The sequence below is a fragment of the Mchenga conophoros genome, linkage group LG8, assembly GCF_057382185.1.
Source record: "Mchenga conophoros isolate Kocher_MC1m ecotype Shallow Benthic linkage group LG8, M_conophoros_male_GT1.1, whole genome shotgun sequence".
Lineage (NCBI taxonomy): Eukaryota > Metazoa > Chordata > Actinopteri > Cichliformes > Cichlidae > Mchenga > Mchenga conophoros.
The window spans coordinates 7,525,788-7,665,385 of record NC_140533.1 but is presented as its reverse complement, the minus strand read 5'-3'; the positions used below and the strand labels follow the sequence as shown (position 1 = coordinate 7,665,385).

Sequence of the window (139,598 nt, the reverse complement as noted above, 5' to 3'; positions counted from 1 at the left end):
AATTGGAGCATCTGACTAGGATGCATTGGGCATGTCCCTGGGGCAGATCCAGGATACAATGAAGAGATTATGCCTCCTGGCTGGCTGTCTTCTCAGAATAGCTGGAAGAGGTGGCCAAAGTGTGGGAGGGAATCTCTGATGTCAATGCTGCTTCTGCAACCTGGACCTGAATGCTCAGAGGATGGATGGATAGACGGATGGGATGTGGTGTCTTTGAAGTTTAATGAACAGGAGCTGGAATAATGTTATTAGAGTGAAGTTGTGTTACATTTATTTTCCTAAGGAGGATTAAAAAAAGAATAATTTTGAAAAGAGAACTTAAAACAATGCTGGTGTGGTTTACCTCCTAACTGGTTTGACGACTCTTCATCCTTATGACATATTTTTGTTTAAAATCCAATTAATTAATGTAGAATTCAGTCATTCACAATAATTAGAAATTTAAGAGAAATTAAAGTTACAAATGGGAGCGAAATGCTGCCAAAAGTATTCGCTCCTCTGCCATCCCACTTACGAACTTGAGTGACATCCCATTCTTAATCCATAGGGTTTAATATGATGTCGGCCCACCCTTTCCTGATATAACAGCTTCAACTCTTCTGAAAAGTCTTTCCACAAGGTTTGGGATTGTGTTAATGGGAATTTTTTATCCTTCTTCCAGCAGTAAATTTGTGAGGTTAGACACTGATGTTGGACAAGAAGGCCTGGCTCACAGTTTCTGTTCTAATTCATCCACAGGGTTTCTGTCAGGTTGAAGTCAGGAGTCTGTGCAGGCCAGTCAAGTTCTTCCAGACCAAACTCACTCATCCATGTTTTAATGGAGCTTGCTTTGTGCACTGCTGTCAAGTTGGAACAGGAAGGAGCCATCCCCAAACTGTTCCTACAAAGTTGGGAACATGAAATTGTCCAAAATGTCTTGGTATGCTGAAGCTTTAAGGGTTCCTTTCACTGGAACTAAGGGGCCCAGTCCAACTCTTGAAAAACAACCCCACACCATAATCCCCTCTCCACCAAACTTTACACATGGCACAATGCAGTCAGACAAGTACTGTTCTTTTGGCAACAACCAAACATAGACTGATCCATCAGACTGCCAGATAGAGAAGCTATCTTTATTGCTGCACCTGATGCTTTGCATTGCACTCAATGATGTAAGAGCTGCATGCAGCTGCCCAGGAATGAAATCCCATGTCATGAAAATCTCTACACACTGTTCTTGTTCTAATCTGAAGGCCAGATGAAGTTTTGAGGTCTGTAGGGATTGACTCTGCAGAAAGTTTGCGACCTCTGCGCACTATGCGGCTCAGCATAACCCCGCTTTGTGATTTTCCGTGGGCTACCACTTTGTGGCTGTGTTGCTGTCATTCCCAGTTGCTTATAGTTTGTTATAATGCTACTAACAGCTGACTATAGAATATTTAGTAGCAAGGAAATTTCACAAGGGTACTGGTTGCACAGGTGACATCCTATCTTATCACCATGCTGGAATTCACTGAGCTGCTGAGAGGAACCCATTCTTTCTGCATGCCAAGGTACTTCCATCCATCCATCCATTCGCTTCCGCTTATCCTTTTCAGGGTCGCGGGGGGCGCTGGAGCCTATCCCAGCTGTCATAGGGCGAGAGGCAGGGTACACCCTGGACAGGTCGCCAGTCTGTCGCAGGCCAAGGTACTTGATTTTATAAATCTGTTGCCATGGAAGTGATTGAAACAATGAGTTAAATTATTTGGAGGGGAGCTTGAATACTTTTGGCGATGTATTTGTATCATGGTTCTCAAAGTCAGGATCACTTGATGATGTGGACAGATTCAAATATTTCTCCATAGCTTGGCAGGAATGGTTTGCCGCACCTTGACTTAAGTGAATGATTTTATGATATATAAGAAAATAAGAATCTACAGGATGAAGGTAATGACGGTGAATTTCTGATGGTAGCCTCTTCCATAGCTTTAGACTTCAGCTTTCAGTTCCTACTCTTGTCACAGCATTAAAAGCGGGTGTACTTTCTTTGTCACATGACTGTACATCAACTTATATGATAAAAAAATAACTGAGTCTGAAAGACTGAAAATCATTCTGCTGTTACCACTACATTGTTCTACCTAATCAAGAACACAATAAAAAAATTTTTTTTTTTAAACCCATATGATCACTTATCAGAAGCAGCAATAAAAAGAAAATCCAATGAATCTCTATGTCTGGGCTGTCCTACACTGTACAGACGTTTGTCCTTATTGGGCAAATGTGTCACAGTTCCAAAGAAATCCCAACAGAGTCATAACGCTGGGGCATATCAAGAATTTCTCTTTAACATTAAGACAGGAACTTTATGAGCGTACACTCATATTGGACATCCCAAGGAAATGCCCTTTATGGTGCTGTTTGTGCAGAGGAGATATAGTACAAACATGTTTTTGCCACAACTCTACTCAGCGTAGAGTTATGGTCAACCACGTGATGCTGTATGTGAAAGTTATTGTTGGTGCGGTGACATATGATCTGTGGAAGCGTCCATGGTGGCCAAAAGGAACATGTATCTGAACTATGTATGTATGTTTGTTTATGTGCCAGTGATTTATACAATGTACACTCTGAGAGGCACGGCAAGAATGTGGGACCGGGAAAAACTGTGAGAACGAGTGATAAAGCTCATAGATCACAATAGGTGAGGCGGAGCTTTCATTTGCTGATGCGTTTCTTTTTCTGTTTCTTTCATCACAGCTCCAGGACCACCTCCCCCTCAAGTCCTCACACATTTACTGCCTGCTACTTCCCTTTTTTTTAACAGTACATAATAATCTTTCCCTTTGTTTACTAAAATGACCATTAAAGTGATGCATTAGTAGTTGTGCAAGAACCCATCATGTTACCTTTAACATGATGACATAACTTACTTCAAGAAATATGACAATATTCTAAGAGGTTAATTTAAAGGTACAAACAGTTGTTTTTGAGATTGTATAATAGAAATGAAGAATATTGTGCTCACAAATATACTCTAATTAGTGTGTATTTACATCTTCCAATAAATTGATGTATTCTGATACATTTATAATTAATCCATTGAAAATACATAGATGCATGCCCCAATTTGTGAAAGTCACCATGTTACCCCACCACCTTGAATACATTGGCTGCCCAGTTGGCTTTTAAGTAGGTGGTGAGATACCTTTAGCCTTATCTCCTAGTCATGGCTCTAACTAGGGATGGCACCGGTTCTGACATAAACGGTAGTAACCAGACCGAAAAGCAGCGCACATTTCGGTGCTTTATTTCGGTGCTTTTTTTTCCTGAGCTGTGATACACTTTAGATTCTAGCCAATCATTTTACGTTTCCGAGGATAGTAGGCGGGGCCAGGTACGTACGTTCAGTTAGAGCAGAGCTACAGATTAAAAATGTCCAAGGCGAAGTGGTCAGAAGTCTGGCTGTACTTCACAGCAAAATATGCAAACTCAGCAGCCTGCAACAAGTGCTTTAAGGTGATACTGTGATACTGTCAAAGGAGGTAACACCTCAAATCCGATGAAACACCTGGCGACGCATAGCGTTTTTTTTAAAAGCCGAGAAATGCGCCGTATTTGATAGCTTGCTGCGAGACCTCACACTGTGCACGTTGGGTGGGTTGCCAGTTATCGGACCGGAGCAACATCCCCCAAAAACCCGAAGAATAGAGTCCTGGCCCCTAGCCCTGCCAGTGTAGCAGAAATGATGAGGATGATGATGGCAGCAGAAGCCGTTCTTCTCTGCGTGAGTCGCTTAATGTTGTCCGTGTGTAATTTACGTTGAGTAGGCTAACCACGTTATTACATTAATGCATGTAAGGTGAACTAGCAAACATCATCATAGCTACATGCGTCTGTCTTCTTGTTTGATGGCAGATACTCCCTTCACCCTGGACAAAAAGGCTAAAATGACCAAAGAAAAAGAGGGAAACAGCTGAACATGAGAGGTTTAGGACAAAGTTTGTGTTTTTTTCCCATTGTTTAAGCACTGCTTCCAGCCAAGAGTGATACCATATATGCCCCATAGCTGCAGAAAAGGCTAACATTGTTATCTTTTTACAAAAAAAAACACAAAACAGCTGAACATGAGAGGTTTTTGGACAAAGTTTGTGTTCTCCATTCTTTAAGCACCGGTTTGAGCACCGTTTAAGCACCGGCACCGTTTCAAAAGTACCGATTTGGCACCGGTATCGGATAAAACCTAAACGATACCCATCCCTAGCTCTAACACACAGAAACAGCAGCGCTTATCAACAGAAAAGTTCAGGATACCGTCAACAACTCACAGTCGTGAGCTTCACTGACTCATCGGCTTGTATCTGAGTCCTTTTAAGAAGTTATACAGCCTGACTTTGTGACAGGGTTGCCGCAATACTAAAATGTCCAAATCCATACCAATAACCAGGAAAATACACAATATTTGATACCATTTCTCATACCACAGAGAAGATTTTAACCTCATCTTGCAACAAGAGAAGGGTTCAATACTTGCAGTCTGCTAGCTACTATGCTAATGATAACAGGTGGCTAATGCTAGTGATTGGTAATTGCTACTAGCAAAACAGCTAGGATAGCTGTTGTTGAAACAGGAGCTTTAGATGACCTCTTTGACTTCCTCCTAAAGTTTTCAGTGTTATGAACGTTAACCATACTTTAGTTGTTAGTAAGGAGATGAGGTGTGCCTTTCTGTCTGCAGTGAAATTATGTGAAATTCGATCCAGCTGGAGGAGGCAAAGACAGCAATGTTTGTTTTGATGTTGTTGCAAATGAATATTGTAATTAAATATTAAATTTAGTACTGATTAAAATCTAAGGATTGTTTTTTTATTTTATTTTTTTGGAAACCCTAGTTGTGAAAGAAGTCGACTATGTAACAGTTGGTCCCCTGTTTCTACTAAGTTCCTTTATGAGTACGTTGAGGCCAAAATCAAAGATAAAAGTGTGGATTGTATGGTTTGTAAACATGATTGTATATGCAGCATTTACTGGTTCTGTAAAGTGAAATCAGTGCTCTTGGTCGTCCTATTTAGAGTAAAATGTATAGTAAAGCAGGGTATGCATGTTTGCATATTTAAATGATACCTCTGTGTGTTCTCTGGTTATGTACTGGTATGTGTGTTTCACGTGCTAAAGAGCCTCGTGCATGTGGTTTTGCTAGAGTCAAACTAAGTGATTCATCCACAGGCAGCATTTGGTCAGTTTGTTGTTGTTGGCCTATTGTCATCTGTTTTTCTGTTTGTCTGTCTATCTGTGTGGCTGAAGGAACGGTACACTGTGTTTTGCTGAGCTGGTGTTATGGGTGGAAGTCAAACACAGCAGTAATTACTGAAACACACACACCTCCACTCACTCACAATACAGTAACAGTGATAAGCTCACTTGATGATTATGTCTCAGTTTTTGCTGTGGTGAAACACAAAGATTTGGGAACAATAGCTTAATGTATTCAAACTCATAAACCCATATTTAGCCTAAAAGCTATTTTTCCATGTGTGATGAAGTTAACCCTGAGGGTAAAAGCCTGCCCCTGGGTTTATGTAAGCCCACTCCTGTTTGAAGAGGACGAGGGTGAGATCTGAGGCACAGATGTTTCATCTGTCATCAGATAAACAAAGTGTGGGTGTTTGAGTTGCAGCTTTCATGCAGCCTGCAGAGACACACAGCTGAATAGATGGTGATTTATGACCAGTGCTAAAACAGCATTATGAGGTTGTATATAATACTTTCAATGCATAAAATATTTAGGAGATTGAGTCATATTTTACAAGCAATACAAATAAGAAATGTGACAACTTTGTTCTTCATTCACTGATGTTTTGGGGTCAGTGCAAACAAACTATGAATACAAATCATCAAATGTGTTGCCCAACCTTAACAATATAAAAATACCAGTTTCTGCTAGAGCCTGACTGATACATGGTATTTTATAACTGAAAAATCTGATACCCCCATATATTGCCTGATATTTCATATTATATTATAACAATATAATCAGTGCTGTTCACTTGTTGGTAATTTTAACAATGTGGCTAATTAGTTTATGTTTAATACTTCTAAACGGAGACACAAATCTCCTTTGGGGCTTGTGTGAGGAAGGACATCTGGCATAAAACCTGCCAAATGGAGTAACCCGGTGTGGCGATCCCAGTTTTTAAGCTTTTCAAGGATATAAGGCTTCTTAGCTGCACATGTCTGACTGCTTTTACCAGCTAACTGCTAACTGTGTTTGTATCAGAGTAATACTGATGAGAGCGGAGAGTGTGAAACCAATCAGCACAAAACTTCACTTTAAATAAAAACAGGGTTTAAAAATATTCATATTAAAAATACATTATTTTACCTGGAATAGGCTCCACTACACTCAACAACACGCCAAGAAAATTAAGAAAATGAATAAATTCTAGGATAGCACATTAAATTCTGTGGATAATGAACAGCATATCATTCTAACTTGTTTCCAGATTGCACTAATTGAAAGCAAATTTACAGGTGATCACTAAGGTTAATGGGATCTTCAAGCCAAATCAGTGACAACATGCTTCTCCTCCTGCAAGTGTCTCTCTCGCTCAGCCCTGGCTCATAAGATTTTTTGTGAAAAGCTGCTGGTAAGGAACTGTTAATGTATGTCAGGCTTTAGAAAAAGTGGGACTTGACGTTATTTGAGAGAAAGACAATGAAACTGCCATTAATCTCTAAGTGGAACATGCTGTTAAATAAGTACAAAACTGGATTCGAAGCACTTCGTTCCATACTCCTCACACGTCACTAATTGCGAATAAGACGTGTTCCAGGGTGCATCACTTGAAATGTAATTCACTTCCAAGGAAGCCTTGACGAGTTCTGCAGAAAGAAGAAAAATCATTTAAGGGAAATAGATTGGTATGTGGGTGAGAAGCAAGTTCAGTAAAGTACAGTTGGAATTTTTCTTTCGTGCACGCTGCCAATTAAAAGAGAAAGTTGAATTTCTTCTGGAGTGGATCAGGTTTGTGTGGTGTTCTGATTATCATTTGTTCCCTACATGCCTCTGGGTAGAACACTGGCATGCTTGCTGTTTACGCCTTCGTGTACTATGAATGAATTATGGGAAATGGAAATAAAAAACAGGTACATTTCCACAGCAGTGCTGGACCACGCCACCACTTTGCTCTGCCACCTGTCTTCGCCAAGGAACACAGATTGCGCTTGCTGACTGTGGGGGCAACCTTTCTTTATAGAGTGTCTTCATTTCCAGGCACAGGACTGAGTTGGAAACATTTCACATTAGTCTGCTGACGTCACATGTGGACACAAGCTCGTGTTCATTTCATTTCCCATTCCCATTGTTAATTAAGTTTTGGCACTAAATGGCGTCTCTGTGGTAACATGTTAATCTTATTAAAGCTGACACTTACAACCAGTATGCACGTATTTGCATAACCACAAAGCAAATCAAAAACACCAGTTTATGTACTACTGTGTTTCCCATGAAAGCCATAGCTTCCTGTCATAACAACACAGTCTACATGAGTATTTCTCTCAAATAAGAGAGGAGCTTTTAAAAATAGCACACACGCTGCTTACTGGGAAAAACGATTGGCCAGACTCGTACTTGTATATATTGAATAAACAGCTGTAATATCTTACTGTGTAACAGCAACTTTAGAAGCTTCATTGGAAAGCTGTAATACAGAAGCAGAGGACAATAGCTCTTTAGCAGAGAAATGCCTAAACTTACAATGAATAAATGTTTATAAATGTACAACTGCTTTCAAGATCTTAATCTCATGACATCACATGGGCATGCAAGGTGCTATAAGGTGTTCTACACTTCATTACATACTCCATGTGCACGCAGTGGTGCAGTGTCTGAGCCTTTGGGCGGGATCCATTCCCCCATCTGCTGAAAGGCCCATGCTTCAGGAGCCCCTCCGATGCCCCTGCCCACAGGCAGGATGTTATACAGGGAGTGCAGAATTATTAGGCAAATGAGTATTTTGTCCACATCATCCTCTTCATGCATGTTGTCTTACTCCAAGCTGTATAGGCTCGAAAGCCTACTACCAATTAAGCATATTAGGTGATGTGCATCTCTGTAACTGATTAAATGAGAGTGAGTCTTGATGGGCCAGATGGATGGGCCCGTGGCTGGATTGGTAAAGGGCAGAGAGCTCCAGTCCGACTCAGACGCCAGCAAGGTGGAGGTGGAGTACTGGTTTGGGCTGGTATCATCAAAGATGAGCTTGTGGGGCCTTTTCGGGTTGAGGATGGAGTCAAGCTCAACTCCCAGTCCTACTGCCAGTTTCTGGAAGACACCTTCTTCAAGCAGTGGTACAGGAAGAAGTCTGCATCCTTCAAGAAAAACATGATTTTCATGCAGGACAATGCTCCATCACACGCGTCCAAGTACTCCACAGCGTGGCTGGCAAGAAAGGGTATAAAAGAAGAAAAACTAATGACATGGCCACCTTGTTCACCTGATCTGAACCCCATTGAGAACCTGTGGTCCATCATCAAATGTGAGATTTACAAGGAGGGAAAACAGTACACCTCTCTGAACAGTGTCTGGGAGGCTGTGGTTGCTGCTGCACGCAATGTTGATGGTGAACAGATCAAAACACTGACAGAATCCATGGATGGCAGGCTTTTGAGTGTCCTTGCAAAGAAAGGTGGCTATATTGGTCGCTGATTTGTTTTTGTTTTGTTTTTGAATGTCAGAAATGTATATTTGTGAATGTGGAGATGTTATATTGGTTTCACTGGTAAAAATCAATAATTGAAATGGGTATATATTTGTTTTTTGTTAAGTTGCCTAATAATTATGCACAGTAATAGTCACCTGCACACACAGATATCCCCCTAAAATAGCTCAAACTAAAAACAAACTAAAAACTACTTCCACAAACATTCAGCTTTGATATTAATGAGTTTTTTGGGTTCATTGAGAACATGGTTGTTGTTCAATAATAAAATTATTCCTCAAAAATACAACTTGCCTAATAATTCTGTAGTCCAGGTGAGTGGCTGTGTTTTTCCATTGAACTGGAGTTTTCACCTCTGGGCAGAGCTACCTCTTTCTACCCACGATCTGCACCTGCTGGTAATTTGGGCTGCCAGTATTTAAGACCAGCGCTGTCAACGAGTTTTTGCCAGCTCTTCTGCTAACCTGCGTTAGTGTGAGGCCACCAAGTCTTTAGCGTTTATTCATGGTTTCTGCTTATGCTTATCTAGTATTTTCTCCCTGTGGTTCCCAGGAATCCTCTGGCACGGCAATACTCACCCACTTCAGGACGCTGGTCTTCAGGATCTACTCTATCATTTACTGCAAGGCCAGGCACATCCTTCAGCTATCAGCTATGTTTTTTATTTAATAAATTATTCTTTTATCTTTTATGGCGATGCCTATGATGTAGAAGTTATCCTTACCTTACCTATCTTTACATTTTTTGCAGCTTTTCTTTGTTTTTTCCCCCCATTCTGTTGTGATCTGGCGATGTGTTTCAGTAAATGCCTATTGGGATTGTGTCAGATGGAATTATAAGCACAGAAAAGTACAATTAGGTCTTAATCCACCATGCAATACCATCTGCAATCATATGATTGGCAGTGGCTTAATTTGTCAACATGACAATGGTGCCAAATACATTTCCAGTGCTATAATCTATCCAGGCAAAGCAAACCTGGACAGCAAAACACACTGTCAACCTCAATATCATTTAAGCAGCAGATAGCAGCTCTCTTGACAGAACAAAAGACAGCCAGTATCCCAAGAAAGAGCTTTGAATGTCCTTCAAGAAGCCTGAGGAAGTATTCCTGAAGACTACTTAAAAGGATCTACAAGAAAGCTTGCTCAGGAGAGTTCAGGCTGCAACTGTTTTCTTTCTTCATATATTATATTTTTATGTATGTTTGCACATGTTTCACAAAGTCAATTTTCCTTTTTCTCATTTTCCCGCATATATTAAAAAGTAGATATATAATGAGTGTTTTAAGACTTTTGCACAGTATATTGTTTATTGTGCATCGATTCTGTTAAAATAACAGTAGGGAGTAGAGATTTAAATTTCAAAGGCCAAGTAAAAAGCCAGCATCGCCTTGTCCAGTTTAAACTGCAGTATGGTGTGGAATAGAAATATGAATGGATACTGCTTTTCAATTATTAAAGCATATTCTGAAATAATAAAAAAGCAGATTTTCAGTCTATCCCCCTTGGTTGTACAATATACAATGCAGATTTGTTTCATTGATGGAGTTTACCATATGCATTCTGAAAGCTAGTCATGTGGATGCATACACATTTAACTTTGTGATCCTCCTATGGGGAGGCCAGGTTCCATTTACAAAATAATTTGTATGTATATTTTAAATTTTGGAAGTAAGGCTTGATGATTGTGCTGTCGAGCGCTTGATTCATCTCATATGTTACTGACTTACTGACTTGTGCATTTTTAATATTAGTTTGTTTCCCTCATCTGGTCATTTTCCCAAAGCCGGGTTCAAGGCAGTGAACTTCTGCACTGAATACAAGCGAACAAATAATTCAGTGCGCTCAGAGGCAAAAGGAGACTGAGCGTACATCAGAGCGGGAGCAGTGGAAAATAGAAGATGACGCAAACAACACAGCGCGCATCTATAGCTCAGTGTGTGTGTGTGTGTCCTGAGAGCTGCAAGGATAAAGAAGGAACACTAGATGCTCGCACAGATTGACTCACAACGTCTCTCTCCAGTGTGATGTGTGTGTGTTTGTGTGAGGGAGGAAAAGCTGCCACCACTTATCGTGACTCATCAGCCCTGAAGTGAGGAAAAAAGTGCTAAAATTAGAGTGAGAGAGGAAAAAAGTAATTAAGAAAAAAACCAAAGGCTTGATTACAAAAATAGCTTATTCTTTTCCTTTTGAGGAAGATGATTCAACTTTGGTGTGAAAATATGAAAGGATGCGGAAGAAGCTGGTAATGAGGGGATTGATTTTCACAGGGGTGTCCTGTGGATTTTGAATCCCAGGACAGGAGGTGTGAGACCGAAATAGCAGCTTTTGCTAATTGCTGGTTAGCAGTGTTTGTGTTGGTTTAGTTTGTAAGTTGTCTACTGCTGTTGTGGTTTGACAGCGTCTGTGGGACCATTTCACCGGGTCAATATTACACTACACTGCTACGAGTTCACATTGTATTTTCATGTTTATGTCATATGATGGCTTTAAAGTCTATGATGTACCTTTATTTTTTTTATATTACGCAGTAGTTCCTTATTATAATGAGGAAATGTTAGTTTAAATAAATACTTTGACATATATGTAAATGTATTTATTATCATTAAAATGATGAAATCTAATAAAAATAGAAATAAAGGGTATATAACACCCCTTCCATTCCATTATCTGTCTGCATTTTCCATATTAGTGTACTGTGATGTCGTGTGTGTGTGAGAGAGTGATGAGCATCCTCAGTGCTGGCGCGATCTTCAGTGCCAGGAAACTTCACACATTGACGTCTTTGCTTAACAGATTGAGGCTGCTACGCTGAGGAGAGCTCACAGTATGATGCTGGCAGACGATGCCAAGTTGTCACTCACAAATGCACGTGGATGTGTGTGTGTGTTTGTGTGTATGAGCGTCTCATCGGAGCCATTATGTTAATCCTTACATAGCCATCCTAGGTGCTTTGTTGTTTTTAGATGCAGACTGACGCTGTGTGTCGTCATCAGGCTGTGGGAAATGGGTGAAGCCACAACAAAAGTGTGTGGATGTGGATGAATACATACCAGAAAGGGAGCCTTTACTTACTAACTAGCTGGCATTCGTTTTATAAAGACATTTGTAGCATTTGTTGATGTGCCGGAGTTAATTTCAAGCCTAAACTAACAGACATTTGAAAAGTACATTTTGACTGTGTGGCCAACAAGAAGGTTAAAAAATAGTTCTGTGAACTATGCAATACATATCTGACTTGACTTCACTACATTCACAATTTCTCTGGAGACTCCGCATTGACCTTTCTGTCTGCTGGACATTGCCTTATCTCTCTTGAGGTTTTATATGTTGCCTGGAAATATCTTCAAGTATCGTAATTCAACATTTCCAGTTATTTATCAGCTTTGTACTGATTGGCATGGAAACAAATTATCTTTTAAATTAAATCAGGGTCTGGGGAGGGCTGGAGCCCATCCCAGCTCCCATAGGGTTAGAGGGTACACCCTGGACAGGTCACTAGCTAGGCTGACACAGAGAAGCAGATAGCCATTCACATCTGTGGACAATTTAGAATCGCCAACTAACCGAAGTCCACTAACTGCATGTCTTTGATCTGTGAGAGCAAGTTGGAGTACCCATGGAGGACATGCAGACTCCACACAGAAAGGCCCCAGCCAGATGGTGGATTCAAACCCCAGGACCTTCTGGCTGTGAGGTAGCAGTGCTTTCCACTGTTCCACCATGCGGTCCAAGAAACAAACAAACAGAAACGAATCCATTGTGCTTTATTGTGTTTGTCTTACAGTTGCAGGAAAAAGTTTGCTAACAATTTATAAGCCACCTGTCATTTCCTTAGAGAGACAGATTTTCTAGTATATTTTTTAAAGCTTTCTCAGGAAATTGTTTTCCAGCTTTTGTGGCAGTTTTTCAATATTGGCTGATTTTTCACACATTTTCAGTCCATTCCTGGTCCCTGACAATTTTCAGTTTGTTTGTTAAGCCACATAACACTGATCTATGAATCAGTGATTTATAATCAATCATAGGCACCTAACTCAAAGGATGAACCAATGTCTACACATAATGGACAGCGTGGCGAGGACATGCTGGAGAGAGTATATTTTTTGGGCAGAACTGGGGACACCATTGGTGTCCTCCTGGATGAGCTGGTGGAAGTGGATATCAGGTCTATGTTTTATTTATTATCAAAATAAGAACGAACATGGTTCCCTGCACAAACACAGGTAAGGTTCATCGTGGACTTTGCAAACTAGGACAAATTGGGTTTCTGGTATGGATCAGGCAGTGACCGAACTGGTAGCATGACTGTAGATGCTTAATGCAGCTATTACATGCACTACTTTGAAAGTTACTTTAATCAGCTTTCTGATTTTTAGCATTTGTCTTGTAATCTTTAAACATTTGTGTTTAATAGTTTTTCTTTCTCCTACAATCCCTTGTCTGTGTATCCCTTGACCTGGATTGGTAGCTGGTTAAAAAGGCCTTTAAAGCTGTATTGAATTAAATTACCATTTAGATGAACACTTGGGACATCAAATTCATGTTAGCACTGCCAAGCCTCCCACCCAACTGCTGTCTTTAGATAAGAAACACAACATGCAGAGGAAATAGCAGTAATACATGGAAATCATACTGTTAGTCATCAGGGCTTCACCATATTATTCCTTTATGTTATTTCTTGGGTTAAATGTTTGTGGAGAATTTATACCAAACCCTTCTTTGCAAGATTTCTTCCATTTATTAAGGTTTACAGGAATTTGTTTATGCATAGCTCTCTTATTACCTCATTGCAGCATTTCAGTCAGGTTGAGATCAGGACTTTAAATGAGCCAGTGCACCATCTATAAGGGAATCAGAGAATTGTCTTCTAGTGATCATTTTCCTCTTGCATGATTCAATATAGGTCAGGCTTAAGAGTTTGGACAGATATATCCTCAAACTTAACTGTTCTGTGGCTGAAGCAGTGCATCACCTGAGAATATCAGTGAACTTGACCTCAAGACCTCAAGTTTTCTGAAGTTTAAAGCAATAATCTAAGAAGGAGCACACCTTGGATTTTCAGATTTAGTATTTTTTTTGTAAATGTGAAACCTTAGAATTGAAAGAGAGCGTATTTTCACATGTGTTGTATTTCAGCTTCTTGATTGCTGCAAAAATTCATATTTTTATATTAACAGATTTGCAGCCCATTTAGTTCAGATTAGTCTGTCTGCTCTGATTAAATATGTTTCTTGCACTCGTGTCTCTAAGAAATAAACTACATCCTACCTAGCTCTTACATGTTCTTGCAAATCCTCCCAAGTAGCCCCCCCCCCCCCCCCAAAAAAAAATTCCCAAATAATTCCAAGTAACTGTAACTCCATTAAATTGGCTCCATTTACAAGACAGAGGACACAACAAAGAGTTAAGAGACACAGGAAATGCGTAATGAATATCTGTTTAGTTTTTTGCGTGGTTATAATGTCGTACAGGCCGTTGTGAATGTTGTGAAGACACAATTATCTTACCTCATCTTATCTGTCTGCTGGGTGGACCTTAGGACAGCATAAAAAGACACGAATTTAGGATCTAGGAAAGCAAGAGCAAACAACAATCACATACTTTGATTTATATACTTATGAGAATTGCGTTAGCCTTTGACAAACTAAAGCCAAACATCTTGTGAAAGATCTTTATCCAACCAGTAACATCAAATCAAATGTTCTTTGACTGAAATTTAATTAAGTTCAAAGAGCAATAATCAGATGCATGAGGTTTTCCATTTCATTGACTTTTTGTTTATGTTTAAACAACATTTGGATGACATTCAAAAGCAAGCCTCACAAACAAGGCCTTTATTGTTTGGTGCTTAATCTCCAGATGCATTATAAAACCAGTGTTTGTTTCCTTTTGAGTAAGGTATGAAAACCGCCTTGATATCAGTGTGATGTGTGTGTGACTGCATTGCTTCGTACTGTGCTGACGTAAGGCCTGTCTTCTCAAACAACGCAGTGGCAGTAGGTGCTCTAGTCAAATGGATGGCTGAATCTAGGTTGCCACTGCGTCTGGCATCTCAATCACTCACCTCTGTGCTCGACTAACAAGGGAAATTTCCTCAAGTGTTAATGCTACTTCAAACACTAGCCTGATTTTTCATCGCTTGTAAACGATGTGTTTGGCTTACTCTGTGGCAGATGTATGACGAGTTTCATACTTTTATTCTTTTTAACTCCTAAACACACAAACAGAAAAAATAACTACTGTTAGTCATCTAGGAATGAACACTAATAGCTGAAAGTCAGTTAACAGCTGTTATATAAAATCATGCATGAGCTGCAGGACCACTGCTGAATAAATGTTACTGCACTGTTGCACTGTTAAAGGAAGCACTAGGCACCTTTAAGTCCATGTTGGATATCTCTATTAACCAAGTTACCCAAGCTCCAATCAAACAAAATCACCAATAAACAACGACTCATGTTTAGATTCTGTTTAAGACATTTGCACTGAAAGTCTGGATCTAAGTTCGATACCTGTTTGACAATTAATATAAGTGGACTTTTCTAGTTTGACCATCCACACACACACACACACACATTCATGCAGCCCATATTTTATGCATAGAGCACCTCTATCTATCACACATCGATGGATGCATCAGTGAAAATTTGGGTTTCAGTGTTTTGTCCAACAACACTTTGACATGTGAACTTCGAGGGCTCGAGATCGAATCATCATCGAAGTCCTATTGAGAATCCCTGAGTCAAGGATGCTACTTTGAAATATAACACTGACCTATTGCATATCAGTGACATTTCCATAGCAATGGCATTGTCAGATGGAAATAGCCTGGATGTAATATTTGAAATAGGCAGATTTCCTAAAATCACCTACAGATTTTTTTCTCCCTATAGTCTCAGTTTCAGTGCTGTACCCACCTAAGAGATTCAGCACTGACTGAAAATAGCAAAATCCTTATAACACTTCCTGCTATCTGATCATTAAAATATGCAACTGCCACTGAAGCTTTCTGTTTTTATATAGTTTAAACACCTAACAATAGTGTATGTACAGTTAACGTTTTCCCTGCTTTATGCTAAGCTAAGCTAAGCTAATTGCTTGTTGACACTAACTGCAGACATGACACATGAAAATCTATTGTCATTTAATGCTATGGAAATAAACAAACAAATTAAATCTAGGACTACCTTAAAGATATCAACCTGAATATTTTATACCCATTCTGAGGCTTTTGGTGCATAAAATCACATCGGCAATCATGAAAAATAACTCCTAATGCTACACAGTCACTGTCCATGTTTACTTCCTGCCACCTGCCTCTGTTGTGAACTAACACTTGGTTTTACAAGAAAAGGGAAATGCATAGACATTATTTCTTATTGCATATTGACTGCTACAATTAACTGATTCTGTGGGAAATCATGAGGATTTCTCCTACACTATAGTAAGCTGTCTAAATCCCAATTCCCTGAGGCACATTCCATTGCTCTGACCGGTTTAATGTCACATTTATGGCTGTAACCAGCTTAGTAATTTTATATATACAAGTTGCTTCTGCAAAAGAGGAAGAAAATAAAGTCCTTTACAGTTTTCAAAATTTATGTTTTTGATTGTATTTCAACTCTCGTGGTTTTTTTAAAGGTCACTGGAGCACAAGCACATCTTTATTATCAAACATTAAGAGGAAAAAATTCTGGACCTCACTGATTTCTAAACCCCGGTCATGTCCCTGGCCAGACTCCTTTATAATCAAAGACAGGACAAATACATGCTGGTGAAAAGACGTTGAGATTAATAATAACAAATAACTAAATGCAAAGAGGTGTATAAGCACTTAGTGAGTGAAAAGGGTGACTGAAGAAGCACTCAGTGCATCATGGGAATCCCCCAGCAGTCTAAACCTTTTGCTGCATGACTAAGGGAGCATTCAAGGTAATCTAATCCAATCCTAACTATATGCTTCATCAAAAAGGAAAGTTTGAAGCCTAATCTTAAAAGTAGAGATAGTGTCTGTCTCCTGAATCCAAACTGGAAGCTGGTTCCATAGAAGAGGGGCCTGAAAACTGAAGGCCCCTCTTCACTGCAAGTAAGCCTGCAGTGCAAGAGCGAAGTGCTCTAATGAGGTGATATGGTACTATAATGGTCATTAAGATAAGATGGAGTCTGATTATTGTATGTGAGGAGCAGGATTTTGAATTTAATTCTGGATTTAACAGGAAGCCAATGAAGAGAAGCCAATATAGGAGAGATATGCTCTCTCTTTCTAGTCACTGTCAGGACTCTTGCTGCAGAAATTTGGATTAACTGAAGGCTTTTCAGGGAGGACAGCCTCATAATAACAAACTATAGTAGTCCAGCCTAGAAGTAATAAATGCATTAACTAGTTTTTCAGCATCATTCTCAGACAGGGTGCTTCTAATTTTGGACATATTAGTTTAATATGTGTATTGAAGAACAAATTCTAGTCACAAACAACTCCAAGTTTCCCCACAGTGTTACTGGAGGCCAAGATAATGCCATCCAGAGTAAGCATCTAGATACCATATTTCTAAGATTTTCAGGGCCGAGTACAATAACCACAGTTTCATCAGAATTTAGTAGCAGAAAATTAGAGGTCATTCAGGTCTTTATATCTTTAAGACATTCCTGCAGTTAAGCTAATTGGTGTGTGTTATCTGACTTGATGGATAGATAAAGTTGGGTGTCATCTGCATAGCAGTAAAATGTATGCAAGGCCTTCTAATGATAGGGAAGCATGTATAATGTAAACAGAATTGGTCCCAGCACGGAACCCTGTGGAACTCCATAATTAACCTCAGTGTGTGAATTTACATTAACAAATTGGAGTCTTTAAGATAGATATGATTCAAACTACTGCAGCGTAGGACCTGTAATACATTTTATTACAGCATGCTCTAATTGCTGTAACAAAATGTTATGGTCAACAGAATTGAAGACTGCCCTGAGGCAGCAAGACAAACACAGAAATGAGTCCACTGTCAGAGGCCATAAGAAGATCCTTTGTAACCTTACCTAAAGCTGTTTCTGTACCATGATAAGCTCTGAAACCTACTGAAAAGGATCATATTTAATTTTGACATATTAATTAAAGGTAGGACTTATTTGAGCAGTCTTGTAGGAATGGGGTCTAAAAGACAGACTGATGATTTGGAGGAGGTAAGTACTGAAGGTAACTGAGAAGGTGCAACTGGAGAAAAAAAGAGTCTAAATAAATATCAATAGTACTGAAAGTAGCTGTGCATAATAATTTTAAAGTAAACTTCTGTGGCTCCATTTTAGGTCATGGAGTGAGCAGGTGACCACATGCCGCATGTCTAGAAAGCTGTGGACTGGGTTCAAGTCTGACCCGTGGCCCATCTCCCCTCTCTCGTCACTTTGGTAAAATGCCCCAAAAAATAATGTTAAAAAAAGAAAAAGAAATATTGAACTGATCAGTTAACTGTCACCAAACCAGTCTTTGCTATATCATCCTTGCAGTGTTAAAATTCTCCTTCTGATATCTGTTGTTTTCAGATGAAATGCCAGCTATTTACAATGCAAAATAGGAAAGAACATCCAAATTCCAGTTGTTATTGCACTTGCATCATTGGTTTATTCACTGTGTCCATTGAGATTGCCCTTTTCAATGAAAGTAGGAATAAATGACGACACAAAACCCAGTGTCTATGTCCCTACCCATGAAAAGGGTCATAAGCTAAGCGTGTAAAAGGACAATCATTACCTCTTGTCTCTGTTCATGAGTTTACACAGTGGCTGTGAATACAAATACTGTGTGTTTAGGATGTTGTGAGCTGTAATATAATTGATCTTGCCATATGGGATGCAGCAAAAAAACAAAACAAAACAAAGATTTGTCATGTTAGAATTAGGTTATAGTAAAGATTGAGGTGCAGATAGGAAATCCATTTTGCCCATTACTGTCCTCACAAGCATACAATTGCAAATGTGTGTGAGAAGCACAGCTGTGAGAAGCTGAGACGCTGAACACTGTGGGAAGGTCACAGTGATGAGAGAGAATGTTGGGAGGGATCATCCTGTGCTTGGATGAGCAAGGTTACACAGATAAAGACTGTGACCTTTAATCACTAATGTACCGTCATTCACATGCACGCACTCATGAGCGTGCATGCACATGCATAAACGATTAATTACTTAAGCACACACACAGCTCTAAGTTACTTCAGCACAATGATAATTCTTCTGTGTTGCTTAGCAAAGATTGTTTATTTTGTTGAATGCAATGACCTGCAAATCTCATAGACCCACATTTTATACACAATAGAGCATAGAAAACATATCGAATGTTTAAACTCGGGCATGTTAATATCACATGAAAAATATCAGTTAATGTTGAATTTGATGGCAGCACATCCCAAAAATAAGTTGGAAAAGTAACTGGTACTAAAAAGAAACAGCTGGAGGAACGTTGTGCAACTAATAAAGTTGACTGACAATAGGTCAGTAATCTGATTGGGTATAAAAAAAACTTCTCAGAAGATGAGCAGAGGTACGCCAATCTGCAAAAAAACTGCATCTACAAATTGTTCAGAATAATATTCCCAAGACTTTGAAAATCTTATATATATTATCAAATGATTGTGAGAATTTGGAGAAATCCAATCAGGGACAAAGCTAAAAATCTATATTGGTTGCTTGTCTTCAGCCCTTGAGATAACACTGCATTAAAAACAGGAATGCTAGGCATCAGTTTAGCACCAGTGGGTGAGTAGGTGGCCCATGGCCAGAAGGCAGCAGCTGGGTTTGAATCTGACCTGTGGCCCAATGCTGCCTGTCTTCCCCATTCTTTCTTTCTCCGCCTTCCTCTCTGTCTCTACTATCACTATTAAATAAAGGCAAATGCCAAAAAATAATATTGAAAAAAACAAAACAAACAGGAATGGGTTTTTTTTCAGGCTGGCTGCAGCTCAGGAGGTAGAGCAGGTCTACTGATCAGAAGGTCGGTGGTTCGATCCCTGGCTCCCGCTATTCTGCATGCCGAACATCCCTGGGCTAGATATTAACCCTAAGTTGCTCTCCGATGCAACCATCGGATTATGAATGTTAGTTAGTAAGCACTTAAAATCATAGAAGAAAGTGAATGTGGCATGTTGTAGAGCTTGGAGTACTCTGGGAGAGTAGAAAAGCGCTATATAAAAAATTACTTTTTTCAAGTAACGAGTAAAGTAAGGCATTACTATTGCAAAAAAGGTAATTAGATTACTGTTACTTTCCCGTAAGCACGCTGCGTTACTGCGTTACTAAAACCGTGATTTTTTTGCGAGAGTGTCTCATGACAATGACGTAAGCGAGTGCGACGTTCGTGGCAACAGCTGTGTGCAGATAAATGGATGGATCACATGTAGGGTGCGGGAGAGAGTATGAGCGTGCAGCGTTTAAAGCGTGGAAGTACTGACCTTACTTTGAGTTAGATTCCGTAAAAAGTGACAAAAACATTAGCGTCCGCTGTTCACCGCGTGGGAAGAAAACTTCTTTTTACAGCGAAAAAAACCTCTAAACTTCCGAGCAAGCACCGAGTGCGCTGCCGCTGGAATGTGAAATTCACAGAGAAACTCACGGATTCTTCAACAACCGCTGCTGCACACCTGCACCAGGGCAAACATCCGTCTACCCCACTCCTGCTAAACAGGTGAAAATAGAGCAACAGGACCGCTAGTCTTTGATTTTATTTATTTTCTGCTGTGTTTTACTTGCATCTATTTGAAAAAGTCAGTGTAAACACAAATACCTATTTTATTTCATGTGCTGGAATGTGCAGAAAATAGGTTTAAATGTTAAACAAATGTCTTCTAGTCAGAGAATGTTGCATATAGTTTAATGTTTGCTTGATGCATGAAGTTAAAAGATTAAAAGTAATAAAACAAGTTTTAAAAAGAGACTTTTTCATTTGATTACATTTTATGTGATGGAAAAAGTAGAATTGGGCTGAAAGATCTATTGCTTTATTACCTATTCACGGTGTAAATCATGCTATAAAAAGTAACCAAGTAACTAATTACTTTTGAAAATAAGTAATCAGTAAAGTAACAAGATTACTTCCTTCGGGAAGTAATCAGTAATTAGTTACTGATTACTTTTTCAGGTAACCTGACTAACACTGGAAATGACTGCATGGCCTCAGGAACACTTTCAGAAATCACTGCATGTGAACACAGTTCAATCTGCCATCCACAAATGCAGGTATATACGGGTGTTAGGGCAACATGTAATGTCATCCAGATGATGTCATTTTCAGGGAAGGTTTTGCATATTTCAGCAAGACAATGCAAAACCACATACTGCAACTATGCACGCCTCCATGATGGACTATCGGAGCACATGCAGCAAAAGAAATCCTTTGTGCCGCTGGCAATAAGACTGTACAACTCTTCCTCACTCTGTAGGTGATTTTCCTGAGGATTAATAACAAAGCTATTCTGTTTCCATTCAGACCGTGCAATATCACCAAACAGTTTTTCATCGAATGTTTGTTTCATCTCCACATCATAATGCTGCTACTCTCTTTTATTCATTTTCACAGTACTATGCCACTTTTAGAATCACCTGCACTGATAGCTAAGCTATTTATTTTTCAGGATATAGTTATATTGTTACTTGTTAGAGTTATTTGATATTATATTTTGCACCATCCTACTGGATATTACTGTATACTAGTATTCTATTGCATATATTGTATATCTTATTCCTCTGTTCCTCCGTCTCTCTCGCTGCATTGAGCATGTGTATGACAAAAGAATTTCCCTCGGGATAAATAAAGTTCTTCTCTTCTTATCTTATCTTATCTTATTAGATAAGTTAAGATAATCGATCGTGGCTCAAGAGTTGGGAGTTCACCTTGTAATCGGACGGTTGTCGGTTTGTGCCCCGGCTTGGACAGACTCGTTTGTGTCTTTGGGCAAGACACTTCACCCGTTGCCTGCTGATGGTGGTCAGAGGGCCCGGTGGCCATTTACCATTTATTACAACAGCACAGTTTTGTAGCAGAAGAGTCCAGGTGCTAAAATGTCCTGCCGTAGTCCAGACCTTTCACTAACTGAAAACATTTTAAGGATCATGAAATCAAAATAAAATGACAAGGAAGAACCAAGACTATTAGTCTTCTTTGTCTTCTTTTTCAGGATCATATGACTCTATAGACTTTTCTATCAGACAATAAAGAAACATGTAACATTCCTTTGGCTAAAGTTCAGTAACTGTAACTCTTCACTTCTCTTATGTTTGAAGACTAGACTGAAAGTAGAGGGGTGGCTACCTGTCCCAACTTTTCTGACACATGTTGCTGCCATGAGATTGATTACAGATTGCATTTTTTCTATAAACTACACAGAATCACAACATTTTTAGATTTGGATTTGATGTATGTAAATATATTGTGGCAAGCTGCGAAACCTTAGCAACAAAGGACTCACACAAAGATTGAGAATGCTGTTATAGCCCAAGCAGACATGGTGCACTCTTTGTTAATCAGTTCAATGTACTACACTGTGCTTCAGAGGGTCAATAACCCCACACATAAACTCACTCATGGTATAACATCTCTTTCCATCAAACAACAATTGTCAAAGAACTTAACAATATCTTCCAAAACACCATGAAATACAGTTTCTGAACCACAGAATTCTGCTGTTAGCATTGTTATAGCTACTTTTTTTTTAACCCATTCAATGTTTTCTATATCACGGATTCTTAATTTGATATGGTGAAATGATCATGGGACAGACATACTTAGAATTGGAACAAATTTAGTAACTGTTGAGTAAAAGACTCTCATGGAAATAAATAAATAAATTGAGCTTGTTGCTGACCCTCTGACTGGGACGGCTGCTTTACTGTGACAAATGTTAATTAGATCTGCTGATGAAGTCGTCCTTAGATCCTCGCTTCTTAGAAATTTGGAATTTTTGAAGAAGTAATACAATCAAAGTCATTATTGAAACAGTCTTGCTACTTGGGGGCCATCATATTACATAAACCTGCATATGTAGAATCACCAGAAACACATGTTTTTGACATTGTCCCAAAGGTTTAAAATTGTTTTAAATGTCACAGATTTCCTTCTACTATGTAACATTACATCTCCTATGGCTTTAATCCAGACATGATCAAGGGTTTTGGCTCATTACACCAGAACACTGGACAAATTCGTGTTATAGATATATAAAAAAAACCCTACCTGCAGGAACTACACTACAATTCTTAGAGGAGCAATAGTATACTGTGGCAGTTAAATAACTAAACAGATAAAAATGAGACAGTTCTGTGGGACATGTGTTAGAAAAGGAAAAGGAAAATATAATTTCCTTCCAGGCAAATGGCAAATAAACTTCCTTTCTTACAATACATACAGAGAAGGGCTCCACAAAGCTCCAACTGAGCATTAAAATAACAGTTGGCAGTTTGTTTTGAGCATAGCATTGGCTTTTGTAACAAACCGATGAAATGACACATGATGTTCAGGCAACCTTTCGATAATAACACACTTGTTGGAAAATCTTGTGTTGTTCTCCTATAAACACATGACACCAACGGCTTCAGAAGCTGTTGTGAAAATTTGCTTTAAAGCCAGTTTCGTTTTCTGTTTTTCTTACATTTTTTTCCTAAATCTTTCTTAAATTTCTTTATATTGTGATCAGTTCCTACCCTGTAAAAGAATACTTAAAACAACAAAACTAATAGTAATAAACTATTGTTATGGTTATTATCGTTGTGGCACATTTCGATTGAAAGCATTCTTCAAAGACTTTGTTTCATATTGGTGCAGTTGCTCCACATCCATGATATGAATCTCCCACTCCATCACATCCCCAAAGTGCTTTTATTGAATTAGGATCTGGAGACTGTGGAGACCATTTGAACAGCTCACACAGCAGCATAGTGTCACCAATATCTGATCTAGCTTTTTGTGTCATGATAACTGATCAAGTATTAGAGTGGTCCATCCCTAGTTCCCAACATGCAACAACCAATAACCAGTGTTGATGAAGAGACTGTCGATGTAACATTCTGCCTTTCTTGGTCAGGCAGCCTCTGAGGAGCCCAGTGGTGTGTTTGTTGGCTCATCGTCCTGTTGTTGTTGCTCTACGCACAAACAAGATAAGATGGGATGTTGGGATAGACGTGATGACCCCTTTCCTCTCCTCTACAAAAAACAAACCTCACACACACACACATACACAGTCACAGGAAATCACACATGCCTTCACCTTTTCTGAGTCTCCCAAACACAAAGCGAGCAGATGAAGAATGTGGTTATGAAACCAGAGTTCAGGTTTCTATTTGTCTGATTTCTTCTGATTCACAGCCTGAGCCACTCTCTTCTTACTGATCTGCCAGCAGTTGTGATTATGAAGCCGTGATTCCTACACTTTCTTCACAATAGCTGATGTTGATATACAGGGAGTGCAGAATTATTAGGCAAGTTGTATTTTTGAGGAATAATGTTATTATTATTATGTTATTATTGAACAACAACCATGTTCTCAATGAACCCAAAAAACTCATTAATATCAAAGCTGAATGTTTTTGGAAGTAGTTTTTAGTTTGTTTTTAGTTTGAGCTATTTTAGGGGGATATCTGTGTGTGCAGGTGACTATTACTGTGCATAATTATTAGGCAACTTAACAAAAAACAAATATATACCCATTTCAATTATTGATTTTTACCAGTGAAACCAATATAACATCTCCACATTCACAAATATACATTTCTGACATTCAAAAACAAAACAAAAACAAATCAGTGACCAATATAGCCACCTTTCTTTGCAAGGACACTCAAAAGCCTGCCATCCATGGATTCTGTCAGTGTTTTGATCTGTTCACCATCAACATTGCGTGCAGCAGCAACCACAGCCTCCCAGACACTGTTCAGAGAGGTGTACTGTTTTCCCTCCTTGTAAATCTCACATTTGATGATGGACCACAGGTTCTCAATGGGGTTCAGATCAGGTGAACAAGGAGGCCATGTCATTAGTTTTTCTTCTTTTATACCCTTTCTTGCCAGCCACGCTGTGGAGTACTTGGACGCGTGTGATGGAGCATTGTCCTGCATGAAAATCATGTTTTTCTTGAAGGATGCAGACTTCTTCCTGTACCACTGCTTGAAGAAGGTGTCTTCCAGAAACTGGCAGTAGGACTGGGAGTTGAGCTTGACTCCATCCTCCACCCGAAAAGGCCCCACAAGCTCATCTTTGATGATACCAGCCCAAACCAGTACTCCACCTCCACCTTGCTGGAGCTCTCTGCCCTTTACCAATCCAGCCACGGGCCCATCCATCTGGCCCATCAAGACTCACTCTCATTTCATCAGTCCATAAAACCTTAGAAAAATCAGTCTTGAGATATTTCTTGGCCCAGTCTTGACGTTTCAGCTTGTGTGTCTTGTTCAGTGGTGGTCGTCTTTCAGCCTTTCTTACCTTGGCCATGTCTCTGAGTATTGCACACCTTGTGCTTTTGGGCACTCCAGTGATGTTGCAGCTCTGAAATATGGCCAAACTGGTGGCAAGTGGCATCTTGGCAGCTGCACGCTTGACTTTTCTCAGTTCATGGGCAGTTATTTTGCGCCTTGGTTTTTCCACATGCTTCTTGCGACCCTGTTGACTATTTTGAATGAAACGCTTGATTGTTCGATGATCACGCTTCAGAAGCTTTGCAATTTTGAGACTGCTGCATCCCTCTGCAAGACATCTCACTATTTTTGACTTTTCTGAGCCTGTCAAGTCCTTCTTTTGACCCATTTTGCCAAAGGAAAGGACGTTGCCTAATAATTATGCACACCTGATATAGGGTGTTGATGTCATTAGACCACACCCCTTCTCATTACAGAGATGCACATCACCTAATATGCTTAATTGGTAGTAGGCTTTCGAGCCTATACAGCTCGGAGTAAGACAACATGCATGAAGAGGATGATGTGGACAAAATACTCATTTGTCTAATAATTCTGCACTCCCTGTAGTGTGTACTTACATCTTCCAATAAATTGATGTATTCTGATACATTTATAATTAATCCATTGAAAATACATAGATGCATGCCCCAATTTGTGAAAGTCACTACGTTACCCCACCACCTTGAATACATTGGCTGCCCAGTTGGCTTTTAAGTAGGTGGTGAGATACCTTTAGCCTTATCTCCTAAAGTCATGGCTCTAACACACAGAAACAGCAGCGCTTATCAACAGAAAAGTTCAGGATACCGTCAACAACTCACATCAAGCTCACGACTGTCATTCAACAGTCGTGAGCTTCACTGACTCATCGGCTTGTATCTGAGTCCTTTTAAGAAGTTATACAGCCTGACTTTGTGACAGGGTTGCCGCAATACTAAAATGTCCAAATCCATACCAATAACCAGGAAAATACGCAATATTTGATACCATTTTTCATACCACAGAGAAGATTTTAACCTCATCTTGCAACAAGAGAAGTAAGGGTTCAATACTGCAGTCTGCTAGCTACTATGCTAATGATAACAGGTGGCTAATGCTAGTGATTGGTAATTGCTACTAGCAAAACAGCTAATGTCAGCTAATGTTAACATGTGTGCATGTTAACATTAGCTGCATTTAGGATAACTGTTGTTGAAACAGGAGCTTTAGATGACCTCTTTGACTTCCTCCTAAAGTTTTCAGTGTTATGAACGTTAACCATACTTTAGTTGTTAGTAAGGAGATGAGGTGTGCCTTTCTGTCTGCAGTGAATTTATGTGAAATTCGATCCAGGTGGAGGAGGCAAAGACAGCAATGTTTGTTTTGATGTTGTTGCAAATGAATATTGTAATTAAATATTAAATTTAGTACTGATTAAAATCTAAGGATTGTTTTTTTATTTTATTTTTTTGGAAACCCTAGTTGTGAAAGAAGTCGACTATGTAACAGTTGGTCCCCTGTTTCTACTAAGTTCCTTTATGAGTACGTTGAGGCCAAAATCAAAGATAAAAGTGTGGATTGTATGGTTTGTAAACATGATTGTATATGCAGCATTTACTGGTTCTGTAAAGTGAAATCAGTGCTCTTGGTCGTCCTATTTAGAGTAAAATGTATAGTAAAGCAGGGTATGCATGTTTGCATATTTAAATGATACCTCTGTGTGTTCTCTGGTTATGTACTGGTATGTGTGTTTCACGTGCTAAAGAGCCTCGTGCATGTGGTTTTGCTAGAGTCAAACTAAGTGATTCATCCACAGGCAGCATTTGGTCAGTTTGTTGTTGTTGGCCTATTGTCATCTGTTTTTCTGTTTGTCTGTCTATCTGTGTGGCTGAAGGAACGGTACACTGTGTTTTGCTGAGCTGGTGTTATGGGTGGAAGTCAAACACAGCAGTAATTACTGAAACACACACACCTCCACTCACTCACAATACAGTAACAGTGATAAGCTCACTTGATGATTATGTCTCAGTTTTTGCTGTGGTGAAACACAAAGATTTGGGAACAATAGCTTAATGTATTCAAACTCATAAACCCATATTTAGCCTAAAAGCTATTTTTCCATGTGTGATGAAATTAACCCTGAGGGTAAAAGCCTGCCCCTGGGTTTATGTAAGCCCACTCCTGTTTGAAGAGGACGAGGGTGAGATCTGAGGCACAGATGTTTCATCTGTCATCAGATAAACAAAGTGTGGGTGTTTGAGTTGCAGCTTCTCAATGGGGTTCAGATCAGGTGAACAAGGTGGCCATGTCATTAGTTTTTCTTCTTTTATACCCTTTCTTGCCAGCCACGCTGTGGAGTACTTGGACGCGTGTGATGGAGCATTGTCCTGCATGAAAATCATGTTTTTCTTGAAGGATGCAGACTTCTTCCTGTACCACTGCTTGAAGAAGGTGTCTTCCAGAAACTGGCAGTAGGACTGGGAGTTGAGCTTGACTCCATCCTCAACCCGAAAAGGCCCCACAAGCTCATCTTTGATGATACCAGCCCAAACCAGTACTCCACCTCCACCTTGCTGGCGTCTGAGTCGGACTGGAGCTCTCTGCCCTTTACCAATCCAGCCACGGGCCCATCCATCTGGCCCATCAAGACTCACTCTCATTTCATCAGTCCATAAAACCTTAGAAAAATCAGTCTTGAGATATTTCTTGGCCCAGTCTTGACGTTTCAGCTTGTGTGTCTTGTTCAGTGGTGGTCGTCTTTCAGCCTTTCTTACCTTGGCCATGTCTCTGAGTATTGCACACCTTGTGCTTTTGGGCACTCCAGTGATGTTGCAGCTCTGAAATATGGCCAAACTGGTGGCAAGTGGCATCTTGGCAGCTGCACGCTTGACTTTTCTCAGTTCATGGGCAGTTATTTTGCGCCTTGGTTTTTCCACATGCTTCTTGCGACCCTGTTGACTATTTTGAATGAAACGCTTGATTGTTCGATGATCACGCTTCAGAAGCTTTGCAATTTTGAGACTGCTGCATCCCTCTGCAAGACATCTCACTATTTTTGACTTTTCTGAGCCTGTCAAGTCCTTCTTTTGACCCATTTTGCCAAAGGGAAGGACGTTGCCTAATAATTATGCACACCTGATATAGGGTGTTTATGTCATTAGACCACACCCCTTTTCATTACAGAGATGCACATCACCTAATATGCTTAATTGGTAGTAGACTTTCAAGCCTATACAGCTTGGAGTAAGACAACATGCATGAAGAGGATGATGTGGACAAAATACTCATTTGCCTAATAATTCTGCACTCCCTGTATATAAAATGAAAAAACAAACAAACTCAAAACATTACATTGGCTTTAATCTGAGGTGGTGTCACTTTATGATTTCAGAAGCTGGTAAAGCTAATGAACATAAACTGGTGCCATCTTAATTCAGCACAGTCTCAGATGCTCGATAGGCTTAAAGAAACATATGACATGGTAAACATGCTCTTCCATTACCCTCCAACCTGTCACAGCAGATGGCTTCACCTCCCGCATTCATGTTCTGTCTCTTCCTGTTAAAAGTGAGTTCTTCTTCCCCACTGTTGCCAAGTGCTTGCTCATAGAAGTCCTCTCAAATATTTTAGGGCCTCTGACTTGCAATGATTGTTGCTGTCAGCTGACACTGTATAAAAAAAATTAAATAGAGAAAACAACAAAAAGAAACAAGTGTTCTGCTGTTGAAATGTGCATAACTATGGCAACTGTGGTAACAAAATTTTTTGAATAAGTTAGTTGAAGACATTAGTCATCTAACTTCAAGTTAACAGGACTTTGCTTCTTTACCTAGACTGTGACTGTGCACTAAACCCAAACAAATAGTTTCAGTCTCTAATCCTAAGCAAACAAATGACAGTAAAACAAATGGAGAAGTTCCCAGATGGCACTCAGACTTCTGCCTTTTCAGTGGAAGCAGTATAATTCTGCCACCTCCCAAAACACTCCCTACTTCTCATGAAGAATTCACAACTCCCAGGCTATGTTTTGTAGTCTGTCACAGTGGTACAGACTCTAAAGTAGGAAAGCTTTTCCCCCCTCATCATATCCTTTTATTTCTGTTGTGTTAAGTGTTCAGTTCATATACAGAAAGAAAATAGTAACAGTAACAAGGTAGATATGTCCACAACACTAGTAAACTGGTGCTGTAGTGTGTTATTTGACCAGTTACTGTAGAACCTGCCAGAGTCATCGTGACGTATAGTGTAAAGCATCTCGGCTTATGCTGTCAATTTCTAAACTGAAAGCTGAGAACACGATGTGAAACATGTCACGTCAAGGCTGATGACTGTTGATGTGAGAGACTGTCGACAGTAAACAGTAACCAAGAAGAGAAACACATCTTGGTGGACATCTTGGTGGCAAACTGTGGAAATATTTCTAGCACTTTTGGCAACCAGCTTTTAATATCTGACCGTTTGATCAGTCAGATATCAGTTCACGACAGAAAAAAAACACATTATGCAGTTTCCTATATACTCAAAACTGTAGGTAATTTATAGGTTTGATTAAGACTTCACAAACTGTTCTGTTGTTACTTATTCCCTGCCTGGTGACATTAACAATTAAACAGACTTTTAAATCAAAGGGCCACTTTAAGCATTCCAGGCCCAGAAAGGGTATGTTTTTCATGCTGTGAATAAAAAAGACTCTTATAGGAGATATATACCACAATTACAGTAATCCATGACATAAATAGATTAGAGAAAAGCTATTAAAACAGTCTCAAGTTCTTAAAGCCAAATTATAGAGAATAACATTATGACGTTATACTGTTCCTGTGTATTTACTCTGTTTGTACAGTACACTAATGACCTCAGTTTGGATTATAAACCACACAAATATCTGTTTATGACACATCAACACAACAGTCCTTACTACAACACAACAACAAGGAAGGATATTGGAGTTAATGAAAGTTAACTTTGCTTTCAAAAATGCATTTTTATTGTAATACCTGCACTGATTTACTGAACTCTGTCCACTTAGATATATGCCCTCCATACAATCGTAAGTAAAAAAGGCTGAAGCTAACACTGAAACAATATTTGATGCTTTTTAAGGCATACATATTTTTGACTTTATAATAAAAAGGTATGTTGTGTATACTATTTCCAGTTGAGTAATGGATAATTTGCTTGTTTGTTTGGTGACCTCACTCTGTTTTCATAATAACAAGACAGTATGCTGGACGTGCTAACATGCAGGTCTGCACCGATGAGCAGCAACATCAACCGAGGTAAGCCAGCGTTTTAAATGTCGTGCTGACTAAAACTGAAACTGTTATGGAAATTAGGTGATTTCAACTATAATTTTAATCCAAAAGCAGAAAAATCCGATCCAAAAATGAACCTGTATTTCAGTGTTTTCTTTTCATTGCTTGTTATGTAGCTATGTAGATAAATACTGCATTAATAATTTAAGAAATCTCTGTATGTTGGTCCATGTGTTGCCTACAGCCTACCTGTTCTGCACAGCTATGTTTTAAAGAGGCTCAATCCCACACAAAGAAACAGATCGTGTGTCTTTACAGCTGTCCTCTTTTCCACATATCCTCTTGAAAGCCTGCATGTGATGCATTTAAGGCACATTGTTGGGTAAGTTTTTAGTAACAAAAAAAGATATTTCAAATTATTTTAACTATTCCAAAATAACTAAAATTAAAATTTGCATGGATTTAACAGCATTAATTATGTTTACATAATAGATGAAAAAAAAATGTAGTGATCATCTTGTGTTTTGACCTCTTGGAGTTTCACAAAATGTACCAAACCAGACCAAACCAGGTCTGACCAGCGAGGTTCAACACTGGTCTGATTGTACAGCACTTCTAAGAAACCTGTCATAAACACTGCCCTTTCAGCAGAGCTGCAATCCTCCGTTGTCCAGTCTCAAAGCTGATTTCTTTGAAAATACAAGGCTCTCATAAGAGATTGTTTCAATCTTAACTCTACTTGCATACATTTCTCAATCTGTTTTGCAGTGTGTAAGTCACGATAATGACTGCAAGATAACTTGTACGTGATAACGATGGATGCTGGCGTCACAGCTCCAGATGCACACGATAAAATCATTCAACACATGGTACATGTTTGTCATGCTTAAGGACAAAGCAATAGATAATGAACACTCCTATGCAATTAGGCAAAGACCAAACATGAACACACCCACATGCTGGACTGGCCTCGTGCTTGCTGCATCACATTCTCAGGCAGCTCCCTTTATTGCTGTAGAAGTGATAATGATGTGCAGCTGTTTTACAACAGCTTATTGCAGCAATGATGGCTGTAAGGCTGAAATGCACGTTCACACAAATGAACAAAAATATAGCCTCCTACATTCTCCATGCAAGCAGTTCTTTTTTGTAGTTTTCAAATTTTTGTCATATTTTGTTATTTGCCACAGTGTAACACAACCCTGCCTGTGTTCAGCACATAAATGCTCAGATTTTTACCCAGTAATTGCATCACTTGCGCAATTTATGACAATTTAAAATGAATCTGTGATACACTGTGCTCCATCAAAAGGCTTTCATAACCTTAAATTGAAATAAACAAAATGAGTGCAATCCAAGTCTAAAAAGAACAATAACCACAACAAAAGACCTTTAGGGAAAAAAAGAATAAGAGCATTAATATTAATAAAGCAGTTTTATCGCACTGTAGTCACCAGTGATTTGTTCAATTTTGTTTTCGATTTGATGTCATAACTTTTGCTTCTATTCTATGACAATGGCTCCTTTGGAACTATTTCCTCTTCTTCACATCTCTTTCATTCTCTTTCATTTCTGTGTTGCTCTCCTCATCTCGTGCTCTCTTTTCCTGATTGCATCTTCTGTCTCTTGATCTGCTCATGAAAAGTTGAATTTCAATTGTTTTTCAGCTGATCAGTAACCATATTCACATTATTTAGTGATTTTTTTATTTCCGCAGACTAAAAGTGACCATATTATTCCCATACTGCTGTAATGTTCAGGGAGCAAAAGGCCACAGTTACAATGCTATTTAACTGTCTGAAAGGTCATCTTCTTGGTCAAAGCTTTGCTTCCATCTATATTAAAGGTTGATGGACCAATCCAAATATTGATACTGGTAGTGGTATTTGATCAATACTAGAGCAATATGTTTGATCCCATGTAGCCCACAGAATTGTGTTAAATTAATATTTATTAATTTTTTTAGAAATGAAAAAATACACCCCAAACATGCACTATAAAAAATGTCTGAACCTTTTTATGTTGACTGTCATGTCTGTTGTAATTATAGTAAATAAAAGCTGAACAAAAGCCCTTTAGAGACAGGCATATTTCTCCGAAATAAATAAAATAGTTAAAAAACAGTTTCAAAATGCATGAGCTGTAAATTGTGTTTGTTGTGTTAACGAATTGTATTGCAAAGTAAAAAATCACAGTCATTTAGTGGTCATCAAAATCTGTTCAGAATTCAGAATTTACAAAGTGATGATGATTAATCTCATAAGTCATATAACCAAACATATCGGTATCGTGAACTTGTGATCTCCTTGCCTTTGAAATCATTGCTTCAAAGATGTGAACCAAGTCTGCGACCACTCAGGGTCAGTAGGTCTCATAGTGACTTTGGTAAATCAAGACAGCAATAAAACGGCAATAAGAAGGCATCAGCCAATTATCGGTCTGAGTGGAGTCAAGTTGGCTATTACAAGCAATCTCTTTGTGATAATATAGTGATTAGCTGAGATAAACTGGCAAAAATCCCAAGCCTGTTACCATCTAAAAGCACAGAAATGTACAAAAAACAAAACAAAATTACAAATATCTGCATTCAGAATCCAACTAGAACCTCATGGATCTGAAACAAAAACACTTCCACAAATGAGGACTTAGTTGCTGCAGAATGATGACTTTACTTTTATATAAACATTTAACTACAGTACAACAACATGACAACCCAGTCAACAACCAGTTTGCAACTAAGTGACTTGAGTTCCCTACTGAAAATATCTTTTAAGTAGTTTTAAGTAACAAATTAATAAAGTAACAGAATTTCACTCGCTGAAACTAAACCACAAAATTATTGGATAGTCTTGATCTCACAACAAGCCCTAAAAGGAATCACATGATCTATTAACAATGCTCCAAAAGGCACCAATCCAGTCGTTAAGTCTGACGTCACTAGCCGTGTCTGGGTCTAAACTCCGCTGCAGGTCCATATATCAAACGATCACTATGGCATTACTGAGAGTTGAAAAACGGTCTAAAGTCTTTCATCTTTAATTAAATGATCAGCGTTCTGCTCTACCAGGTGTAACAATTGAGTTTAACATCCAGGCATCCATGAAAACAGAATTTATGACATTTAACGAAGTTAGAAGTTAGCAGGAAGTTAGCTCGCTAGCTTCTATCTAAATACAATATAGCATGTCCTGACTGCGGGGTTTTGGAAACAAATTAAAACGTACAGCTCTGTTATCACTTCCAACATAAATGAAGACAGAAAACTAAACAGCAGTGACGTTTGTAGGGTTACTGAAGTTTGGCTAGCTGGTATATAATAATGTGTTATGTCAGCAGTCCCCAACCTTTTTTGCGCCACGGACCGGTTTGTGCCCGACAATATTTTCACGGACCGGCCTTTAAGGTGTCACAGATAAATACAACAAAATAAAACTAGTACTGGTACCGAAAAAAAGAAGATTTATTCATAACACACGTGAAAAGACCCAGGAAAACCGAGTTAACGTAAAAAAAACGATAACAAAATAATGCTAAAAACTGATAAAAACCTTGAAAACCATGCATTTCACACCCGAGTCTCACTCTCGCGGCCCGGTACCAAATGACTCCGGTCCGTGGCCTGGGGGTTGGGGACCGCTGTGTTACGTGACCGCTAGCGACACAGCTATGTTAGCATAATATAAACAAGCTAACTTGTTTTATAATGGATAATGGATTGGATTTATATAGCGCTTTTCAAGGCACCCAAAGCGCTTTACAATGCCACTATTCATTCACTCTCGCATTCACACACTGGTGGAGGCAAGCTACGGTTTTAGCCACAGCTGCCCTGGGGCAGACTGACAGAAGCGAGGCTGCCATATCGCGCCACTGTTTTCCACTCGATAAAAGTTAACGTGAGTGTTCTCGGTGGTCAGGAACAAATGTAATCGCATCCAGGATGCTGTAAAAGGACCAAACTTCAGCCAGGAGAACAACTGAGATAATCCATCCACAATACGAGGTTAGTCATTCATATACTGCTGCATGGGCTGTGCTGTAGTTACATTCTAAGGTTTTAAAAACTGACCTTAAATAAATGATTAGCGGTAATAAAAGCTGAGGGAGGTCAACAGTGATCACTGACTGTTTTAGGAGCTTTTTGAGATTAAATAGAAGAAAATACAAAACATTAAACATGTTAACAACACAAAAGCCATATTAAACGCAGACTACTTTAGGCCCGGAAGTAGGATTCGTCACGTCATCACTTAACGACCGGATAACTAAAATCTAGTAATGACGTTCAGTTTAATAACTTGAAGTAGCAAAGTCGAGGCCCAGCAGGTGCCACTTGGCTCCAGCTTCCTGTATCTGGACACCTGTCAGTCAACATTACAACAAGTCATTGATTCAATTACTGTATATGAGATGGGTTGCAAAGTGACTTGTAGACATGCAGCAACTACAGGCAGGTTATAGTAACTCAGATTGACAATTACATGCTAGCTTGTATTTTGTGGCACTCCCCAAAGTCAGGTTTGTTGCCACAACTACTGATTAATTAATGGTTAAAAAGTTGTCAAAAACGGATCTTTTGGCAGCTCTAAGTGTTATAAAATGGATATTAATATAGATGCAAAAGGACCCATTAAAACTTGTTTAAGGATACTGGGGAAGGCTATATTTCTTCCACTCAGTTCACACTGTTATTTCATTCTCATTAACAGTTAAAGTCCAAAGGAACAAACATGAATGTCAGAAATGTATCATTTAAATCCATAAAAAACAAAATAACTAAAACTAAGCTTTTTAGCTTTTCAGATATTTTGAGGAAAATGCTTTTAACATGTTTGTTTTGAAAGTAGATGCAGAGTAAGCTTGGCGTCATTTACATCTTCATAAATTATTTCATAATTATTTCAGAGAAATCAAAGTAATTTTGACTTTTTATTATTTTCCTTTCTAGTATAAATCTTTTATATATGTTGTATAAATAATTGCTGTGCCCCAGATGTTCTCCAGATGTCAAATAAAAGCCACAAGGATTCTTATTTTCTTTTTGTGTCATATCCTGGTCAGTCCATCCCGTCTCCAGGTTTTCCATCTGCAAGGGAGGAGATTTGTTTGCCAGTTGGCTGTTTTTATTGATGATTCACAGGTTAAACCTGAACTCTGTCAACAAAGAAATCATAGCACCTCAGCGATTCCATTGTATGTAGTTAAGCTGGATATTTTATTAGCCTCTAAATCAGGGATGTCAGACTCATTTTATGTTGTGGGCCACATACAGCCCACTTTGATCTTGAGTGGGCCTGACATGTGAAACTGCCCTCATTGAACTAAATGTGTATATTTTAATATGAAACAAACAAGTTCAGTTTCGTGAGTTTGTCTCAGTTTCTTTACATGATTAATGTGTAAAAAGACAGAAAAGCATCTGGTAGTACAAACTGTCCTCCATTTATGAAAGATAAGGTTTTTTTTAAACAAAGAAACTGTACACCCACTATTATAAAAACACGAATTTCTAGTGTAAAACAGGAACTTTTCTGTCATTTAATTGTTTATCTATTGCTTAACTACTTTGGTGTAGTGTGAATGGCAATGCAGATGGACTCTTTATCAACAGAAAAAGCTGAAAAACACATGAAACAGGAGTTAAAAGTTCAGAAAGTACAAAATCTAGGTACATTTTCCAAAGCCTTCCAGCAGGTTGGTCTTTGTCCGGCCAGATCTGGTCTTAACTGCATTCAGGATACTATTTTCCAAGAACTTTTCTCCCTATTTTACTTCACAGAATTCAGCGTGCCTCCATTTCTCTGCAGCCTGTTTCAGTGCACCATTAAAGTGGACTGCTGACGAGGTCGCTGATGCATGCAGTGACAGGAGCAGGTAGAACCGAAGCATTAGCACGAACACGTTAATGTGAAATGCTGAACATTTGATTAATTTCACACATTTCTCCGTACTCACACTCTCAGAACTGCTGTGAAACATCATTAAACTTGCACCTGAAAGACACACTTCTGTACAACTTTATTGGTTTTCCACTGAGAATGATAAAGATTAGCTTAGAGAAAACTTTGCTGAAAAAAACTTGCTTTCAGTTTATAGTGGCTACAGAGCTGATGCTTGTTATTGGTCTATTCAGTGTTATCTCTGCATTGTGGGTGAAAACATTGCATTCAGATACAGATTTCAATATCACAAGAAATCCTTATAAGATATATCTCCTTATATATATCTAATCTGTACTTGATGCATATTAATGTGAGTATCTGCACTAAATCTCTAAGTTAGTTTCATTGCAGAAGAAGGCAGTGCAGCATTAGTCAAACCGCAAAGCATTGTAAAATTATGTGGACCATCCTTAAAATTCAGACACTTAAAAATTTCCTTTTTCACAGACCACTCCTTCCTGTTAAGCAGGCAACATTATTTCATTGGTATCTTGTGACTTGCATAAGTGAACGGAGCATATGATGGGAAGTAGATGCATAGAGATTAGAGAAACAGGCTTGAGGTCTGATTTGAAGGGTCAATCAAAGGCCCGGCTGAAGTACTGTTTCTAATAAGAAAAGGAACAGTTTGTTAACTTGTTAGCTGTATTTTATCAGATGATATGGACATGTAACATAAACTCACAACACAATACAACTCACCTGATAGGGATTCAAAATGCACAATACAAAATAAGCAAAAGAATAATGCAAAAAAAAAAAAAACCCTAACAGAAGAAGTACACTAATTACCAATACTCAACTTTAAAAGACCCTCAGAAAACTCGAAGACATAATCCACAAGATTAAGAAAGTCTGGCTCAAGAAGTGAGGGGTGGCTCAAGATGAGGTAGCAAACTGGAGTAAAGCAATGATAGATTATGGGGAAGGAAAATAATTAAACGTTTAATGATCTGCATGGTGTAAAACTGCCGTCGGCAAAAGGACGCCATTTTCAAAATAGCAATCTTGTTACAGTTTCAATTTCAGGATCAAAAACCAGAGACAAGTTAAAGTAAAGAGCACTTTAGAGAGTCTATATTATAATACCCAAGTGTAACAGGGAGCACTCGAGCTATTATAATACAGTACTTCAAATAATACCTATGCAACACAAAGCCTGCCTTGCAAAGTATAATCACTGAACTCAAGCTTATGTAAGTTCTGTAGTGTCTCTTTTCTGGTTGCCCCTGGCAGCAGCAAGCAGAGGAGTTAACAGCGTGTGTGTGTCTATTCAAGGACAGCAGCTTTTATAGTTAATAACTGTCAAGTCACTAACAACAGCTGAGAGTAGATACTGAAGAGACGCTCAGTCATCGTGAAAGCCAGCGCGCTGAAAGAAGACAAGGCTGGAGCTGTCAGGAGGAGAGGTGACACTTCAAGACCACGTGTCGGTGTCAGCCTGACCTGTAGTAAACTTCAATGATTGTGCATTTTTACTACCAGTGATGCACAGCATGGCAATATGCTGATTTACACAAGAATGTGCTACAACAGTCACGGTCAACCTTTCTCTGCACATGTAAACATGCAGCATGTGGGTTGTAGGATATCCTGGCCCCGCCTGCAAAACACTCCGTCTGCAGTTATTTACTGATGGCTGAGTGCCAAACTAAAAGTTACTGATTAATCACAAACAATCATTTAGATGGAATATTCAAGAATTACCAAAACATGCAGAGAGAACCAGAAAAACAAACAGGTGGAGACTTGACCTAGTGAACTGAATACTTGTTGTTTTTTAAGCTGTTACACGTGCTGCCAGCGAATCCCATAACATTGCAGATATTGCATTTAAGAAGAATGCATTTATATGTATCATTCAGTTTTTTATTATTATTTAGAAACAGGTAATATGAAAATGTGAGCATTCTCCATTATAAGTAAAACTACTTTTCTAACAAGAATTAAACTCCTCCCGGAGGTTAAGGGCGATACTGAAACGTCATGTTTAGCACGATGACATGAGCAGTTTTCATAGGTCATGTGAGCTGATGTTATCCTGATGAAATCAGCAGTCAGCTAACGTCGGCAATGATAGTATGGAAATCCCCAACAATGACATTGGCATTGTTTTCATAGATAATTTTTGCTGATGTCAGCATTAACTATGTTAAGTTTAACTATGTAAAGCACTTTGTGCTACATTTTTTGTATGAAAAGTGCTTTATAAATAAAGATTGATTGATTGATTGATTGATTGATTGATTGATTGATTATATCTGTAAAGGTTCTCAGTCATCCAGATCATCGTAGTCAAAGGATCTTGGAAAGAAAAGCGTCTGAACTTCTTTAAGTTTCCTTGAAGAAGTTGCACCTCTCATCAGAGAAACCTCTTCTTCCATCAAGGTGGCTCTTCTATGTTGAGTCATGCGTTTATAAAGTGGTTGTTTGGTCTCTCAAGACAAGACTCGGCTGTCTATCTGCATCTAAAGGACAAAGGTCACTCTTTCGAGGATGCCAATGTTCACATTTTGGAGAGTGAAGACAGATGGTTTGAAAGAGGAGTGAAAGAAGCCATTTATGTCCACTGTGAGCGACCATCTTTGAACAGAGGCGGTGGGTGACGACACCAACTCTCTGCCATCTATAATCCAGTTTTGAGATCCCTTCCCAGAAGCCTTAACGCCCACTCACATCCTGGGCCTTCTGAGCTCAGGAAATCACATGATAGGGTGGGGCCAGGTTTCACAATGAGCTCACCCGAAACCTTGGCTGGTTGTGACCTACACCCGTTTTCACACCTTGGCTCTTGTGATCAATAAGGGGTCCATGACCATCTTGGGGACACTCCAATAGGGCTTAAAACCTGGGGCTCTTCACTAGTTGCTCTTAGAGCTGAAGAAGCTTCTTGGATGGTGAAACATCTTCAAGAAACCTAAAGAAGACAAGAAGCTTTTCTTTTACTTTTAATAATTACAATTCATTTTAGTGTTATAATTCCCTCGAAGCACAGGCAGAGTGGTTTTCAGTCACTGGTTTATTTGAAGACTTCTCTCTCAAAGCCACGACAGCATTAACACAGCACCAAAAATAACACTGTACAACAAAACACGATAAATCGATAAATACCTCGTTGGCTGCATGCTGCAAAAAGCTAATTAGCTGCCGTTCTTCTAAGGTTTCCTTTAACCGTGTGTAGTTAAAGTCCATCCCACTTAACATGACATTCAATAAAGACCATTCTTGCTGCGGGCTTACAGGTGTTTTCCCCTTTTTTCTCCTTTTCTTTTTCCCAAAAAGGAAACTAGTGTGACTTGTAAGCATGCTTGACTTTCAAAATAAAAGCACCAAAACTTTAACTACATAAAATAACATAACATAAAATAATGTACAGCTTAAACAATTTACAATGATGACATGGACCTTGGACAAGATAAAGAAATAATCCAAATTATATAAACAATGTCATCATGCCAACAGCTACAAGTGTTTATAGTCTAACTGTTAGAGCACAGCCTAAATAAACATATAAAGATTAGAAACTAAGTACTGAGTCTTTTACTGTTCAAGCTAATTTTCATAGTTAAGCTAAGACTAACGTTTAGCATTGTGACACAGGGTAAGTAATGCCAGCAGAATTATTAAAAGATGAAGTTGCACTCGCTCACAGCACTAATGATATCAGTGGGTTTCCTGGAAAAAAAACACATGTGCTGTTAAAGTAAACCATGGCTGTTCCAAACATGACCTTCGAGGTTGGGCTGCATAACTAATGGCATGCTAAACAAAATGACAGCTCTTCCATTTAGTGGGTTTTTCCATTACAACTAAGCGAAATACCCGTTTAAACCCAACAGTGCTTAGGCATATACTATATTTTATATAGGCTGCTTAACTGAATTAAAATACCGCTTTACTGGCATTACACCCTTATCTTGAATTTTGGTATGTCACAAATGTAACAGTGCTTCATTGTGCTTTGAACTCGTGAACCTTTTATATCCCATGAATTTAGCAGAAAATTATATCATATGTGGTAGCGCATGATGTCAAGCTTATCAAAGCATCTTTAGCATTACATAACTGTGTTGCAGTTGCAATTAATCAGGAATCAACCAAACAAGCAGATATTTGTTTTTGTCTGTATTAATAGCTAAAGGGTTGGTTTGTCCCAGATAACAGGTACATAGGGGACATTAAACATGGAGGTGACCACATTGGTATGCAACATGTGACTTAAACATCTGTTTTAGGTCAAAGCTAATTTATCATGCAATGCATGTTTATTTTCTGGCAGAAAAGTGCTAGCTGCATCATTCTTTACAACTTTAGCATCACCTTATCTATCTGTTGTTAATCTGCACAATCCTTTATATTGACCTCCTTCCAACCAGCATGTAAAACAGACTTTGACCTAATCATAGATATGACCAGAGGGTAAAAAATATAACAGGTCAACAACTGTCCACCACCACCACAACACCAGGTCGTCACCTCAAGAGTAACATAAGTAAACTTGTGACTCTGATTGTAGCTAATGTGACCTAGTTTTTTTAACTGCAACTGACTGCAAGCTATTGTAAAAATGCAATTCTGCAGAGGAAAAAAGGTCTCTTAAGTTTAATTACAGTACAATTGCTCATGTATTTGGTTTATAATACAGTAAATCAGCCTGGATTTTAAATACAAAAGAAAAAAAGCATTTTGCAAAAAAAAAGAAAAAACAAACAAACAAAATATTGCGCAGGAAATAATTACCAAAGCTGTCCCAGCTCATCAAAGTCAAAGACTACATTTCTAATCTGCTCACACAAGCTCTATATTTGCTTTATCGTCATATTGTCAAAGCGGCCACAAGATGCCTGTTATATTGTTTCTGTTTGAATTATGTGCGTCACAGGATCTGTTACCACCCCATCTAAAGACACACATACACACTCACATCAGAAGGACCTTTGATGAAAGCGCCTTATGTCTTTGGTAATTCAATACTCACTCTTGTGTCTCATCTTCTTCAATCCAAAGCCTTTGTAGAAGGCAAGACACACAAATAATCAGTTTCTTCTTACTAGATTCATTTTGTCATCCCTGCTGTTCTGCTGCTATTTATCCAAGAAGTTCTGAAGAGAAATTTACCCCGTCAGGGTCCTTGCAGCACTTAACAGTCATTAGCATGGCATGAAGCCAGGCAGCTATTAGGAATAAAGCTAACCACTTGGTAATTGCTCCAATTTACATAATATGTGTAAATTGTTGTCGTTAAAAGAGCATTAGCGATTAACGCTGACTACTCAAACTACAGGGGGACCACTGAGTCTTTAGAGCAGGTTGGCAGGGCAGGAGATGAATCCTGAAATCATTATAAGTCATCACATTTGAGCAAGCTTTTGTTGCATGCAGGTAAACTGTCTGAGTTGAGAGCAAAGAGGAACTACATCTGTTGAAGTGCTCTCTTAACACCACTGGCTGTCTTTTAATTATGTCTTGGGTACTTTACTCTCATTTCACAATGTATATGTATAGGCTGGATGTATAAGATGGATGTAGCCACCCTGGTGTCACCATATGGTTTTGAACTCATCATTTGTTGCCTTAGCATTCATGTCTTGGCCGTCAACACTTTTCTTTCTTTATCTTTTGATTTTTTTTTTCTGAGCTAGAAGTGACCATCTTTGGATGTTTAGTAATCTGCATTCATAAACTGTATGCAAAGACAAATCTGTTTCTGTTAGCCAGTATGAATAACTGTACAACTGTCATTATGGTCACAGTGACCAACTAACTGACACTCAGTTGGTCACTCTGGTGCACATCATTGTTGTTATCAGGCTGTCAGACAGAATACCACTAAAAAACATTGTGGTCATAGTAGAGGAAGTGGAGGAGGTAAAAAAGCTCAACTATATGTCTGGGAAAGCTGCGGGAACAACAGAACCTGTTACCAGACGTGATGGATCAGAACAGAACATGGAATAACACCCCATACGAGTTCTGTGGGTTAAAAAAAGAGACCCTCCAACAACACACAAAATTAACCCCCTGAACCCCCCTCCCTCGCCCTGACCAAAGGACAGCTACTGGAGAACGCAGCAGCAAGCTCCCCCATACAACATGCATTCCTCCAAAAGGAAACAGCTTCCAGATCAGAACTACTAACTCGGCTCTCACTCAAGTCTGGAAAATATACTTGAAACCTTAATCAAGAATGAAGAGTGACTTCCCTCTAGACAAAAAGAGAAGAAAAACAAAGGGTAAGACTGACAGTGCGCTCTGTTAGTGTAAACAGCACAGCAGAAAGGTATGGAAAATGTATGGAAGAGAAACCCCAAAGCAAAAACAAACAAAGATACTAACAAACACACACCCAGAAAAAAACAGAGGGAAAAAGGGGGGATATAGTTACATAGACAGTGGTAATGAAGGCAACGCAAGTGAATGAATTAAATAAAAATAAAATAAATATATAAACGCTTCTACATCTGAGTTACGATGAAACAGGAGGGTATAGAATTAAAACACTACGTCACCTGACCGTATCTCAGTGAGTCCAGGCCCTTTGAAGAGGTAAGAAAAAAGAAAAGGGGTTTATCGTCTGAGTAAAGGTGCTGTGTTGATCAGAAAGGCAGCCTGTCTCAGTTACTCTGCGGGCGGCACAGTGGGGTGGTTGTCGATGTACCAGACGTAATAAATCAGATCAAAAACTACAGCAAGAAAATACTGATAAGGAGGGAAAGACAACCACAGTGGAGTGGAAATAAAAAATGTGCGTGATATACCAGGACAAACAGATAACCCCATTAAAAAATAATTAGACAAAAAAGACTAAATGCAATTTCTTGTCATTTGGTCAAAATTATATAAATTATGGAGTGCCTTCAAAATAACACTGGTGAGTAAAACAATAATAATATGCCTTTGCTGGGAGTCAAGTTTGTATTTATAGTTCTTGATTCCTGGTCTGTTCATGTCTGTCCTTGTCTCATCATTGTGTTTTGTTATTCCTTCAGTCTCCCTGCTCATGTCTCCATGTCTGTTTCTTCCTGGTCCCAGTGTTGTGTGTTACTTCCTGTTTTACTTTGATAGTCTCTAGCTTGCTTCCTTTGTCTCATTTGTCTGATTAGTGTCAGCTGTGGCCAGTTCTCTCGCTATCCTCTGTGTCTATATTGTATGTGTTCATTATTATCAGCAAATTTAAGGAAACCCCAATACACGATATTTAGAAATCGTTCAACATACACCATAAGAACGTTTTGATAAATAATATTGAATTTAAATTTGTTGAGGTGAAAATAAACAATAAACCGTACTGGGATACTGTAAAAAATTAAATGTGTTGCAATACACACTGTCATGTCCTATCATATAGATAATATATGAAATATTATGTAGTATTATGGGGAAGCACACACAAAACAATTATTTAAACAATATATGTACTGCAAAAAATAAGAATAATTAAAAACAGTAACTTCAATCAATCATCTAATTCACTCTTCATCAAATCAAAAACACAAAAAATACAAATTGTTTACTGAGTGAGACAACCTGCAGTACCCACAAATATTCATAACTTAAAGTCAGAAAAAAACATCATGCACTACATGGCCAACAAACCAGCTTTAAGAACCAATAATAAATATAACCACATCATCAGCATTACAGTCAAGGAAGCAACACTGTGGAGTAACTGCACAGAGGAAATGAACACCTGTTTGTCACTACATAAGTTCACACAATTATATAAAATCAAAAATTATACAGTTTTATTTTATTCATTTAACTCACCATCAGTTAAAAAGGTAACTCTCCTCTACCAAGGGCTGCTGAGAGGCCTCTTTACGAGGCCCTGTGAAGATGTTAAATGTTCAGAGCCTAGACACAGTTTTCTCTTGTTTTCTTAAATCGAAGCTGCCAGCTTAGATGACAGTCATTGACTCAAGTACAAGACAGAAAGAGAGGGGAGTAGTCATCTGGACACAGACAGCGCAGCTGCAGATGGCACCAAAATTAGATGTGTGAGCAATTTTCACGTGTGTGTTTGGGTGTTGGCATACATCTGCTGCTTCTGCTCTGTGTTTGTCTGCTTTGCACTATTGTGTGTCTTCAATTGTCTAGATTTTCTCTGTGCAAGTGAGAGAGACTTAAAACAGGGGAAAAAACATAAATCGGAGTTCACATTGTTTTTTTACTTAGCTTAGACATACCCCAAGCATTTTTCGATTCATTCTTTATGCTGTTCACTAAAACATTTTCCCCTTGAAAGCAAGTTTTTCAGCCTACTAGAACCTCGCTGAGCTGGAGCTGTGGCTGCTGTTTTAGCTTAAAAAGAAAAACACAATAACAAGAAAAGTCGCTGAACAGGAGCCAAGAACAGCAGCCGCTTCACCCTTTAATCTGAGCTCTTTAATTATCTTCGAGCAACGAAAGGTCAGTTTCTCAAGAGTATGATGTAATAAATGGATTATCTTGACAAAATGACTTTATTGTTTGGAAAGCAATCTGCTCCATTTATATATAAAAAACCAAAACACAGTAACGAGATGATGAACTTAATTAACTAAAACCCAGTTATGCTCATTTTTGGCTTTAAATGTGACAGTCAAATGAAATCATCTCTGAGTGTGATTTCAAGTGCTTTGATCCAAGAATTGGATGAAATGTGAAAGAAAAGTCATTTCTATTGGAATGAGCTGTGTATTATTATCCCTGTGGAGGTGTTTTATTAAGAGCAAACAAATGGCAGGTAGCTTTTTCTGAAGGAACAAGAAGCTGATACTGTCAACTCTACTATTCCATTAGTGATCGTGTAATTCACAGTATAAAAAAAAAATCCACGAAGCACGTATGAAAGGCAGACCTCTGTTACTGTATAACTGCAGATGACTTCCTGTGGGTTAGTCATAATTAGTCGACCGTGTACTGCTGATGTGGATGTGGCCGGCTGCTCTTGGAAGCCGACCAACCAAAAAATCAATCAGTGCACGTTCAGCAGACGCAAATCAACAGTCACGCAGCGCTCCGGTAAAAACTCACACGCAGAAAAGTGTTAAACCTGATTTATTAAGTAACCGGGCCTGTATTACTCATAGAGTGCATTGTTTCTGCATGCATTCAGTTCTTGCACACCCTCTTCCTGTTTACACTTTAACCAAAATCTGAGCCAGTGAGGAAATTGCTGTTTCAGAGGTTCAAAGTTTATTCGTGGTCCAGAGAGCACGTTTGAGACACTGAGCCACAAGAAATTGATGCAAAGTTGCAAAAATGTTAATGAAAATTTTAGAGAGAAGGTATGTTCGATATTAGACGTAGCTGCTGAGTGTGATTGCAAAATCCGGTCGCACTGCCTCAAGAGAATAGCAAGGGACGAAACAGGAGCAAAATCACATAATATGCAGATCTTAGTTTTGTGCTTCCACTAAACATTCTGCACTGTATTCTTCATAAATTGGTGTTCATAGTTTTTCTCATTGCATGGTAGAGTTTGAGTTATGTAAGAGTTGGAAGCATTGTGATAATTGAGGAACAGGACTTGAGTTCTGTTGGGCGTCCAGCCCAATCCAGCCCTGATCCGGTTACTTTGTAATCAAGACTTACACTGTCAGTTTGATCTCGGCATGTCTGAGCTGCAGTGCTCTGCTGAAACATAAATACATTACAGATTAAGACAGCTCACCCAGAGCCCGGGCTACTCATCATCCCTGCATCAGTCAATCATTTCGTGCAAGTGGACAGTCTGGTGTCTCAACAACTGGTCCACTCCGTCTGGTATTATATGATAACAGTCCACGGGCCTGTTGTCTTAGGCTGCAAATAAAACATCTCTCCTTCCTCTGCTACAAAATCTCTAAATTTTAAAAGGACATAATGAGCTTATTTCTCACTAAATGTTCTGTGCCAACTCAGTCTGTCGAGCAGTGCATTTATGTACAGTTACATAAGGTGGCTCATAACTCAGAGGGGCTCTAAGGTTACTAAAGAATCCAGACGAGCTTTGATTTAATTATGCCCAAATGACAAATTACAGTCGCACAGTTTTCCAGTTGACCAGCCTTTTATTAGAAGACTTAATTTGGTGATGTTGCCAGTGAACACAAGGGAGCAAAGTTCCCCTCTGCTAGATAGTGATATTGTTATTTGTACAGCAAATTAAATTTGTGTGGCAACGTTGTAAGAAGGCTCCATGAAACAATGTATCTATTCACTTAATCAGGACAGCGTCTAAGTGATCTGAAAATAAGTATTCACTTCATTAGTGCAGAAGCCCGTTGTTTACACAAATATCTAATAAGCCAAAAACTCTACATTCAGGCGTGTAGATGTGGTTTAGGATGACCTGCTGAAGGACAGAAATTTCAGAAATTTTATAGACACTGCCGATCTAGTCGCATTTCCACACAGAACTGCTAAATGAGGGTATGCATAAAAGCCTCTCTGAATGCAACACATGGACCCTTGAAGCAGATGGGATACAGACAACACCTTAACTGACGCACTCTGTCAGGAAACCGACCTACAACTTTGGGATGTGGTGGAACAGAATATTTGCAATATGATGGATGTGAAAAATCTGCAGCAGCCGTGTGATGCAATCACATGTTGAATCTATTCAATGAAAAAAACCCAGACAGGTCTGAAGGCAAATGGAGGTCCAACATGGTATTAGCAAGGTGTACTTAAGAAAGTGGCTGGTGAGTCTATCTGCAGGGAGTGCAGAATTATTAGGCAAGTTGTATTTTTGAGGAATAATGTTATTATTGAACAACAACCATGTTCTCAATGAACCCAAAAAACTCATTAATATCAAAGCTGAATGTTTTTGGAAGTAGTTTTTGTTTGTTTTTAGTTTTAGCTATTTTAGGGGGATATCTGTGTGTGCAGGTGACTATTACTGTGCATAATTATTAGGCAACTTAACAAAAAACAAATATATACCCATTTCAATTATTTATTTTCACCAGTGAAACCAATATAACATCTCCACATTCACAAATATACATTTCTGACATTCAAAAACAAAACAAAAACAAATCAGCGACCAATATAGCCACCTTTCTTTGCAAGGACACTCAAAAGCCTGCCATCCATGGATTCTGTCAGTGTTTTGATCTGTTCACCATCAACATTGCGTGCAGCAGCAACCACAGCCTCCCAGACACTGTTCAGAGAGGTGTACTGTTTTCCCTCCTTGTAAATCTCACATTTGATGATGGACCACAGGTTCTCAATGGGGTTCAGATCAGGTGAACAAGGAGGCCATGTCATTAGTTTTTCTTCTTTTATACCCTTTCTTGCCAGCCATGCTGTGGAGGACTTGGACGCGTGTGATGGAGCATTGTCCTGCATGAAAATCATGTTTTCTTGAAGGATGCAGACTTCTTCCTGTACCACTGCTTGAAGAAGGTGTCTTCCAGAAACTGGCAGTAGGACTGGGAGTTGAGCTTGACTCCATCCTCAACCCGAAAAGGCCCCACAAGCTCATCTTTGATGATACCAGCCCAAACCAGTACTCCACCTCCACCTTGCTGGCGTCTGAGTCGGACTGGAGCTCTCTGCCCTTTACCAATCCAGCCACGGGCCCATCCATCTGGCCCATCAAGACTCACTCTCATTTCATCAGTCCATAAAACCTTAGAAAAACCAGTCTTGAGATATTTCTTGGCCCAGTCTTGACGTTTCAGCTTGTGTGTCTTGTTCAGTGGTGGTCGTCTTTCAGCCTTTCTTACCTTGGCCATGTCTCTGAGTATTGCACACCTTGTGCTTTTGGGCACTCCAGTGATGTTGCAGCTCTGAAATATGGCCAAACTGGTGGCAAGTGGCATCTTGGCAGCTGCACGCTTGACTTTTCTCAGTTCATGGGCAGTTATTTTGCGCCTTGGTTTTTCCACACGCTTCTTGCGACCCTGTTGACTATTTTGAATGAAACGCTTGATTGTTCGATGATCACGCTTCAGAAGCTTTGCAATTTTGAGACTGCTGCATCCCTCTGCAAGATATCTCACTATTTTTGACTTTTCTGTGCCTGTCAAGTCCTTCTTTTGACCCATTTTGCCAAAGGAAAGGACATTGCCTAATAATTATGCACACCTGATATAGGGTGTTGATGTCATTAGACCACACCCCTTCTCATTACAGAGATGCACATCACCTAATATGCTTAATTGGTAGTAGGCTTTCGAGCCTATACAGCTTGGAGTAAGACAACATGCATGAAGAGGATGATGTGGACAAAATACTCATTTGCCTAATAATTCTGCACTCCCTGTATGTTGTTTGTGCCTGAATAAAGGAGTACATTGCATGATAGCGCAATACTTTAGGGGAATAGATGTAACTTAGAGTAGACTTTTTAGCTTCCAGAGGTATATTTTTGGGAAGTAAAGTGAGACATTCAGCAGTAATAAATTATACCAACTGTTAGCATGGTGGTGGTAGCATCGTGTTGGCAGAACTGCTAAATTAAATGAAGAGAATACCAGAGATGGGCAGTAATGTGTTACTGCAATCCGATTACTTTTTCAAGTAACGAGTAAAGTAAGGGATTACTGTTGCAAAAAACTAATTGATTACTGTTACTTTCCTGTAAGCATGCTGTGTTACTGCGTTACTAAGTGAGAGTGTCTCATGACGATGACGTACGGTCGTGTGACGTCATACACAGACACACAGACGTGTGCAGATCAACAATGGATACTATGGAGTGGGGAAGAGAGTACGACCATGCAGCATTTAAAGCGTGGACGTACTTACATTACTTTGAGTTTGATTCCGTAAAAAGTGACAAAAACATTAGCGTCCGCTGTTCACTGCGTGGGAAGAAAACTTGTTTTTACAGCAAAAAAAATTAACTTCAAATCTGAGCAAGCAACGAGCACACTGCCACAGGAATGTGACATTCACAGAGAAACCCCCGGATCCCCCCCACTGACATGACCACTGCTGCACCGGGCAAACCTCCACCTGCTCCACTCCTGCTAAACAGGTGACAGTAGATTTAAGAGCGACAAAACTTAGTGCAGCTGGATGTTTGATTTGATTTATTCTTTGCTGTGTTTTACTTGTATCTATTTGAAAGAGTGAGTGTAAAGACAAAACATTTTATTTTATATGCTGGAATATGCAGAAAACAGGTAGGTTTAAATGACAGTTGTGTATAATTTATTTTTGCTTGATACAATGTGCATGAAGTTAAAAGATTAAAACTAATAAAACAAGTTTTAAAAAGAGACTTTTTCATTTGATTCAATTGTACGTGATGGATTATGCAGAAAAAATAGAATTGGGCTGAAAGGTCTGTTGCTTTATAAAGTATTCAGGTTGTGTATCATGTTTTTTAAAAGTAACTAAGTAATAAAGTAACTAATTACTTTTGAAAAGACGTAATCAGTAAAGAAACAGGATCACTTTCTTAGAGAAGTAATCAGTAATTAGTAACTAATTACTGTTTTCAAGTAACTTGACCAACACTGGTGAATACTATAACAAAAGAGATAGACCACCCTATAATTCTTTGCATAACCTCAAACTATTGGTTGAGAAGTCTGGACAAGAACAAGTCAGGAGTCGATAACAATCCTGGCACATCCTCAGAAAGTCCAGCAGTAACTTCACCAGCCAGGACTTGGCCTGGAAACCACAGTGAAAGAGGAAGAGGAGGAGGCCCAGGAACACATGGCGCATTAACAGAGACACTTGGAGGAGTTTTGGAGAATATTATCCAGAGTCAAGGCCTGGCAGTAGGTCATCGGTGGATTATGGGGTAAAGGGACTTAAAGAGCTAAGACGGGTAGAAACTTGTGAACAGGGGTATTTATTTAGGAAAGTGACCCCAAACACACATTTAAGCCGATTGTGGAATGAATTAAGTAGGCAGTAAGCTGGCCATTCTTAAATATGTCATACTTCTTGACCTCTTGCAACCATAGTTATACAAGAAGCTAGTTGATGGCTAGTGTCTAGTTAAGGTGCAACTTACTAATGGAATGTTTAACTGAACATAAAATTTGGACAGCAAAATATTGTTTTAATGTCAAGAATATCTACATATCTATATATTGTATGCTAATTCTGCCTCTGAAAGAGAATGGTGCAAAGAAATCATAGACAGTCATTCATGTCCACGATACGTGTAAGTAAAAATCCAAACTCCACTCTATCTAATAAAGTGTTTTTATGTTCAGCACTTGGTTAGATGTATTTGTTTACATTCCAACACTGCTCTTCTTGCTTATCTCCCAGAACACCTGTGACAACATCCCTCCACGCATAAAGTCACCTCTTCACCCCCACTAACTACCTAATGTTCTCAAGCTCTCTGTAAATACGGCATGGTGTTGCATAAGCAGGATCCCACAGACCTCCACTGTGTCATTAGTCATCAAGAAAGTAATTACAGCCCCATCTCTCTCATCGTGTCTGCCTTTGATGACGCATGTCAGGCCTGATTGTTACATCACATCATGACAGCTCTCGCTTCTGCAATAAACTTCTAAGAAGCCTAAGAAACTCAAGGATTCTTTCAATTTTGGAATGTGCGCAGACTTTATGCAGGCCTTGTACTGTGTGTGTGCCTGTGAGTGTATTCCTATTTTGTATTTGATGTAAATACTTACTATTTCTTTCAAAACAGTTTGGACATGATTATGTGTATTAAGGATAACACTGTGAATGACAGTTAAAAGGATTTATGGTTTTGCATTTTGTTTTGAAAGAATCAACATTTCTTGAAGGTAAAAATGTTTTGGTTGGTTCTTACTTTTTGGACATCCCTCTAAGGTTGAGATTAGTCCAAACAAACCATTTGCAGATTTGCATTTACATTATGCACAATAAACTGAGAAACGTGTACACATATTCCATTTTGCAGAAGTTCAAGGACTGCTTATACCTCGTAAACAGGGATTCAATACAATGTCTTATTTGCAGCAATTTAATTATTATTACTATGATCGGTGACTTAGACGACCTTTTGCAAAACTGATCACACACATAGGTGGCAACACCTGTGTGAAAGTATACCCTTAGGTCTGACTTTGTCCTGTGAGGAGCACTTTAGAGTTTTAGAACTTGTTTTGTGCTAAAGAAATGATGCGCTGTGTGCAGCAGTAAATATCAATCATGCTGAAAATAGACTTAATTGGTAGACAACGTAGTGAGTATGTTTAAACTACTGTTTATTTTCCATACCTGGGCTCCCTAAGATCTCTAGTTTGATTATACAGGGCAGGCCTCTGGCGTTTTTCAAATTCTTTATTCCATATTTAGTGGTGAGTCAAACAAAACAGATTTGGTGACAGTTAAGTTAGATACAGGCAATGTACGTTGAGCGTGAAACAAAGGCAAACGGAGAATGTGTCATCACATTCAAAGAGGATGAAATGACCATAATATAAAAATGAAAATCCAAAGAATTGGGAGTTATAATGAAGTTAATAATCACCGTATGTGTGATGATGTCCGTGCAAAGTTTCGTTGAGATTGCATCTACCTGGCAAAAATAGAGTACATACAGACAAATATCACTATAGCATGTATATCATACATCATTATAGCAGTAACGTAGATCATTATAGTAAGATTTATATGTACATAAATATGAAGGATGTGTCAACACTTGGAAGTAAAGCCAAAATATGGCAGAAACATGCAGGACTGAAATCTTCTACTGGGGAGACCTGCTGCCCGGCCCAAATGTGAGCACATACCTTGAACTTCGTAAATGGTAAATGGTAAATGGCCTGTATTTATATAGCGCCTTACTAGTCCCTAAGGACCCCAAAGCGCTTTACATATCCAGTCATCCACCTGCTAAAGTCCAACTGCTGCAGTCTTCGCTGTACTTTTATGTTGCTCACTGAACACTCATCACTGCTTTTTATAGATGAAGAAAAATAACAATCGGCTTATTAGCTAGCATAAACATCTAGTTAGCTGGCTACACATCAGCTAGCTGCTTTTAGCTGATGTATAGCTATGCCATTAACAGCTATTATGTTAGCATTGACTTTATCGTGTATTGAGCTTCCTAAAAACAAAACTTTAAAAAAGGATGATTTTCACTAACAAACATTTCACTTTGTTGTTTGACCAACAACAATTGACACATTCAAGGCACAAAGATACTTAAAACTATACTTAAACAAAGTTAGTGGAAAAAGAGAGAAATTAAACTTTAAAAAAAAGTACTTAAGATACTTGGAAACCTGAGGAGAAGGGGTTTATCACCTATGCTGAAACCAGCTGATCATTTGCTGTTACCTCTGGGGAGCTGTTCAGTAATTCATTTTTATGAACAATTTATGATTTTTTTAATGCTTTGGAGCATCACTTCTTATGCTTTCTTGATGTACAAGAAAGCATCACTTTCTTGTACATTGCATTATGAAACAGCACAAATAGATGTGAACACAGACTGCTGGTAGCCAATTGTCTGAGGCCAACCGACCATCAGGGGTGTTAGAGACTAGATGAGTGTCTGAGCATAAATGCACTCATCACAAAGACATGTAGCATCCTGATTTGATAGAGAGTAATTACTGATTAAATGGAGCAAAGATGCTTGAGACTAAATACCTGCTCTCAGCATGATAAGAAACACCAAACCACTCTTTATTCACTGGAATGTCTGCAATACCTGAGAGTCTGTGATTAAAATACTTCCAGCTAACAGCATTTGTAGAGACATTCTGAGATGAAAAAAAGAAAGAAACAGAATTCCTGCGCACTTCCTCGTTGTGCAGCTGCTGCTGGCCTGTGTGGCACATTCTGTCCTTATTTACAATGTGTCACTGGCCTTCCTCCCCATTCTGATGCTAGTGCGCGTGTTGACGCCTTTGGCATATGTGATGGTGCTTGTTGATAATAATGAAAAATGTGTGTTCACGGGGATTTGCTGTGTGCAAACGTACATTGTGATCTTAGGTTTTTTTCACTCGAGCGTCACACCAGGCCAATTAGTGTTGCTGTCGTCTTATCAGTGTGGAGATAATAAGATCATTAGCCTGCTGATCTTCACAATGAATGCAGTTGGGAGCACATAGTGTAACTGAACAGTTAGAGGGCAGTGTTATAGTACAGCCCTCTGACCTTGGCCTTTGAGAGACTTTTCCTCTTTCTCAGGTTAACGCAAGATGTTCTCTGTCTCTTTGCCAAGATACAGTATGCAGAATTATTGCTGATAGCGAGCACTTAAAACATCACACACAGAGAATGTACCGAACATTAAGTCTCTGCCTTGTCTCGGGGGACGGAGGCTGGAACTTCTAAATGTAGGTGACAAGGTAGAAAAACATAATAAGAACAAATTATTACTGTTTTTGTCCTGAATTTTACTATTACGTTTTTAAAATTGTCACGATCTGGTACAGGGATTCAAACGCAGAGCGGTAAGGTATCTCCAAGGTGTGGTTTATTTACAGTGCCAGTGCAATATATGTACAGTGAAGGGATCCAAAACTCCGGGGGAATCACAGGGTAACTCGCTCACGTCTTCTTCGCTCACACTCACACACGTTCCCGCAGCAGGGAGGTCGCAGGTCCCGGGGGGGGGGGGGGGGGGAGATCTGAGGCAGACGAGAAGGCAGGTCACCAACTAATCACAAATCACGAATATGAAGCACAAGAGCTGTGAGAACACTAACGTTAGGGGTACAATCATCCAGCGACGAGAGGATCTGTGTTCCAGCCTCAAAATATGCTCCCGGTGATGATGGGTGAGTGTTGTCAGGTGTGTGTGTGGGCCAAGGGCAGGAGCCCACAGTGAGCTCCGCCCAGGCAGAGAGGGAGAGAACAGAAACAGCAATTGTAGCCTTGTGGGGCCGACCGGGCAGGCACGGAGACCATGACAAAAATGTTCGAGAGCACTCAAGGACAGAAGAATCTGGACATTAAAGGGACATGATTTGCATATTTGTACCACAAGCGTCCACCTTGTGACGCAAAACAGCTCACTAAAATGCTTTTGAAGCATGTTTTTAATAGTATTTACAATTCCTGGATAGACCTCAAATTATTTTGCAGGTGGTGTAGAGTGATTTTCACATTTTAGATCCCCTTAATTTGGTCTGTTTCAGTCTTCCTGCAGTTAGTGAGGTGCTAACACATGACTTGTCCCCAGTTTAAATAAACATGAAAGCATTGATTTCCTCTGGGTAATAAAGCCTGTTTTTCTGCACTATATTGTCTTTATTTGATTGGAATTAGGGGCACAAGTAACAGATCCTGCTTGGTTCTGCAGGATAAGTGCAAAATGTAGATATTTGCATCAGTTATACTGAAGCGTCCCAGTCCCAGAGAGCATGACATCTCAGAATGACAAGATCAAATGGGAGATGTGAAGGATATTATTTTGGGCTGTGCTTTTTATCCCCCTTGTTTGAATACATCTATTTATAAGGTGCCTACAGAAATATTAACATTATAAAATAGAAGAAACAGAGATAAATATTTGTGTTGATTTGTGTTTTATTACATTTTATATTTTTCACTGCAAAAGAGAAAAATAACAGTGACAATAAATATACATTCACAATAAAAAATACTCTAGATTGCAACGAAACATTCAAGTGTACTTAGCCTTTAGAAAATCTAGAAGATGTAAACATGACCTCCCCGAAACACTGCACCTCCTCACCCAAAGAGTCTCTCTCTCTCTTTCTCCCGTCTGTAAAGGTATAACGTCAACAAAACACATTTACGCATCTATGCGCGAGTCTCACAGAGTATGAAGCCACGTCACACATCGGGCTCTGATTGACGGAGCAAGCTAACATTCTCGAATGTCTGGTGGGAAACCTTTTTTTTCTTTTTTTGGTAGTTTTAGCGGACTCGTGTCCAGTCTGTGTCCTTTACAAACGGAGCTTCACCGGAGCGCGCGGCGGTCTCGGCGTCTCCAAAACCTCCGGAGTCAGTTTGAGCGCTGCCGGCTGCTCTGACCAAAGGCCGGGCTCTTCTCCTTCAAACGTGTCATTAGAGTCTGAGCTTCAGTGTCCGCTTAACTGATCACGCACCTCTCTTTGTCTTTGCCGTGGCCGCCTCCGATGGCCTTTTCTTTAATGTACATGAGGTCGCTGTGCACGCTGGGTCTCCGGGCGCACGGGGTCACCACGCCGTACGCTTCCCCGATGTCCTTCAGCTTCTTGTTTTTCAGAGACTTTCTGTGCAGCATGTCACAGTACTGCACCGACACTTTCCTGTGAAGGTCGGGGCTCATTTCGTGAGGTAGCTTGGCCAGGGTAAACAGAGTCTGAAACATCTTATCCACGTTCTCGTTGCGCTTTGCGGAGATCTCGAAGTACGCGCACTTCTCGTCCCCGGCCACCAGCTGCTCGATTTCCTCCTTCTGAACCTCCCGGTGAAACTCTCTGTCACCCTTGTTCCCGCAGATCACGAGAGGAACGTCGATGTTCTCTTTGATCTTGTTTTTCAGGCACATTTTGGTCTCGTAGATCTGCCGCTTGAGCCGCTGCACCTCCTGGAAGGAGTCTCGGTTGTCCAAGCTGAAGACGAGGAGGAACACGTCACCTGAAAGCAGAGAATATTATTTTGTTTAACCGCCTTTGCTTTTGTTTAAAGTGTTTTCATTTTCTCCCTGTGTGTATGCACAGTTACAATAAAGCACAGGAGGCTCTGCTGCACCCTGCAGCCACGCGCTAAAGCGCACGATGTGCGCTCTGACCGAGTCCGTGCAGAATTTAGAAAGCCCGCATTTGCTTTCTTAGTTTACATAAGGATTCTCTGGTATAAAAAAGGAGACTGATAGGAATGTGGATAAGTACCTGTCAGTATTGAAAGCCTCCTCATAGCAGGGAAAGGATGGTTTCCGGACGTATCCAGTATGTCCAGCTGGTAAACGTCCCCCTTGATGCTGTACACTTTCCTGTGAAAGTCCTCGATAGTCGGCGTGTACTGCTCGTCGAATCTCCCGTTCAGGAATCGGGACACGATTGCACTTTTGCCAACTTTGGTGGATCCAAGAATCACCATCCTGTAGCAGTTCTTTGCTGGGATGTCAAAATCGCTTTCGGAGGGCGACATTTTTTTGATCATGTTTAAACCCGGGGTTGGATGTGCACCGTTCGTCTGTGCGTAAAAGGCAGGTGAGCAGCCTTCTGTGTCTCGGTGCTCTCACTTGCGCTCTAGTGTGTTTCTGTCTAGAGGCTGAGCCATATTTATGCGCGAGGCTGACCCCGCCTCTTGTCCGCGTCACAGCTCGGTGAGTACTCGGTGCCCAGTTGAGTGCAACGAAAAGCGGAGCAAACTCCCACCGGTGCGTCAGTCTGTCACTTCTAATTAAGATGGGGAGAGAGCGCCGGGAAACAGAACCAAACAGACCGTCCGAAAAACAGAACATTTGTAACAGTGCGGGGCAGGGCGGCGGGGTCTGTGCGTAACAGCCAAACTAAAAAAAAAAAACTTCCAGCACTATTACCGAGTTAATAATTGACGCTTTTTTCCGGCGTTTAAAACCCACTTTGGCACACTGTGTTAATAAACAGGCTGGACCTTAGACACCATTAAAGCAGACAGCGGATACAGGTTCCTCTAGACTGAGCAGAGCAGGTCATGTTGACTGGAACATCATCATCTAAGGAGAAAAGGGAAAAAAGAAAAACATGCTGAGCAATAATCTAAAGTCTCCACAGCTGTTTACCCACCGCTGTCATTTACAAACAAGGTCACATTCATTGATTTATTCATTCACATCTTCAGCAAGTCCAGCAGCTGCTGATTCATAATCACCATGCAGCAGCAGCTTGAACGGCTGATCGAGATGCTGCAGTTACTATGGAGACCGAAAGGGGGCACTCAGGGCACGACTTTCATCAAGGCGTCTGCCACGACTTACCTAAAAGGGAGAAGGGGGACAAAACTCAGCGTGGAGTGACTTTGCGTGTCTGTGCGCATGTGTCAGCGTAAACGCAGTCTCCGTTTAGTTTCACAGCAAATGCAAAAAAAGGAATTCATCAAACCTTCGATGACCACACTCACTCACCTGTCACTGTGAAAGTGTGCAGTCGAGGTGGCAACAAAGATTTCTTCAGCGGTTCATAAAATTAGTAGTAAATAGTCGCAAAGTGGAAAGTGTGTATCTATGTTGGGAGGTGGGGTTTTATTGGGCAAAACAGGAGACAGCAGTTGATTTTAATATTAGCTCACTGCTTCATTGTGTCTCATCCCTTCAGGTGTGGGGAGTAACGCCCTGACTCGGTGACACAGATGTGGAAATGTGAGAACATCTGCTTGCACAGATATGAGATTCTTCTTCTTTTTCAGCTGCTCCGTTTGGGGGTCACAACAACAGATGATCTTGCCTGCGCCTAAGTCTGTCCCTCTGCGTGTCCATGAACCTCCTCTTTGTGCAGCAGCTCCATCTCCAACGTCATCTGTCCACTATATCCACTATCCCTCCTCTGCACATGTCCAACATGTTCAAATCTCAGTCTTGCCTCTTTAAAAAAATGTTTTAAAAATGAAGCAGTGCATCCTCAGCTAATGTCAAAATGAGCAGCAGGGTTCCATCAGGAGTAGTGTGCTCCATCAAAGTAAGTCAGTGCACCACTGATGAACAGTGATTTCCCAACTTCATCCTCGATGGAAGGAAATAACAGCTGACTCATCACAGGCGTGAGGGATGTCCGGCTGGAAGCAGAGGGAGCCTGGACTTTTAGTTCCAGGGACAAGTATCTGTGAACTTTCCAACTAAGTAAAAGCTCATCCACCCCTTTTAGTTTTAGCTAATTTTGTGGTCAGATTTACGAAGTAGATCTTTCCACCAAATGCTTTTCTCTACATAATAACAAATGCTGGATTTTGCTGTCAGATTTTTCCTGTGCACGGTGAAGAAAACTGGCTCAGCGTCTGCAGTTATGTTGTGCAGAGCCATTCTGTTGTGGTGAAGGAGAAGGCAAAGCTGTTGATTTACTGATCTGTGTGTGCTTTCACCCTCATCTATGGCCAGAGGCTGTATAGACTTAAAGAATGAGATTATGGGTATAAGGAGTGGAAATGGGCCTCCTTTGATGGGATGTCTGGCCTCAGTCTTAGAGACGGAGTGAGGAAGTGGGTCATTAGGCAGCACGTCTGACTGTTTGCTCCGCCACAGTTAAAGGCATCTGACCAGCAGGCACATCACCAGTGTGTGGGCACAGGGGGGCCCGCCTCATTAATGAATTGATAATTACGATCAAGTAATGTAATGCAGCTGATTCTGAAAGGGCCAATCTAAATAATGACTTCTATGATTGAGCTTCTGCTTACATGTATGGGAGTCTGATAACACATATGTGACACAGAGGAATTTAATTGGTCCAAGGGTAGATGATGAATGACGTAATCGAGGAACCGAAAGGTCAGTGTTATAGGCTCATGTGACTAACATTAAGTGGCTCCTGTCTATCTGCTTTGTGGAAAACAAACAGATATGCAATACATTTAAAGAAAAGAGGGCTAACAAGGCCAGTTAAACTGGAAAATCTGTGCAATCAAAATAGAAAAGTGGGAAAAGTACCATGGAAACAGATGCCCACGGACTGCGATCTGCTTCTCAAGCTTCCACATCGCTGGGAAGACAAACAACAGCACACAGGCACACAAGAGGAGCAGCAAAAAGAGGAAAAACATGCAGCTTACACACTAAACAAACACAATTATGGTATTTGGTTCCATCACAGCTGCATTAACATCAAAGCAAAGAGAAAATTAACCAAAATAATTTCTTTCTCTCCTACATGTGCGCTCCGGTAATGATAAGAGGTGGCACGTGAGAGCAGTGAACGGCAGACAGATAATGCCACTCCGAGGACGACCAGCCGTGGGAAGGGAAACGCAGAGAGGCAGTGGAAAAAAAACGGGGCAGACGGCGAGCGGGGTCGTCTGCCAGGCGGCTCGTAAAAGACAGCGAAAGATGCACGCTGTGTGGAAAGATTTTAGCTGATGATGGTAACAACAAATCATAGACCACATTTCCATTTTTCATCTGAGAGAGAAAAAAAAGCCTCAAAGCAACACTCACACAGGTGTTGCTTTCAAAATGCAGAAAGTCACCTGTACACGTGGTCACACACACACACACACACAGACACGCACACAAACACACTACAGAAATGTGCCTCTGCCTCACATAATCAGATATAATGGAAATGCACTTTGTGATGTAAGCTGCAAACAAATGCTTGAAGCATCTTAATATGTTCGTCATGCCTGTTTTTGTTGTTAAAGCTCTAAAATCTGCAGTGGGTGCTTTTGTATTTTCTTTCAGCTGCTGATAAAAATTAGGAAATAAGAATTCATTCTCCAGCCTTTTGGGGAAAATGTGATTGTGATTTTTTATTATTGTTAGAGCATTCTGTTAAGAGCTTGAAATAAGGAGCTTACAGGCTGGAGAAAACGAGAAAGACTACAGAGAGGGTTCATGGAGTGAAGGCATACAGAGGGTTGGTGTTATAATGAGGAGAAGGTTTTCCATAATGTTTAGGAGTGTTTATGGTAGGGCTGGGCGATATGGCCTAAAATTCATATTGCGATATAATTTGAAGCATGTGCGGTAACGATATATATCACGATATATTCTTTTCTTCTGTATAACGTATTTTCCACACTATAAGGCACACTTAAAATCCTTTAATTTTCTCAAAAATCGAGAGTGTGCCTTATGTATGAATTCTGGTTGTGCTTACTGACCTCGAACCGATTTGGGTGTGCAGAAATCTGTTAAAAAATGTTTTAGTACAACTTTGGTAAGCGGCACTGCTTGATGGATTGTCAGAGTATTACGGCTGCCGTAGTGAGGAGCTTCGTGGGGTAATCTGGGTCCAAAACTCCGTCTCTTCAGGTCCCAAAGTCAAACGAATACTGAGAGTTAAAAACTGTCTAAATTCTTTCATCTTTAATTAAATCATCAGCGTTGTTGCTTTACCAGATGTAACAATTAAGTTTAACATCCATAAAAACAGAATTTATTACTTTTAACGGAGTTAGAAGTTAACAGGAAGTTAGCTCGTTAGCTCGCTAGATTCCACCTAAACATGTTGTACTACGTGATTGCTAGCGACACAGGTATGTTAGCATAACATTAGCACAGTGAAGCTGGAGGATGAACGCCAACTTTTTTCCACTCATTAATAGTTAACTTGAGGGATTCTGGTGGTTAGGGACAAATGCAATCGCATAGCAGGATGCTATACAAGGGCCAAACTTCAGTCAGGAGAACAACTGAGATTATTCATCCACAATACGAGGTTAGTTATTAATATACTGCAACAACATGGGAATAGAACAGCTGCAAGAGAATTCAATATTAATGAATCAATGTTATGGAAGAGGAGGAAGCGCAGTTTTTGGCTTTCCCCTTATTTCAAAAGTGCTTCATCTCTTTACTATGACTGTCGACCGGCATAATTTGCAGATGATATTGGTTGTAGCCACTGCGATGCTTTCGACCAAAACAGGCGCAGCTTGATGACATCATCAACATGCGCTATCGCGATAGAGCGGTATAGTCAAAATCTCTATCATTGACCAAATCTATATCGTTTCTATCGTATATCGTTTACTGTATCACCCACCCCTAGTTTATGGGAATTTTTAATCATTCTTCCAGAAGCACATTTGTGAGGTCAGACACTCATGTTGGATAAGAAGTCCTGGCTCACAGTCTCCTCTCCAATTCATCCCAAATTGGTTCTGTCAGGTTGGGGTCAGGACTCTGTGCAGGCCAGTCAAGTTCTTCCACACCAAACTTGCTCATCCATATCTTTATAGGCCTTGCTTTGTGCACTGGTGCAGTCATGTGGGAACAGGACGCCCAAACTGTTCCCACAAAGTTAGGAGCATAAAATTGACTAAAATGTCTTTATATGCTGCTGTCGTTCCCAATCAGTTTCACAGGTGGCATGTTGTCATGGTACTATGCTGGAATTCACTCCTGAGAGCGACTGACTCTTTCACAAATGGTCACAGAAGCACTGTGCATGGCAAGGTGCTTGATTTTACACACCTGAGGCCATGTAAGTGACTGGAATGATGAATTCAAATGTTCCAGTTGACTTAAGTCATTGAAATCATGATTAAAAAGATTTCGGCACAATAGTGTATTTGGAAAATAGAAAATGGAATGGAAGACATTTGACCTTGAGGAGGGCAACAGCAGAACAGTTGGAGAATGTTTTTTTTTTTACCCTGAAGACATTGCATAAGAAAAACACCAAACAATAGACATAAGTCTCAAGTTGTTTGGGAAAAAAAGAGGGCTTTTTCTTTCAGGCAGGTACAAGGACAGACCACCAAGCAGTCCAGATGTTTTCTGAAGAACAAAACAAATTGATGTGATAATGGCTGCCTAAATGTAAAGCAAGGATAATAAAATGTAATTACATTTGAGTTTTACCATCATTCTGACCTACTTGGGGCAGGGATAGCTCAGTAGGTAAAGTGGTCGCCCCATGATCGGAAGGTCGGCGGTTCGAATCCACTTAACTGCTACCCTGAGGTACCCCTGAGCAAGGTACCGTCCCTACACACTGCTCCCCGGGCGCCTGCTTAGTGGGCTGCCCACTGCTTCACTGAGTGAATGGGTCAAATGCAGAGAAAAAAAACAAGTAATTTCCCCATGGGGATCAATAAAGTATCCATTATTATTATTATTACCAGGATGCAGACTGTAAGCACATTTGTGTATAGTTATTCAGAGTTTTGAAGCACTGAAAGAAACTTTTATTGTTGTGATGCACTTGAATATTAGAATCACAACCAAAACGAGCTAAAGTCCCATGATTTTATGTTGAGTGTTAAAGTGCATGCATGTGTTCTCCATTTAATCTCAATCTTAATGAATACTACAGAGTTTGTTGTTCATATTGCATTCATACTCACTAGATCCTGGTGGTCCTTCATTATTATTCTCTTATTTTGATGTAGCAAACTCCTTTCTGCAAGAAAAATACATAAATCTAATTTTCACATCCAGATGAAAAACATGTAAACAGCTTCTATATCGACACCTTAAAACTGCTACTCTTCTTGCTTAGTTCATGAAATGCAAAGAAAGATTTAGACTCCTCAGCCGCCTTGTTAGGTACACCTTGCTACTACTGGGTTGAACCCCTTTTGTGCCTTTCTTAACTCTTTGTGGCACAGATTCCTTTTGAAATTTTGGTCCATATTGACATGACAGCATCACACATGCTGCAAATCTCTCCTTCCATCACATCTTAAAAGTGATCTGTTGGACTGACGTGATGACTGTGGGATCTATCTAAGTACACAGGTGATCTGGTGTTATCCTGATGGAAGCATCCATCAGTAGATGACAACGCTGTGGTCATAAAGGGATGAATATGGTCAGCAGAAATACTCAGGTATGCTGTGGGATTTAAATGATCCTCAGTTGGGTCCAAAATGGGCTGAGAAAATATCCCCCACACCATCACTCAGGGTGGATCCATGCTTTCATGCTGACTGTGCCATCTAAATGTTGCAGCAGATACTGAGAGTCATCAAACCAAACAATAGTTTTTTAAACTGTAGCCTTCGTTTCTTCGTCTTAGCTGACAGGAGTGAAACCCAGTGTGGTCTTCAGCTGCTTTAGCTTCTCTGATTCAGAGATGCTCTTCTGCAGCCCTTGATTGTAACTTGTAATTAGTCACTTGACTTACTCCTGTCATATTCTCAGCTTAAAACAGTCTGGTCATACTCTACTCATTTCTGGCATTTAACGATTTTTCACCCAGAGAACTGACGTTCACTGGATGTTTTCTCTTTTTCAAACCCTCATCTGTATATTGTAGAGACGGCTGTGTGGGAAAGTCCCAGCAGATCAGCAGTTTCTGCACATTCACTTAGATCACCTTTCTTCTTCATTCTGATGCTCAGTTTGAACTTAAGCAGGTCATCTTGACCATATCTACATACAAGAAAAACTGTGATGCGTCTTAATTCATTAAATAAAATTGTGACATCTAGTTTATGATCATTTGATTATTTGTACTACGTAGCTTAGCCAAAACCCAGCACCATAATGGTGACCTGGTGGATAGTAAGAGGATAAATGCTCACAATACTTGTCACAAGTTAAAATAATGGATTATAAAAGAATGAAACTGTCCATTTAAATAGTCGTAGGATTTGGATGAAAACACATTTTTAATGTGGCAGAAAGTAAATGATGAAAATATTTTTCTTTTTCTCTGTCATTGGGGCTGCTGCTGAGCGCACCCTCAAGGTGCCGATTGTTTGGCAGTGACATCTCTTAGCCTTAAAAAAGAAAAACTGTGTTGCATAGCGGCTATGAGATTTTTTTTTTTATTAGTATTTTCTTTGATAATGCCCACGATATTTCTCTCTTCCTTTAGTACAGTCACATTAGGCCAGTGTTCAACAAAGCTGCACTCCACAGTACTGACTGCAAAATGATGTCACCGTCCTGATGTAAGAAATAAAGAAAAGGAAAGATGCTAATTTGTTCAACACTTTAATAGGTTTCCAAATTTATTTGTAGCACAGATTTCAGCTTAAGTGAATAGAAGTGAAATTGAGTGTATTGCACCTACATTATCACCAGTCTGTTTGGCTTTTCTTTCCACACGTGCTCATTAGTGATTTTTCAACTTTTTAAAAATTCACTTTTTTTTTTGTCTGTGGTCAAAATGAGTGTTTCAGGGTAACCTGATCAAACCCTAACTATATGCTTTGTCAGGAAGTAAAGTTTGAAGCCTACTCTTAAAAGTAATCAGGCTTGCTGTCTGTCTAGAGCAGGGGTCCCCAACTCCAGGCCTTGAGGGCCGGTGTTCTGCAGGTTTTGCATCTCACCCTGGGTCTACACACCTGAATCAAATGATTAGTTCATTACCAGGCCTCTTGAGAACTGCAAGACATGTTGAAGAGGTAATGTAGCCAATTTAAATCAGCTGTGTTGGATCACGGACACATCTAAAAGCTGCAGGACACCAGCCCTTGAGGCCTGGAGTTGGGGACCCCTGGTCTAGAGCTTTAGGTCACCCATGTTTTGGAATAGCACAGAGTCCAAAACTCAGTAAGTGCAGAAACTTCCATGCAAATGCATATACATGTATATTTATACTATAAAGTACGGATCAGTGGCCTTAAAATTTCTGTTTTACTTTAACAGACATTGAAAATGTTCGTCTCAGTAGCGGTTTCAGAAATATTTTTTTTAAAAACAAGGTAGTTATCATGTTGGCTTTTGAGTGAACTCGGATTAAACTGGGACCTTGTTACACTGTGGTTTCAGTCTTGGCTAACACTTTAAAAATAAGCAATTTACATCATGTAATATCTAGAACAGTAAACTTCCTACAGGTAAAATTCAGTCATTCAGCCAGGAAAGCGCACAGACACACCTCTGAAGGACGATACACTTGGAGAGTTATAAAACAACAGGGGTCACTGGGACTTTTAATAATAATATACAGTTGGAGATCTTAAACACAGATATAATTAAAAAGGTTATTCATGAATTTCTCCAGTCACTTCAAATGCATTTGAATTATACATTCTGACTCACCTGCATAATTCACTAGCACATCTCAACTGAGCAAAGCCCTCTGATATCCCTGCAGGGCTGCCCCCTCTGTTTGCTGTTTTGATAGATGTAGATTATAAAAAAACATTGAATTGTTTGTCCGGCAGTTATGCATGTTGCAAGTTTGCATGTTTGTCCGGCACTATGCATCTGTAACATCTTATCTGTGAAAAGATTTCTGCGCTCCACCTGCCTTGAAGAATATTATGGCCTGTTTTCTGCTGCTGATCTTTAATACACATACAGATAAATATGATACAGCTGAGTGTTAAACATGTTGATAGGTCAAGCAGATTTGCCCTCTGGCAGTGCTGTGCAATACTGCAAGGTTTAGTATTGATCTGATTCCAAGTAAATACAGAGCCAGTATTGCTTATACCGATACCTTTAACTTATAAAGGCAGCTTATGTAGGGTGGAGCAGTGCGTCATGACTTAGGAGATGAATAATCATCATTTTGCAAATTCTGAACACATTTTAATGACCACTAAAGTCACTGTGATTTTTACTTTCCACAGTAACACAACAAAAGACACCTTTCAGATTTTCATGTATTTTCAGACTGAGTTTTTTTGGAGAGCTGGAAGGTAAACGTGTCGTCTCTGAACCACTTCTGTTGTTTAAATGCGCTGTAGGTCCTAAATTAAACAGACATGACAGTCAACACAAAAAGGTTCAGACATGTTTCACAGTGCATGTTTGAGGTATATTTTTAATTTACAAAAAAAATAATTATTTAACACAATTAAGTGGGTTACACACTGAACTGTGGGGATAGAAGCAAATTATTAATCCGATACTAAACCAGCGTTTGAATCGATACTATCGATATTTGGATTCTCGATCTCAAAAGGACTGACATGTGACAGGATCAGAAAAAAGCCTGCATGTAGATTCCCCTTTCACAAAATCACTTTGAACTAACAGAAAAACACACGGATCAGTAGTGGGGATGTTTCCTTCGTATCCATGGAGGAGGTCAAATAATGACCAAGGCTCTCAGTCTGTTCACACCGGAGGGAATCCTCATCTGAACCCGAAATAGGACGTGTCCGGGGGAAATTATTCATGCTTGTGGCGCAGACTCCTCTCTCGATAGATCTGTTCGGTGAATGGTCTGCAAATACAGAAAAACAAACATGTAATGGGATAATAAATGAGCTTGGAAGGCTGTACCACTCTGTGCCAGGAGCGCGCCTGTGTGTTGAACCGTGAGGGAGCTTGAGTATATGAGTGAACGATAGCAAGATGCCCTCGTCTCTCCACGTGCTCCACCACTCTGCTGCAGATGGATGCAGATCAAAACTTTGGAGTCCAAGAGCAAAACAGAGTTTGAAGCTTTTCTGTGGTACTAATGGCTAACACAAGAATCAGAATCAGTGGACACGCTTAAAGAATTTATGTATCGTGAAAATTTTACAACATGATGTAACATATTGGGACACTGCCTCTTGGTCTCAATGTATCGTTGCAATCAAGTTTACTGCCAAAAGGAATCATATCCATCCCATTAATTAGGCACACCTTGCTAGTACTGGGTTAGACCTGTTTTACCTTCATTCTTCATTGTATAGCTCCTACAAGGACTGCACACCAATGATGCAAATCTCCCAATGCACCAACTGTTTATGCAAGGCAGGATGGATCCATGCTTACATATAGTTTACCCTAAACCCTGGCCCTTTGGTGAAGTCATGCAATGCAGACTTACTTTCCTGCTCTGAGCTAACCGGAGTGTCATCCAACATGCTCCTATAGCCCATCTCCTTCATGGTTCAACACGCTGTCCATTCAGAGATGTTCTTCTGTATCTCTTGGTAGTAACAGGTGGTTATTTGAGCATACGCAAAGCAGTCTGGCCATTCTCCTCTGACCTCTGGCATCAACAGGTCAGAGAACTGCTGCTCACTGGATATTTTCTGTGCTCTTCTAGACCATTCTCTGTAAACCCTACTGATGGTTGTGTGGGAAAACCCCAGCAGATCAGTGGTTCGTGCTAATCTACTAGCACCAACAACCATGGCAGAGTCAGCACCATTGAAATCACATTTCATCCCCGTTATGAACCTCGGGACGCATTTGGAACCATGCTGTCATGTGACTGGCTGAGATATTAGTTAATGGTTAGTTAAACTGTGTCTCTAACATGGTGACTACTGAGTATATCATTAAAGCGAGGAAATAAGGAACTGAAGTATGATAAAAGTGAAAAAACTAAATGCACAGCGCAGCTTTTTAGGAGTACTCTACAGAGCTCCTGCAGTACTGGATGTCACAGCATCTTTATTAAACATTTAAATGCTTACACTTCACACTGTTAAGTAATTTTTTGTTATCCTGCTGACTCTCAGAGCACCCAGCCTGTGGATCTACCACCATGGCCAGTCATCAGTTTCTCGCTTTTCAGGAAAGTCATAGTAATCTAATAAACTGTGCGTAAGAATAGATGAAACAGTGCCGTTTCATCCTGGTGTGAGCTTTCATCGCTGCACTATTTGTATCATGAAGATGGCGATTACGAGCTAAAACAAATCCAAGATGCTCTCTGAACTCACTTGACACCAGTTTCTATTCCCTGCATGGCTCCCGCATCAATCCCACCGCCACTTTTACCAATTCCAGTCACCGTGTGAGGTAGAATCCAAGCAGACACCCTACTCTCCACGTATAGTTTAAACAAATGAGATCATCCTGAATCTCTTCCAGCAGCGAAACACAAATATAGCACATGAATCCCAGTGGCAGTGTGTGGTAAAATCTGGCACCTGCCTATCCTTCAATTCACAGGTTCAAGCTAAGTGAGACAAAGATGGATCAGTGTTGCCGGATGTAAATCTGTGCGCTCATGCACAGCTTGTGTTTAATGCCTGACACTTTCAGAAAAGCATGCCTCCGACTCAGCCAGGGTTAAAAATCTCTTTTTAGACTTTCATTTTACTCGGGTGGAGATTTATTTGGTCTATTGAGGCTACTCAGAAACGCTCAGCTAGACAAGGATAGCAGAATCATTTCTTGCAATCGCTGGGTGAGTCGTGCTGCAGAAGAAATTGTCCATGAGAAGCAGTGAAGGAAAAAAGTTATAAACCAAGCCAAGTTTTGTTGGACTGGTGAGATAGAGCAGGGATGTCAAACTCTTTTCACATCATGGGCCACATACATACATTAAGTGGGCCGGCCAGTGAAAAATCTCCTTTCTGTTTAATGTAAATAAGTTTAACTGCATATTTAATCCCAGGGATATATTAATATTTCAATAATACATTAAAATTATTTATTTATAAAACTATTGATACATTGTAAAAAAACAGACATTTCTATAGTATACTGATAAATAAACAGGAACTCTGTAATTAATACTTCTGTGTGGATTTAACTGTATGGATTGAACAGCTACATGGAATATTCTGATATTCCAGAATTTCTGATGCCAGAAAAAGTAACACTGTTACCATCTACATCCTCAGAACATGATTGCATTTTTTGTAAGTGGAGGCTTTCCAGTTATGTTGCTGATACTGCCCATACAGAGATGGGCAGTAACGCGTTACTTGTAACGCGTTAGATTACAGTAACGTACTCGTTACTTTTTTCAAGTAACGAGTAAAGTAAGGGATTACTATTGCAAAAACAGTAATTAGATTACCGTTACTTTCCCGTAGGAACGCTGCGTTACTGCGTTACTAAAACCGTGATTTTTTTGAGAGAATGTCTCATGACAGTGACGTAAGCGAGTGCGCCGTTAGTGACAACAGCTGTGTGCAGATCAACAATGGATCACATATCGATTGTGGGAGAGAGTATGAGCGTGCAGCGTTTAAAGCGTGGAAGTACTGACCTTACTTTGAGTTTGATTCCATAAAAAGTGACAAAAACATTAGCGTCCATCGTGCGTGGGAAGAAAACTTCTTTTTACAGCGAAAAACCCCCCCCTAAACTTCCAAGCAAGTACCGAGTGCGCAACGACGTAATGGGAACCTCACAGAGAAACTCGCGGATTCTTGAACTGACCGCGGCACACCTGCACCAGGGTAAACCTCCGCCTGCCCTACTCCTGCTTTACAGGTGAAAATAGAGCAACAGGACCGCTGAGTCTTTGCCTTTATTTATTTTCTGCTGTGTTTTACTTGCATCTATTTGAAAGAGTGAGTGTAAACACAAAAAATATTTTATTTTATGTGCTGGAATGTGCAGAAAATAGGTTTAAATGTTAAACTAATTTATTCAAGTCAGAGAATGTTGCATATAATTAAATTTTTGCTTGATGCATAAAGTTAAAAGATTAAAACTGATAAAACAAGTTAAAAAAAGAGACTTTTCCATTTGATTACATTTTGTATGATGGATTATGTAGAAAAAGTAGAATTGGGCTGAAAGATCTATCGCTTTATCACCTCTTCAGGTTGTAAATTGTGTTTTTAAAAAGTAACTAAGTAATTAATTACTTTTGAAAATAAGTAATCAGTAAAGTAACAGGATTACTTTTTTGGGGAAGTAATCAGTAATTATTTACTGATTACTTTTTTCAAGTAACTTGACCAACACTGATCCCATATGTTGCTGATTCTTGTTTTTAATCAACAAATGTAATTTTCAGTCTTTTCTAAAAGCTGCTGATGTGACACGTGTCATGAGTAATAACACCAGACCTTCAGGATCCTGTGTTATAATCTGTGTGACTCAGCAGATGCAGGTTGACTGCTGAATAAGTCTGTGCTGAAACAATACTTAAGTTTATTTGCATATTTTTCACATTATCATTCAGCCTTCATTTTTTGACCAGAAAGGTTTTTTGATCCATGTCCTCTCCTCCTTCTGGTTATCTGCATATTAAAGTCTAGGGCCCATGACTCATAAGTCTCTGCTTTTTTCCTCCAGGTGTCTCTAGTTTGGTTTAATGAGCTGGAAACCAATAAAAAAAGGGAGCAGGAAGTTGTTTTCTTCCCTCCTCCACCTTCTAGCCACTACAGCTGCAGTTTTTGTTTTTGTTTTATAACTGATGAATCAAGTCAGTGTATTTGCACATCTTTATTTTCTTATTTCTTTTGTATGGTCAGTAAATTACTGTTACAGGTTTTTTAGATGTTGCTAAATGTTAGGGCTCTTGGATCTCTTTGACTCTTGTTGGTTTTTTTGATTTTATAAGACCGCATTTGTAGCGAGCATTTCTGGGGGCTGTAACCTACAGTTATTATTCAAGGTTATTTTCAGTTGTCACATGTTGCCCTCACTAAACCCATATATAAAGGATTTTAACAACAAATGTGATTTAATGACAAATGAGAGATTTAGAAAGACTTACCCTTCAAAGCTTATTGCCACCTTGTATGCCAAGGCCACTATGGCAGTAAGAACTAGACCGACAGGACTGGCACCACTGCAGACAGAGGGGGAAAATGACTTAGTTAGAAGGGTCTAGTTACATATGCTATATACACTAGACCATTTCTCAGCAAAGTATCCATTACATGTAATGTAATGTCATTCGTTACCTAACCCCCCCCCCCCCCAAAAAAAAAAAAACCATTCATTCTCTTCCACTTATCCTTGTCAGGGTCGTGATGGGGGTCTGAAGCCTATCCAAGTTGTCTTAGTAGGTACAACCTGGACAGGTTGCCAGTCTATCATAGGACCAACATACAGAGACAGACAACCAAAATCAGAATCAGAAAGGGGTTTATTGCCAAATGTTGAGCAGGTTTACAACATTAGGAAATTGCTGCGGTGCTTCAGTGCAAACATAGTGTCATAAATAGCACTTAAATAGACATGAAAAAAATAAAAGTAGGGATAAGAGTTAAAAGTGCTACGTAGAAAGATATGTGCATGAGCTATACATGAGATATATACATGAGAATAAGAATTAAGAGTGCTACGTTGAAAGATATATACATGAGTGCAGGTGGTGATCAGTGCCAATCATGGAATGATGCAGTGAACACAGCGTAGGGTCATGTGTTAGTAGCGGGAACAGTCATATGGTTATTGTTCATGTGTCCAGCAGCAGAGGGGAAGAAACTGTTCTTATGGCGAGAGGTTCTGGTGCGAATGGACCGGAGCCTCCTGCCTGAGGGGAGCAGGTCAAACAGACTGTGTCCAGGGTGAGAAGGGTCAGCTGAGATCCGAGCTGCACGCCGCAATGTCCTGGAGGTGTACAGGTCCTGCAAAGATGGGAGTCTGCAGCCAATCACCTTCTCAGCAGAGCGCACAACACGCTGCAGTCTCTGTTTGTCCCTGATAGTGGCTCCAGCGTACCACACGGTGATGGAGGAGGTGAGGATGGACTCGATGATTGCAGTGTAGAACTGCATCATCGTCTGTGTTGGCAGGTTGAATTTCTTCAGCTGCCTCAGGAAGTACATCCTCTGCTGGGCTTTCTTAATGACGGAGGTGATGGTGGGCTCCCACTTCAGGTCCTGGGTGATGGTGGTACCCAGGAGGCGGAATGAGTCCACAGAGGTGATGGGGGTGTCAGTCAGGATGATGGGGGGGAGTGGGGCTGTGTGCTTCCTGAAGTCCACAATAATCTCCACTGTCTTCTGGGCATTCAGCACCAGGTTGTTGTGGCTGCACCAGGACACCAGACGTTCAACCTCCCTCCTGTAGGCAGACTCATCCCCGTCCGAGATGAGTCCAATAACGGTGGTGTCATCTGCAAACTTGATTAGCTTGACAGACTGGTGGGTGGAGGTGCAGCAGTTGGTGTACAGGGAGAAGAGCAGAGGAGAAAGAACACAGCCCTGAGGGGAGCCGGTGCTGATGGTCCGGGAGTCCGAGACATTCTTTCCCAGCCTCACATGCTGCTTCCTGTCCGTCAGGAAGTCAGTGATCCACCGGCAGATGGGGTCAGGCACATTCATCTGGGAAAGCTTGTCTCGGAGATGGTCTGGAAGGATGGTGTTGAAGGCAGAGCTGAAGTCCACAAACAGGATCCTGGCGTAGGTTCCTGGGGAGTCCAGATGCTGCAGGATGAAGTGTAGGGCCATGTTGATGGCGTCGTCTACAGACCATGGACCATGGACCATTTTGAGTTACCAATTAACCTATCCTCACTACCTGCATGTCTTTGGACTGTGGGAGGAAGCAGGAGTACCCGGAGAGAACCCATGCAAACACGGGGAGAACATGCAAACCCCATGCATGGCCCTGGCCTGATGGTGGAAGTGGAAACTCAGGACCTTCTTGCTGTGAGGCAACAGTTCTAACCACTATGCTATCCTTATGCTTTAAAAAAAGAAAGAAAGAAAGAGCCACACAGGTCGAGGCACTGGTTGGGGACTATCTGGAAACCACTGATCGCCAGAGAAACATGTATTCCACAACTGGATGGTAAGTGGTAGGTTGCTGGCAGTCACTGTGAACTCAGTTACTAAAGGCCCATGGATTAATCTGTGCAAATTACAGTGACAGCAGCAATATGCTAGCTACCCAAGCAATTACAAAGAGGTTTTTGGTGTCACATAAACACTAACGTTCAACAAACTCCAGCAACCACTTGCAAACTAGTTGGGGAATACTGGTCACCAGGTAAATACTAGGTTAGCAGACTGCTCTCTAGGCATATATGACTGATTTCACCAAATAAACATTTCCCACAAAAAAGATGTACAGGGTGGGCCATTTATATGGATACAACGTAATAAAATGGGAATGGTTGGTGATATTAAAGTCCTGTTTGTGGCACATTAGTATATGTGAGGGGGCAAACTCCTCAAGATGGGTGGTGACCATGGTGGCCATTTAGAAGTCGGCCATCTTGGATACAACTTTTGTTTTTTCAATAGGAAGAGGGCCATGTGACACATCAAACTTATTGGTAATGTCACAAGAAAAACAATGGTGTGCTTGGTTTCAACATAACTTTATTCTTTCATGAGTTATTTACAAGTTTCTGACCACTTATAAAATGTCTTCAATGTGCTGCCCATTGTGTTGGATTTTCAATGCAACCCTCTTCTCCCACTCTTCACACACTGATAGCAACACCGCAGGAGAAATGCCAGCACAGGCATCCAGTATCCGTAGTTTCAGGTGCTGCACATCTCATATCTTCACACCATAGACAATTGCCTTCAGATGACCCCAAAGATAAAAGTCTAAGGGGGTCAGATCGGGAGACTTTGGGGGCCATTCAACTGGCCCACGACGACCAATCCACTTTCCAGGAAACTGTTCATCTTGGAATGCTCGGTCCTGGCACCCATAATGTGGTGGTGCACCATCTTGCTGGAAAAACTCAGGGAACGTGCCAGCTTCAGTGCATAAAGAGGGAAACACATCATCATGTAGCAATTTCAAATATCCAGTGGCCTTGAGGTTTCCGTTGATGAAGAATGGACCCACTATCGTTGTACCCCATATACCACACCAAACCATCACTTTTGTTGTGCCAACAGTCTTGGAGGGATCCATCCAATGTGGGTTAGTGTCAGACCAATAGCAGTGGTTTTGTTTGTTAACTTCACCATTCACATAAAAGTTTGCCTCATCACTGAACAAAATCTTCTGCATGAACTGAGGGTCCTGTTCCAATTTTTGTTTTGCCCATTCTGCAAATTCTGTGCGCCGATCTGGGTCATCCTCGTTGAGATGCTGCAGTAGCTGGAGTTTGTAAGGGTGCCATTTGTGAGTAGCTAATATCTGCCAAAGGGATGTTCGACTAAGTCCACTCTCCAGTGACATGCGGCGAGTGCTACGCTGTGGGCTCTTGCTGAATGAAGCTAGGACAGCCACTGATGTTTCTTCATTAGTGACAGTTTTATTGTGTCCACATTTTGGCAAATCCAACACTGAACCAGTTTCACGAAACTTGGCAAGCAGTTTGCTAACTGTAGCATGGGAGATGGGTGGTCTTGTAGGGTGTCTTGCATTGACTCCACATTACACTGTGGAGCTGGAAAAACGCCAACCATCGTATCCTATTTATACAGGTGGAAAACAAGAGTGGAGGAATTAAAATATAGACAACTTAAATTAATGAGTGACATGTATTTTACTTTTTATTGTAGCACTCTACTTTCTATTAGTCTTTTTTACGCTAATAACTCAGAAAGCACCTGTATGTGTCTCAGGAGCTACACCTTACTCACAAGCCATCTGTGGGTGGGCATCAGAAACAGCAATCTTACACTCACTCGACACACTGACCTACATATATCTGATCAGGAAGTGGCACAGTGACACACATTCATTGTATGTTAAAGTGTGCTTTTGCACAGTAGCACATGCAGTCTTGCATAAGAGGAGGAAAAGCAGCGGGCATATTTAAGCAAAAACCTGAGTGCTGATGTAAAACACCTCTCATGAGGCACAGCAATCTGAATAAGAAAAAGCTAGTGACAAGCTAGAGCGCTGCCATTATATTCACTGTTAGTGTGTGTTGCAGAGCATTTTTGTTCTTTGAATTTGACACTTCACACAATTGATTTACATTTTTGCCACACCGTCTATTGAAGCTTACCATTCAAAGACTTGTTTGCCATTAGGATAAAGAAAAAAGGTTAATCAGAATCAATCAGAGCAGGACACGGGGGGAGCTGAACTTGACTTGCTGAACAGGCTTATGAAACTATCCACCCTGACCTAGATAAATGGGCAGTAATAAATTCAGTGCTTTTCCAGACTTATTCAAATGCAAGACCATGACAAAGGACACTGCACTGGCTCTGTAGCTCTATCTAAAAAACTCAAAATGAAAGAAGAGGAAATTTGTCCTTCAGCTTCAATATGCCACATTTGAACTTTAACTCATTTTAAATCATACAGCCATTCAGTACTCAGTAACCTGTCGCCTTTTTAATGTCAGTATTGTAAGCTTTTTACATTTTGCAGGTAATAACACTTATACAAGTTATCTAAGGGGGGACATTACTGTTTTACATATACCAGTTTGAGACACACTTAATCTATCACATCTGGGAACCGTGTTTGACGTGGTGAGGAGGATGAGGTGAGGTGCCACAATGAGGAGACATGACGTTGACAAGATATCTGAATAGGTTTGTGTCTGTGGTACTTGGGGGGGGGGGGGGGGGGGGTGTAACTTGGATTACAAGTTAATCAGAATCAGAATACTTTATTGATCCCTGGGGGAAATTATTTTTTGTTACAGTGCTCCATTATAAACCAACATTAAGACAAGACAGACAATACACTAACTAAGAATAGTACAATATATACATATATATGCATACATACATACATAAGTCACTCATAAATAAATAGCTGAACAAGAAACATGTGTAGTTATAGCAGCAAACAGTGTGTTAAGTGGATGCGTTGTACAGGGAGATGGCCACAGGCAGGAATGATTTCCTGTGTCGTTCAGTGGTGCTTTTCGGTAATCTCAGTCTCTCACTGAACGTGCTCCTGTGACTGACCAGCATGTCATGGAGTGGGTGGGAGGTGTTATCCAACATTGTCTTTATCTTGGACAGCATCCGCCTCTCCGACACCACCTTGAGGGAGTCCAGCTCCATCCCCACAACATTGCTGGCCTTACGGATTAGTTTATTAAGTCTGTTGGCATCTGCAACCCTCAGCCTGCTCCCCCAGCATGCAACAGCATAGAGGATCGCACTGGCCACAACAGACTCATAGAAAATCCTGAGCATTTTCTGGCAGATGTTGAAGGACCTCAGTCGCCTCAAAAAATAGAGACGACTCTGGCCCTTCCTGTAAAGTGCTGTGGTGTTTTTAGCCCAGTCCAGTTTGTTGTCAATGTGTACTCCAAGGTATTTATAGTCCTCCACAATGTCAACACTGACCCCCTGGATTGAAACAGGGGTCAAGTGTTTCCTGGTCTTCCTGAAGTCCACGATCAGTTCCTTGGTCTTTGCCACGTTGAGCTGCAGAGACCAAGGAACAGGGTGGAACTAACACCCTGAGCCTCTGAAGTTTAGAGTCTCAGTCACACAAACCTAGACCGGTTTGTGACCTCTGGCAATCTCCAGCTACTAAGGTAAAATGTTTATTTCCCAAATGTTTTTTTAGTAGTTGCTGGCAGTCCAAATGTGAGATCGGTGAGAAGGTACACACCAAAAAGCTCCCTGTAATTGCTTTGATTGCTAAAAGATTAGTTTGGTCGCCCATAGTTTGCATGGAAGATGCCAACTTGTCTGCAAACACTCACCACTTGCTATCTGAGCTGTAGTGAAACTTGAAAAAGTGCAACCCAAACAGAAAATGAAGAATGTTCATGTAAAATGATTTTTGAGTAAAAGTTGTGCCTTACTTCTGTAGCCAACATTTTAAAATGCACAACTTTTACTTTGAAGGTGAAAGGTTTCTTGAATGTGTTGCACTTTTTACAATTCCCCCACCGCTTGGTGAGAAGTTTGTACTTGAAGACAAGTTGGCATCTTTCTTGCAAACTTCTGACAAACAGAGATGGGCAGTAACGAGTTACTTGTAACGCGTTAGTGTAATCTGGTTACTTTTTTCAAGTAACGAGTAAAGTAAGGGATTACTATTGCAAAAACGGTAAATAGATTACCGTTACTTTCCCGTAGGAATGCTGCGTTACTGCGTTACTAAAACCGTGATTTTTTTGCGAGAATGTCAGTGACGTAAGCGAGTGCGCCGTTGGTGACAACAGCTGTGTGCAGATCAACAATGAATCATATATCGATTGTGAGAGAGAGTATGAGCGTGCAGCGTTTAAAGCATGGAAGTACTGACCTTATCTTGAGTTTGATTCCATAAAAAGTGACAAAAACATTAGCGTCCGTTGTGCGTGGGAAGAAAACTTTTTACAGCGAAAAACCCCCCCCCCTAAACTTCCAAGCAAGCACCGAGTGCGCCATGACGTAATGGGAAACTCACAGAGAAACTCGCGGATTCTTGAACTGACCGCGGCACACCTGCACCAGGGTAAACCTCCGCCTGCCCTACTCCTGCTTTACAGGTGAAAATAGAGCAACAGGACTACTGAGTCTTTGACTTTACTTTACTTGCATCTATTTGAAAGAGTGAGTGTAAACACAAAAAATATTTTATTTTATGTGCTGGAATGTGTCGAAAATAGGTTTAAGTGTTAAACTAATTTCTTCAAGTCAGAGAATGTTGCATATAATTAAATTTTTGCTTGATGCATAAAGTTAAAAGATTAAAACTGATAAAACAAGTTAAAAAAAGAGACTTTTCCATTTGATTACATTTTGTATGATGGATTATGCAGAAAAAGTAGAATTGGGCTGAAAGACCTATCACTTTATCACCTCTTCAGGTTGTAAATCGTGTTTTTAAAAAGTAACTAAGTAACTAAGTAATTAATTACTTTTGAAAATAAGTAATCAGTAAAGTAACGGGATTACTTTTTTGGGGAAGTAATCAGTAATTAGTTACTGATTACTTTTTTCAAGTAACTTGACCAACACTGCTGACAAATGCTGAAAACTGCTAGCTATCGGCAGGGAAGGTTTTGATGCAGCACGATTAAAATCTCTGTAACCAACTTTACACTCGTGACACTTAAAGCAACCTCAGAGTCCACAGAAGACACACTTTTCCCTCAGGGTGGTAGGGTCAATAACCAGTCTTTAGGTCTACTTGACAAAGGTTTTAGTAATCAGTTTGACAGCAACTGCCAGCAACCTCCAGCAACCACTAACCTAGTTGGGAGACACACATGTTTCACTAGTGAGTTGCTGGGTGCAGTCTTGGCTGTCAGTGTCAATATAACCTTAACCCCAATTCTAACCCTGTGCAATCAGAATATGTAATTTCTGTTGCTATTAAATTGATTTCAAGTCTTGGCAATCAGAAACAGTAATCAGACATCAAACATGCAGCAAAAATTATTAAAATTTTTCCCAAAAAAGCTGTTTTGCCTTTCTCCAAAATATAAGCGTAGGTAAATGGTAAATGGCCTGTATTTGTATAGCGCTTTATTAGTCCCTAAGGACCCCAAAGCGCTTTACACAACCAGTCATCCACCCATTCAAACACACATTCACACACTAGTGATGGCAAGCTACATTGTAGCCACAGCCACCCTGGGGCGCACTGACAGAGGCGAGGTTGCCGGACACTGGCGCCACCGGGCCCTCTGACCACCACCAGTAGGGCAACAGGTGAAGTGTCTTGCCCAAGGACACAACGACCAAGACTGTCGGAGCCGGGGCCGAACCGGCAACCTTCCGATTACAAGGCGAACTCCGAACTCTTGAGCCACGATTGCCCCAGGTAGAGTCGGTTATTCACTAATCATTAAGTCAGCCAGATTCCTAGCATCTCCAGTCTGCATATCAAAGTGTGGTCTAATAGCAAACCCCAATTAATACTGGGACTGGAGAAGCACGTCTGAAGTGATAAGACTGCTGAAAGAGGCCAACACCATCAGAAAACATGTATATCACAAAAAGATGAAGATGAAGGCAGAAAAATTGTTTAGATAGGTTGGCAGCACAAACAGACACTTTAGTGATCCAGTAATGTGCAAATCATGAACGAATCACTCACAATATATATTTGACACATTTGAGGAAAATACTAATAACATAAAATAAAATAAAATAAAATAAATGTTCCCTTTAGAAATCTTAATTTTTTTGCTCTATAAAAATAGTTGTTTTTCTTTTTCAATCACTCATCTTAGCAGTAGGATTTACATGAAAAGAGAAACAAATTAAGTTTGAGTGAAAATGTAAATTTTTTGCACTCTCTGGGCAAATGACTCAGTGACTCAAATGACTCAAAAAAACGATTCACTTTGGTGAGTGACTCATTCAAACTCGATTCAGTAAAAAGAATCGAATTTACCATCACTACTCTGATCCAGTTTTCTAGGCATCAAATTTTAGTCCTTCTCAAAACCCGAAACAAGCAGGAGTTGAAAATACAAATTTAAGTCATAAAGTCCTATAAGGGAAAATATGGATGTGGGGCATAGCCACATTACTTGTGTTGTATGTTAGTCATTAATAGTAGTAACCCAGTAAGGTTTATGTTGTATGCTTAATGCAAGAAGATGAGAGCAACAACAGCTCTCCCGTGACTTTAAATTTCTGTGTCAGTTTAGTAATAACTGGGATTACATTTGATTCACATCTTTCCCCAGCTTCAAATTTGACACACGACACTGGCTTCTGTGAGGCCCACTGATTGCGACAGACCAATCTGACAGGGTGAGTCAGTAGACCTTGTGTAAATTTCTATTTAACACTGACCCATATAACAAACTGTCATAATTACAAACAACCCCCCCCCCCCCCCCAAAATTCCTTATGCCACACCGGAACATCATCGCCATTTATTGGTATGACGCAGTGTTATATTCATCCCATTTTTGTGATTGAAACTGCTCTAGAAAAAGAAGCAGGATATTGCTTATTAGTAGTTCATGACCTTTTAGCTGTCTGGCTTCCTATTCTGAGACAGAATGTTAGATGATTTATATGAAACAATGGTGATCTCTGAAGCATACGATTCAATGAGACAGCAGTTGTCAGTTTGCTGTGAGTTAAATGTCTGAATAAATGAATGCTATATTTGAATAATCGCAGCATATTATATTCAGTCCATCTGTAAGTCTCGCTCGACATGCTGTTAGCGAAATCTCATTGGAAGTATTGTTTATGAATATGAATGTGCACAGTCTGTGTGAGCGATTCCATATGTGCTCTGTGTATGAAGCAGGCTGCAGATGTGCTAATCCTTCTTTGGCACAAGCTTGGACAACCCTGCGTCGTCCTAAAAGTTAGCGTTTCTTTTAAAAAAAGAATAAATTTAAATGTAAAAGAAAAACAACAACTTGCTCCTCAGCTCACAGTTGAGGAAGAAGTAAAAGTATTAGTACTTTGCTATAAAAATTGTAACATGAATAAGATGTAACTGACAGACTGCATGTGTATTATACAGTTTGCACACTGAACATGAAACCTTCAGTCTGTAGGAATATTTAGGTCACACACTCATCTCTCTGGCTCTCATTGATTTTCATTGGCAGACACTGTTCCTGGATAGACCTCAGCCTGGGAAAATATGGGTTAATGAGTATTGATCTAGGAATAGGCTACTTAGCTAGTCCCTGAGTGATGTGGCTGCAATCGACGTCAAGATGTCAAGTCAACAAAGGCTGATTTTATTTTTGAAATATGGGTTACTATAACAAATAAACTATATTACATTCAGGTTAGCAGCTTTGTGAAGCTCCTTCATAGTCAAGTTATACAAAGAGAACATTTCATAACTTGATTTTTTTGCTGACCACTGTTAAACAACAGAAAAAGAATGTGCTAACTAACAGGCATATGACTGAAAAAAGATTTGTAATGTGGTGATATTTGGTGGTCCCATACAAACACGAGAGTCTTACAAAGCCAGTGATGACTGTCAAAAAACCTTGGGTTGGACTCCTCTAAATAGAAATCTGAAATGGGATCCAGTACTCTACAGTACCTCCATCATGTCACAACAGATGTACGAGAGCAGTTTATTGTGGTGGTGACCTTTGAAGAACAGGTGTTCTAACATGCTGTGAATGACGAAGCTATCATGTTTACTTTCAGCACATTGCTACCTTAGCTTAAGTATGTAGCATGATAATATTTGCTAATTAGCATTGTTTTGCTATCTGGCTTTAAATCAAGATTTCAAGTATTAACAAGAATATTAATATTAACATTTCATCCTATTTCATCCTGATGAAGGCAGACTGCTGGGACGTCTGTGGCATCGTGCTTGTGTGCACATGAACACTCCAGTTAGCAAACATGCTAAAATCTCTGCATTCAAGTGTGGTCACTACTGGGTAATGTATTACACATTACTAATTACTTACTTAATTACTCTCTGGAGAAAGTAAATTTACTCGTTACATTACTTTCTTGTCACTCTGTAAAATTACATGAAACCTACTGTCACACAATTACCAGTTAAATCTATAAACCAGAGGCTACAGTTCCAAACTCCAGTCTGTGGATGGACTCGGGAAACTAAGCTAAATCAGCTTAACTGATATCTTAGCATTATAACCTCTCAGCCAAATCAGGTCTCTGAAAACAAACAAACAAATGAACTAAAAAAACAATGGTAAACATGAGTTTTAACAATTCACAGCATATTTGAGCAACTCATAGAATTAAAAATACACTTTAGATGTCTGAGCAAAAATTTCGAGATGAGGAGAAAAAAGTGAATGTCAGAGTCTGCGTGTTTCTCTGGGTCCAATTTATACTATAATCTGACCTAAAATAGCCATTTAAAAAAAGCTTAGCACTGACCATCCACTTATATACTTCATAGCCTTATTACAGATCACCGGAGGACATCAAAATCAAGTACCATGTTGGGCTGGAATTCTGTAAAATACACCCAAGCAGTAATTGGTATAACCTTTGAAGAAATGAGGAGAACAGAAAACATTCTCCGGTCTCAGGTTAGCCGGTTGATGACGATATGTGGGTTTAAAGGAAAGATTCACAGAGGTTACAGCCTAAGCAAAAATCTAGTGAGTCAGACAGTAACACAATATCACCATTTTAATTGAACAGCACTTTAAAATAGTGCAATTATCTTACCTATGATTGACAGTTCATGTGGAGGTGGGAGATAACAGAAATGTTTATTTGGCACATTCTCCTCTCTACATAATAAGAAAGAGAAGCATTCTTAATGGGATATTGCACTTGCATGAGTATCATCTCTGATAAGTCTTTATCAGGTCATTTCTTTGAAGCAGATATGACGCATATGTAGATGAAAAATTTATTAAAGCAAATGAAAGTGACAAAGGTGTCACTTCACATCATAAATTCTTCAAGAATTTTATATCATGTGGAAATGGCTTTTAGTGGATCAACAATACCTTTAGAAATATAATACAGTGCTTCTGGACAGTATTCACAGTGCTTCATTTGTTCCACATTTTGTTATGTTACAGTCTTCTTCCAAAATGGATTACCGTATTTCCCGGACTACAAAGCGCACCTGAATATTAGCCGCACAAGCTAAAATCAGGGGAAAATCCTGTTTTGTACATACATTAGCCGCACCTGACTAAAAGCCGCAGGTGTTTCAATGTTGACTTATCATATGTAAGAGAATATGCACAAAGGGAATTGTCAGGAAAGAGATGGCTGTTTGGAGACACACCCCTTTTATTAATATTTTGAAAAACAAGTTATGGGTACATATTTGCACATGTAGTACATAACAGTAACCTACAGCACACCAGAAAAATAGATTCGGACTACCTTTTAGGCTCAGGTGCAGTGACACGGCTTTAACAAGAAGAAAAGTCAGTCATTCACCATCTTTCTCTTCTTCCTGCGCTCTAAAACCACCAAAGTCCTCTTCTCCAATGTCGGAAACGAACAGGCTCAGGATGGCTTCGTTATCCACTCTCCGCTTCTCTCCTTCGTTGTCACTTTCAAAACCAAAGAAATCCTCGTTGTCAGTGTCAGAGTCGAACACCCTCAGAAGGGCCGTGGCGGTGTCCTCCTCTCCATCATGCAGCAGTCCAGCCCTTCAAAATCCGTTGGTGATCGTGGATGTTTTCACACTTTTCCACGCTGTCAGAATCCACCAGTGGAGTTGGGCATAACTTGCTTTTCGCAAGTTTATCGCCGCTCGTCATCCACGCCTCCCGCTGAATGCGTAGCGTTAATTTGAAGTTTGTTTTTCGCGCTACTTCGTACGGCACTACGTTGCCTGGCGGACGGACATGTGACTAACATACCACTCTTGAACCCCGATCCTTCCGCCAGGCAACGTAGTGCCGTACAACAGCGGAACAAACAAAACAAATCGTCTTACGATATCACAAAAATCATGGAAAATCCATAGAAAAGCCGCACCTGACTAAAAGCCGCAGGGTTCAAAGCTTGTGCAAAAAGTAGCGGCTTATAGCCCGACAATTACGGTAAATTCATTTTTCACCTTAAATTCTATGCCCAATACCCCATCACCAAAGTGAAAAAAGCTAGTATTGGTTTCCTTACAAATTTATCAAAAATAAAAAACAATTATTATTATTATTATTATTATTATTATTATTATTATTATTATTATTATTATTAAGTGCTTGATGTGCATGTGAGTCCGTCTGTGGCAAATTCAGTTGATTGGACATGATTTGAAAATGCTCAATTCAATTCAATTCAATTTTATTTATATAGCGCCAAATCACAACAAAAGTCGCCTCAAGGCGCTTCATAGATACAGAGAAAAACCCAACAATCATATGACCCCCTATGAGCAAGCACTTTGGCGACAGTGGGAAGGAAAAACTCCCTTTTAACAGGAAGAAACCTCCCGCAGAACCAGGCTCAGGGAGGGGCGGCCATCTGCTGCGACCGGTTGGGGTGAGAGAAGGAAGACAGGATAAAAGACATGCTGTGGAAGAGAGACAGAGGTTAATAACAGATATGATTCAATGCAGAGAGGTCTATTAATACATAGTGAGTGAGAAAGGTGACTGGAAAGGAAAAACTCAATGCATCATGGGAATCCCCCGGCAGCCTAAGTCTATTGCAGCATAACTAAGGGAGGATTCAGGATCACCTGGTCCAGCCCTAACTATATGCTTTAGCAAAAAAAGACTCGTCTATATAAGGTGCCATAGCTGACAGAGCATGTCAAAGTGCAAACCAAGCCATCAAATCCAAGGAATGGACTGTTGACCCCTGAAAGATTATATCGAGGCACAGGTGTGGGTAAGGGTATAGAAAACTTAATACAGCACTGAAGGTCCCCCAGTGGTCAAAGTGGCCTCTATCATCTGTAGAAGGAAGAAGTTTGGAATCATCAGAACTTTTCCCAAAGCTGGCTGCTCAGCCAATCTGAGTGATCAGGAGCCACAGGCAGAGATGTGACCAAGAACCTGATGGTCACTCTGACAAAGCTCCAGAATTGCTCTGTGTAGAGAGGACCACCTTTCAAAGGGACAACCATTTCTGCAGAACTCTACTGATCAGACAATGGCAAAGTGGCCAGATGGAAGCAATTCCTCAGTAAAAGGCACATGGAAGCTCACCTGGATTTTGCCAGAAGATACCTAAAGGACTCCAAGACCATGAGAAACAAATTTCTCTGCTCTGATGAAACAAACATCTTTGGCCTGAATGCCAAGTGGCATGTCTGGAGGAAACCAGACACCACTCGTCACCTGTTCCTACAGTGAAGCATGGTGGTGGAAGTATCATGCTGTGGGGATGTTTTTAGGCAGTACAAACTGGGAGACTAGTCACAGCTGCAGGAAAGAGGAATTCAGCAATGTACAGAGACATCCTTGATGACAACCTGGCCCAGAGCACTCTGAACCACAAACCCTAAGCACACAGCCAAGATAACAAAGGAGTGGATTTGGGACCACTCTGCTGAAGACCCTTGAGTAATCCAGGCAGAGTCCAGAGTGGAAACCCAATTAAATATCTTGTGAGAAATCTAAAAATGGCTGCACACAAATGTTGCCCATCTAATCTAATGGAGCTTAAAGCAGTTCAAAGAAAAATGAGAGAAAATACCTAGAAACGGGTGCACCAAGCATCATACTCATAGAGGCTGTAATTGCTGCCAAAGGTGCTTCAAAAAACGATTGTTCAATTCTGTCAATACTTATTAATGTGTTATATTTTTGTTTTTATTTTTTTTATAAATTTGCAAGAATTTAAAGCAAAAGTATTTCACTTCATGGAGTATGGAGTGTGCAGAATTTTTAGGTGAAAATAAATGTAATCCATTGTGGAATAAGATTCTGTGATAGTGCTGTGAATACTGTCTGGATGCACTGTACATTATCACTGAGATAGAAAGATAAAACCATCAGCCATCTGCGTATTTTATCTCCCTTTCTTTATCTTCACATTGTAACTTGATAAATCAGCTGCAATAACCCTTTCCAACACTATTTGAGTAGTCTGAGGAATACAAGCATAGATCTAGGCTGTTCCATTGTATTGATTTATGCTGGATAGTCTTCTGTACTGAGTGCCCCACTTGTTGAATGCTGCTCAGCACCCTAATTTTTAGATGAAAGTCTGTATGTCTGATCGAGCCATTTGTTGAACCACCTGCACTCTCTGTTCACATTTATTGATCTTTCTTTTTGTCAAACAGTGGATGATTCACAAGTTATTGCCAATAGATTCCGTTCTTTCTTTCTAAGCCTCATTTTTATATTCTTCACCAATGCTTCAATGCTCAGTTTATGTCTCATATTTTAAAAACAAAAAAAACCCCAACTCCCTCTTATTCTGAATGGCATGAACTATGATTGAAATGACACACAGTGGTAGCTAACAACTGGTTGGAAAAAATGTCTTTTGTCCAAACTGCAGGAGGTTGCAGGCTGTCCTGGGATGAAATGGGTCACAAAGAAAGTGCAAACTGACAATGTCCTGATCGCTGTGGTTGCTAACAGATTGCCAGTTACCTGTAGTCTACATGGAAGTTGCCGAAAGGTCTACGAGCGCTCACTATCTTACCACGGAGCAGAAAATGGAAATGGAAACCATTTGCTTTCCAAGTAAAACTTGTGCTTCACTACTGAAGCCAACTTATTTCAAAAAGTGTTACATTTACTTTTGTGTCACAGTCTTCACAGTTTCACAACTACCTGATCAAAAGCTCGCAAGTATTTGCAGACAAGCCAGTGTTTTCCAAAGAAACTATGTGCAATCACGGCGATCTGCTAGCAAGCAAACCAATCACGAGAAGGTTTTTGGTGCGACCCCATACACCTTTTTGTAACCAATATCACCTGGCGACAGGCAACAATCTCCAGTAAACACTCTCAAGCGATCAGTGAATAATTATTTAATAATTATCATCAACTCAGCCACAAAGTAAAGCTACAGATCGGGGTCGCACAGTGCTGAGGCAGATAATGTGGAAAAGTTGCTAATGCTCTCCAGACTCAGACCTTTGCTGATATTACCTTCAACAGAAACACTGTGGGATGGGAGCTTCATGACCTTGGTTTCCATAGACTAGCAGCTCCTGTAGGTCTAGTCTGTTAGTGGCCTGGTATTTTTGTCCATATAGGGTATATATATTTGAGGGCTTATTGACAAACAGGTGGGCAGCACATATGAAAGTACTTAACAACAGGTGAAAACAATATGGAGAATCTGAGAAAGACAAAGAGAGGAAGCAAAACTATCAGGGCACAAAATACATCAGATATTCTAAGTAAAACAATAAATAACCAAAACAGACTGACACAGACATGGTTAACAATGTCAAGAGGACCAATGTGACAACAAAACACAAGGAGGCACAGGCAGACAAACTGCTACTAAAAATAGTCAAGGTGTTAAACAGAACACAAGAGATCACAAAACGTTAAATGGTAGAATAACCATTAGAATCAATATCATAAGAACTAAAACTTCCAATATACTAGAATATGAAACAAGAAATCAATTCAACAAGTACCAGACTAATATGACAAAACTAAAAACTATTAACCAAAGATCAAAAATATAATGAAGACAAAACGAGAAAACAAACGTAGGAGCAGTGAAACTGCTTCACGCTGCATTTCAGAGATTTATGATTACACACTGCCTCTGCTGGGACACTCTCCACATACACACCAAAGTAGGCACCACAGCTGTATAAAGCAACAGGCTAGTGCACAGTTGTGTGATTTTGCCAGAAGCAGAGAGTGACCTTCTGAAAGTCAGTGTTGTTGTTCTCTCTTAGTAAGAAATAATAATCCATCTCACAAGCATAACACATGACTGCAGTCAATGATGCAGCTAAAGAGCAGCATTCACCACACTTTTTAATCAGCTGGATTTTACAATTGTAATAAAACAAATTATATTTACTTAGTTCTTATAAAATGTGAGGAAAAAGAGGGAGTCACAGAGGGGTACTATCTGATATTCAGTGCTCTTTAAGCAGCTGGTGTTCTGTGTACGGTGAACTAATGTGGACTAAGTCGTGACAGATGATGATGATGATGATACAGACTGCAACTCCAACGCTATGCCATCAGAATGTAACAACTTTTGAAAATTGTTCTTCCAAGTCATGAGGGCAATCAGGACACCAACCCCCTACCAAATAATTAAAACTTATAAACATTAGTAACTTTTTTACTAAATACACTGTAGCTGCACTTTAGCTGTTTTTGGAAAAACCCATGCCATGACCGCATAAATGTAATTACATGTGTTGTGAACACAGCCCACACAGATACAAATGCTGGCAATGGAGTAAGAAAGTAGCGTGGACTTGTAGGTTCTAAATACAGTCATCATGCATGTCTAAATTAAGCTGAACTGTATGATTAGAAATGTAAAAATTCAACTGCATTTCACTTGAAAATCAAATTTCTGTTACTGTAACATTCCATTGCAAACCTCTGGTACCAGTGCTGTAGCAGCATCATCATTGCAGACAGTCACGGTCATAAACCTGAAGGAAAATACGAGGGCAATCCCAAAAGTAAGGTCTCCTATCATTTTAGAAATACAAACAACCATTTATTTTCCATAATATTGACATCATTTTAAGGCTTGAAGACTTATTTATTTTTCTAAATAATCGCCATTTCGGTTGACGCATTTTTGTAGACACTGTAGCAGTTTTACAATACCTTTGTCATATCCGCTCGCCGCCAAAGTTAGCAGATCATTCTCTAGGGCTTATTACTACAAATGATCCCTTCACATGAAAACAAAAATAACTTATTTTGGATGAGAAGTCTTGAAGAACATGACTGCTAAAGATAGCTTCCTGCTGACCATCGACAGGCAATGTGATATTGGGTATTCTGAACAGAACAGAGCAGGCTGAGGCAGAGCATGCTATGATATTTCGGCATATATAATAAAGTTGCATCAAAGATAGAGTTAAAGCAACTGTATGAACACAAGTGAGAGAGATATAGAGAAAAGAGGTGGGAGTGAGACGAGAGCTGAGAATAGAGGATAGAGTGCAAATTAAATCCAAAGCAAAGAGAAAATGGGGCTAAAATTTGTCATAACAGAAAATGGAGTGAAGATGAGGCAACACTCGGAATGGAGTCCGTATAGCTCCATGAGAGGAAGAATGGGAGGCTAATAGCTTTTCGGCAGCTGGGTCTTCAATAAGAGAGTGCCTGCCTAGCAACTGCACACGCTGAGCTCGTAGCAGCAGCCTGGTCACAGTTGTCATAGAAACAAGCACACGTAAAAGTTTTTACTGTATTTACAAAGAGCAGTTTGCAACTTGAGAAACATTTACAATTTTTAGGTTCCAGGTTATTATCTGCTCTCGCTTTATTTAGAACGACTTTTGACGTACATCAGGGGACTCATTTATTAACACGCTACAAACTCCTCTGGTTATATTTGAAACAAAGATATTGCTAACTTATTAAGCAAAATCTCTTCCTTTCTCCATCTTGTGCTAATCACTTCCATAAAAGTGACCTCTACTGTCACACACAGAGTCTCCAACACACACACACACACACACACACACACACTTACATGAGTGCCAAGCCGAGGTAGTTAGCTGTGCTGCCCCAGTACATTGGGTTCTCTGTGATGTTGAAAGGAAAGCCTGTTACCTTCTCATCCATCAGAATGCCAAAGTAGTCACCTGGAAAATACATAAAAGGACAAAACCTGTGTTTCATAACTTCAGTCTGACAGTTTCTTTTTCTTTTCAGTGATTCAGGAAACTGGAGTGCATCCCAGTAGCACTTGGCAAGAAGCAGAAAACATTTCTAAACTGTCCAAATTTCAGTTCTACATCATCTTATCAACTAGTCCCTAGTAGACATGGATTCAGTCAGCAAAGCCCTTTGGACTTGCACAGCGCTACCATGGTTTCTGCTATGCCATCAACTGATGTCTTGTTTTCACAATCCTACCAGACAGATTTTGGACCTGCTTATTAAGTCTACGATGATTTTTGACATGTACCTGACAAAACAACACAACACTAAAGTCAGACTGAGGATACACTGCCGGGAACATGACACAGCTGTGTTAATGCTGCAGTGTCTGGGTGCTGTGCGTCACCTGGCTGTTACTGGTGTCAACAATACAACTCTATGGGCATGACTTCATGTGTAATCTTTGGACTTTGTTTCATAGCAAAATATTACAAAAGAAACTTTTTAGAACCTCTGACAACCTCTTTTGGTGACCTGTTTTAGCAGAAATATGTCCTTAACTTTTAGTAATGGGACTTTTTCTGACAACCCCACTCTTAGGAATGGCAAAGTGTATGGCAGCATAGTGCCTTAGTCAGAGATGAGACCCACTGATGGGCACTCAGTGATTTTGTTTTTTTCTTCCCTCCTAGTACACTAGTGCCTAAAAGCTGGCCTCACAAAGATGTGTTACTGCAAATGGGACTATTTTCTGGTTGGCGCCACTGCTTTGTATTTACTGGTGCAACATGAGTCGATGACTCATATATATATATATATATATATATATATATATATATATATATAGAGTCAGAAGGAAGAGCGCAGGGCAAGCTAGCAAGACACATGGACCTCCCCCACCCTCATTCAGATCTGGCGTTTGGAATTATTTTGGTTTTCATGTGACGTATGACCCTGAAGGTAAGCGAGTCATGGACTAAAGTAAAACAGTATGTTGGATGTGCCATGCAATGCTCAATTACATGGGTGGGAGCTAGTGTGTTAGCGCAGTTAGCTCGTTAACGTGTTGGCTGTCTAGCCCCACACACGGGGCGATCGGCGGTAGCTCGTTAACGGAGATTTGCCGTGTTGTGGCGTTAAGGTCATTTCAACGAGATTAACCTGAAAGCACTAGTGGGAACACAACGAATATGACTGCACATTTACGCCGACATCATCCTAGTGCAAAGACCAAAACAACAAGCATGCTACTAACTTTAGCCGAGTCATTTAGACAGCTGTTAGCACATGATTCTCCTTATGCTGCTGAGAATATAGCCCAGAAGAAGCGGATAGTATAGCTTTTATTTTGGAAAGAGACATTTCTCTGTAATAAACTCTCTTTTCCAAAGATGAGTGATTCCTCAATCAGATACAGGGCTTGCAATATCGCTAGCCCGACGTCCCGGAGCTAGCGATCTTTTTCAGTCGGGCTACCAAAATCTATCTCTTCCCTGCCCGTCGGGCTATTGTAGGAAGGAAAAATATATGTCAATGCTTTTGCATTCTTTCAGAAATGTAGCTGGGTAATTATGTCATTGGCATCGGTGAGCCACTGTCAATATGTGACATATTGAAATCGCGTTTGAATTTGCGCTTGTTTTTTTGCTTTCACTTTGCAATCGTGCGAACTGTGTATAGAGAGCGACAGCACTGATCTGTGAGTGATGATAATTTGCGCACCAATTCCTCTGACATCGTCTTATTAATCGTTAGCTTACTATGCAAACATGACAAGTGAAATCTCCCACAGCAAGCTTAAACATGTGAGAGGTTGATTGCGCAGAGAATCGCTGAGCTTATGTGAGTGCGTGTGTAAAAGCAGCAGGATATATATATTTTAGTTCTGCTGAGCCAAATAAGACAGGTCAGGGTGAAGAAGTGACAGCCAAAGAAAAGCTTACCACAAAACGGAAAAGTTATGACAAATCAGACTATAAGGCAAAAAGAAAGTGCAGCTTTATGGTTTCATGGACAAAATAATTTCTGTGGCTGCAATATGATGAGCTAAATAACCAGGGCTGCACATAAGTGGTCCGCAGGTGCGCATTCGCTGTCAAAATAAAAAACACGCACAAGGGTTAGGGTTAAATTTAAAAACTGTACTTTTGAGTTAAAATATAAATTTATAATTTTAATAAATGAAAAATTAAAAAGGCATGAACATTTTTTTTGTATCGAAAAAATATCGAACCGTGACACCAAAGTATCGAACCGAACCGTGAATTTTGTGTATCGTTGCACCCCTAATATATATATATATATATATATATATATATATATATATATATATATATATATATATATATATATATATATATATATATATATATATATATATATATTAGGGGTGCAACGATATTCATATCGATATTGAACCGTTCGATACAGTGCTTTCGGTTCGGTACGCATATGTATCGAACAATACAACATTTGTAATTTATTTTATCAACTTTCCTTCCGACGATGCTGTCTGTGTTGAGCGCTCAGTGAATCTGCGTTCGACTACTCCGCCTAGGCTGCACTGTCGAGCGCAGATCCACTGAGCGCTCAACACAGACAGCATCGTCAGAAGGAAGAGCGCAGGGCAAGCTAGCGAGACAGAAGTTAAGCTCTCCTTGCAACATGGCAAATTGAACCTCCCCCACCCTCATTCACATCTAGTGTTTGGAACTATTTTGGTTTTCATGTGACGTATGACCCTGAAGGTAAGCGCTTCATGGACTAAAGTAAAACAGTATGTTGGATGTGCCATGCAATGCTCAATTACATGGGTGGGAGCTAGTGTGTTAGCGCAGTTAGCTCGTTAACGTGTTGGCCGTCCAGCCCCATGCACGGAGCGATCCGCGGTAGCTCGTTAACGGAGATTTGCCGTGTTGTGGCGTTAACGTCATTTCAACGAGATTTACGCTGACAGCACTAGCGGGAACACAACGAATATGACTGCACATTTACGCGGACATCATCCTAGTGCAAAAACAAGTGGAAGCAGACAAAAACAACAAGCACGCATGCTACAAACTTTAGCCGAGTCATTTAGACAGCTGTTAGCACATGATTCTCCTTATGGGGACCTGATATGTTTAATATGCTGCTGAGAATATAGCCCAGAAGAAGCGTATAGTATAGCTTTTATTTTGGAAAGAGCCATTTCTCTGTAATAAACTCTCTTTTTCCAACGATGAGTGATTTCTCGATCAGATAGATTTATTTTATTTATTTTGTTGTTTCAGCAACATTAAATTTAAAAACTGTACTTTTGAGTTAAAATATATATTATCATTTTAATAAATGACAAATTAAAAAGGCATGAACATTTTTTTGTATCGAAAAAATATCGAACTGTGACACCAAAGTATCGAACCAAACCGTAAATTTTGTGTATCGTTGCACCCCTAATATATATGTATATATGTACATTTAAGAGTGGCTATCAAACTTAGAACTTGTAATACTATTATATTGTACACAGTATTGTAAATATGGCAACATATATTGTTCGTACTTTATGCAAGTATTAGGAAAATATCCTGTCAAGTCTGTTTCTAACAAAAATCTGACAGCTAGTGTAACATGTCATCCTTATGTTGAGTTAGATGTTAATTTTCTGTGAGACCACTTTACCAGTAAAGACACTCTGGAGCCTTTTCACACAGGGCTCACGCTGGCTGTCCACGAGAATTAGCCATCCCACTTTGTTGCCCTTTGTCATAAATGCAGATGCTGAATAAAAGGAGTTGTTGCTATAAAATTGACCCGATCCTGTTTGTTCATTTAAAGAAACTGAGAAGACATTACACAGAGAAACCTGTCCCTATCCCGGAGTGGGCACTCTGCCTATTCTGAGAGACATGGCCTCAGACTTTGTGTCCTTTACAAGCTAGAAGTCATTGTCAACCAAATCTGACACCTACCGCCCCTCAGCTTGAAGTCCAAGACTTATTGCTTAAAATGTGAATCAAGATCTCACTACATTTGTACTGCATAGCTCCAACAACAGGCCCAATACAGTCTTATTCACAAAGGCATTTGTGAATAAGACTGTATAAAGAAGACTGTTGAATGCCCTCTCCAGGTCCTCAAGACACATCTAGGCTGGTTGAGTAAACTCCCTCGCACGCTTAAATCTCATAAGAGGATAAGAAGCTGGTTTAGTGTTTCATGACCAGGAGAAACTGAAAATCACTTAGACCTCAGAGGTTTAAATGTCAAAGCCATTTTGACATGTCTTTCTGATACTTTTGCCATAAAATAGAGGTGTCTGTTAAACAAATGCATGTCTGCGAGTAAAATGTTAGTGAGAGCAGCTAAACTAGGTCACCACTCAAAGTAACGTTAGCCCTTTAAGGTCTACTACGTAAGAAGTACTGCACACACATGAACTTTTTCTGACCCATTTTGGGAATTAAATGTAACAGGGCATGAAAATTCTAATATTTCCCTTATACCCTCCTCATACACCCACACACACAAATATTTACACATACACTTACATGCAGACTCCAGTAGGTAACACTGACCTGCTGAATTGTGTCCAAGTGTCCAAGTTATATAACGATTTTCATAATGTATGCTCATTTAAACGCCACAGGTAGAGTTGGATAAAAAAAAAAATTATATAAATTTGATTATATAAACAAATTTCTTGGTTTTGAATAGAAAACCAGCTGTAACTGGCTGACGGAACAATATGCTAACCTCAATTTTTGACTTTCAAAGTGACTACTGTTAACCCGTTTAGATTTAAGAGCTCCTGCGTCACTGTCGTTTCAATACGGTTATGAAATTAGGCAATTTGGATTTGGTGGACAAGCAGCTGCAATAACTGTGGTAGTCTAGAGGTTAAAGATGTGGGTCTGTGATCAGAATCAACAGGTTAACACCGAGCGTAATTTGATTTTGTTTGGATCTTTGTTTCTAACCTTGTGCCATCAATTTGAATCATCAGGTCACCGTGACTCAAGGGGATTAATATAGAGCATATAAGACATTGAAACACAACATACACCCACAGGCTATGTCCTTCAGTATGTGTTTGTTTATGTGGGTGGAAGGGCAAAGGGAACATGGTGGAACATAGAGATCATACCGACACAATTAAAATCATCTCAAGAGTGAAACACATATATGTAAACTTACACAGACAGAAATTTTCAAATTAATTCAGATTAATCAGTTGGGAAACAGTTGGGAGGAATACAAAGATCTTTATTATTTGATTAACATTTAAAACTCCTCATAGTTTTTGCCCTGTATATCTCATGCTGCAGTCACACTAGACAAATGGTGGTTTGAGACCACTCCGTGACCAAAATTATTGAGACAGTGTGCAATGAACCTGCAATCTTGTTGCCTTGGAAATGGTTGATTAAAAGATGGGAACTAGGTCTGAGACTACTTGCAGTCAGCTGCTGTCTTCAAAGTATTCTACCAACCAAAGCAAGGAGGTTTTTGCCAACCAGTTGCAAACCACATGTTTTTCACTAATGACAGGTGGTTGTCAGGGTGTCACTGACTGGACTGTAGACCTGTGTGCAATCATTTGATTTTCCCAGCAAGTGCCATCAATTACCATTACCCACTCAGAATTGGTCAGGGCGTATACATTTTACCCTCATGCCCCAGTGGTTGTCAGATGGATGCAGACTTGTTTGTAGGCCTCTGTGTCTGGGGCCTTATTTATCTGATTCTACATTGTCATCGTAATTATCACACATGCAAAATGGTGGACAAGTTAGCATCATGTGGGTAGTGGCTGTAAAGCCTCAATAGGAACAGAACCAGCATACAGTTAGTTTGTGCTGATGAATGCAACTTGTGTAAAATGGGCCCCCAAATCGACTGAGGTTGACTGCAAAATGTTGTCAATCTGTCGGCACTTATGAAGTAGACAGCAATTATTTGAAAACCTTCACCTCTCTGTTTGACAGTGCTTACAAAGCAAATGGAAAGTGGTCATTCAAAGTTTGAGGATGTTGCAAGCATAACCTCCTGGTGAACCGTTGGTCACTGCAACTAACCTGCAACTAGTCTCTGAACGCGAAAAACATCAAGGCAATCATAGAGTAGCCACCACATTTTCCTTGTCACTCTTGTCTTGCACTTCGATTTTTTGTAATCATCGAGTATAAATTGCGAATATTAAGCTGTCTGCATGTAATCCCCCCTTCCCACCCGGAAAGGTTTCTACCTGGCGCACTGCGCTGAGCATGTGTGTTGATTTCACAAGGAGGATGCAGAACAAATTGCAGAAATTTGCAAAACATGCCGTAAAACTATTGCTGCTAAGGGTAGCAATACCACATATTTATTCCACCAGCTGAAAGGTCATCCACTGCCATAATAACACTGTTTAAAATTCTGCATGTCAACGTCTCCCCACACACCAAAGAAAATGTTAAATAAACCAGTAGTGACTCCTATGACTGGTCAGTAGCTTTTGTTTTTTGTTTTTTTAATTGTCACCATCTACACTTTTGTTTCTGTAATTTGAGGTCATCACATTTTTTTATTTTACAATTTTTATACATTATAAACACAAAAAGCACCTTTTTAATTTTTAGTTGTTTTATTTTATCTCATTAATTCTTGCTTGATGTCCTATTTTGTTGCTGCGATCTTTTGTTTTCTAAAGGTCTAGTGTTGACCACAGAAAGAGACTTACTGTGACGCTATTGTCATTTGTCGAAAACTTCTCAGTTTTGTGCAACCGATCGTTAAAAAAATGGTTAAAACATTTCAGTTCATTCAGATTTTTTGTATTCAAAGTAGAAAAAAAATTGAATGTTCGATTAAACATACAATTTAAAAAGAGTTTTCACAGCTCTCTATGCAGTCTTGTGAAAAATGAATTACATCCCATGATTCAAGAGCTTCAAGTAATTGTTTCTCTTTATGACTTTATCAGTCTATGACATGGTTACGGAGGAACAGATAAATATTCTATTCAATTCACTTTATTGTTACTAGACAAGCAGACAGGCAGTACAATGAAAGTGCAGAGAACACAGTAACACGCAAGATGAGATAAAATTGTTAAATTTAGGGAAAAGAAAAACATTTCTACACGTCACCAAACTGCCAAAACCTCTGATTTTATAGACATTTTGGCATATCATCAATCAATTTTCCCTGCTAATTAATTGCATTTGATTAACTGGTTATCAACAGGGAGTTTACACATTATTATTTATTCATGTGCATTTGATTAGTAATGCCTGGCTGCTACTTACCCCCTATCCTATGGAAGGAGCCAGCATGTCCATAGTTTTTCAGAGGACTGTATGCACAAACATCAAATGTAACAGCAGCCAGACATGTGGCTTTTACTACTGCTTTTTATTTGAAGGTATACTGAAAGTTGAATTGTTCCTGTTTTATAACTGCAAAATTTATTGTTCCAAATGGTTGGAGAGTAAAACCTGCAAACAGCGTTTTGCGACCGGCTTGTCCACTCCGAATACAAAGTAGACTCCTGTTATCACACATGCACATTCCTGGCACGTCCTGCTGTTCCTCCTGCCTCCCTTCTGTTGTCACAGATAGTGATTAGTTTGAAGCGGAGTGATGGACTGAGGGCATTTCAGTGCACCGATGGACAAATATGCTGAAGAAGCTCAGACAATCTGCCTGGTTCTTGAAGATGACTCATTTAGTCGACTGACCTAAAAAAACAGAAGCTACTGCATGCCAAATGGTCCTGGCAATCTTGAGCTCATGTTCATTTGAAACAATGCCTGCATGTGTTCAGGAGTACATTGAACAAAAGAAAAGGTGTTTGTCTCAGAAGGAAACAAGAAGATATTGGGACACGCCATATCATGATTATGAAAACGACTATATTCAGAGAAATATGTTGGGGCGCATGAATTGTTCAAATGTGTCAGAGTTCATGTGTCTTTACTTATGTAGAGACATGAACTACATGTCCTCTTTTGCATTTTCCTGTCTCATGTGATCCCTTAATGTTACTAAAGGCTGTTTTATTGTAGCTTTCATGTACAAGAGCACAATGTGGTGCTTTGTTTGCTCATAGTTTGTAAAGTTTATAGTTTTATAGTTTGTAAAAAAATATGATTTTATTATAATTAATGCAGTTAAGTGAACACAAAACAAGTGTTTAAGGCCATGCTTGGGGTTTTGTAATGCTTAACCCTGAGCAAAATTATAATTTATGGTAAATGCTAACATCTACATGCTATTGTAGCCACAATCTCACTGATGCTGCAAACCGGTTCTGAGAAAGGTGAGGTGCCATCTCTGTTTTGAGCACACTGACTGGGACATGTTCAGGGAGGCTGCAACAAATGGCAACCGCACCAACTTGGAGGAGTAAACATCATCTATGATCAGTTACATCAGCAAGTGCATCAATGATGTCACTGTGTCCAAGACTATCACAATACGCTCCAACCAGAAACTGTGGATGACTGCAGAGGTGTGTGAGCTGCTAAAGACTTGAGAGTCCGCCTTCAGAGCAGGCGAAAAGGCAGCCCTCAGAACAGCGAGGGCCAAACTGCATTCAACACAATCATTCCTGAGCAACTGGATCCCAGACATTCTGACGGAGAGACATCAGTCAGTCCGGATCGGTAATAGCATCTCCAACAGCACCACACTGAGCACTGGAGCCCCTCAGGGCTGTGTGCTCAGCCCACTGCTGTTCACTCTGCTGACTGTGCAGCAATGCACAGTTCGAACCACATCATCAAGTTTGCCGATGACACGGCTGTGGTGGGTCTCATCAGCAAGAGCGATGAGTCAGCATACAGACGGGAGGTGCAACAGCTAATGCTTGGTGTAGAGTCAACAACCTGCCTCTGAACACGGACAAAACAAAAGAGATAATTTTGACTTCAGGAGAGCACGGAGAGATCACTGTCCACCTAACATCAATGGATCCTCTGTGGAGGTCGTCAAGAGCACCAGATTCCTTGGCGTTGAGTTGACGGAGAACCTTTCCTGGTCCCTCAGCACCTGCTCCTTAACTAAGAAGGCCCAACAGTGTCTCTACGTCCTTCCTTGCACTTGTACTATGTAGTCATGTGTTGATTGTCTGTTATATGTAGCACCATGGTCTTGGAGGAACGCTGTCTCGTGTCACTGTGTACTGTATCACTGCACATGCACAATAAAGCCACCTGGCTTGATTTGATAAAATTCTGATCGTTAGCATCTGAAGGTTGGGTTAGTGTGTTAACAGCCTGCAAGAATCTATTCAGTACCTGTTAAAGAATTGTATTAAAAACTACATATGTAAACCACTTAGTGTCACAAGAGGAATCACCACAACATGGGATTCACCCTCTGGGAACAATGGCAATCAAGCGTCTGCTGATATATGCCAGTCTGGATAGATGCTTACAGTTTAAATCTTTGTTCTTCAGTGATGTGTACAGTATTCTTTAATAGGAAGTTATATTTAGACTAAAATTATTTTGTGTCCATTTAATATCTGACACTGTGTCTGGGACTCACCTAGGAAGGTTCCGGTGAATCCCAGAGCGAGGAAGCTGCTCACTACGAGAAGGGTACCAAACACCATAAGACCTATCCCAGCGTAGAAAACCTCCGTCCTCTCCATCACCTCCCACCTGGCCTGGGCCTTCATTGCCACTGTCATACTACAGGAAAAAAAAAAGAAATCACAAGTGACCAGGTCCCATTATGGTGAATATAGTGGTTATATACACAGTACAGCAAAAGCAGAAAAGTAGAGCAATTGCTTTATTTAAGGCCTGTATAATACTACCATAATATCCTAAACTTACATCCTGAATATACAGTGGTACTATACTGTATGAAACAACAGGGAGATTAGCATGCTGCTGCAATTGCAAAACAGAAAAGTTTTGGAGTGGAAAGGTTTGAAGCTTATCTCCTAACAATGCACCACTTCAAGAACACAGACACAGCCAGTACAATAAAGGCCAGCGTAAGGGCAGCACAAATTGGAGGGTTGGAAGCATGCAGTTGTAACACAGGTGCAGCTGTCACCTGTAATGTCACAAAAATAGAGTATAAGGACAGGTTTAGATACAGCTGCCACCCCCCCACTTGTCGTGACTTTGTTCATAACAAATTTGTTGTTATCTTATACAACAAGTGTGTAACATCCATGCAGCACACATCATACTGGATGTGGCATGCTGTGTGATGCTCCAGGTATTGTAACTGAACACATAATAATGGAGAACTAATGTCTTGCAGCATTTTTTCATGCTAAAAAATAAGATTTTGCTCTTGTACATAACATTAGCATATCTGGCTTCAAATTTAGTAGCACATGTAAAGTACCTTAGCCATACAGCAGCTTAGTAAGCTGCTGAAGTGGGTAGAATCTGTTTCCTCTTTCCACTCTTTTCTATCTCCAGTGGCCCAGCCTTAATCTGCATCTGTCCGAACAATCTAACGGTTCAAAGCTGTTGTCATCAGGTGTTTTCTCGAGTGGAAACTAGGTTTCTCAGAATTATACTGTAAAGCTTTGACCTGACTTTATAAGATAGCCTGACAGTACAACGGTGGCTAGATAGTGGTTTCAAACCCAGGATCCAGTGAGGCAAAAGTGCTGACCAACACGCCATCATGCTGTCCTTACTCTGATATCTTTGAACAGAAATACATCCAGAACAAGAGTAATCCATTAAAGGTCTATGATTTGCAAACTGTTCTACCTAATTATCTCTAATAATACTTGAAAACACATTTTCATTTTGCTTCTTAATGTCCCCAAAATAAATTTGATCATTTATCGAGCTAGTCACCAACTGCAGGACTGGCAGATGATGTGAGGGTTGTGTGTCGGGCAAGTGTGCTCGTTGAAAAAAAAAATTATTTTGCATTTTGTGCTTTCATACAATGTTTGAATGAAGAGTTTCTAAAAGGATGAAAGGGTCTCTAAAAGATGCTCCACTGGGTTTTTGTGTTGCCTTTATGAAAAGATGATACTAGCAGAGTTCTGACTACGAATGCAATTATCGATTTCAATTGTAAAGCATTCACAGTGAGACTTTGTCCACAGACCATTACCACTTTAAGTGCCACCTGAATAACTGTTCAGACACTGCTTGCTCTATGATTTATTAGAAGCACAACTTCCATAAACATATGTGGACAATTCATATTTATATATGAACACCATTCTAAAGGGTAAAGGCAAGTTCATGAGACTAAGGTAGGGATACTGACTAAACCACTCCTTACTTAATTCACTGAGAATCACTAATGCAACATTTATACATCATGTAACAAAGTATCAAATACTTATAGCGGAGCTGTTATTCTCATTTTAAGCTGTCTGGTTTTATTCTTGGAACATACAAGGGCTGTAGGGTCGCATGATTCACAGTTTTGTCTGAAACCAAGCATTTGGCTCATATAGTCATAAAAAAGAAGGTAAACCTGTTTTATTAGGTAAATACAACCTCAGTTGAACAACAACACATGGCGTCGTTTAACATATTACCCTGTCTGATTAGTCATTTAACAACACCAAGCCACCATGTGTGAAAACCTAATTAGATCCTTAATGTTTAAGTGAATTAAATTGGTAAGTACCAGGCAGGTGCTGCTACTGAAAGGAAAGACAACAAAATGATCTTTAATAACTAATATTTGCTGTAAGACCATTTTGAAACAATTTTAGTCCATTTTAAGACATGTTAAAGTTCACGATGGGACAATCCGAAAAAGACTATACAATTATGGCTCGTTTCTCCAAAAGGAAATGTTCTGCAAACCCTCTTCTTTCTAAAAAGAACAAGTCATGGATTAGGTTTGTAAAGTCTACATTACAGCAACCTGGGAGAAGTGACTGCCGATTTATTATCTGACTTTTATGTTTTGGGATCTTTTTACATTCTACAGTTCTCTGAATTTTATGAGGACTCTCACAGCCAGCTGATCTGAATTGTTACCTGGCCACGGGATTCAAAAGTAATATCTTTCCAGAATTTCAAAGGCAACATCCACACAGGTGTTGGGGCTGATGACATACATGTACATGTGTGCGTTTGAGTGTGTCTATATGTGCGTAAGCTTTAACACACCTGTAGCTTTTGGTCTGAATGTAGTGTGCTTCTTGCCGAGGAAAATGGCTCCCAAATCAAACTAGGTTTGCGGTTAATAAGAAAAAAACTAGGTTACGGGGTCCGTGCTGTGAATCTTATGCCGTTCCTCCTTTTGCAAAAGGAAGCAGGAAGTGTAATGTGATGTGGCATTTTGCCACGTCAGACACAAAGAGCAACTGCTGGGATGTCTGTTAAGGAAGGTTGTCTGGCAGAGCATACTGCTGAGATTTGGATTGGAAAGGAGGCAGGAAAAGGGGTCAGGGGGACGGGCATGTGAGCAGGGGGTTAGTGGGTCTCAGGGACTGACCACTGAATGTTTTGTAATGAATGGTGACGAATCACCGCTGGTCCAAGAAATACAGAAAAACTCTCATTAAAATCAAGTTTTCCTGTACCATTTTATGCTATAGCACAGCAAAGTGTCTATTCATGGTAATATAATTGTTTCATCACAATAACGTAAATTAGCCTTACGGGTCAAAGCCATACAGCATCTCCATTAAAGCCTTCAAAATGTGAAACAGAATGTTTGACAAGACAGAAACACCACAGAATGAAGAGGAAATATTTGGAGGTCAGATAAGAAGCTTCCGTGTGGGAGTCACATAAAGGGTCTTTCAAAGTGAGCTGCTTAGTTTAAAAGTTTAGAAGTAAATGAAACACAAAAAACAAGGCTGGTTATTTCACATCAATTTAAGATTTAAACCTTGGAGTTTGACCTATAGTCTAATTGAAAATGCTTGAAATCCTCTCTGATCACTCAGTGATCATATATTTTAGGTAGCTCATGCTTCCATTAGGATCCTCAGTTACAGCAACAATGGGTGCACCATCTTCCCCTTATTTCCTAGATTTCCCCTTCACACTGCAGCACAACTACCTCCAGAGTGATTTTTTCTTGCTTTTTTTCCCCTTTCCTGCTCCTGCAGTGATGAGATGTTTGCTAGTTTTGCTTACTATTGGCAGGACTACAAGCCAGTAGCAAATAGAAATACTGCACAGATCAGTTCACAACTTTCACGAGGAAATGCTGCTGTCTGGTCTACTCTGGTCAACTAGTTGTTGACTTCATTTAGCCAGAAAACAGCAACTAGTCTTTTTTAATCTGTCTAAGATGAAGATCTCTTTGGATCTCCAAATACATCCTTGAAAATGTGCCAGACAACTTAAGAACTTTGAGACTGTGAAAAGTAAATGTTGTCTTTTAAGATGATTAATAAGAACTTCAGATAGAGATGTCCATTTAGACAAGAGAACTAAATTGACAAAAAGAAAAGAAAAAGATACCTTGTGCATAATACGAACTCTTACTTTTGGCTCCTACATGTATCATATATGTACCACATTTAGTTCAAGTCAGAAAAAATTGATAGACTTAGTTACAGATGGGGGCCAACATATTGTATTCAATGGAGGCCACCTCTTGCAGATTAGCAGTCTTGACTGACAGACACCTCTGGTCCATCGGTTATGGGCTTAAATGAGTTCTTCTTTCGAGCCTGGAGGCCTACTCTGACTCTTTAAGGAATGTGTCAACAAGCCTGAAATGCTCTGCAGGATCCTGTTTGCTCTGTGCACATTGCTTTAATTGTGCATCTTCCCTTAGGGATACTTAACAGAGCTCCAATGTTTTTACAGAAAAAGCAGGATTATTGAAGCTGATGTTTTCTGTGGCAAATGTCTCTACAAACATTTTCCATCAAGGCTGTTCCTTTTATGTGTTTTTACTTTAACACTCACATTCTGTTAAAGCAACATATATTACCTTGTTCTACCAAAATTGTAAACACTGATAACTGTCTACTAAGTTTGAAGCTGATGATCCTCTAGCCCAGGAGGGGGGCAATCTCAGTCCACGAGGGCCGGTGTCCCTGCAGGTTTTAGATCTCACCTTGGGTCAACACACCTGAATCACATGATTAGTTCGTTACCAGGCCTCTGGAGAACTTCAGGACATGTTGAGGAGCTAATTTAGCCATTTAAATCAGCTGTGTTGGTTCGAGGACACATCTAAAACCTGCAGGGACACCGGCCCTCGTGGACTGAGATTGCCCACCCCTGCTCTATCCCCCTTCATCTATCTGTTCTCTGCTGTGTGTCCACTGCACGCATCACAGATAAAATCTGCTTGTGTAGCATTTCTCTCGCTTTGATTTCTGTTGTTGCCATGATCACACAGGCAGCTGTTGCAGCAACTTGTATTACTCTCAACTGTAAATGCAACAGAAAAGAGGAGCTACTGCCCTCCATCTTTTTACTACTCCTGCTAGTCTCAGCTGCTCTGTGTTTACACTGAAACAGTCAAAAATGTGGACAGCAACTCTGTGACGCTCTGCGGAGATACTTATGCATCTTGATTCAGAGTTCAGGATGATGTTGGGCAAATAATTGTCCAACATTTAAAAGAGTTCTTTGCAGACAACTTTAAGGAACAACTTTGGTAACTTGCATTGTGTAATGATGATCAATGTAGACTGTTAATGCCTGGTTTTAATATTGCATCACCCAAAAATAATCACATTACAATGCCTAAATTAAAAACAAAAAGATTCTTTACCCCCACCCAAGAAAAAACAACAACTCTCAAATGGGTAAGTGTCTGTGGATTTTCTCCCTTACAAAACTACCCATTCAACTCGAGGCACAGGGAGCAACAGTGCTTTTAACACAAGCCTCTGTAGCCAGTTTGTACTTGCAGAAGTAAAACCAAAGGTACATGTACACTTACTAAAAGTACGTCATTTAGTAAAGGACAAAATTTTGAAAGCTTTAGTAACATGACTCAGGGCTGCTCCTAGGAACCCTGACTCACAGTTCAAGGTAGCTCATGTTTGGCCACTCCAAAGTTTGTCTTCTCAGGCATGTTCAGTACAGGCTGTCTCTCATTCATCAGCAAACGGAGCTGTACAGACAACCAATTCAATACCTGCTGCCAACCTTTTCCAAACATTAATCATATTTATATACATGGATTTTTGATATATTCATGTTACAAATTCAGAGCAATTTGTACGACTGAATGTGTAACCCTTTTATATTTAGTACTTCTAAATCTGTCATTTGCTCTCGACTCTGTGTTAATAGCAGGAAAGATAAACATAGACAGTTAATTACAAAATTGACTTATTAAAGCTCAGAGAGCTTTCCCTAAAGGTTTATCATTAAGCCTAATCAGTGGAGAGCATCAGTGCTGTATGGTTGGCAGATAAAAATAAACTCCCTTGATATCCTGCATGCCTGTCAAATAGTTATATTTTGGTCTGACAGAGCTATAAAAAGGCGTAGCTGGCAATCAGGTCATTAGCACTGTAAGCAAGTCATTTAGGCGGACAATTTAGCAGCACAACAAAGAGGCTTTAAGGTCAATTGGTCAGTGTGTCTGTTAGCTGGGACTGAAAACAGTAATAATGTTTTAGGTGGGTTTTTTGTTGTTTTTCCACAGAGGACCATTGTATCTGCTGTGGTGAGCAGAGCAGAATTGCATGTTTCTATTTGCGCTTTCCTGCAGAGGACAAATCTGCTGAACTGGCCGAGCAGCAGATCAGAACACAGCCATGGTAGTCTCATAAACCAGCGGTCCCCAGCCTTTTTTGCCCTACAGACCGGTTTATGTCCGACAATATTGTCACGGACTGGCCTCACGGATAAATACAACAAAATAAAACCAGTACTAGTACCAAAAAAAGAAGATTTATTCATAACACACAGGAAAACACCCAGGGAAACCAAGTTAACGCTAAAAATTATAAAAAAACCCAAAAACAATAAAAAACAAGTAAAACCAAGAAAACCATAACTTTCACACCCAAGCCTCAACTCTTGCGGCCCGCTACCAAACAACTCACGGACAAGTACCGGTCTGTGGCCTGGGGGTTTGGGACCGCTGTCATAAACAACCAATAAGCACAGTGATTCTGCTGAAAACTAAAAAAAATGTGTACTACTATATTGAGTATGATCATTATTTCTGAGGCCTCAAAACAGCTGATCATGCTGGAACTCACAGTGCCCTGGGAGGAGCGGATCGAGGAGGCCAATGAAAGGAAACGTGCAAAGTACCAGGAACTAGTGCAGGAGTGCAGGGGAAGGGGCTGAGAGACTTTCTATGAGCCCATAGAAGTGGGTTGTAGGGGCTTTGCAGGACGATCACTCTGCAGAGTCCTAGGCCGGCTGGGTGTGGCTGGGGCAGCCAAGAAGAGGGCCATCGAGGCTGTGAGCCTGGGTGAGGGTGTATGATGTTGTGAGACCCGAAACACCTGATGACCACAGGATACATCACTGAAGATGCGTACCAGTGCATCCAGGAGATGTGTCTTGTATAGTACTTTGACTTCATCACTCTTCATGGCATGCTGAGAGACAATATGAATACAAATGTTTTTTGGTAAGATAAAGTTTTTATATGAACAGCAGCAGAACTAGCAAATGTAAGCTTTTAGTTGAGAAATGAGGCTGTAGCATTGGTAGAAAAAGCAAGCAGGGCACTGATGTCTTCAACTCTAAAAATAGAAACGGTGCATTCAAGGTGAACAAATGGATGCATGGTTAGAACACATACCACAAAGATTAAAATGTCCTGTTTCAACTACCAGGCAGCTAGACCTTTTCTACAGGTCATGCCATCGTGCTCTCACTCAAGGAAAGATTATTTTGTCATAAACAATGAATAGTATATTATCTGACTTAGTGGGCTTGAATTGACCAGAACAATGCCCACGTGCCAAATACGTGGGTAATGAGTCACTTTGATTGATAAACAAAAAAACCCAAACCCAACATTCATTAATGTTCATGTCTGCTCACTAACAGCTTTACTCTGTCTTTGTTACTATGGTAATTAGCGCTAAATCAAGTTTTTCACCGGGTGAATACGTCATTCAACCTCATCTATTTTACTTGTGGTGTTTTGCTATTCTACACATTTCTGCAGCAATTTTGTTAAATTAAAGTCCCACTGATTTCCCTTACAAAGTTCATTTTGGAGCACCGGCGTGACACTGTTGTGGTTTCATCATCGGTCAAATAATAAACTCTTCTACAAAACAGATGGTTTTTAATGATTTTTAAAATGATTTTACTGGTTTAACTGCCATTATATAAATACCAGAATAGGTCTTTATTTTTGTGTTTAATAATATTAAAGAGTCCTGACTAGAAAAAGAAAAAACAGAACAGCAAAAACCCCCAGATGTAACAAACAACACCTTTATTTAACTGAGGACCTTAATACTACATTCACACTACGAAAGTAATGGTTAGAGACTTTGCTATGGCCAAAATTAATGAAACTGTGCAGTTAACTTGGACTCCACTGTTGTTGCGACTGAAGTGGTTGGTTTGAAGATGGGAACAAGGTCAGTGATCACTCAAAGTCAAACCACCTTTAGTGGATCATCAGTTTGTTAAGAAATTCCACCAAGTTGGCAATTACATGCAATCTGTTTATGATAATACAGCGATTAACTGTGACAAATCCACAAAGTCTGTTACTGTCTGCATGCATAGACATTCATAATTTAACAGAAGCACATATTAACTACTTACACTCAGAGTCCGGCCAGAAGCTTAAAGATTTTTAATCAGAAATTCATCTACATCTAGTGACATAGACACAAAATGAGATTGGTGCTTGGGAACCTTTGCCACCTGGTTGTACTTTGGTTATACTCCAATATAAAAGCAAAGGTTGACTCAAGTCCCATATTGCAGAGAGACACATCACAGACCTACAGACTGACTTGGACTGATTGCAATGTGTTCACAATCCGTCTGGGTTTATAGATTAGACAGTAATTAAATGCAAACCTTTGCCAATCTGTCTGAGAATGAGAGTGTCTAACGGAGACCGTTAATGTGAGGGAGATTACGACTGTTTGGAGACAGGTTGCCTCCAAGAAGGCTACCTGTGCAATCGCCATGCAATTGAAAGTGGTCCAGTTGGTTGGCACAGCTATTTGTAATAAGTAGAGCAGCTAAACTTGTTTGCCTCATTTTTATAATCAGGTTACACTGATTAAAAGTTAAAGACTTTTATGCTGGTAGCTGCAACCATGCAGTTTCAATAAAAAGTGCAATAATTTGTATGGGGCTATGCAAGTTGACTCCCTAACTGTTATATCCCCCAGATCTGCTGCATGTTGTCTAGAGATTTGTAATTCCCAAATCCAACCTAGCATAAGACTCTAAAAGGTTTTTGTTGAAACTGCAGAAAACATTATGCAATAGACTGTATATACCCAATTATTAGAAATGTGACCTTCAAGGAAGGTTTATTTCAATAATCAAGAAAACCGTGCTTCAGAATTTGCAAGCAAGTACAAAAAGAGGATAAATAATTTGTCAGCAAAAAATACTAAATAAAAAAAACATTTTCCACTTTCCAAGGATTCAGTGTTTCACTTAGTCATTACCTTACAGGACAGACACTAAAAGCATTCCTGCTCAAATATATTTTGTTGACTTTCACATGTGCAGCGCTCATCAGAAGTGCTGCCTGCAAGCCCAACAACTGACTCACTTAAGTCCAACCAGCGACTTCATCGAATTAATTTTTGAATTGAACAAATTTGTTTTGATAAATAGTTCTGGTTCAGGATGCATATATAAAGCTACCACTTCACCTTTATTTATTTTCAAATGTTTACAGCAGAGCCCTCTGTGTGCTGCCCTCTAAACGCGCACAAAAATCTATTTTTTTGAATATCTGTCAAACTGTTTCGGATCATCAAAGAAATTTGATATTATACAGAGATAACCTGAGTAAATACAAAATGCAGTTTTAAAATCATTTATTAAGGGAATGGAAAAGGTTGTCCAAACCTACCAACGTTCTATATGAAAAACCGATTGCCCTTCAACCTAATAACTGGTTGTGCCACCCTTGGCGAAAAAATTGCAATCAAGTGTTTGAGATAACTGGCACTTCAGCTACATTGGAGATTTTTGCAATCATGAACGGCCTGTTTAAGGTAATTCTAAAGAATCTTAATTGCATTTAAAAGTTCACACTTTGTGCTTCAGCTTCTGTGCAGAAACTACTGGACAGACTTTCACCAGGATTTTCTGGTGGAGAGCAGAATTCATAGTTCCATCAATTATGGCAGGTCGTCCCAAAACAGCAAAGCAGTTCCAGATCATCACACTACCAGTACTATGCTGGTGCCACAATTGTTGGTATGATGCTTTTTTTTTTTTTTAAATGAAACGATGTGTTCATATTTATGATAAATGTAACGGAACTCAAACGTTCCAAAAAGTTCAACTTTGCTCTCGTCAGTCCATAGAATATTTTCCTAAAGGTTTTGGGGATCATCAAGATGTTTGGGGAGCTTTTTTGGCAAATGTGTACTCTTTTTGATCACCAGTGGTTTTCTCCTTGGACTCTCCCACGGATCCCACTTTTGCCCAGCCTCCGTCTTATTGGTGAATCATGAACTCTGACCTTAATGGAGGCAAGTGAGGTCTGGAGTTCTTTAGATGTTTTTCGGGGTTATTCTGAGACCTCCTGGATAGGGATGGGTACCGGTGTCCGGTTCCATGATGGCACCGGTTCTGACATAAACGGTAGTAACCAGACCGAAAAGCAGCGCACATTTCGGTGCTTTATTTCGGTGCTTTTTTTTCCTGAGCTGTGATACACTTCTAGCCAATAATTTTACGTTTCCGAGGATAGTAGGCGGGGCCAGGTACGTACGTTCTTTTAGAGCAGAGCTACAGATTAAAATGCCCAAGGCGAAAAGTCTGGCTGTACTTCACAGCAAAATATGCAAACTCAGCAGCCTGCAACAAGTGCTTTAAGCTGATACTGTGATACTGTCAAAGGAGGTAACACCTCAAATCCGATGAAACACCTGGCGACGCATAGCGTTTTTTTTAAAAGCCCAGAAATGCGCCGTATGATAGCTTGCTGCGAGACCTCACACCGAGCGCATCTACTGTGCGTGGGTTGCCTGTTATCTGACCCGGAGTTAGCAATATCCCCCAAAAACCCCGAAGAGGAGAGTCCTGGCCCCTAGCCCTGCCAGTGTATCAGAAATGATGAGGATGATGATGCAGCAGCAGCCGTTCTTCTCTGCGTGAGTAGCTTAATGTTCGTGTGTAATTTACGTTGAGTAGGCTAACCACGTTATTACATTAATGCATGTAAGGTGAACTAGCAAACATCATCATAGCTATATGCGGCTGTCTTCTTGTTTGATGGCAGATGCTCCCTTCACCCTGGCCAAAAAGGCTAAAATGACCAAAGAAAAAGTGGAAAACAGTTAAACATGAGAGGTTTAGGACAAAGTTTGTGTTTTTTCCATTGTTTAAGCACTGCTTCCAGCCAAGAGTGATACCATATATGCCCCATAGCTGCAGAAAAGGCTAACATTGTTATCTTTTTACAAAAACCAGCTGAACATGAGAGGTTTTTGGACCAATTTTGTGTTCTCCATTCTTTAAGCACCGGTTTGAGCACCGTTTGAGCACCGGCACCGTTTCAAAAGTACCGATTTGGCACCGGTATCGGATAAAACCTAAACGATACCCATCCCTACTCCTGGATGAGTGATTGATGCGCTATTTGTGTAATCTTGGTAGGTCGGCCATTTCTGGGAAGGTGTTTGAAGGTTTCTCTGTTTGTCGATAATGGCAATCACTGTGATTCACTGGAGTCAGAAAATCTTAGTGATAGCTTTGTAACTCTGCACTGATAGATGTAAAAGACTTTGTTTCTTGGCTATGTCTTTATATCACAGTGTAATGTGTTACTTTTTTAGATCTATTAGCCCAATTCACTTTGTCAGACAGTTTCTATGCAAGCGATTTCTTGATTCATGTTTAGCAGTAATCAGGCACGGGTGTGACTAGTGAAACTGAACTTAGCTTTCCAAAGAATCTGGCCAATCACCTTTAATTCATGATACATGAATGATGCATTTTGTACACAGGATCAGGTAGATTTGGATAGCTTGTTTCCCTTACAATGTCAAGTTTATTCCTAACAAAGAAAATAGTTGATGAGTAATTATCCATTCAGATAACAGGTGGATGTTGGGGCGTGTAGGAGTTGAAGCAAGCAGCAGCAGTGACACATGGAGGGATATGAAACCTGCACCTTTACACAGCTACATGTACATGATGCAGTGAAGTTCAAGGTGTTTGACTGAAAAAGCTGACAGGCTTTGTTGTATCTAGGTTTGCTGCACGAATTTACACGAACCTCACGATAAAGATTTCTAAATAAATGCGCTCTAATAATTGCTTTGTCAGGGATACATTTGGTTTTAAATATAATTAGCTAAATTTACAGACTGTGTGGGCTAAACCCAAGGGTCCTTTCTAATTGTACTATTAAGAAGTGAACATGCTAACATTTAACTTCATGGCCCGCAAACTTACGGTACTATCAGTGTATATAGTTGTGAAGAGAAAAGTATTCATAGGATTCTATATTTCTTCATTATGTGTTGCTTCAGTTAATTGCAGTTTGCAAGTGTTTATTTAAGCACAACCCTCTTAAAGTGGACATGAAACAGTACATGTATTAAGGCCAATTTACACCATGGAGCCCTATGCTGAAACTGTCACAGCTGTCTGTGAAGCAGGATCTAAGATATAAGTCTTTAAAGTTAGAGTCACTGGCTGGCTCGTCGGTTGCTGCTAATAGACTTAAGTTATGTTAGCTAAGCAGTGACAGATCTGCTGACTCAGTGAAAAACAAGGTCACTAAAACTAAAACACTGTTGGCTAGCTGCACTGAAATGAGAAAATTTACCCATTAGCCATAATGTTTGGGTTTGCTTTGTTTGGTTTTCATCAAACATGGATTTTCCCAAACATTTTCACTTTAACTCGTCTCTCCAAAGGACATCCAGAAGTCTTGCCTTTTTTCCTCTGACAAGACATGGAACCACAGCTTCCTATTCAGTATCCTTGTTTGCAGCCTTATATGACTACATCCAAGTTTATTACAGCATTTAATCACCTAATTCACATTTTCAGTTCTTGTGAATGAATGAGTGAGTGAATAAATCGCTTTGTCCCACAGCTATATTTAGCTACTCAGAATGCATGGTGAGTTGATAAAAATTCTCTTCCTGAGCACAAGAGAAAACTGGCAAGACAATTTATCTCTTTGGACCAGCCTGTTCCCAAAATGTTTGTTGCCCAGCAACAGACATCACACAGATCCTTTGAGAGAGGGGAAAAAAGGCTTGTTGTTGCATTGACATACAGCCTGTGTGTGGCTTTGTTGAGAATCCTTTGTCATCATTTTGACCCACAGGGGGAGGTGTGGGTGTATGGACACCATATAGGAAGTGGTAAAGCGTGGGGTGATACTGCCACATACAGAACCGTGGGCACAGATAAAGAGCAAGGAGGAAGGAAAAAGGAGCTGTGGAGAAAGCAGAAAAAGAAGGCACAGAGGTGGGACGAAACAGAAGAAGAAACCGAAACAAAGAGTGTAAAAGGGGACAAATTCATACAGGCTTATATGTCCAATGATGTCCAAGTGACCACTGGACTGGTGAAGGCCTGCCATCCAATGTTATGAGAACCAAGGCTTTCTTTCAATCAAAGGTGACGTACAAATTTAAAATTGTTGGACTGGATGAGGGGGATAACAAACCATATTTTGTTATGGTTAAAAGTGTGTTCCTCACCTGTGGCTGCGGTAAATGTTTAGCAGTATAATGACGAAGCCCAAGCAGCAACAGGCCAGGTAGGGGCTACCAAAGAGCCCCGAGAGTCTTCGTGTACGATGCTCCCATCTCGCCACCTGACAACAGGAAGACAATGACAACGGTGTTTACCATAAATATCCAATTAAACTGCATTAAAAAACTGAAAGTTAATGATTGTTTGTCACACTATGTCAGTCTAAAAAACCCTCAAAGCTCAACTTTTTAAACTCAAGTTTGGCAGAGCTCCAGCATTGCTATGTGGAGCAAGGACAACCTTACAGAAAGAAAATCATTTCTGTAGCACTCCACCAATCAGGCCTGTATGGTAGAGTGGCCAGAGAGAAGCTATTCCTCAATAAAAGACACATGACAGCCCATTTGGAGTTTACTAAAAGCCACCTGAAAGATTCATCTGTATTCATGAGTAGATCGAACAGGAGGTCCTGAAGCCACTGAAGCCAGTTTTTTGCAGTCCCAGGTCAGTGAGGGAATGGGTTACACCAGTTTTACCAAGCAAGCATACTTTATAGTCCATCTACAAGCAACATTCAACCAAGAAAATAAGCTCCATGCAAAATCCTGTTCATTATATGCCCGAAACATCTAGGTCATTATCACAACAGTTTTTTTTTGTTTGTTTGTTTTTTTACAGTATTATGTATGCAACAACAATACGTGCACATGAAAACATTGGCTTTACTGGCCATGAAAAATCAGAATGCTCTTGACAAAATACTGAAAATGGTCTCCTGGTCAATTTGCATATACTTTTGTGAAGTCTCAAAAGTGCTGCCTTTATCTGCATTTTAATGAAGTTTTCAAAAATGAATACGATTTTCACTGGAAGTGTCAAGGATGGACAGGATAAGAATATCAGACAGACAGTTCAGGTTGAGCTGTTTGGAGACAAAGTTAGAGAGGTGAAGCTGAGACGGTCTGGACATGTAGAGAGGAAGAATAGCGGCTATACTAGACAAAGGATGCTGGAGATGGAGCAGTCAGGCAGGAGGAAAAGAAGGCCACAGAGAGGGTTCATTGATGTTGTGAAAGAGGACATGTAGACGGTTGGTGTGACATAAGAGGATGCAAGGGATGGACGAGACAGAGGCAGATACACTGCTGTGTCAATCGCTAAAGAGCAGCCAAAAGAAGGCAAAAGAAAAAGAATAAAACAGGATTCTTTGGCTACCACAGCAGTTTCTCGTATAGAGACAGAGAGATCTTGTTTGCTTTTGGTATCTGGCTTTGAGCCTTAAATAGCTAAATATCATGACTTTTGTCTACAGTTTTGAAATATTGTGCCCATGATAGAGACAGAAGAGTGCTGTTTGTTTGCATATGTTGTTCTGCCCTGAAGCGATTATTTGTTCAAGTTTATTTGTTCACCTCTGAAACAGCTGGTGCATTTCCACACAGCTGTATTCTCTTGCTGGCTATTGATAAGTGTTTATTTTTTTTAAGCTCTTTATATAGTACCGTGCATATCCAGCAGGGAGTGACGCCATAGAATCTTATCTAACTGGTCACAGTTGCATTTTCCAAAACACTTCTCTCCCAAAAAAAGAGAATGGAAAATAGTCACATCCTGCCCATTTATGCAGCACAAAAGGCATTTAACCCATCTGTCCATACGGTGAACCTTTCAGTGGCATTAGCAACTCAAAGTGCTGTTTGTGAAATGACTGAAAAACTTAAAATTACCACCTGACAGTGGGCTAAGGAAATGCATAGATGACTGTAAAAAAACAAAAACAAACCAAAAACAACAAAAATGAATCCCACAGGCACAAATGTTACCATGGCAACAGCTTTTCTATGTTCAGCAGCGGCAAGGTAGGAAAAAAGAGGAGGAATATAAATATAAAGGTGAGGTGAAACAAATGTTAAGAAGTGGTAAAGAGTCCTTTATGGAGTGCAGCAATCCCCAGGTATAAATTGCATTGTTAATGGGTTAGCGCTACCTGCTCAAGACCGATCAGAAGCAGCTGAGAAAGCATGCTTAAGCATGCTGAGAAAACTTGGCAGCTCTCTTTGCATTTTTAGAATAGATGAAAAGCTTAAATCAAGAATTAATCCCCTTCTCCTTTCTCTGAAGCTCATGTCGTCTGTTTTGTTTTTTAAATCCCAGCCTTCAGCAAGCCGTATGCTGACATTTCCTTTTCCTTTCTTTCGTTTTTCTTCTGCCTCCTAACAGAGTTCAACTGCTATGTAATTAAGGGCCAGCAGCTGATGTACTTTGACTAAGATGTATGGTTACATCCACAGTTTGCATTGCAGTCTGCTCCACATGGACATTAGCACACAGCGAGCTGGAATGAAACTGAACAATCATAGCAACAGTGGGGGAATAAATAATGATTAGGTCTGCAGATAGCAGGTTTGTGTTGAAATGATGACACAATGCATTTTACAAACACATCAACATATTATTTTACCAATTCACAATGGTTCTTTTTGAGACTCAAAGTAAGTGGCACTGATCTAAAAACATAAAAAATAAAGACAGGATGTGTGCTCAATACAAAAATAAGAAAACATTCTTTTATATGCTGGTGAGAGCGCCCCATCAGCTTCACAATTCCTTGTATCACATAATAAACTGACTCATTCTAGCACCTCAATTTTGGGATGAATAACCTATAAAAGAGGTCAACTTCTGCTTTACTGCCAGTGTCATATACTTGCTCAAATGTCATCCTGATTTGGTCACTGGAGAAAAAATTTCCTGACCAGCTGGCAAAAAACACCTACTTGCAAATTTTCTAGGGTCACTCATGGGCTGCATGAACATACAGCACTTATTTACACTATGCCCAGCTTTCTGTGCATTGTGCTTCTGGCATGCCAGAGGGTCTCTTATTTGTTAGTTGTTGGCAACCCCACCTACACCACTACACCAGACTACAGCCCCTGCTAGACTGTGCTAAACTATCAATGGAAACACAAACAGAAAATGCTGCGCTATATGGACAGATCCTAAAAGATTCCAGCTAAATGTAGCTAACTAATAAAGCTTAACATGATGTTGCTCCAACTTTGGATGTTGAAAATGCATTTAACAATGTGTGTATGCCAAAAAAGTCGAATATACAGATATAAATGAGAAGTAATTACACCTGTTGATAAAATTGCTAATAACTATTTGGTCAATTAATAATAAATTAGCTTCTGTGCTAGCACTCATTCTCCTGAATCTAGTCTTTCAGCAAGTCATTCAGGCAGGTTTCCATGTACATCTAATGTTACGTAAGCACATCTGCCTCCCTACATGTGTCCATTATATCTCTATCATAGGTTTTTCCAGAGTTGACAGAAAATCATAGGAAAAAGTCATGACAACCTGGTAATGTCAAAAATAAGAGAGGAAACATTATGTAACCATTCAAGTGTCCCTGATAAAACTACAGTTTAAGCTCCAACTGAATATAAATAAAATGCATAAGTACAGAGATGGGTTCAAAAGAGGTAGAGAGTGTACTCACCTAAGAGAGGAGGACATTTTGTGACCAATGAAATTCTTAGTCATTGATATTAAGAGTTTTATTACTTTCTGCTAAATATACCAGATGACTCAGGCTAATCCATGTTATTATACTTTATACATTAATGTGAAAAAGAATGGATACCCTCTTTAAATATTGAGGTTTTATATACTAGGGCATCACTTTTTTTAAAAAATGATCAAAAGCTTATTCAATAGGAAAGATTAAATTCATGACAGTACAATTAGAAAAAGACTGAACAAGTATGGCTTGTTTGTCAGGAGGACAAAAAAACTTCACAAACAATGTCTTTTGGACAGATAAGACCAAAGTGGTCATGACTGCCCATAATACACATAATACACAATACAGCATATCAGCACAAACACCTCAAACCAACTGTCAAGCACGTTGGTGGAGGTATAATAATTTGGACTTATTTTGCAGCCACAGTAACATGAACTCCTTTGTATACCTAAAAACACTGTGCAGTCCAATGTGAAGCCATCTGTCCAATAGGTAAAGCAACAATGATCCATGCACATTATCAAAGAAAGGTCTAAATAGCTCACAAAAAGAACGATGTGTTGCAAAACCCAAATCAGATGGTGTGGCATAAACAAATGCCTGCGAACCTCAATGAACTGAAGCAACTTTATACAGAAGAGTGACCAGTGCTCTACATGGGCCTGATATCCACTTACGAGGACATTATACTGCTGCTGTTCTATCAAAACTTTAAACGAATATCCTCATATATGGCTCTTATTTTTCTTAAAAACAAAAATAAGGTAAGAAAAAAAAAAAATCTGGCAATTCTTTATTTTTACATTCATCGGGCCCCAATATGCCCAAATATCAAAGAGAAATTAAAAATGCATGTCGTGGAAGAGTTCGGGTCAAGGTTAAACCATCTTATAAAGACATGTTGGGTTTTTTGGGGTTGAGTTCTACTGTGTCTTTCCCTCTACATTGACCTAAAAAATCCAAAGTAAACTTTAACAAGGAAAAAGTAACTACTGGCACAAGGACGATAAAACACTATAGATGAAATTGCACTGAATGCACTGCTGTTTGGATGTTACAATGCACCAACTACACATGCTCCCCAGGGAGCAGACTTCAAACAAGTAACAGCAGTAACTAATTGACCACGGTTTCTCTCGCTGTCCATGTCCATGCCAAAAGAGAATAATCATGACTTTCACTGGAAAAAAATTAAAATGACGACTTTGTATAAAGAAAAAAAAAAAAAAAAAAAACCCAACAAAAAACCCACAGTCTCATGGCAGTTTGTGCAAGTTTTCATTGATACGATTCACGTCGATGTACATAAAAATCTATCACTATAAAGGGCTAAAATTTCTACATTTGTGGCTTAGAGGGATTGACAGTAGAGCAAATCCTTTTGCTAGACACACGGATTATATACTTCATATGTATTATTTAAGTTTTAGTAATTTAATTTAATAAATATTAGGTCTTTATTTAAAATTATTTGGTTATTTTAGATTTAGGTTAGGACTATAAATTATTCTATCTACTGTAACTATCATGAAAAAAAAAAGATTAGCTTAGCTAGTCTTAGTAATCTCAAACCCAAAAAACATACCTCCATCATCCATATTAGCAGGCCATTTATGTTAGTACACTCTCTTCTGATCAGGCAGTGGGCCTCTAAGCCTCGTTCAGCCTGATTTGCAACCATTCACTGGGTGATGGCGTATGCTAAAAATATTCAGGTGTTCTGTATGCAGACTACTGATGTTGCTATCAAATCATCAATCAAGCGCTGAAACTAACAGCAGGCACAGATGAGGAGAGTACAGGCAGTGGCGCCACATTGGGAGAACTAGCAGCTCTTCAGCACAAATTCAATCAAGGCTTAGGTAACAGGCTACACCTGCATCCCCATCAGCCCACTTAAATCTGAGATACAGGAACTTGATTGGACTTCAAGTCAGGACAACAGATAGATGGAACCATGTCTAAGGAGCTGAAATGGGAAAACATAGTTAAAAGTAGCCCCAACTGAATATTACCTCAAGACACCCTCTGCAACATACTAGCAACAGAACTCCAAGCAGAATCTACGGCATGCATGGAGGTTATAATGACAGAATGTCACCTTGAACTTTAGCCTCATAAGAAGCTGAAAGTTTTTTGCATTTGTGTGTCTGTGTGTATTGTACACTGTATTAAAAGACATGTAATGGAGAACAACCTGCACACAGACTCAGCCAAGTACATTAATGCGTGGATGTGTGCCGTCCTGGAGTAATGAGGAGAAAGAGAACAAGAACATGGACAGGACACATGGATACACACAAACTGGTGAATATTTGATTAATTGTCTGCCAGGACAGAACACATGGAGCAAACTAAACTTACACATACGGATAGATTTCTGGAGTCCTGTAAGATTGAGATAAGACTGAACATAGTTTGAATCACTTATAATGTTATTGTGTGTGATCATTTATTGCCCCCAGCAGATGAATAACAAAAAAAACAATGCAAACAAATGATGCCTTTTTGCAGGCTGCTAGCAACAAATTGATCAAAGATACACTTTAAAAACCCAGTCTCTGATTAGTGGTTAGATACAATGCTACTTTGGTTAAGTATGAACAGAGATGGGCAGTAACGCGTTACGTGTTACTTGAAAAAAGTAATCAGATTACAGTAACGAGTAAAGTAAGGGATTACTATTGCAAAAACGGTAATTAGATTACCGTTACTTTCCCGTAGGAACGCTGCGTTACTAAAATCGTGAAATTTTTGCGAGAATGTCTCATGACAGTGACGTAAGCGAGTGCAACGTTCGTGACAACAGCTGTGTGCAGAGCAACAATGGATAACATATCGATTGTGGGAGAGAGTATGAGCGTGCAGCGTTTAAAGCGTGGAAGTACTGACCTTACTTTGAGTTTGATTCCATAAAAAGTGACAAAAACATAAGTGTCCGTTGTGCGTGGGAAGAAAACTTCTTTTTACACCGAACCCCCCCCCCCCCCCCCCAAACAAGCTCCGAGTGCGCAATGACGTAATGGGAAATTCACAGAGAAACTCGCGGATTCTTCAACTGACCGCTGCGGCACACCTGTGCCAGAGCACACCTCCGCCTACGCCACTACTGCTATACAGGTGAAAATAGAACAACAGGACCGCTGAGTCTTTGATTTTATTTATTTTCTGCTGTGTTTTACTTGCATCTATTTGAAAGACAGTGTAAAAACAAAAAATATTTTATTTCATGTGCTGGAATGTGCAGAAAATAGGTTTAAGTGTTAAACTAATTTCTTCCAGTCAGAGAATGTTGCATATAATTAAATTTTTGCTTGATGCATAAAGTTAAAAGATTAAAACTAATAAAACAAGTTTTAAAAAGAGACTTTTCCATTTGATTACATTTTGTATGATGGATTATGCAGAAAAAGTAGAATTGGGCTGACAGATCTATCGCTTTATCACCTATTCAGGTTGTAAATCGTGTTTTTAAAAAGTAACTAAGTAACTAAGTAATTAATTACTTTTGAAAATAAGTAATCATTAAAGTAACGGGATTACTTTTTTGGGGAAGTAATCAGTAATTAGTTACTGATTACTTTTTTCAAGTAACTTGACCAACACTGAGTATGAATGCACTGAGGAAGATATTGAAAAGTCTTGAAAGAAAACCTTCTTCACTCAGTTAGGACATTAAAAATTAATCACAGGTAGGTTGTCCATCCAGATTAAGTTCATGCAGTTGGCCTAGCTTGTCTCTGGACTTTAAGTCAACAGAAAATCTACTGAGAGAGCTGAAACTTCAGATATCTGTAAAAATTCCCATTGAGAAGTATGGAAACTTGGTGACCAGCTACAAGAAATGTCTGACAGATGTGCTTATTCCACCAAGCTGTAAATCAAAGACTTATTTCTGTCACAAGAATCTACATTATTTAGGTAACAAACAAACAAACAAACAAACAAAACGTCTATTAAAAATTACAGACCGCTTTGTAAATGGTAAAAATCATAAATTCACCAGGGGTCAAATACTTTTCCCCCACTGTCTATCTAAGTAGGTTCAAACACCTCTACAGTAATTATATGTTGCTCTAATCTTTTAGTAGTTGAGACTATTAATTCGTGGCTAATTATTCTATTTATTTTACAGGATAGAAAATAGTAACAGTAACAATGAAGGATACTTTTTGTACTAGTTTAAAGTCTAATGAGATCACGCCATAGGCGCAAGAGGACGACTATTATATCACCCCAATAATGTCACCAAAAAGGATTCAGCTGATATGCTTAAAGGCTTTGTAAACACAGACTTGAATGCACGCAGATGAGAAGACTAAAGGCCTAAATGCTCTCCTTGTATTACTTAGATCCAGGTCATAAAGATTAAAATAAGAGAACAAAAAGACGTAAAAACTGTTTGCTGCTTCAAAGCTGATGGTGTACCCAGTTTGTTGTGGTCACAGTTACATCACACTGCCCTCCAGGTGCAAAAACATTTTACACCGTGACCTTTAATACTCCGTCTTTATCCATTTTTGTTGGTGTTTGTTAAGTTCAGGACACACAAATAACGCAATGTCATCGACAAAGACTTTTGTTTTTTACAATTAATGACCTATGAAATCAGAACAGGAACTTTTCTGACAGTCCTTTCATCAGTATTATCCCGAAAATGTATTGTTATATAACTTTTTTTTTTGCTTATTAAATGAACAACAACAACAACAAAAAAAAAAAAACACATTTGGAGAATAGTTGCCTGATATAATTCACACATCATTTTTCTACATTTTTATGTAGACTTTTTAGTAACCATTCCATTACTAAACTGTTCGTCCTATACGGTTTTACAGCTATAACTTAAATACCACAATGCCAATTGCAAGGCAATAAAATGGATTTTCCATTAAAAATTGAAAGGTATACACCAAAGAAAGAAAAAAAAAACTACACTGGTTAGGATGAAGTTTAACAGGGGTATTCGAAAACCTGATGATGTTTTAAGGTAATATCAGCATTGATAATATGAAAATCCCAAATAATGGCATATGCATTATTTTCACAGATGATTTGTGCTGACATCAGCATTATTAACACAGAAGTCTAGTGTAGTATATTAATGATTGTGTCAATGTTCTGTTCTATTGATGTTTTAAAGAGTTCAAAGAAAGAAAGTGCCTATGTCTCCCAATCACTAATATATTCCTTTAATGTTCGGAGATGATCCAATGGAAACTAAAGTTTTTTTCCTAATTTGTGTGACCCTGACCTCGAAGCATTACATAACTAAAATGTTATTATGTTTATCCATATGATTGGAGGAGGATTGGCTGAAATCTTTGGCTTCTATAAGCTATAAAAACTTGAGATTTTAAGATATATTCGTGCAGTGATTGGCCTCATCAGTGACAACGAATCCAGCCACGGGCCCATCCATCTGGCCCATCAAGACTCACTCTCATTTCATCAGTCCATAAAACCTTAGAAAAACCAGTCTTGAGATATTTCTTGGCCCAGTCTTGACGTTTCAGCTTGTGTGTCTTGTTCAGTGGTGGTCGTCTTTCAGCCTTTCTTACCTTGGCCATGTCTCTGAGTATTGCACACCTTGTGCTTTTGGGCACTCCAGTGATGTTGCAGCTCTGAAATATGGCCAAACTGGTGGCAAGTGGCATCTTGGCAGCTGCACGCTTGACTTTTCTCAGTTCATGGGCAGTTATTTTGCTCCTTGGTTTTTCCACACGCTTCTTGCGACCCTGTTGACTATTTTGAATGAAACGCTTGATTGTTCGATGATCACGCTTCAGAAGCTTTGCAATTTTGAGACTGCTGCATCCCTCTGCAAGATATCTCACTATTTTTGACTTTTCTGAGCCTGTCAAGTCCTTCTTTTGACCCATTTTGCCAAAGGAAAGGACGTTGCCTAATAATTATGCACACCTGATATAGGGTGTTGATGTCATTAGACCACACCCCTTCTCATTACAGAGTTGCACATCACCTAATATGCTTAATTGGTAGTAGGCTTTCGAGCCTATACAGCTTGGAGTAAGACAACATGCATGAAGAGGATGATGTGGACAAAATACTCATTTGTCTAATAATTCTGCACTCCCTGTATAGCTCTGTGTAAATAATAATTCTGTACATTCGATAATTTTTAATCCTACAACTGTTTACAACTTGCATAGTTCCCATTTCTGTATAGCTGTATATCTCAGATTTCTGTAAAGTTATTTATTTCATATTCTGTATAGTTTTTCATATTTATATCCTGTTCATAGCCTGTACATAGCTTGTACTCACTACAGCCTGTACATACCTATAGTTATAGAATATTCACAACATACTTCATACCGTGTACATTATAACATACCATAATAGACCCATTTCTGTAATATACTCACATATCTATATTATTGCTAATATATATTGTAATATATCTATATCACTAAAGCACTTCTGGATGGATGCAAATTGCATTTCGTTGCCCTGTACCTGTGCATGTGCAATGACAATAAAGTTGAATTCTATTCTATTCTATTCAATTCAGTGTGTGATTTTGGAAACGTTATGTCTTTAATGTGACATCACAGGATGATGGATTAAAAAAATAACAAGTGTGGCATACAGCTAAGCCCATGCCTTTTTACATTATATTTTACCCGATATGGTTTCCTTCAAATTTATGTTAAGGTCAACTTTTACCTTGGGCCCTAACAATGAAGATCAACTTCAAAGGATTAGCCAACCTAGGTAGTCTTAAAGGCCTAGTATATTTTTATGAAGTTTAAAGACCTTGCAGACAATATAAAGTTTTAACTGATTGTCACATTTGGTGTGACTTTGACCCGATTTTCACTAAAATGATTTTCACCTCGAGCTCGAGGAAACTGCTAATAAACAGACAGACAGACAAATGGTACTGATTAAATACTCCTGGTCTTCTGTGGGAGAAAAATCCCATAATGACAAAAATTTAACTCTAAGCAGGAAACTTCGCTCCAGTCCTTCTGTGTAAAAAACTAAGTATATGGACGCCCGTGATTCAGTGACTTGTTGAACCACATTTAGCACCATTAACTTAACAAACACCATTTGTGACAAGCCTTAGCCGTTGGACAGATTACCGTGCATTTTACTCTGAAATAATTTGGTATACAGAGAAATTCATGGTCAACTAAGTAACTGCAAGTTGTCCAAGCCCTGTCAGTTGGTATGAGATGTTTATGCTGATATGCTGTGATTGTTTTTTGCCAAACATGGCACTATGCATTATGGCCAAACATCTCCACTTTGGACTTGCTGTCCAGTGGACATCAAATTCCAGAATTTGTGTAATTTGTTTAAATGCAACTTTGCAAACTCAGACACTGTGCCATGCTTTTTCTGTTTGTTTGTCCCCCCCACCCCTCTTAATTCCAGCAAGTTTGTACTTATTTGAAAAAGAAAGTTGTCAAATTTCTGTGAAAACAAAACATGACTATATCTTAAAGACTTTGTTCAAAAACTATGATGCTTGGGGCTGATTTTTTAGGCCTATTTGAAATGCCAGCATCAGTTTCTTTTAACTATAGCAAATCAAACAGCATATCAGACTTTTAATGTGACAACCAGAAGAAAACATCAACAATCTCGAAACTGTTTCCATTGTGCCCACTGGTGTGACTCACCAAAACATGCAGACATTAGCCTACGCTGTGTAGGTACATCTGAGGTCACGTCAACCTTGCAATCAGTGTAATTGATTGCAAGTAAAAAAAAAAGTCTAGTGAATAAAATCGTAAAAGCAATGAACTGTAACTTCAGTTCTTCACTCTAGCGATAAATACACGAGTATCTCTTGCATCGCTGAAACAAATGCATCTGCTGTTATTGACTTCAGTCACTTGAGGTCAAAATGCCCATGTGAACTTTCTGACTAGAAGACAAAGATGATGATTGTCAAATCTCTGGTTACGCTCATGGATCCAGCCATCTCTTTTAGCAGTAACACTCTACTAAGTCATTGCTATAATATCAGAGAGTACCAAACCCAAGTTGGTCTAAGCGAATTCACAGAATATTGCTGAAAAGGGTGTGGTCCTAAACTCGAGAGAGTCTCTAGTTGTCATCATTTTTGTTTCCCCCCCGACCTCTGCTGACAGCATTAGCTGATAAGCCCTTTGTTTCCTCAAATGTAGGTCACTGGGTCATCTTAATATGTAGAGAGAAGCTCACATGACTATTAATATGCTGTTTGCTCTAGCAGTTTTATCTTCACATACGGTGGGATTAATAATGCATGTGCTAGTGGCATAATTATTTTTTCCACTAAGACCAACCTCTATTTTTGAGGGGAGAACTGTACTCGATATGTTTGTGCCATTACTTTTTTAAAATACAAAACAATACATATTTATTCATCAAAATCAACATTTACTAAAACTAAACCAAAAGTTATTTACTTTATAACTTTATTATATTTACTGATTTTTTATCCAATAATCTGCTAAATAGTGCCATAGGTGGCCAAATAAGTTTTAGATTTCCCCATTTATTGTGATGGGGTGTACAGTCCTGCCATAAAGAGTCATAAATTACATTTGAACTGTTGTTCAAGAACTACCATTCCATTTCAATTACCTTAAAAAAACATTACTTGTAACATATTTTTACCATATTACACCATACTAATGCTTAGTACCCATATTTAAAACCTATTTTGAATTTATTACTACTATAACTAGTATGGTGTCCTTTCAGAATGGAACAATTGTGCACTGGCTTTGACATAACTAATGACGGGACAAAACTGATATGGTATCAGTTCAGGGTTTTATACTAGTGATAGTATATAGTTACTAAAGATAGCAAAGAGTTTGAGATTAGCTAAACAAAATGTCAATCCTACCAATGTCATCTTTAAACAAGCTGATATGAATGCTGTTACTTTTGTTGGTGAGCGTGAGTTTATCTGGGAAATGTCTGAGGTTTGTTTCGGGCTCCTCAACTTGACTGTTAATAAAATAGCAAGAACCTCTCAAAATCCGCACAACAGCAACTCTCTTGGTCCCACTTTGGACTTCATGTCCTAGCAGACTCTTGTCACAGTTCAGTGCACTGACGTATGGGTATGAACTCCTAAAACACACGTACATGTCTGTATCCGTTTCTCTGCTGATAATATTCAAGGACCTTAGAAACGAAGAAGAAAAGGTCAGGTGCAGGAGGACTAAAGAGGGAAAGGCTCAAAGATGTAGCTTAATACAGAAAAATAAGTGGCAGCCACAGAGTGGGGCAGTCAAAACTGGAGGCTGAAACACCATGTAATAGCTTCTATCTTAGGATCACTTTCAGTGACTGGCTTTGAAATAAACAAAACTGTATGTACTATACTTGATGTATTCGTCCCAGGATTTTGCTACTACATCCACATTACTTCAAATCTCAGCTTTCAGATTCAGATTCTTGGTCAGTCTCAAATGTCATTTGTAATCTAAATTTTTCTCTCAGATAAATGCCCACTCACGTGAAGTCTGTAATATTCTTGAGATTTATGATTGCGTGATTTTTATATATTAGTGCTATTTCTTACATTTGTAAACTCTAACATATTGTATTATTTAATTAGTTTAGTCTGTTACTGTTACTGTCTTGGAGCAACTGTAACCCACATAACTTCTTTAAGGATTAATAAAGTATTCTGATTCTGAAAAAGAAAATATCCATATTCACGCTGATAACACTCAGTGCAGTCAGGTGATTGATTACAAACAGGGGGGTATTCCTTTTTCTTTGTCCTTGTTTCATTGAACTAAATGGTGAGTTGTATCGGACGTGTTCATTTCATTTTATCGTAGAAAAATTAGCAACAATAATGTAAAGGGTACTAATGGAGATATAATTATTAATGCCTGATAAGTGATTAATTATTAATCACTTACCAGTCTCTCACATTGTTGCATAGAAATTATAGCCCATTTGTTTATACACAGCTCTCCTAAGGTCATGACACAAAATTCAACCAGGTGGATGTCTGAAGGTTTCAGTTATGTCAGCCAGGCTTTAGCCATCATCCAGATGGCCTCACATTTGACTCTCTGGTGTACAGAGGAGTTAATGGTTGACTCGAAGCCCAAATTATCACCCCTCCACCACCATGCTTCACAGTTGGTATGAGGCGTTTGTGTTGACATGCCGTGTTCTTTTTGAGAGAAGAGACATTCGCCCAGAAACTCTTCCAACATGCCATACCTACTCAGTCTTTTCCTAATTGTACTGTCACAAACTTCAGCATTTAACACATTGACTGAAGCTTGTAGAGTCTGATATGTAGTTAAATCTAGATTCTATCAATTATGTCTAATCTCTAAGGCCAAGCCCTATATACCACTTATGGATCTTAAAAAAACATATCCATGCCTTTGTTACATCCAGATTTGATTACTGTAATTCTAACTAACTAACTGCAGCTAGTTCAAAATGCTGCTGCGCATCTCTTAACTGGGAGTGGTAGGTTTGAGTCTATTACTCAAGTTCTTTCCGACCTGCACTGGCTCCCCATTAAATATCGCATTGATTTTAAAATCGTATTGCTCACTTTTAAAATCATAAATAGGGATGGGTAACGGTATCGGTTCTGACATAAACGGTAGTAACCAGATCGAAAAGCAGCGCACATTTCGGTGCTTTATTTCAGTGCTTTTTTTTCCTGAGATGTCATACACTTTAGATTCTAGCCAATCATTTTACGTTTCCGAGGATAGTAGGCGGGGCCAGGTACGTACGTTCTTTTAGAGCAGAGCTACAGATTAAAAATGACCAAGGCGAAGCGGTCAAAAGTCTGGCTGTACTTCACAGCAAAATATGCAAACTCAGCAGCCTGCAACAAGTGCTTTAAGCTGATACTGTGATACTGTCAAAGGAGGTAACACCTCAAATCCGATGAAACACCTGGCGACGCATAGCGTTTTTTTTAAAAGCCGAGAAATGTGCCGTATTTGATAGCTTGCTGCGAGACCTCACACCGAGCATATCTACTGCGGGTGTGTTGCCTGTTATCAGACCCGGAGTTAGCAACATCCCCAAAAACAGAAGAGGAGAATCCTGGCCCCTAGCCCTGCCAGTGTAGCAGAAATGATGAGGATGATGATGCAGCAGCAGCCGTTCTTCTCTGCGTGAGTAGCTTAATGTTGTTCGTATGTAATTTACGTTGAGTAGGCTAACCACGTTATTAAATTAATGCATGTAAGGTGAACTAGCAAATATCATCATAGCTACATGCGGCTGTCTTCTTGTTTGCAGTTAAACAGCTAAACATGAGAGGTTTTTGGACAAAGTTTGTGTTTTTTCCATTGTTTAAGCACTGCTTCCAGCCAAGAGTGATGCCATAAATCCCCTATAGCTGCAGAAAAGGCTAAGCTTGTTATCTTTTTACAAAAAAACAGCTGAACATGAGAGGTTTTTGGACCAATTTTGTGTTCTCCATTCTTTAAGCACCGTTTCAAAAGTACCGGTTTGGCACCAGTATCGGATAAAACCTAAACGATACCCATCCCTAATCATAAATAATACCGCGCTCATCTATCTTACTGATCTCAGCTTTTATACCCCCAGGAGAGCGCTTATATCAGCAGGTCAAATGCTCCTGGTGTGACCTAGATCTCGGCTTAAGACCAGAGGTGACCGCACATTCGCCTTCATTGCACCCTAACTGTGGAATAGTCTGCCTCAAGCTATTTGCACATCTGATTCAATTCAATCTTTTAAATCTTGATTAAAAACTTGTTTATTTAGCCTAGCCTTCCCTGCTTCCTAGAGCCTGCATTTGTAAGTGTACTGTAATTGATCTTTTTGCTCTGATTAATGTTTATAATGATTTAACCTTAAGCCTTTTGGCTTGTGCCTACTGTACCTGGTGTATTACTGGTTAGTTATGTCTCCCACCTGTCACTATATTTGTATCTATTTGTATCTGTTATTGCTCTTAATTACTTCTTTGGTATACCTTTGGTTTTTAAATGTGCTATATAAAGAAAATTGTATTGTATGTAGTTCTTGGGTTTTTTGCAAATTGTCTGAACATTGGTATGACCTTTTGGTGTTATTGTTCATTCTGCTATGGACCAGAAATTATTTTATTATGTTCTGATTTATAAAACCTTAGAACTAAAAGAGGATTTACTTTCTTTTAAGGTCTCTCAATAGGGCACGTGTATCTGCTCCTCTTTTGATATCATTCAAGTGCCAAAGGAAATGGAAAGTGAGAACAAAAGGACAGATGGAGGACTAAAAAATATGTGGTAGTCATAGAGCAGGTCAGTCACAAATAGAAGCTAAAACACTGGTAGGTAGGTAGAATCAGTACAGCAGGTACTTGTGGTGACAATAACAATAAACGAATAATAATAATAATAATAATAATAATAATAATAATGCTAAGTGTGAGCACTCACTGCATTTGGTACAGGTCATTACTCCCATAATGTCGGGAGCACAGAATTCTCTAATGGTGAAGGACTAAGCTTTATCTTCATTGGCTCTGCGGGGCCACCCCAGTAAAACAATCCCATAGCATTACCTGTCCTCCAGCAAATGTTACAGTGGAGTCAGGCAGGTAAGGAAGCAGGATTCATCACTCTACAGAACACAGTTCTCCTGCTCCAGAGTCCAGCAGTGGTCTGTTTTGAATTCTGTAGTTATTGAGTCTGTAGAACATTACACTGCATTACCTTGGCACTTGATGACTCCACACTGTAAGTTTACATAGTCTGCTGTTTCATCACTGAATTGCTCTTAAATGCTTCCATTTGCAACAATTAAACTTAGAGTTAATCCTGGATTATCTCGGAGGGAAGAGGTTTCACACACTGGTGTGCAATGGTGGCATCCTATTACAGTACTGCACTATTTTGAGCTTTTTGGAGTGAACCATTCTTTCCCAACTGTTTGCGGTACGTGTCACAAACAGTTGTGAAGGTGGGTCAAGGTAGGTACTTAAGTTTTGTGGGAGTCTCATGGCAATGGGACCGATACCTGACTGTAGAGATTGTGAGGTGTTGACCAAAACCTTTGTCCGTATAATGTAATTTAATAATAAGAGCTTTTTTATTCTGTTACCTCATTATCTATATTTCCTTTTTCAAACTTCAGAATCTTACAGTCTATCTCCTGGCAATCAGTCATTTACAGCAAAGACAATGTGTTACATCATTTATATGAGCCCTGTCCAGGTTCAAGTAGACTTTGTCAGGCCCTTTTCCACTAAATATAAGCAAACTGTTTTGCAGACAAACATTTTTAAGGTCATCAGAACATGCTTTGCATAAAAACCTTCTTTACCTAGAGCCTGAAGTCAAGTGTGAATTCTAGCTGGAATGTGAGCTCAAGGTAGATAAACCAAGAAAAGACAAGCTGACCACTTTCCTACCAATGAATTAGATACATAGCTCGAAAACATGCATGTAACGCTACCTAAAAAAGATTTCTATGAAAACAAAATGCGAATGAAGCATTTGTTTTACAATATGAGCAGAAATGTCATCTACACAAACACATGGTATAATGTACATGGCTGTTGCCATGGAAACTCATTCAAGGGTTTCAGTGATGATAGATGCAAATGTAAATGGCACATAAATAATGCTTTAAAGATATCCGTGTCAACAACCCTTTTCTTTCACCTAGGTGCTAGTTTTAGAAAGAGAGGATGTAAGCAGAGAGCAGAAAGAGGAGTGTGGCACACAAACCTGTCCATGACTGCATAACCGTGACTTGACTGCTTTGCCTGCGATTCTTTTGAAATAATAAAGTTTGTATAAGGTTTCAGCTAGAGATGGACCGATCCGATATTACGTATCGGTATCGGTCCGATACTGACCTAAATTACTGGATGGGATATCGGAGAGGGAAAAAAAATGTAATCCGATCCATTAAATATTAAAAAAAAAAAGCACCTCACAAAACTTGTGACATGGCTTAACTCTGCTCATAACCGCTCATAGCACATCGGAGCAGTATGCATCACGTGATAGAGCGGCTGTAGCGTGCAAGGCCTGTTGTCTGGTTGAGCATTCGGAGCCTCGCTACCATTTCATCTCCGAGGAAGTTATCCCAGAGAGAAGTAAAGCAAGTGTGTAAGTTCATCTCTGAATGTTTGTAAAGCATTCCAGCGTTAAGCTTAACAACCGATATATGGAGCGACTGCCTCTTCTCTCTCTCTCCCTCTCCTGCTGCTACTTCAATCATGAAACTGATTAATGATCAGCTGTTCGGCTTTTCCGTCGCAAGTCCGTCTCTCTTGTTTGTTTATCGCCCACTTTGCGCCAGAAAGAGGAAACCAGCGGGTGAACAACAGCAGCATGTTTAAGCTTGATAAGCTGTTGTTAGAATTAATTTATTATTACTTTCTACACCAGGATCCTTTTCTAGCTGACGGCTGGTAACTGTGCAGGGGCGGATGTAGCAAAATTTAGCCAGGGGGGCCGATAGGGCATTAACAGGGAAAAGAGGCACAGAGACATACTTTTCTTTCTTATTCTCATTTAAAATGTCTAGCTTTTAATAAATAATTATCTGAATCTTACACCCAAAGTTTTAATCTGATGTAAAATGTATAGAAGTCCATTACTGTATATAGTAACTATTAAGTCTAATATACCCTAGTAAGCTATAGTACTTTTTCCTTTGGGAAGGTACCATCTGTGCAGTCTGCAGTTCTGTTGAAGAAAGATGTTGAATCTATTTAATTATTCTTGAAAAATAATTTATTTCTGTGCATTTTTTTTCACACTGCATCAAATTAAAGTTGATTACGTCGATAAGACATCATGAGGTGGAGGGTGGTTCCCTTTTTTTTTTTTTTGCTGGGAGTTTGCAACCCTATTAGTTAGGTTGCTTACTCTTTAAAATACCAGAATAGGGAGGATAGAGTAGGTTTAAGTTTATTAGATTGATCAGTATTGCTGAACTATGAAATATTTTGGGTGTAGTGTATTTTTTGCATACAGGTATAACAGAATAGCTTTAGTGGGGTTTTTTTTTTGCTTGAATTTGAGTATGAACTTATACAAAATGCAGCAAGATATTAAAAAACAGTTTTATTGATTAAAAAAACACTATATGGGATTCATATCGGTATCGGCCGATATCCAAATTTATGATATCAGTATTGGACATAAAAAAGTGGTATCGTGCCATCTCTAGTTTCAACTAAAAACTTTGAGGTACAGGAATGACAGGCTAATATGAATTACTTGAGTCTTTCCGTCATCAATGCCTTAGTGGTTATGCAGATGGGGCAGTGTGGATGAGAGAGCAAAAAGTAAGAGTAGAGCAGAAAAGCAGAGATATAACACTATGTGGAATGGTGGTTGATGACGAATCTACTGAGAGATGTAAGAGAACAAAAACAAATCATCTGATCTGGATCTCTCTTAAAAAAAAAAAGTAAAAATCTAGTACTTTAAGTGGTGCTACCCAACACAAAACAATTACTATTTTTTGTACAAATTTCTTCAAACCAGTGTAATTTTGAAAGTTAATTTTGATTTAGTTTTATTCATAGTCTTTTGACTGAAATGTCATTTAGTTTCAGTTATAATTCAAGAATCTGAATTCTTTCAGTTTTAGTCGGCTAATCATCATCAGATTATAGTAGTCTGGCTTTACTGCACAAAGAGATTGATGAACGTGTCAATACATTTCATCATACTCCTCGTGCATTAGGTTTTATTTTGTTTTCATCTTGTTTTCATCAAAAAAAAAAAAACTATGATGAAAATTATTGGTCAACAAAATTAACACTTTTGATTGAAGTGGTATGACTGTAAAAATGTCACAGATTATAAAGCTTACACACAGGACAATTAAGCCCATTCTAGCTCCTAAAAAGCACACCCATCATTTAACACTACATCCAAGGCTTTCAGAAATTACACCATGCATGTCTATGCAATCAATACAACTTGATTATAAGAGATGATTCACATGTAAAAATCATGAGTAATTAAAAAATTCCAATGTAATGCTAATTAGCAATCATCACAGTCAGTGTTGCACTGCAGTTAAGAGCATTTTTTAACATATATTTCGAGTTAGAGAAATTTAAGAGGCTTATCCCTCAAAACTGTAAATACAAAAAAGTTGCACAAACTAGTTTCCCACCACAGGAAATTTATTTTGAGTGTCTTCATAGTTTTATTTTTGAAATACACCAATTTTCATATACTGCAGGAAAAACAAAAATAAATATTATAATGCAAATTTGCAAAATAACAGCATATGCATCAAAATAAACTATTTCCAGCAGTGCAATATGAGTCCTAAGCATCCCAGAAACGACACAGAAAGTCATAAACTCAAACATAACTTTTAAAAACACAAGTATGGGCTCATAAGGCCCCGATCGTAAAAAACTACATTTCCGCAAAATGACGTCACTTCCGGTTTCGGGCAGCTCATGGTGGACATGCGACAGTTCACGCTGATGGACGTAGGAAGTGTTATGAACAGCTGATCGGATCGGCGAAGCGTGTTTCTGGAATATTGTGTTTTTGTTGCTGCAAGTGCTTTTTATGCAGTTTTTGCAAAGCTATATGTGGAAGGAAACTGTGACCCAGGACAAGCTGATGGCATAAGATGTAAGTACAACTCCTCCGGTTTCATATGCAAAAAAAAATTATTGCGCTAGCTTACGTGGTTGCAGAGCTGCCGGGATTTAAAAATAGTTACGCAAAACAGAGCGTGCCCGCTCCGACCGGCTCTAAAGGGTTAATCATTCAAGGTTATAAACCTGCACCTAACTGACAACCCATTTTAGATTGTATCTTTGGGTACTTTGTTAGTAACAGCCTATCACAAAAACACTATCTGAATCTATGAAAAATGCCAAAGATAATGAGATAACAATTCAACAAGCCTAAAATAGTGTTGTTATTTTTTTTTTTAGCTAGTAAGGTTAATGCTATAGAGCAATTAGCCAAAAACTTGGCGTATGTCAGCATGGTATGCAGTGTGATTTTAAAAATGTGAGAAAACTGGACAAGTGGAGGCATAAAAAGAAAAAGTATCAGGTGAACAGTATCTGAAAGTCATGTCTTAGGAAATGAGAAAGAAAAAAATCCATCTACTGTTCGCTGAAGCATCAGCAGAGACGGTTCAGGGGAAAGGTTGTTACAGCAAAGGTACTTGGGAGAAAAGGCTGAAGTATGTCAAATTACACCCAATCAGTGGCAACGGGTCTAATAGACTGATGAATACAAATGTGACATTTTTGGTTCAAATGTTGAGAGTTATAACAGTCAGTTTCTACAGCTATCTTCACGGTTTGGTTTAGATTGATGATCATTTTTTTTGATCATATGATTATTGATTGTTACAGAGTTGTAAAATATCATAGTTTTATGATATTTATCATGGTTATAAATCACTGGTTTGACATACGGTAGGGGGGTTTCTCTCTGACATGCGTGGGACAACTTCTACATTCCAATATGAAGTTTTATCAATAGTAGCCATTAGAAGATGGCAACTCTAGTATTATTTGTTGTTTTCTGCAAAAATCAAGTCTGTTTTTATCATGTTTGTTGAGCATGTGTTAGCAACAGCCTCCGATTTGTGTTTGACCAAAGGTAGAAGGTTGGACATCCTGATATGTTTGTGTTTTTCCTCCTGATGTAGAGCAGTTAACCAACCTTGCATTTTAAACACCATTACGATGTTTAATTTGAAGATTAACTGAAGCGCGCCTCGACTTCACGTTGTAACAGGGCAGCTGCTCTGTGCTTCATCTCATTTTAGTTACATCATCCGATTCAGTATAAACGTTGGAACAGTTCAGGGATATTTTGTTGCATAAGAAACACGATTTGGAAACACTAGCATAGCGTGGCCTCATATGGTGATAAAAAACAGCTTTTCTTTATTTGTGTAAAGTTTGAGTGCAAATGGGATAAAGCTTCCTGACTGGTACCTGCCAAGCTGCGATTGCTTTTTTACAGGTTGAACCACGTGTGGGTGCACGTATTCAGTAGTACCTCACTGCAGACTTATACCTCTATGCTGAGACTTTTAATAGGTACCTGGAGTTTTCTAATAAAAAGCTGTGTGACCAGGAAATACTGATTTTTTTAGCACTCTATAACAACTTCTACAGAATGTCTCTCACCTCCTGATAGAACATTTCAGTTACATGTTGCTTTATATATAGAAAGGTGATTTTCTCCCAGTTCATTTAACTATTTATGATACCTTTCCCTAAGACAAATCTAAAAATATGGCAGTACTTTTTAAATAAAGTTATTTATAACTTAGTTCAGATTAGTTTATATCTTCACATGCTGAAAAAGAAGGACACCCACATTGTTGGACCAGCGTTTAATTGTGTGTCTGAGGTAAAATGCTACTATTGTATTTCCTGTACTGGTGCACACTTTGAGCACTTGCTGTCAGACACAGTGATCTGTTAATTTACATGTGAAGAAAAAAGAATAAAATTAGCCGTGCAAATTTTTCCTGTGAAATTAAGTGGTTGATATGAATGATATTTGTGCATTTGGTGCTTTTCAGAAGTGAAAATAAAACCAGATAATGGGAGGAAATACTTTACACAATTTTCACACTTGAATATGAAAAACAGGTAAATAGTTGGGGTTCACCTAAAAGGTTTTCATACCTTTAAGCATTGATGATTCCTTTCTAGATGAGCAATCTGGTTATTCTATAAGCATTTATGCACCATCAGAGATGTAGTCTGTAAACAAATTGCTGATAACAAGCGGACTAGCCGCTCCCCTCTTTCATGTTTCCCAAAAGACAATTTCAATTAATCTGACCAAAGAACAGTTTTCCACTTTGCCTCAGTCCGTCTTAAATGAGCTTCAGCCCAGAGAAGATGGCAGGTTTCTAGATCATGTTATCTGCATAAACTGTGTTCACAGACAGTGATTTCTGAAGTATTTTGAAATGTCTGGTCCAAACTAGACTTATTAAAAAAAACCTACACATAAAAAATGAAATTTTAAATAACCATCAGCATTTTTGTCAGTCAGTTTGGTAATAAAATGTAAGTGTGCAGAAAGAAGGACTGTCCTTATTTTCCTGACATACTCAAACAGAATAGAAATGTCTTCTTAGGAGATCACATCTAAAGAATTTGGTCCCAAAGCCAAAAGAGGGCTGGGAATGTCTTCCAAACTGTTCTTCAGTTGCCTTTAGTCTTACCCGGACATTTAGGCTCCCTCTGAATGTGCAGCAGGAAACAATTTGCGTTCTTATAAGTATTTCTTTTGTCACAATGCAGTGTGACTGTGACCTACTGTAAATTCTGTCACCTAAAAAAATCTGCAGACAGTAGACAGACCACAGGATAATTACTGGGTCGTTCCAAACTGCAAAACATCTTCAGCTCAGACGCTTTTGCTTTTACAGACTCTCCTGTCAATTCAACCATCTCCTGTTGTGTTAAACAACTAACAGGGCACCGTGTACCTCACACTGCAGCTGTTAAAGCAAAAGTAGCTTCATGTCCTTGCTCACTAATAATAAAGTAGACTGGCAACTTTGAAGTATGAGAGTGTTGGAAGCTTTCCAATTAAATGCTCATCCTTCTTAGAGATAATTCAGGCTACAACATCTCTAGGGTACATTTTTACTTTGACTGTGTTAAAATAAATTAAGTAGTCTAAAAATATTATATGCTAATAGCATATAAATAATATCACACGTGCCAGATTGCAACTTTAAAGGTTGGTTAAAGTTATTGGACTGTATGTAGTGCTGGTGTTTACAACACAGAAGGCCATTATGTTGTCAGAGAATCTATTTAAAATGCCCCCAAAGGCACCAACGGCACAAAAACTAAACATTGAGGTCTAGCTTGATAATTTGAAGTAATAGATGCTGTCTAGGCTATGTCAGTCAAAGTGGCCACGCTCCTTATCAAGGGTTAGGGTGCAATGCTGATGCACTGGTGCCTTTGTTAACCAGCCTTAGGTTGCCACTAGTGGAACTGCAGTTTTTGACTTTTTGACGCTTTCATCAGGTAGCCTGCTTTAATAAAACTTGTCAGAAACTGAATTAAACGTGTAGATGCAAATACACTTAAAAAAAAAAAAATGGCAGCTACCAAAACAACACAAAAAATAAATTCTGGCATGTTTATATGTATAATATTACTTCACTGTATCATTATACATATTTGTGTCTTTATACATTCATAAGACGGCTAACCCAAAGCAGAAACATCCCATCTAGAAATGGCCACTTCTGGCACATAGATAATAATGGATAAAATACAATAAACTACCTTCAAAGTAGAAATTCTCAAACTGGTGTTACATCACATTTCACCTCTTTAATTATTATTCATGCTGTTCTCATTGTAGCAAACTTTTTCCTAACAGCTAAATTAAATTCAAAGTTAGCAGCTAGTTGGTAACAAAAACAAAACAAGAAAAAAAACCTGTAAAATTGTCAATCAATTTAACAGTCAAATATTTCTTGGAAATGCATCTATTGGATCAGTTAGCAAGAGGAAACTTATCTAATCCAAACATCCTCTAGCAGTATTAGCTGCAAAATACCTCCATAACTCATCTATTATATTAATTCACAAAAAGAAAAAGTGAACTGGGAGTGTAACATTTACTTTTCCACTACCTTCTATCAAATCAGTCTGTACAATCATCTTCCTTATTCTTTAGGTGACAACAAAGGGATTGTCATTTCTTCTTAAAATCCCACTGGCAGTTCCTTTAGCCTGATGTTGGGGTAGAGAATAACACCATCCATCCCAAATGTGTTGAGTCACTCTTTAACAAGATAATATTCCAATAAAATCTAATTAAACCTCCATCCAGAGTAGTCACAACTTTGACAATTACCGCGCTGTAGCTCAAACAGAGGAGATAATAAAAAAGTGAAAAGTTTGATAACCTTTCTATATGAGCAAATCCTAACGCTGTTTGTCTCACATTATAGCCACTTAAAGCTTCTATTGCATCATAACGCTGAAACAGGATGATTTGAAATGAGTACCTCAGTGACATTTACTTAAATGCAGATAATTGGCTTCTCCTTCCATAAGACAAACATGCTGGGGCTTCTTGCTGGGCTGTGCAGGTGTTATGGTGGATAGATTAAATGGCCAAGTGAGTCATCATTAAAAGGTTAATTAAATGAATTTCGAAACCCGACACATGAACCAGTTGGAGCAGTGAAACTCTAGTTAAATTAGGCCAATTTCAGAGAATAATTCCACTGCAGAGTAATTTATTATTATTATTGTTATTATGAAAGTTAAGCAGCAGCATCATAGAGTAAATGAAGGCTGCTGGAGCCAATGAGACATATGAAAATGCAATATATCTGTTTGACCTCTTGTGAAGTTTTAATTAAAGATGTATAGATATATATGCATGTTTTTTAATCTAACTAATGCTTACGTACTTTAGATATTAATATGTTGAGTTGGCTTTATGTAACATAATGTTGTATTTACAGTATTATGTAGACTTGCAGATATAATTAGACCACAGTGTTGACTTAATTGTCTCAATAACTACCATCAGTGGGAAAGACGTGCGCACTTATGCCTGCACTTGATACCTGGAGCATCTGTGGAGCGTCACGTAAAAGTTTATGTAATGAGTCTTTACCCTCTGATGATGTAAAGGACTAAAAATATGAATGCAGACTCTTCCTTAGTTACTAATCTCCAACACGTTGACTCCCATACTGCTATTAGCCAAAAACATGACATATCTCAGCATGCTGTGCAGTTAGTCCTTAAAAACGTGAAGAAAGTGGACATGTGGAGGGCAAAGGAAGAACAGGGAGGGCAAAAGAAAACCATTTACAGCAGATTAATAATACATAAAAGTCCTATCATTAACAAATAGGAAAATAAACAGCAAAGATATGACACAAGACCTGAGGGCTGCATCTGCCCCTCCACCTACTGTTCACTAAAAGCTCATCAGAAATGGTCATCAGAGTGGCTGTTAAGGAACCATTTTTAAGAAAGGGAAACATGGAGAAAAGGCTGAAGTACGCCAAATTACAAAACAAAATCTGTGGCTTCTTTTGACTTGGAAGAAGACAAAAAAGAGAGACAACAGTGAGTGTCTAAAGGCATCTGTAAAACAATGGAGGCTGTGTCATGGTTTGAGGCAGTGTTAATGACCCTGTTAAAGTTCAGATCTCAACCTGATAACTCGTATGCTGATGACCTACATTTGTTATGCTAAAAAACGCAGAATTAACACTGAAGCCATCTTGGAAGCTACAAATCCTATTTGCAATAACAGGCCTCCAATCCAACTGTTTGGTTCGATTTTTATTTTATTTTTTTTAAGTATTGACTTTTGCTGTTTGAAGGTAACCGTCACAGGTTTCAAATCGAAAAGTCTAACAAAAATTTATTGGAAAACAATTGCTCTTTTTGGCAATGGAAGAATAAGGTTTTGATTGCACAGGATGAGAAGTACACACATTAAAACTAATATACACTCTTTTTTAGTAGCTAAAAAAAAAAGCTCTAATACAATCTAGAGCAGCACTTACCACATTCCAAAATAAAGGGTTAAAAAGGATGGCAATCACAGCAATACACAAGCGGGAGTCGTAAACATGAATGTGTTTTAGGAAGGCTTCCAACAGCGTCAAGTCCATCTGAAAGAAATAACCACGGGAAAATAAGAGAAACAAAAAATTGACTTGTCAATTAAGGTCACATCCATTCCATATAACATGACAATAATAGCAGATGCACCTTGTTAACCAAGCTAACTAGCCAGAACTAGCATTAGATGACAAGGCCCTGGCTCTACCGGCCAATTCCAAGCAAAGTCTACAAAACAATTTTCAGCTCATCTTTCATATACAGTCTATTACACATTATACAACCATCTTCCCTAATCTGACCAAAGTGTCCTTGACTTATGGTTTGAACTGGCCAGTTACCGCGTAGTCATGCTATATCAAAAGCTTTCGTACAGCGCTTTGATATTGAATAAGCAGGAGCAAAATAATCACAGATCACACAGTGAAACACGCTGAAGGGTGTAAAGATTACTTAATTAATTAATTTTTATGAAGTGCAGCAACAGCGATAAGATTTCTTTCAAAAACAGTAGGCTCCTCTGTGTGGTTTTCCACTTTATATCCATTGGCGCCAGTGATGGAAAGCAATAAAATCCGTCCTTAGGCTAATGCCCTCTGTTTACTTTGGGTGTCTTCTGTGTTCTTCACAGTGTCAGCACCAAAAGGGAATTATAGCCAAAAGTACTGTGAGCCATTTTGCAGTTAGTCAACAGGAAAGATCTGCAGACTTCATGACAGCATCGTGACTACATAAAATTTACTTCTTTTCAGCCTGAAGGCTTTGCTAAAGGAATGGTCTGGATTACAAGAGCTTGGAGGGGTTTGCAAACCCCTCTCTTGAAGAGGGGTTCTTACATTACAGGGGTAAAACTGAATAAAACTGGCAAATGGTAAGTAAATATCTGCCAAGATTTAATGGAGCAGGACAAAAGGGTGGCAAAAACACTTCACACTACCGTGTGTTTTAATTAAAAAGGCTAATCACAGCTAATCTTTTATCTGGAAGGATAAGAAAAGTGAAAAGGGAAATTGAACAGGTTAGCATTACTTTGTTGAGATATATGCAGCAGATAAGATATTACATGCTCACAAGATTCTGTAGGCTAACAGCTTACACAATTACATTTTTGCATTTTTCGTCTTTACATATATTTATATTTGTCATGTGTGGAAATGAAGCTAAACGTCTGCACAAAGTTGCCAGCCATCAACAGATACATACACAAATTAAAATATGAAAATAAATTTTAAAAAAAATTACATTTAAAAATGTAAATAAAAATATGATGGGCTGAGTTAGATAAATATAATATATAAATAAATAACACCTAATCATTTTTTTAATTTACTAAGACATATTTCGTTTATGGATATGGAAAATGTAATGTTAAAATGTTCTGCTTGGTATTTGTATTATTACTTCAATAATAATGAACTTATCTTTGAAATGCACAATTTAATAGCTAGCAAACATGGCACTTTCCCTGCTCCATTTTTCAACCTGCGCCGGTTACATAACCTCTTCTGTTTTAATCAAAATAAGAGCATAACAATACCCTGCATGTCACAAAATATACATGTTATGGCTCAATTAAACAGACAAGAATTGTTACGTCTGTGTTTTATGCTGAAACTGCATTGTACTGGTCATAGTAAACACGTGTTCTCCGAATGAAGAAAGTCGTGCATTTATTTTGAAATTACCAACTGTACCGACTGTGTTTTCCGGCGGTCAGCGCTCAATAGTTCAGTCGGTCTGTCAAGAGACAAATGTAGCTTCTCAGGGAAGCGGAGCTACGTTACGCGGAACAACTTCCTGTGACACGGCTTCACTTTTACCTTGGAATAATCGACGTTGTTGAGCCCTCCGCAGCAGTCGAGCAGCGCGGGGTGGTTGTCTGTAGCAGGACTGTCGTTCCGCTCAGCGTCTGCGTTGCTGTCACTCATATACACGCAGAGTGGACGCTAACGGACACGCAGCACTCACACACCGGCGCGGAAGATAAGTGTTGCATAATAAACAGAGCAAAGTTCTAATTTATCACTAAAAAGAGGCGGCAGTTGTGGGTATCTACACATGTCCAGATAACCTCCAACCTTGCAGTGCATTGTGGGAAATGCGGTTCAATTTATTTATTTTACTTTATTTTAATTTTGCAGATGAAGAAAATAATAACAAAATAATGTTTTAATATTTATTTGAATATGTTCTGTAAAATACACCTGAACATTTAATATTTGATTTTTTTATGTCCTTTTTTTTCCTCTTCTGTAGTAAAAAGGATCGCCTGTCGCTCTAGAGTGACATCTGCTGGCTTGAAAAAAATAACCTGTAGGACTCCCTCCCAGCTATAACCTCTATAAACCGTTCAGTTGTAAAACATATCAG

At 39.4% G+C, this 139,598-nt stretch overlaps 2 protein-coding genes across 2 annotated transcripts; both read right to left on the bottom strand.

Moving 5' to 3' along the window:
• Window positions 1-54,713: 54,713 nt before the first annotated feature.
• Window positions 54,714-56,432, bottom strand: rasd1 (RAS, dexamethasone-induced 1). The gene is made up of 2 exons (XM_085283788.1): window positions 56,045-56,432; window positions 54,714-55,790 (listed from the first exon to the last, which is right to left on the bottom strand). Exons 1-2 carry the CDS (start codon window positions 56,313-56,315, stop codon window positions 55,261-55,263), a joined length of 801 nt encoding a protein of 266 aa, XP_085139914.1. The 5' UTR covers window positions 56,316-56,432; the 3' UTR covers window positions 54,714-55,260.
• Window positions 56,433-65,498: 9,066 nt separating this feature from the next.
• On the bottom strand, window positions 65,499-139,301 carry pemt (phosphatidylethanolamine N-methyltransferase). Its single transcript, XM_085283792.1, has 7 exons — window positions 139,049-139,301; window positions 137,171-137,278; window positions 111,114-111,229; window positions 97,877-98,022; window positions 88,230-88,341; window positions 70,106-70,180; window positions 65,499-65,923 (listed from the first exon to the last, which is right to left on the bottom strand). Exons 1-7 carry the CDS (start codon window positions 139,154-139,156, stop codon window positions 65,869-65,871), a joined length of 720 nt encoding a protein of 239 aa, XP_085139918.1. The 5' UTR covers window positions 139,157-139,301; the 3' UTR covers window positions 65,499-65,868.
• Between the last annotated feature and the right edge of the window lie 297 nt (window positions 139,302-139,598).

Excerpts from the sequence above, each read along its gene's own strand:
- rasd1 (XM_085283788.1), bottom strand. The coding sequence starts at position 56,315 with ATGATCAAAAAAATGTCGCCCTCCGAAAGCGATTTTGACATCCCAGCA. Across the intron at positions 55,791-56,044 it reads GAGGCTTTCAATACTGACAG|GTGACGTGTTCCTCCTCGTC; the intron begins GTACTTATCCAC and ends CTCTGCTTTCAG.
- pemt (XM_085283792.1), bottom strand. The coding sequence starts at position 139,156 with ATGAGTGACAGCAACGCAGACGCTGAGCGGAACGACAGTCCTGCTACA. Across the intron at positions 111,230-137,170 it reads ACCCTTTATTTTGGAATGTG|GTGGCGAGATGGGAGCATCG; the intron begins GTAAGTGCTGCT and ends TCCTGTTGTCAG. Across the intron at positions 70,181-88,229 it reads TACCTCGGCTTGGCACTCAT|TGGTGCCAGTCCTGTCGGTC; the intron begins GTAAGTGTGTGT and ends CTCTGTCTGCAG.